General features: G+C 42.5%; 2 protein-coding genes, 1 long non-coding RNA gene and 2 other non-coding genes across 9 annotated transcripts in view; 3 read left to right on the top strand and 2 right to left on the bottom strand.

Moving 5' to 3' along the window:
- The window catches only part of LOC145505091 (uncharacterized), a 9,407-nt gene extending 6,511 nt beyond the window's left edge, over positions 1–2,896 (top strand). The window contains exon 3 of the long non-coding RNA XR_014052833.1: positions 2,800–2,896. This is a non-coding gene — a long non-coding RNA (uncharacterized LOC145505091). The remainder of the gene's footprint in view (positions 1–2,799) is intronic.
- A 62,977-nt stretch (positions 2,897–65,873) lies between these two features.
- On the top strand, positions 65,874–65,946 carry TRNAT-UGU (transfer RNA threonine (anticodon UGU)). The gene has a single exon. It is a non-coding gene; the product is annotated as a tRNA-Thr (tRNA).
- A 4,836-nt stretch (positions 65,947–70,782) lies between these two features.
- Positions 70,783–97,982, bottom strand: HHIPL2 (HHIP like 2). Its single transcript, XM_081486965.1, has 9 exons — positions 97,662–97,982; positions 92,594–93,246; positions 91,593–91,736; positions 89,314–89,645; positions 87,664–87,790; positions 82,865–83,010; positions 76,242–76,323; positions 72,370–72,452; positions 70,783–71,691 (listed from the first exon to the last, which is right to left on the bottom strand). The coding sequence occupies exons 1-9, from the start codon at positions 97,980–97,982 to the stop codon at positions 71,276–71,278; spliced, it is 2,304 nt and encodes a 767-aa protein (XP_081343091.1). The 3' UTR covers positions 70,783–71,275.
- Positions 97,983–101,287: 3,305 nt separating this feature from the next.
- Positions 101,288–101,391, top strand: LOC145508041 (U6 spliceosomal RNA). Its single transcript, XR_014055310.1, has one exon. It is a non-coding gene; the product is annotated as a U6 spliceosomal RNA (small nuclear RNA).
- A 2,374-nt stretch (positions 101,392–103,765) lies between these two features.
- TAF1A (TATA-box binding protein associated factor, RNA polymerase I subunit A) lies at positions 103,766–141,001 on the bottom strand. Of its 5 annotated transcripts, none has more exons than XM_081489895.1 (11): positions 140,865–141,001; positions 139,327–139,459; positions 135,058–135,227; positions 131,256–131,369; positions 125,593–125,791; positions 118,065–118,195; positions 116,638–116,796; positions 115,538–115,619; positions 108,768–108,891; positions 107,126–107,280; positions 103,766–104,234 (listed from the first exon to the last, which is right to left on the bottom strand). In XM_081489895.1, the coding sequence occupies exons 2-11, from the start codon at positions 139,445–139,447 to the stop codon at positions 104,122–104,124; spliced, it is 1,368 nt and encodes a 455-aa protein (XP_081346021.1). In that variant the 5' UTR covers positions 139,448–139,459; positions 140,865–141,001; the 3' UTR covers positions 103,766–104,121. The 5 variants fall into 5 exon arrangements, with proteins under 5 accessions (XP_081346021.1, XP_081346023.1, XP_081346022.1 ...); XM_081489897.1 differs by having other exon boundaries at positions 115,538–115,604; XM_081489896.1 differs by having other exon boundaries at positions 139,327–139,449.
- Positions 141,002–144,179: the final 3,178 nt, after the last annotated feature.

Raw genomic sequence — 144,179 nt, 5'->3', positions numbered from 1 at the left:
CTCCTTGCTTTCCTGAGTGCTTCCTTCCTTCTTGTGATGGTCACTTTTCAGAAATGAAAAGGCTCTTTAATGCTATCGACTCCATTCTCCTCTCTGCAGACACACAGATACACACACAGAGCATGGATTTCAGACACACATATGCACACGTGCATGCCCACATACAGAGAGCAAAAGTTTGCTGCTCTGGAAATGTTGCCTCTTTTACAAAAATTTATTCTTTGAAACACGAGCAATCTCCCTCCAGGTCTATCCCTGGAGGGGGTTAGGGAGAGGGGTAGAGAAAGGCCTGCATATTCAGGCAGCACCTCCCCACCCACCCCACCCCACCCCTGCCCATCAGGTTCCAGGCAGCTGGTGGGAGCAGGGTGGTCAGGAAAGGGGGAGGAGCAAACATAAATTGCAAAGATTGGCAGACTGGAAATGCCACTTGTCCTTCAAGAGAGCTATGGCATTAGAGCCACTGCAGAGATCTGGATGCTTCAGGGCTTTATCACAATATCTGGTTCATCTGCAGGTAGATAAACACCCAAGTAGAAAAGCTCTCATTTCTAGAAGCAGAAGCTGCAGAGCAGAGTTTCAAGGTAGAAACAACAGCTCAGTAAGTTACCTGGGGAGTTGGGTTCTCTGGTGGCTCAGATGGTAAAGAAACTGCTTGCATGGCAGGAGACCCTGGTTTGATCCCTGGGTCGGGAAGATCCCCTGGGAAAAAATGGGAACCCATGACAATATTCTTGCCTGGAAAATCCCATGGACAGAGAAGCCTGATGGGCTACAATCCATGGGGTCACAAAGAGTCACACACGACTTAGCAACTAAACAACAAGGAAAGCTCTCATTTCCAGAAGCAAAAGCTGTAGAGCAGAGAGTCTCAAGGTGGGGACTCAGTAAGTTACCTGGGGAGTTAATACAAGTCACACATGCCTGCCTCTGAGATTCTGAGAGGCAAGTCATATCTCCAAGTTCAATTTGCCTAATTTTAAAATCTCCCAGGGATCCCATTAAGTCATCAATGTAAAGCCTTCCTGATTCTGATTTTAACTTCCCAATCTGGGCTGCAACACACATATACAGGAAGGATGGGAGCTGGCTCTGAAATGTGCTATACAAGGTTGACTAGAAGCCCAGAGGCCTGGCTGAGGAATCTAGATGGAGGAGAAGCCTGAAGACCTCCAAAGACATCTGGGAAGGAGTCAGAAAAATATTTTAGCATGTCCTAAGAGCTAAAAATCTACTCATAATGGCAGCCTCTAAAGTTTTCAAAAGCAAATGCAACTTTGGATAGCATCTCTAAGAGTTATGATCAAGAAGGCAGTGCAGCTCTGCTGCCCTCCACCTGTCAGGCCAGTGGAAGGAGATTGAATTTAGTTCTGAGTACCACTCTGTAAGAGGGAAGGTGATAAACCAGAATTCATCCAGAAGACAGCTGTGAGCACACTGCAGGGACCAGAGGGTCGTCACATGAGCAAGAAGAAAGGGCTTCATCAATAAGGGAAACAGAAGGCTAAGGAGAGCAGCACAACAGCTTGCAGGGCTCTGAAGGTCTGTGCTGGGAGGGAAAGAGGCTGCTCTGTGTAGTGACAAGGGGGATATGTAAGAGGAAAGAAACGGAGGCACTGCAAGAAGCATTTCACAAATATCACCATTCTGTCCTTACCACAACTCTATGAGGGAAGCATTTTCATACCCATTTTCCAGTCAGGCAAACTGAGGCTAAAAATAATTTATCCAAGATGGCCAATTCCCAATGGATGAGAATTAGATCCCAGTCTACATCTATGTGATTCCCAGCCCTGTCCTTTCCATTATTCCAAGAGAGAAAATTTGCCCTAGGAACAAAAATCAGAGGAAAGAAGACAGTGATTCAATATAAGAAAGAATTGTCCTGGGTGCTATCAATACCTCACCCCAGTCCATACCCCAGGGTCTTTACTGGTTGCAGATCCATCTCCCCAGGAGCTGAAGAGTGTCAACTAGTAAACACTATCTACTCCCTTCTCAGAATTGTCCTCAAGCAAACAAAAGGCTGGGCTTCCCAGGTGGCTCAGTGGTAAAGAATCCATCTGCCAATGTAAGAGATGCAGGAGATGCGAGTTTGATCCCTGAGTGGGGAAGATTCTCTGGAGAAGGAAAATGGAAACCCACTCTAGTATTCTTACCAGGAAAGTCCCGTGGACAGAGGAGACTGATGGGCTACAATCCATGGGGTCACAAAGAGTCGGACATGACCGAGCAACTGAGCACATACACACACAAATAATAGACTAGCCCCTTGTCCCACCCCAAACTCCCCCATTCTGCCCACCTCAGCAGATAACTGACTGGCTAACACAGAGGTACAAAAGGCTGGACCCCTGGGATCCCAGCAGGATCAACTCTGTGGTGTACTCATGCTCCAGAGAACCCTGTGAGACCAGATTGCAGCTGATCCAACAGAGATCTCATCATTACCTGCGTTACCCACTGCTCAACCCACTCTCCTGAGCATACTCCCCCCTTGCAGAAGAAGCCCCATTTCTGGCTGTGCTTCTAGAGAAACACCAAGGTGCCTAACACCCCTGGCTTCTTAGAGTCCACAATTCAAGTTGTCCAAGAGGTGTAATTTTGCAAAGAAGATTGGAAAGAAGGGATGGGAAATAGACCATATAGAGAGAAGGATGCGAAAGGAAAACTCAAGGTCCAGCGCTGTTCTTGCCTTGCTAAGATACAACCTCAAACACTCGCTGGAGAGAGGTGTGGGTGCAGGAGCCCCAGTCCAAGGCTTCACACTCATGCCTTTTTTTATATTTCTTGTTACAGCACAACTTTATTCCCTGGTAGAGTTTCTGCTTAACATTCAAAAAAGTTCCAACCCAGGGGTCAAAAAGAAGAAAATAAAGAGGAGGAATACAATTAAGCAAAATCATTCCTTGTAAATACAGATACTTAAAAGAAATACTTCCTCTTCCCCAGTCTTCCTCCCACTCATGGATCAAAAGAATCTGCTATGAAGCCAAACCCCATGCATGTGGTTGTCTGCAGTCTGAATGTGGAATGGAGTGGTGGTGAATTTGAAAGTGTGCCTCTTCCATCCCCTTTCAGTGAAGGATTTCCTAACCCAGTTCCTGGAAGTGCCTTCAGCAGACAGCCTTCAATGTCAGCCTCCAGGGACTGCCTTTACTGCAGTGAGCCACCACCATGCCCAGGGTCATACTCTTGTCCACATGGTCCACATCCAGTGACTGATCTATGCAGGAATACAAAAGCCTGGCCATTTCAGTCAACTTACAACAGCTCCTGTGGTCCCACCCCACCTGTTCATGCCCAGGTAGAATTCCCTTTCCCTGAATAATTTGCTTCTAACAAATAAAATATGGCAAAGTGATGGAATGTTACTTCTGTGACCAACTTACAAAGACCATGACTGCCATATTGCTAGCTCTCTCTCTCTCTGTCTCTTGCTGGAACCCTCTGTTTCCCTTTAGCATGCTCACTCTGTTGTGAGATGCTCTGTGGAGAGGCCCATTTAGCAAAGAACAGGGCAGAACTTTTACCAATAGCTTGTCATGAACAAATAACCCAGGAGAAACTGAACCCAGCCAGCAACTAAAGGAGTGGGTTTGGAAGCAAATCCTCCCCAGCCAAGCCTTCAGATGAGACCACAGTCCAAGCTGACACCTTAAGTGTAGCCTTGTGAGAGTTCCTGAAGCAGAGAAGCCAGCTAGTCATGCCCAGATTCCTGATCCATAGGTGTTATGAGATAAGTTTGGAGGTTAATGTTACTGAACAATAAATAGCTAGAACAACCCTGCGGAGATATTCTAGCTCCAAAGTTCCCCACAGGGTCAGCTGAGGCTACTTTTGGACCCTCATTAGAGTAAAAAATCTCCCTCTGACTCTCTAAAATTCTCCCTTTCCCCTCCCTCCCTTCCATCAATATCAGTGCCAAGAGCATTCTTTAATAAGGGTTTTCCTGGTGGCTCAGACAGTGAAGAATCTCCCTGCAATGCAGGAAACCTGGGTTCAGTCCCTGGGTTGAGAAGATCCCCTGGAGAAAGGAATGTCTATCCACTCCAGTATTGTTGCCTGGAGAATTCCATGGACAGAGAAGACTTGTGGGCTACAGTTCATGGGGTCGCAAAGAGTCAGACACAACTGAGCGATTAACACACACACACACACACACACACACGCACGCACGCACGCACATTCCTTAACAGACAGCCTGAAGCTAAACGCCATCTCTAACTCTGCTTCCTGGGGTCCCCAACCTGTGACAGGACTCATCAAATAAACATCTTATGGAATAACTGCAGTCTCCAAATGCAATTCTGATTTAGTAATATCCATAAAGAACAAACAATCCACTCAACTGAATACACAATTATCAAGTACAAAAGTGAACAAAGTTGACAGATGAGGTCATTGGCCTCAGGAGCTAATCACCTACTAGAGAAGAGTAGCATTAAACAAGTAATCAATGAACAATGAATATAACCCCTCAGATTCCTGAAGAAAGATCAAGAATTAGCATTTCCTCTTTCCTAATCCATTTTCTTTCTCCTCCTCCCACAAGAGAGCTGGAAAGGGCACCAATCTGTCTACTTCAACCCAGATGCTCTTCTTACTTTGTGCAAAAATGTGAAGCTCACATTCTCCCCAAGGTCCTGCTCCCAGGACAAGACTGGGACTTCTTCCCCTGATCCAGAGTGAGCTGATGAGACTTTTGACATGCTGCAGATTTAGGGGAACCCCTCAAAATATTAAAGAATAACTAGGGGTGAGGAGTCTCCAGATCAATCTGTACCCAATGGACCTTCTGGGCCCTGAGGGGTCAGCCAAAGCTCATCAGTGTGTCCTTCCCCAAAAGAGACATAAGAAAGAGAAGAATATAGGAGAATATCCCAACCACATCACCAGAACATGATTCCCCTACTGTGATCCTAATCAAAATCATTGCCACTTGAGTAACTGCATTTTATTTGTCATATTCTTCATAGCATTTAGCATTATATGAATTATAGTACCCATCTGTTTATTGTGTGTGTGTGTGTATTCACTTGGAATGTAAATTTCTAGAGGGCAAGGACTTAGATTGTCCATTGCGATGTTTCTAGTGGCTAGAACAATCCTAGCCCATAGTAGGAATTTGATCAGTATTGGTTGAATGAAGGAGTAAGCAAGTGAATGAATGAATGAGTGAATAGCTTAGTGCCAACCTTCAGATCCTCAGATCTTGCTTTATTTTAACAGTTATAGAAGCTCTAGAGGGATAGAGAGAGGGAGTATTCACATGTAGCAAGTGCTCTGGCTGGAGGAAAGCAGGAGATATTTTAAAACTAGCCATTTTTGGCTAGTTTATTCCTCACAACAAACTTATGAGGTAGTACTGAATCACTTTGCTGTATACCTGAAACCAACACAATATTGCAAATCAACTATACTTCAATTAAAAATTGAAAAAAAAAATACAGGCTTCACATGTCCCCAGTGAAAGCTTCCACAAGCCTTTGTGAGCCCAAGCATAGCCACAGGTCAGGAGCAGGACCATGTGTCTGTCTTGTTCCATCTGTTCCTTGATCCTCTGCTGAGACTTTCCCACCCCAGGGGCTGACTACCTGGACCATATGCTTTCTTGACTCCATCAACAGCCTCACAAACAGACGCCATGTCTGCTCAGAGCCACTGTATTTATGAAGACAATGAATTACTGATGTTCTGCTGGGACCAGGCAAGGGGGGTCTCAACCCCAAGGAACAGAAGTAATCCCTCCAGTAGTTCCCTAAGGAAAGGACACACCCTCAGTTCATGTCGGGATTTAGATTGATACTAAATTGATTATTGAGGCTTGGAGAGACCTCTCAAGAAGGCATTCTTCTGTTGATTTGCCACAGAAGCCAGGATGCAGTTGTGAACTTCCTTGCATATCTCCAAGGTTTAGGTCTGGAGGGAAGCCCTTCAAGAAAATGGGCTTTGAGAGGTTGTCTACCCTGTCCTCCTGCCCTCCAGTGGGATGACTCCTAAATAATTCTAGAGTGGTGCCAAACTGCTAACATTTGTAAACACTTCCAGAAGAGGAGAGGGAAGAAGAACACACTAGTTGGATCTGAGTCACACAATCCACACCTCAATCAGAAGCCACAGCAGTCCAGAAGGGTAACATGGTCATCCATGAATTACCTATAGGAAAACAGCGGCCACCAGAGGGCAGCCAGGTGACCTAGCCCATGACCTAGGAGAAGAGGGAGATCATGAGGATTTTTTGTGCTTTTTCAGGTGGGGAGGTGGGAATTACCTCCTACACTCTGTGAAGTTCAGCTTAAACAGAAGGCTGTTCACTCAGGCTCCCATTCCTCTATGAAATAACTTTAACTAGCTCTGACTGCAGAAGAGCAAAGGGACATTTTTGTATTAAAGCTAATGCCTCCAAAGAGCCAGCCAGGAGCCAGCCCTGCATACAGAGCACAGTGCAGTGTGCTCAGCATATGATATCGTAGCCCTGGCGGTCCACCCAGTGCACTAAGGTAACATCTGTGCTATTCACAGTGTCTTTCCTTCCATGATCTCCAAAATCAAGTCTGATCTAAACATGAGACATTGCAAGGAGAGTGATCTTTAATGAGCATGTAGATTGCATAGCAAAGCACAGTCTCTTTTTTAGTTGCATTAAATTGAAGTACGTAATTAGAGCAACGCATAATTGATGGTTCATTTTCAGGAGAGGAGATATTCCTCCATGTGGTATGTCAGTTTTGGAGTCTATATGACAGTGAAGATTTGATGAGAAAGGGGCCTCTACTTAGCAAACTTCTTTCAAAAAACCAGACTGATCAAAAGAACCCAGACCATTTCCTCTTCCAAAGCATGGCGTACGGATTGCTCCATCACAGGCCCAGTGTGGGATAGCTGGCCCTTCGTGTCTGTCCAGCAAAAGGAGAATCGTCTTCCTCATCTTTTTCTCAAGGAGCCTAGCTAGCTTTCACACAGGTTCAGCGTATTTCCCAAGGTGACTCAGCCAATACTCAAGCCTTCTGTCTCCCAACCCAGTTCTTTGTTCAAAGCTCCACATGGTCACTCAGAAAAAGAGGGTGTCATCTTTATGAGTCTCTCCCCACCTCGTAGAGAATGCATCCACCCTGACAGTGGTTACTATGGTTACCATGGTGTGGTGCCTCTTGCACACACCCCTTCTTCTCTACAGTACATGCACTGTGGGTACAGAACTTTGGTTTCATCACACACATGCGTGCACATACACACACATACACAAATTATAATGAGACATGGAGACAGGAAGATAGTTCATGGGAGACTCTTAGTTCTGGCCAACACATTATCCTAAGGTTTTCTAATCTCTTTCCTTAAAAATCAATACTTTGGCCACCTGATGCAAAGAATGGACTCATTGGAAAAGACCCTGATGCTGGGAAAGACTGAGGGCAGGAGAAGAAAGGGGCAACACAGGATGAGATGATTGGATGGCATCATTGACTCAATGGACATAAGTTTGAGCAAACTTCAGGAGAGAGTGAAGGACAGGGAAGCCTGGCGTGCTGCAGTCCATGGGGTTGCCAAGAGTCTGACACAACTGAGCGATTGAACAACAGATGGAACTCCAGTTACACATACAGCCAACACCTACCCCTTCCCCAGGTTCTAAGTCACTAGTCTGTCTTCCAGATCCCTCACCATGGTCAGAACGGGCTTTCTCAATGGCCCAGCTCAACCAGGCTCCACACATAGGTCACAAATGGATTAAGAGATAGGAAGTAAGTGCCACCCCCTTTCACCTCATCAGCCATTTAGAACCAGCCCTTCATGGGGAAGGAACAGCTCTGGGCCATAGTGATTCAGAACAGAATTGAGGCCACATGGAGTTGGATTTACATCTCCCTTCTCCTACTCTCACGCTATGGCACTACTCCAGGGAGCACCATCATATTGTCGCCTCCAGAGGGCGCCATTCACAAACTGCATTGTGAATGATGCTCCCAGAAGTGGGGGCAGGCCACAGTCCTACCACTAACTAGCAGTGAACTAGCAGTGCTACTTGCTGCTGCTGCTGCTGCTAAGTCGCGTCAGTCGTGTCCGACTCTATGCGACCCCATAGACGGCAGCCCACCAGGCTCCCCCATCCCTGGGATTCTCCAGGCAAGAACACTGGAGTGGGTTGCCATTTCCTTCTCCAATGCATGAAAGTGAAAAATGAAAGTGAAGTCGCTCAGTCGTGTCCGACTCTTAGCAACCCCATGGACTGAAGCCTGCCAGGCTCCTCCGTCCATGGGATTTTCCAGGCAAAAGAGTACTGGAGTGGGGTGCCATTGCCTTCTCCAGTGCTACTCGAGCCAGCACTTAACAATCCCGATCCTCAGTTTCCTTTTATTTATAAAGTAACTAGTGTCTACATCTCTGACTTACTTTTTTCATTAATATTTAAATTCTTTATATTGGAGTATAGCTGATTAACAAGTTGTGATAGTTTCAGGAGGACAGCAAAAGGACTCAGCCATACATATATGTGTATCCATTCTCCCCCAAACTCTACTCCCATTCCGTCTGTTACATGACGTTGAGCAGAGTTCCCTGTGCTATACACTAGGTCCTCGTTAGTTATCCATTCCAAATATAGCCGTGTGTACATGTTGATCCCAAACTCCCAAATGGTCCCATCCCCCTACCCTTTCCCCAGGTAACCAGAATCCAACTTATTATTTTTAAGATCATCTAATTTAGGATCATGCCCACACAAGGACTGTCAGAGGGCCTTGCTTTAAGGGCTTTGTAAAAGGAAGTGTACAAGCCAAAGGTTTCCCATCCCTACCTGTGAGTCTTACTTAATTTGCCAGCCAAGCTCAAATCCAGATAGCTTTTTACTGCCTAAGTTCTTCATGGAAAGGAGTGAAGTTGAGGAGAACAAAGCCACTACAGGACAGCTGAAGTTTTGATTAGAATGATAAGGAGCCAAGAGCTAATATCTTCACACCTTCCACCCTTAACCTGCCCCAATGGGACCAAAGTCATGCCACCTCAGCCTCAGAATAGAGGAACCATGAGATTCTTACCCCACTCTTCTCTTAAATACAGAATTAACAAAAATAAGAGTTGGATACAAAGAAAATAATCTCTTACATTTTTATCATATTGTACATGTCTTATATTTTGTGGCCCTTCCCACCTAAGGTTTTGGGAGAGAGCTAACCTCTAAGGCTAAAGCGCAGATGCGATCATACACACAAACATACACCTCACATGTAATGAGTTGACTTCTTTCCTACTCATGATACTATGCATGTATCATGATTAACAGAATTAAGAAAATCATCACTCAAGTCGTCTTCAGTGTTCCTTAGTTACGTTGAGGAACCCAGAAGATAAATAAGGAAGACACAATTATTTCCAGTTGATGAGAAAACTGAGTTTAGGAAGGCGAATCACCCATGGTGACTAGACGAATAAGTGATAGAGGTAGAACTTGGTCTCCAAACTCTAAACCAAATGTTCCCAAAGGCACTCACAGAGGTGCCTAAGATGTATCTTAACTCAGCAACTCTAATCCTCAATCAAGAGAGCAAGAGTTCAGAGACTTTCAAGGAAAAGGGAACTTAAAGTTCATCTGCTGCAATTCTTTCATTTCACTGATGAGAAAACATTTTAACAGGTATCATTGTAATGTCCACTTCTTTCTAATGAGGTTGCTTCCACATCTCAGTTAATAGTTCATATTAATACAGCTTTGCTAATGTGGGCACAGTGGAGGCTGCTAAATTAAAAAAAAAAAGATGCAATGGTATCTATTCTTTTTCATTAACTGAATCACTCTGCTGTACACTTGAAACTAACACAACACTGTTAATCAACTATGCTCCAATATAAAACAAAAATTTTAAATAATAATAATGATAACAGTAAAAATAAAGAGATGCAATGGTAATAAATGGGTTCACAAGTTCTGTCTTTTTAGTGACATATTTACGTCCAGTGCCTCGGCTGGCCACAAACTGGCAGGATGACCTGAGGAAAGTCACTTCAACCTTTCTGGCTGAGGTTCCCTCATTTGAATAATAATGAGGAGCTTGGATTGGCAAATTTATTTTCCATTAAGGTCCCTTCCAACTCTAAAATCCCTTATCTGTGAAAGTGCATTAAGAGGTCATCTCCTGCAGCCTCCCTCACCCCTTAGAAGTAGCACCTCTTCAAACCATTACTGGTAAGAGCAGTATTAGTCCCATTTCATCCTTCTGTGTGTCTCTCATTCTGCAGATGGCTTTGGTGAAGGCACTTAGTTAAAATCTATAAGGTCCAAGCAACATTAACTCCAAACAGCCAGATCAGCCTTTCAGACATTAGATGACAAGAGTGTCCCATTCCCCAGATGCAGCCCTAAAGCACCCAGCTCTGTACCAGAGGGAGTGATGTCTGCACTCACATTGGCAGAGTCTTCTTTTTCAGGCACCCTAAATTTACTGCTCTAACCTCAGGCAGGCACCTGCTTCGAGCCCCTCCATCTCCTGAAGAGGAAGCTGGATACAAGGTATTCCCAGCAGCCCAGTCTTAGGGTCAAAGTCTGATGGTTGCAATTCTTCTACAAGAGAAAGACTACCAGTTGTCCAAAGGAAGTATTGAAAACAAGAATAGGAAGTCAGGGTAGAGAGTCCAATAGATACTATGAAGATGACAGCAGCAGGTAACAGGTTGGACAACACATGATGGTTTTAGAAACAAAGAGCTTCACTTCAAAATTGAGGGGTTGGTTTAAAAAAAATTGTATTTTTAAAAATATAAAAACAGAAAGTAAAAAAACTAAACTACTAAAGACCATAGTTTCCCCATTCAATTAAAAATTAGCCCTGTTACATGTGACTATCTAAATGATAAAAAGAAATAAAACCAAATAAAAGATACAACATCCTTTATAGACTGCTCTCTGGCCTTCCCCTTTTCCCAAGTCCCCAAGACCCCCCATACAATCAGACACATACTACACACACATACACACACACACACATACTTAAAAAACCATTCTTATGAATTTAGGGTCTAATCTTTCAAACCATTTTACAACTTAGTTTTTGTACCTATGTCTACATATTTAGATCCACATGTAGATTCATTTTATAACTGATCACAATCTCTGAATTTTTCATTGCTGGCAATGCTTTGGGAGATTTTTGCACTTAAGATGGCTTTTGCTTATTCTAAAATATATTGGTTTCCATTGTGCAAATGTATATGCCTGCGTGCTAAGTTACTTCAGTTGTGTTCAACTCTTCGCAAACTTATGGACTATAGCCTGCCAGGCTCCTCTGTCCATGGGATTCTCTAGGCAAGAATGCTCAAGTAGGTTGCTCTGCCCCCCTCCAGGGGACCTTTCCGACTCAGGGATCAAACCCACATCCCTTACACCTCCTGCATTGGCAGGTGGGTTCTTTACCACTAGCGCCATCTGGGAGGCCCATACAAATGTATTTATATTCGCAAATGTATATATATATGCACACAAGTGACATAATATGCCTATTTATTCCACTAATGATAAGGCACATCTAATCAGAGGTTCACTCAAAAATACCACACAACTTCTCCTAGCAATTCTTTGGATTCCTATGTCTGCCGGCAGGTCCAAATAGGCGGGGCTCCAGAGTGCCCACCTGGTGTTCTTGTCTAGCAGAAAAAAAGTTACAGTAACAGAGGTTCACAGGGCATCTGATTTTAACCAGAGAACTAATGTATATAATTTTTTAGTGTATATAATTTTGTGTGTCTTTTGACATTTCCTTAGAGTAAGAAAAGTAATCCATTTTATTTTGGGACCATTGAAATAATGTCATTATTGTCATAAATGGATTATTATCCATTTAAGGATAAGGATTAAGGATCAGAGAAGCATCAGCTCCAAAACTTGCCATCTTTCCTGACCTTAATCACTAGCCAGCCTCCCTTCAAAGGCAAACAATCACACAGGCAGTGAAACACTGTCCCCTGAAGGCTCTACTTCCCCCAAGACCTACTTCCAGATCTCCAAGAACTACTTCAACCTCTGGTTTTTGCAGTTGAGCCACAGAGGATGAGGGAAGTGTCCAGTGCTGGGAAGGGGGATGGAGGCTCAAGTTCCAGATTGGGGTATTGGACTTACCAAGTCATGTGACTCCTTTTCCCAGAAAGCTGGGTGTGAGCAGCAGGTTCTAGCCATAAGTCTTAGAGGTGGGACTTTGATTTTCAAATAATCCTTCATGAAGCAAAGGAGATTTATCCAACTGTTTCATCAACAACTTATGGGGAAAGGGTTCTCCAAAAACCCAACTCACACTTCAATCAGAGCAATTCCAGCCTTATTCAAGCTTCAAGAGAACCTTTAAATTAAGGCTTGCACCAATTCAACCCAGTGGTAGTAACTATGTCAAGTACTGTGTTGAAATATTGATACCCCTTTCAGACTCTGCAGCAAAGAATTCTGTGATCAGTTAGCAGTGTCTGTCATTGGCACTAAGGGAAAATAGCATGACGCTACTTGTGTGCAAATTTTATATTGAAAGAACTATCAAAATATTAATATTCCTATTGGATGCTAAGTGGTTTCTTTACAAACATTCCTCTTCAAACTTTCTTTTGCATGCTCCCTAAAAATTTTCTGAAAATCTGTGTATTCTTTCATCATTCTTTAGTCGACATCTAAAATTTTTCATCATAAGTTTAGAATCACAAAGGGTGATTTATTGGATATTATAAATATTAATATATTAAAATAAATGCTCATATTAGTCATGTAAGTTTTTGTGAGATGGAATTTAAGTAACATAATTTACTTTCCACCACTATCCATTTCTTTAAATACATGAGCAATTCTTTATGTCAGGATATTTACAACACTCCTTTTCCTCCTTGATTTCAGTTTCTTTCTACTTCTCTGCAAGATCTTATTCTAATCAACATTTTACTTGCTTAAAAATGCTTTATCTTAATTCACTACAATAAAATATGTACATTATGTTTTAAGTATTTGATAACTATAAGGCTTTATGAGTTTAAAAATTTTTTTTCCTGGATTTTAGTTGTTGTTATAATTATTAATATAAAACTGATCAAAGTAACACGAATATTTTAAAATTTTCACTAATTATTAAATGCAGCTTTTAAAATTTCATCTTTTAATGAGATTGATGAGGCTGGTTTTCTTTTTCAATTAGAGCTTCTATATGTGAATAAAAATTACTTATAGCTAAACTGAGATAGTTTAGAATCCATTTAGGAAAACTGTGAAAGACTTTGACACAGGCAACAAACATTATTGAGTCTTCTTTCAACAAAAAGCTGTGTGTTGTCTAGGAAGATAACCCTGCCCCCACAGAAGTTATCTGGTTCTATATGTGACCTTGGTTGTCTTTGACTGTTTATTTTACTACTCTGCAAACTGTTAACACATTGACTATAATAAAAATTATTCTTGTCTGTAGAAAATGTAAACTAATTCCATCCAGTAGAGATGCAATTGATTTCTGCCTTTTAGAAAACATGTCTCCAAACATTAGATCCCATTGTTCTAGAAGATAATAACAAGTTTTGCATCTATCATCACATTCATTGTAGCATTTATGATTGCCTGTATATATGTATGATTCAGGATTTTTCATTTTTGAAAATTATCTTGTAAAAATCAATTATATTTATACTTTGTATTTTTGGAGACAATAGCACTAAGAAACTTTGTTCTTATATATATGTGATTCATATATATATAATAAAAACTTTGTTTATATATATTTATATATATATATATATATATATATATATATATATATATATATATATATAGTGATAGGAATGAAAGTTTAGTTACAGCAGTTTCACTCTATCTGAAGTTCTGAGTTATAGGTCAAAAATCATATAATAATCTAAAATAAAAATTTATTTTCATGGTCTTAGAGCTGAAAACTCAATTTAGTCCTCCTTCAGTTTTGAGCCCCATGGTAAGACTCAGAATGGGAGAAACCTATTCATTTATTTTGTAAAGTGGAAGAAGGGTAATTATAAATAAGAAGGTAGGAGAGAAGCACTTGAGGCCTGTTTAAGAGAGAAATTTTAGGAGAGAAAATGTTTATGAATTAAGGATATGGATACTGCTTCCCTTAAAAGTTCTCTGGAAAGTCTTTGTGAACCTCCATGAACATATGTGTCCAACATGAAGGGCACTCCTTTAAGTCACTTGGGGAGAAAAGCCATCCCAGGCCGAGCAGCTGGATTCAATAGACTAAGCTGACAGTCCTCCAGACTTTGACTTTGCTTTCCAACCTGCAATTTTTTATTCCTTCCTGCTTTACTTCTAGCATCCACCTTGCTGGACTCCAGGTTTCCTCCAGCAATTTCTGTACAAGCTTTGTTTGCTTTGCCTCAGGATAAAGACTGACTCAGTCTTTGATTCACTAATTCCCTGAACTCACCTGACCCTTTGGGTTTGCTTTTCTCCACAACCTTGCACTTATGCAGGGGAGTATTTACAAAACGCATTTTAGGCTTCCACCTCCAAAGCTTTCAGGCATTAAAACCTGCGAGAGTAGAAGTCATAGCCCAGAACACCTCACAAGAGCACAAATGTATTGTCTTGTGCTTTAATTTAAACTTTCTTTTGAACTTTGCCTTCTATTTCACAGTTTATCAACATTCATCTTAGTTTTCTAAGATATTTAAAATCACCTGTCACTGAATAAAATTGATGCTAAAAAAGGACATGTCAGGAGTATCTTGTCACTCAGTCACTTCTTTGCATTTCACTAGGAAGTTCTACTTAAAAAGTATATCATGAAGCCATTAAAAACCATGACGTGACATGTAATCAGGTCAGACTTGGCAGAGAGCTGAGAGAATGAAGCACAAGTTAGATAAATTTTAAATTTAGGAAGAAGGTGGATAAGAAGGATGGAAACATACAATCCTTCCATTCCAAAAGAATGTTGTAGTGGAGTCCAAGACAGTAGGTGGCGGGAAGTATACTGGAGCAATGGGTCCCCAGGGAAAAGAAGGCATGGAGAGAAGAGAAAGAAGGCACAATAGAAATATACTAAGAATAAAGTTAGAGTGTGCATGATTTTGGCCTGTCATATTCCAGGTCAACAAAACCACTGGTGGTAGTCAATAGCACATAATATAGGGAGGAAGTCTTCCCTGATAGCTCAGTTTGTAAAGAATCCACTTGCAATGCAGGAGACCCCGGTTCGATTCCTGGGTCAGGAAGATGCTGGAGAAAGGATAGGCTACCCACTCCAGTATTCTTGGGTTTCCCTTGTGGCTCAGCTGGTAAAGAATCCTCCTGCAGTGTGGGAGACCTGGGTTTGATCCCTGGGTTGGGAAGAGCCCCTGAAGAAGGGAAAGGCTTACCTACTTCAGTATTCTGGCCTGGAAAATTCCATGGACTGTATAGTCTGTGGGGTTGCAAAGAGTCAGATACGACTCAGCAACTTTCACTTTCATAGGGAGGAAGCAGAGCTAATGATTTTATTCAGACTTCTAAGAAGCATAACCCCAAAGCTTCAAAACTAGCCTCTGAGTCAGCAGCACTCTAAGGAAGGAGATAATTTTATTTTAAATTTTTTTTTTGTTTCTTTTTGCCGTTTTTAAGGGTTTTTTGTTTTTTTAATATTTATTTAATTTGGCTGCCCTGGGTCTTAGTTGGGGCATGTGGAATCTTTAGTTTCAGCATATAGGATCTAGTTCCCTGACCAGGGATCAAACTTGGGCCCCTTGCATTGGGAGCACTAAGTCTTAGCCATTGGACCACCAGGGAAGTCCCGAGGATATCACTTTAAGAGGTGGCAAGAGAAACACTGACTCTTCCTCACCAAAAAAAAAGGCAGTATCAGCCTTGCCTTTGATTCCAGGCAGAGTTAGAACCATATGTTCACTATTTGCATGGTTTCAGAGGGAGAAATAAAAAACAGCTTATTATTTTCATACCTCATTTGCATAATGGACAAAAAAGAACACACAGCCCACAGGACAATGGCAGCCTCTTCAGGCCCTTGGGACAACCGGAATCAGCTACACCCTTGAAGCCCAGCAGAGGGCAGACACACACCCCCACAGGTTCACATACAGCAGACATCAAGACCTTAGCTTGCTTTATTGATAATAACTGTATAGGCCCCCACCAGCCTCTAAATCAGGGAGCATCTGACGATAATGCACAGGCTCTTTGCTGCTGCCCTCGGGCTCTCTCTGGTTATGATGAGCAGGCGCTATTCTCCTTTGCAGTGCATGGGATTCTCATTGCAGTGGCTTCTCTTCTTACCAAGTATAGTTTCTAGGCACACAGGCTCAGCAGTTCTGGCAAGTGGGCTTAAGTTGCCCCTTGGCATGTGGGATCTTGGTTCCCAGAACAGAGATCAACTGCAATGTCCCCTGAGTTGGCAGGCAGATTCTTTACCATAGGACCACCAGGGAAGTCCCCAAAATTCAATAATTGTTGATCCAAGGGCTAGGGCAGGGCAACTGGGTGGAAGCCACATAGACACAGAAGGCTTTATTACTGCCCTCAAGTAGTCTACCTTCTTATGCAAAGAGGGTCAACAGCCAAGCTCATTAAATATGTATATACTGTATATAGGATCCATCCATCAATATTTGTTACTCATCTACTTGGTATCAAGAACCACACTAGATGCTATCAGAGACTCAAAGAAGCAAAATGTTTGGGGCCAGACTTGGAAACGTTCACAAGCTGTTTGGGCAAATGGGATGCACCCACAGGTGACATTTATTGAGCAATGAAGAGTTAAAATGTTCCACAGGCTGGAAAGGGTGTTCAAAAAAAGAAGGGCTCTATGAGGCCTGGAATAGTCCCAGAAGCTATGGAAAAAGAGACATTTAACCAAGCCAGAAGAGCTATTAGTAACTGGACTGACCTGAGCTAGAAGACACCCTTAGGAAGACAGTAGTCGGAGTGGAGGTACTGAAACAATAGACATGACAGGAATCAGGGTGGGATGGGAGGCCCAGCAATAGACCATGATAGTGTGGACAGTTTGGGTCAGGAGTGGTGGGAAATAGTTGAATGAAGGAAGATCAGACAGAGAAGGTAGGCTTGAAAAGGTCATCAAAAAGAGGTTACAATTAGTTCTTGAGTAAGGAAGGGACATGGGGCTTCCCAGGTGGCTCAGTGATAAAGAATCTCTGTCTGTCAATGCAGGAGATGCAGGTTTGAACCCTGGGTCAGGAAGATCCCCTAGGGAAGGAAATGACAACCCACTCTGGTATTCTTGCCTGGGAGATCCCATGGGCAGAGGAGCCTGGCAGTCTACAGTCCACGGGGTCACAAAAATGTCGGACAGGACTTAGCAACTAACCAACAGCAACAAAGGAAGGGACATAGAAGAGCAAAGTTTGAAAAAGAGCACATGGAAATAAGTGTGTTAATCTAATTGGATATGTTTATCTTATAGCTTAATCTGGAGAAAATACTGGAGGAGGTAAGCTTCAAATTCAATTTGCAGTGTTCACAGTGCTGAGTGCATGGCAGCTGACCTTCATTCAGTTATGCATTCAGCAAACATGGAGTACCTACTGTGTTCCAGGCATTTTATTTGGCACTAGAAATGCAAACATAATGACTAAAATACCATTCTTTTCCTTGAGTCCATAAATTCACTTTGGCATTGTTAGGTTGACTTGGTCCTAATTCTTTATGCAGGCACATCCTTATCCTGGTCTCATAGCAACTGGGAATATTTCCTGGCTCCACACACTTTGGCCTTGGCCAGGTGACTTCCTAGGTCAATGGTGTGTAAGTGACATGACACAAACAATAGTTTGAAGTATGCTTGTGTGGCTAGACAAGCTCTCTTGAACTTCTGCTGTCTCCATGAGAAGATCTTCCCCCATAGACCTTCTGCCCCTTCAACCTGGACCCAGAATGAACAAATACAGAGCAGAGCTACCCAGCCAATCCACAGATTTGGAGCCCAGAGGAATATCAGCTGATCAGCAGATAGGCAAGAAACAAATGCCTACTGTTACATGCCACTGAATGCTTGTGTTTGTTATACAGCAATAGCTGACTGATACACTTGCTCTCAAAGTGAAATTGTTAGTTTCTCAGTCATGTTCGACTCTTGGTGACCCCATGGACTGTAGCCCGCCAGGCTCCTCTGCCCATGGGATTTTCCAGGCAAGAATACCGGAGTGGGTTGCCATTTTTTTCTCGAGGGTATCTTCCCAACCCAGGGATCAAACCCAGGTCTCCTGCATTGCAGGCAGATTCTTTACCATCTGAGCCACCAGGGAAGCCCCACTTACTCTCAAGGCTCTCCCTAACCAAGCCACAGTCTACATTTAAACATTATCTCCTACTTCTCCTCTACACATATCTTGTAGTCCAAGTAAAGTGGACTACTCACTGGGCCCTCAGCCAATCCTGTTTTCCCATATTCATGTTTTTATTTGATTCAAATCTTACTACCAACATCAATCTATCTCTACCTGTCAAAATCCTACTCATCCTTTTAAGTGTCATCTTACATGCTGTCTTCCTTGAGAGCTTTTTCCTAATACTAACTTCATGGACGTTAACCACCCTAGATTTACTCAAGCCTGACTATCTCCTCACCCCCAGTCTTACTCACCTGTCTTACATCCCAGCCAGACTGATCTTAGTAACACCTCATCTTGTTTCTATGGTCACAAAGCCCAAACCATCACTGCTGCCACCACAGACCAAGAGACATTTACAGGTAACAACTATGTCTGTGCATTGGACAGACTGGACCTTCTGAGGCTCTGGCCCCCCCAACAATCCCTGAGGGCTGGATAACACAACCCAAAACTGGAAGGTTGTTGGGGTCCACGGAGTGGACTTTGACTAAAGACAAAGAGAAGAGAAGCAAGAGCTCCCTCTTCTTTCTCTGTGATGAACAGATAACAGTCCAGGGCAATCTCTCTGAAAATGGCCCATGTGATGGAGCAGCCATCTGGTTTTCTGCAAAGCTCCAACCAGCTTGGTAATGCAACATCTTGCATTTGCTCCTCCTTTTTGCCTCACTGCTGCTTCCCTGGGATTGCACCAACAATAGAGTATTACCATATGAGATTTTGCTTCAAGTTCTTTTTTCCTAGAACATCAACCAACACACTAAATAAATACAATCTGTTCTTCCTTTGACCCCCCAAATGGCACTTTTAACATCCCATTGATGACATCCATTTCATTTTGCTTTGTAATAAAGCTATTTCTGATGGATCCACCCACACCTTTATCTGTAGTGGGCACTCAGTAGTGCTTTGGTGCTCAGTCGTGTCTGACTCTTTGAGACCTCATGGACTGTAGCCTGTCAGGCTCCTCTGTCCATGGAATTTTCCAGGCAAGAGTACTGGAGTGGGTTGCCATTCCTTCTCCAGGGGATCTTCCCAACCCAGGGATCAAACCTATGTCTCTTGCATCTCCTGCATTGGCAGGTAGATTCTTTAACCACTGGCACCACCTGGGAAGCCAGTAGTGCTTTAGTTAAATGGAATTAAATTGGTACAATTAGATTCCAGTCAACAAGTAAAAACTATCAGAACGATCAAAATATTTTGCCCCATTGGCCCCATGAACTATATTACTTTCAAAACTCTACTCCAGCTTATGCTTTTCCCAAAAACATCAACACGAAGTACCTTTTTGTTCCATTGGACCTCACTACAGATACCAATATGAATGCTTGCAACAACTTCACTAGGATGAGAAAAGGCAGATAAAACAGGTAACTAATTAATGAGGGACAGTTAATATTTCCAAATCCTCAATAGAATAGCAGAGTTATCACCCCCTTGTCACCACCATGACAACCTCCTCCTTCCACCTCTGTGTAAAGGTCTAATTCTAGACCTTTCCAAACACATCATGTTCTCATAAATCACAGTGGCATTAACCGAATCGCCTTAGACTCACAATCTATCACTACAATGATAACAACAGGAAAAATATTACAAAATTCAATGCATTATTGATGCATTCTGTAACGAATGCCTATGCAGTAATTACACTCTCTCCTATTAAAAATGCAGGATAGTGTATGTGGCAAGAATTTAAACATTTCTTGAAAGCTATAAAAATAAATTTGAGGATTTTCTGATTCATATGCATGGTGGTTGTAATGTAGGCATATTTATGCCAGGATACATACAAAGCACCATTACCTTAGCTTAAGTAGTGATTCACTGGTTGCTTTTACCCACTCTCCATAATCCCCTTCCCAGGCCTCCACCACCAAATCCTCATTTGTGGCTTAGGACATGACCAAGTGAGTAATGACAAGGTCAGGTCCCTAAATGAGACAAGAACAGGGAAGGTTTCCAAATGCTGCACATGGCTCTGCAGAAAGGAATGTGGACAGAGCCATGGCAATAGGACAGCTAATGGACAACTGCATAACTACTCCCTTGCACTCCTGCTTTGAGGCCCCACAACCCCCTGGGGTTGGGAGGAGAGGGGTGATCTCTATGTAGAAAGGACTCAACACTCACTGTGGCCACAAACGGATCTTAGACAGTCGACTCCACCAACATAAGTGCGCTGGAGGTTCACGTCCCACCATTCAGACTTCACTCCACAGGTCGCCCTCTCGTTGTTTCCTTTGCTCTCTTTGGTTAACTTTCATGCATTTTCCAGAACAATCATTTTGTAGACAGAAGAGCAGCCGATACAATGCTCTGGGATCCTGAGAAAGCCAGGCGTGGAGGCAGGAGAGGAGAAGCCTTTGAGAAAAGGAGGTTTCAGTTCTGTGAGACTGCAAGGCAATTTCATATTAACAGATAAACAGGACTTTTAAAAGTTTCATTTGCCTGAAAACATTATTTTGAAACTGACCCTTTCTAACACTTACAACTAGTAATGTTTTATTCCTAGACTCAGAGAGTAAAAGATAGTTCCCTGAGGGTCATTTACAACCTGGATCCTGTGAATGGAAATGAACTGGGTGAGGAGGAGACAGGAAGCTTTGTTCCTTCAAGAACAGTTAAGGGGACTCAAGTGCTGTTCTAGGTTGAGTTGTCTCTCCCAGCAAAGAGACTTAGAGCCTCACCTCCAGAACCACAGAATGGGACCTTATTTGGAAATAAGGCTGTTATAGATATAATTACCGAAGTTAAGATGGTGTCTTCAGAGTCCCTTGGACTGCAAGGAGATCAAATCAGTCAATTCTAAAGGAAATCAATCCTGAATATTCATTGGAAAGACTGATGCTGAAGCTGAAGCTCCAATACTTTGGCCACCCAATGCGAAGAGCCAACTCACTGGAAAAGACTCTGATGCTGGGAAAGATTGAAGGCAAAAGGAGAAGCGGGTGGCAGAGGATGAGATGGTTAGATAACATCACCAACTCAATGGACATGAATTTGAGCGAGATCCAAGAGATAGTGAAGGACAGAGGAGCCTGGAGGGCTGTAGTCCATGGGGTTGCAAAGAGTCGGACACAACTTAGTGACTGAACAACAATAGAGATGATGTCATGCTGGAGTAGGCTAGACCCTTAATCCAATATGACTGGTGACCTGATAAGAAAAGGACAGAGACATAGAGGGAGAATGACCATGTGGAGACACAGGGAGAATGACCATGTGGAGACACAGAGATACAGGGAGAATGACCATGTGGAGACACAGAGACACAGGGAGAATGCCATGTGAAGAAGCAAGCAAAGATTGGAGTGATACAAGCAAAGACTGGAGTGATGCACTTACAAGCCAAGGACCTCCGAGGATGTCTGCCATCTCCAGAAGCTAGAAGCATGAACCAGCTTCTCCCTCTAGAGGCTCCAACACTGCTGACACCTTGATTTCACACTTCTAGGTCCTAGAACTACGTAACAATAAATTTCTGTTGTTTTAAGCCACACAGTTCATGATGCTTTATCACAGCAACCTTAGGAAACCAGTATTGGTGTTTACCAAGGAAATGCTGTCTCCCCACATGAGATGACCTCTACATCAAGCAGGGTGTACACTCTCTCTGTGTGGGACCAGCAAGAAGAAACACTGGCTGCAAGAACCACTGGCTACAAGACACAGCTCAACATAAAAAGAACCATGTAATAATTAGAGTCGCTCATTTCACTGAGGCTGGACCACCCACAAGTCCATGAGACCCTTCACTGTATTTTTAACTGTTCCTATAGAATCTAGATGACTTTTTATAAGTAGGAATGGTACAGGTTGTTCTTAGGTAAGATCTTTTCACCTCTAAGATGTTTTAATTCTACGTGGTTCTCACTAATATGGTTTGCCACATTCCCATCCTGATTCCCTCAAAGAGAGTCATATGAGCTAATGAATATCTGAACACCTGGACCTATTTGGCCCTGAGGTGCTTGTGTGTTATATATATTTGCTAACATACTCACACTTATTTTGTTTCATGATACTCATAATATAATGGGTATGCGTTTCCTAAATACACACCAGTTTCATTTTGTTTTTCATAGGAGGAAGTGCTATAATATGCTGATGGTGGTGGGAAATGGTGGTTAGTTTGCAGATGGATGATCAAGCTTAAAAACAGGAAAAATAAAAACAACCTTTGGCATCAGGACACAGGATGCTGTTTAGTCCATGGTGAGAGGGTTTGTATGTCTTGCTCCAACAATTACCTAAAACCAGTCAAGACAATTTTGGCACTTTGTGGGTTGCTTTTCCCAGCTTTGCAATAAAATGCTATTTGCACTACCTTAAAATGTAAGCATTGAGGATCAGTACCATGTCTTATAATTAATGAGTTACATTTAAGCCTGAGCAGCCACTCTGTGTGAGCTCCAAGTCTAACAGATCGGGGCAGTCTTGTAAATGAAATTGCTATTCAGCAAACATATGTCCTTGGCAGTCCCTATTTGAGGATAGCCAGTGGGAAAATATAAACAAGAAAAACGGATTACTGCAATTTGTACACCAAGGACTGCATTTGATCAATGTGTAGAAAAATTCCTGGGTACAAGTGGAAAGATGGCGCTTCAGTGGTTTCACCATCTTCTTTACTGATGACTTTTCACAAGCATCAAAGGACAGAGAGTGAGAAAAAGTAAGGGAAAGGGGCTCACGGTAACATCCAGTTACTTCCAGCCTCGGGTCTGGGTTACAGTGCTCCATAATAACGACTGTGAGATGGGCTTTCTAGTTGACAGGAAAGAGAATGAGAGAACTTGCTAGTGACTAGTTCAACCAAATGACTTGGACTCCACTTCCACCCCACCTGGATATACTACAACTCAATTCTGACACTAACCATCCAGGATTACTACCAGACTCCACGGGTTTAGGGATTCAGTCTTCCACAAGACCGACGTACTCCAGCTTCCAGCCACAAGTTACAGGGGTCCCAGGCCATCCACATGTCTGACAAACTTGTTACAAATTTGGAGGTTCTTAGGACCCTCTCCAGTTCAATAATTCCCTAGAACAGCTCACAGACTCAGGAAAGTGCTAACTTACAATTGCAGGGTATTAGAGAGGATCTACGTAGGGCTGGGCCTGGGAGGGAGTCACAGCCTCTGGCCCTTGCCCTGTAAAATCAGGCACTTCTTCCTCCTAGCACAACAATTTGTTCATCAACCAGGAAGCTCTATTGAGCTCCATGGACAGAGCCTTTATCAGCATTTCCTTACACAGGCATGATTGATTCAATCATTGACCACAAGATTGAATTCAATCTCCAGCCCCTTCTCTTCCTCAGAAGGGAGTTGGTCCAAGGTTCCAACCTCCTAATCACATATCTAGTCTCTCTATTGACCAGCCTCCATCTTAAAGCCATGGAGGAGTCCTCCACAATTAAGCTCATTAACATAACAAAGACACTCAGGAAATTCCAAGGGTTTTTGAAATTTTGTGCCAAGAACCAGTGACAAATACTAAATATATTCTTTATAATACCACATTCAGTTATTCCTCTACACCATACAAACTTTTTGAAAATATCATCCACTTGACTGGTGATTGCAGTCATGAAATTAAAAGACACTTACTCCTTGGAAGGAAAGTTATGACCAACCTAGATAGCATATTAAAAAGCAGAGACAACAAAGGTCCGTCCAGTCGAGGCTATGGTTTCTCCAATAGTCATGTATGGATGTGAGAGTTGGACTATAAAGAAAGCTGAGCGCTTTCTTTATGTGAGTGATGCTTTTGAACTGTGGTGTTGGAGAAGACTCTTGGGAGTCCCTTGGACTGCAAGGAGATCCAACCAGTCCATCCTAAAGGAAATCAGTCCTGGATGTTCATTGGAAGGACTGATGTTGAAGCTGAAATTCCAATACTGTGGCCACCTCATGCGAAGAGATGATTCATTTGAAAAGACCCTGATGTTGGGAAAGATTGGAGGCAGGAGGAGAAGGGGACGACAGAGGATGAGATGGTTGGATGGCATCAGTGACTCAATGGACATGAGTTTGGGTGGACTCCGGGAGTTGGTGATGGACAGGGAGGCCTGGTGTGTTGCGGTTCATAGGGTCGCAAAGAGTCGGACATGACTGAGCAACTGAACTGAACTGAACTGACATTCACAGTATCTTCTACATCACTAAATACAAAGCAGTTGCCATCTGCCATAGTAAGAGGAAAGTGGCAGACAGAACTGTTGAAGCCGGGTGTGTCATCATCTCTCACTGGGCTCAAGTGAGGAAAGACCTAGGAATGAATGCTTGTTCTGCTTATAGACATATTGTTCCGGCAGAATTGAAATGTAAGCGGTTATTCCTCTTCACTAAAAACTCCAGAAGTAATCATCACTATCTTTTATTGAGCACTTACTATGTGCTAGGCATCCTAGCATTTTATGTGTATTGAATTATTCAAGCCCCTCAAAAATCTTATGCGGTATTAACCAATCCCCTCTTGATGGACATTTAGATTGTTTCTGATGCTTTTCTTAACAAAAACCAGTATTACAATGAAAGACAAGGGTAAACCCCAAGATCTGACTGTCATGAACCAAAATTTCACCCACTTATTATTATCCCCATTTTGTAAATGAGGAAACCAAGGCACACAGAAAGTACGATTATGGTTAAACTTTCAAAAAATATGGAAATAAGTTAAAATTCCACTCCCCCTTCAACTCTCGGGCTATTCACTAGAATTAACAATCACTAACATTTTCTTAAGAATTCTCCCTTGTATTAAGAATATCATTCCAGAATATTTTATCTATCAGAATATTAAAATAGATGATAGAGAGTGATGGATTATAGATAGATAGCTCTTTATAAAAACAGAATCATAGTAAAATCTATATCCCTTTTTACTTAATGCTGTTAATTGGATATTTCTCTATATTAGCATATAGAAATTTACTTCATTCTGTTTAATGATGATGTATCATAATTTAACCCATCCTCTCTTGATGGACATTTAGATTGCTTCCAGTTTTTTTCTTAGTAAAGCAATATTGCTGTGAAAGATGACAGTAAACCGCAAGGTTTGAGTATCACAAAGCAGCACCCCATTTATTCCTCACCTCTCACCCAAGAATGCAGTAGAATTACAGCTACGCTAACAATATTGGCCCTGAGAGAGCACCAGAGTCTGCACCCCAGTGGTCTTCATGAAGCCATGCAAAAAGCCTCTTGGGTCTGTGTTTCTGCTCAGTGCCAGGATGCAGACTCCAATTGGAGAGCTGTCCTTCCCACTAAAACAAAGTAGAAGATAAACCTTTCTAATATTTCAAAACAGCAGAGAACACAGAAATAAAACACTCAAGCAGTTGGCCAAAATGCAGAATACTTACATCAGAGTCAAGCCCAAAGCCTAACCTGGACCTTCCACAGGGGGAAGAACATCCTAAGAGGAAGGGCAGGTATTTCAGAGTCAGGAGCCACCGTGACCTTGACTTTTACCACTATTCTGACCTGGGCATTAGCCCCATTTCCTGATGTCTAAAAGGCAAAAAGGAGTAATAATTTGGGGCATCCAAAGGAAAAATGTACGCAAAAATGTTACATAAAATACTTACTGTGAAATACCAGCTAATGACACCTTCTAAATATTCGCTCACATAATGCCTAGGGAGCCAGAGATGTTTGTTATCATCTTGTCTATGCAACACTTCATTCAGGCACTTGAAATCTGCAATCCACTTCATCCTATAAAAAAGGATGATATTAGGAAAAATCTTCCTCATTTTACATACGTAAAAAGCATGGCAAAATAGAGAAGTATGTAAGGGACAGGTGGATGTAGTTATAGCTGTAGACACTTGACAAGGAGAACCAGAATCAGAATGCTGCTGGCTGCCAGCTCAGGGCTCTTTCTACATCCTTGTTTTCTGCTGTGGGCATCAGCACACAATATAATGCCATGTTCTATCATCTCTGGTCTGGAGTAAAAAATGTAGCAAAGTGTATCATTATCATTATCATGTGCTCATTTTTGTGAATCTATTTTCCTCTTTTTCCTATGGTAGCTTAATTCCCCTGGATGCAATCACCAGCTGCAGACAGGTGTTCCAAGAATCATAGAGCCACAGTTAAGCTGAATGATTGATGGTGGTCCTGAGTTTCTGCCTCTTCTGGCCAGGGCAGCTCATGACTTGCCAGAGCCAGACCCCAGAGTTGTAGGCTCCGTCCACATAAGAACAGATGAACCCCATCAGCATAATGCAGGGCATGACCAAGGAATGCTTAGTGTTAATAAGCTGGATCTCCTCTCTGGAGAGTCTAAAGACAGGGATCAGAAGTGAAAGGATTAATAATGCTGGATAGTCCCTAGGCACTTAGCATGATGATTCATCAACCTTATAAAGCACTTAACAGGACCCTTGCAGTGTAACTATATTTACTTTCAATGCACAATGGCACAAAACAAAAGCAAAGACTCAGACTTCAGAGAGCTGGTTTCTAGTCCAAGTCCTGCCACTTTCCAGCTGTGAGACCTCAGGCAAGTGTCTTACCTCCCTGAGCCACAGTTTTCTTATCTGCAAAATGGTGATAAATGATACCGGACTTGTCTACCTCTGAGATTGTTGGGAGAATCAAGTCAGATCACTCACATGACACTGTTTTATGAACTCGGAGATAGGACATAAAAGTGGTTTCGAAGACACTGTGATAGTGATGATCAATGGATCGATCGATTGATGGTATCCTTCCTTCCCAGAACTAGCACACCCCTCATTATCACATTCATCTTCAGTGAACAGGAGAATCATGATTAGACTTTTGTGAAAGGAATTTACTCCTCACAGGATGCTCTTTCTAGAAATGAGTTTGCAATAATAATCCTACTGTGAACCTTCCTGGTGGGAAGAGACTAGATTCCAGAATTTTCCACTTTTTCAAAGCCCATTCAAGAGGCAATGGGAAGTCTGCCACCATGTCCTCTGAACTAAAGGTCAATGTCTATGAGCAACTAGTAAGTCTGAGCACATGTGTACCTCTCTTTCCATGCTAAATTTTCAGCTTAAAAGATCTGTCATTATAACCATTAGCTTTGAAAGTAGATTTGCTGAGCTTGACTTTCTGGCTTGATAGGCAATATTTTGCAAACGTAAATGTCATCTGCAGAACTGCAAGTATACTTTTATTTCCTAAAGCCATAGTAAAGAAGATGAATGTCCTTGTTTTAGGAAAGAGTCACAGACACTATGAAGTTTCTTTTTTTTTCTTTCCTGTTTTCACCACAAAAAAGAAATGACAGTTATGTGTCATGACCAAGGTATTAGCTAACACTACAGTGAAAATCATACTGCAATATATAAATTGATCAGATCAACATGTCGTACACCCCAAACTTACACAATGTTGTATGTTAATTATATCTCAGAAAAATAGATAAAAATAGAGAGATGATAGATAGTAAAGTATGATAAATAGATATGTTGATAGGTAGATGTGTGCATGCTCAGTCACTCTGTTATGTCCAACTCTGCAACCCCATGGACTGTAGCCCACCAAGCTCCTTCTGTCCATGGGATTTCCCAGGAAAGAATACTGGCTGCTGCTGCTGCTAAGTCGCTTCAGGCATGTCCGACTCTATGCGACCCCATAGGCAGCAGCCCATCAGGCTCCTCTGTCCACAGGATCCTCTAGGCAAGAATACTGGAGTGGGTTGCCATTTCCTTCTCCAAGGGATCTTCCTGACCCAGGAATCGAACCTGAGTCTCTTGCATCTCCTTCACTGGCAGGCAGATTCTTTACCACTGAGCCACCTGGGAAGCTCTTGACGCTTGAACAATGTAGGGGTTAATGATGCTGACCCTCCATCCAGTTGAAAATCTGGGTATAACTGTGCAGTTGTCCTCGGCCTCCATATCTATGTTTCCACATCCTCAAGTTCAACCAGCCACAGACTGTCTAGTACCACAGCACGTATTTAGTGGAAAAAAATTCATGTGTAAGTGAACTCTTGCAGTTCAAATCCCTGGCGTTCAAGAGTCAACTGCAGTTACAATTTTTTTTTCTTGTGGCAAGAACTTTTACCCTCTTAACCACTTTCAAATCTGAAATATAGTATTAACTATAGTCACCATGCCATACATTACATTTTACATCTTCTTTACTTGTTTATTTCATATGAAGTAACCTGAATATTCTTTCCGTAACAGATATATTAACCCAAAAGCCTCATGCAACTCTTTCACGCTTCTCTGCCAGATCAGAGCTTTAGGGGACAAGACACTGACTGGTTCTGCTTGTTTGGTCCCTTGGGGCCCAGGGTGGAGCCATGGAGGGTGAAAGGGGGTCACAGAGAGATCAGTGAGGAGATTTGTGTGCTGTGTCCTGCAGCAGAGCTGGAGCTAAATTGGAAATGGATGTCAAACCAAGTTGTAGACCCTGAGGCTTTAGCCAGCAATGGCATAAAGGCAATGGGCCAAAAAGGGACATCAAAAATGAGGACACACCCCAGTGTCACCACCTGTGGGAGCATCTCGTCAATTGCCAGCATCCACTCACCAATGTGTGCCAGATTCGCCTACATGAATTAAGACAATATAACCCAGGTGGCACAGTGATAAAGAATCCACTTGCCAATGCAGGAGATGCAGAAGAAGAAGGTTCGATCCCTGGTCAGGAAGATCCCCTGGAGAAAGAAATAGCAACCCACTCCAGTATTCTTGCCTGAGAAATCCCATGGACAGAGGAGCCTGGTGGGCTACAAACCATGGGGTTGCAAAGAGTCAGGCACAAATGAGCATGCACATGCGTGCTCTCTAATACTTTGTGAGTTGCATGACTCCAAAAATCTGCTTGTCTAAATATTTTTAAATGCCTTGTTTAAAATGTATATCTCTGCTTTAATATGGAATCAGAAAGGTACAGTGTGGGACCAGCAATTATCTAATCAGTCTCCCTGCCTATAGGCAGGCTTCCTTCATGTATTCCCAGCAGACAAAGGTCTGTCCTTAAAGAGTCCAAAGAAGACAAGTTCATCGCTTTCGCAGGTAATTTCCCTATAAATTTAATCACGTTTACCAAAAAGAAGCTTCTCTTCCTGGCATTGTGCTTCCCATTTCTGCAATCACCAAGCCCATATTTGCTCTCCCCTCTTTCATTTTTTCTTGACTCCTGCTCTATTTCCCTAATGACCCTTTCTCACCTAGCTTTTCTAATGCACCAAATTTGCTTTTCTTATTTCCAAGGGCATCAAAATAGATAGTATACACTTAAAATTGTATTTGCCAGAAGCTATGTAAAAAACCAAATCTAAACTTGACTTAATTTATCAGGCAGGAAGGTGGAAGCTCCCTGGCACCTAAGGACAGGTGCACAGTTAGAACCAAAAGATGCATCGTACTCAGTCCAGCTGGACACATGCCATGGCTGAAGCCAGGAAAGAGATCAACAGAGCCCCCATCCAGATCCGTAACACGTGGGCTCTCACTAAAAGGCTCGGTATTTACCTCTCCTTCCACCAGGTCACTGTCCTTACACCAATCATCCCAATGACACTCCTTCTCTGAGCCTTTCCTTGAAGAAGGAGCTGGGGATGCTGCCAAGAGTCACATCTTCCAACTGAAAAATGGATCCCAGGGGCCTTTGTGCATTGCTGCCAGGGTTGGCTTATGCCTCTAAGTCAACTTAAGAGAAGTCCCATGGTGCTAGACTTCTAGATTATGTATTTAGGGAAAGGAAGATGCTTCCAGCTTCCCTATCACCTTGTCTTCCCAACACCCTTTCCCCACAAACACACACACATAAGGTCACTGACAAATATCTATTGGCCTCCTGGAGGAAGTATGACCCTGTCTGTAGGACTGCAGAGATTCCATTTGCATTTAGAATTATTCTATTAGGTCAAGAACTTATTAACAGTGTAGTATACACATATCAAATAACATATCAAATATCCCTGGCAGGCAGCCCCTCTATTGTACAGATTCATTTGTTAAACAGAATGCTGGGAGCCTTAGTCGTAGAAGTTGTGGCAACAGTAGTAATAGCTTAGAGCTACCATTTATTGGCTGCCTCCTATGTATTAGATATTGTTCTGAGTGTTTCACATCCATAATTTCCAGTCATCATGTTCACCCTTCCACTTAAGTGTTTTTTTCTTCTACTGATGCTGAAATGGAGGCTCAGAGAAGCTTAGACACATGCTCAGGGTCACAGTGCTCATCAGCAGGGAGACAGAGCCAAGATGCACGTCCCACTACATTCTGATCCAAACCTGGGCTCTTCACACTGCACCACATCCAAGCTCTCTTCACAGTGAGAACGAGGTGGAAAAAGGAATGTGTGGCTTCCACGTCCAACGTGTCCGTCAGCTAAATCTCCTTGGATGTAATTTATGACCCCAGTACTTGGTTGAAATAGAGTTGGCTTCTTTTGTGACTTTTTTTCCTTGCAGACATTTTGGCTCTCTCCTCTGAGTGCTTTTCTCTCTTCTTAATCTACTTTTAGCCTGTGAATATTGGCAGATATAAATCATGCCCCTTCATTTGCATCTTACCTAGGCACACATCATAATGCTCTTGGCTATACTGTTCATCTTTCACTGTATGTTCTCCTCTGCTTTGCCAGTCCCATGCCTTTCTCTTCCCTTTTTCCAATTCAGTCATGTAGGATAAATAATGCCCTTGCTCTGTAATTGAAAATTAATCTGGAAACATAGGGTTAAGTCATACAGTATGTGAGGAGGATAGGTTCTGGGGAATAGTTCATCTCCTTCCTTATACTAAATGGTTTCACCAGATGTTATGAATGTAAGGATATAAATCGTAGCCCCCAGAAGTCTGAGTTCATAAAAAAAAATTTAATTAAAAATAACAGAAAAAGGGCTACTGTAAGTGGAAAAGATTGCCAAGCTACAGACTATGTTATTTAATAATAGGCTCTGCATCTCCAGATTATCATCAATTTTATGAACCTAGGCACTTTATAAAATACTGCTCTGTTTAACATTCTTCCTCCCTTTACCTGAAACAATCCTACTCTCTTCCCTGCCCTACTTTTTCCTGCCCTGGCTGATTTAACTTATCCTTTGGGATTCATGTTAGCTACCACTTTTCCCCAGAAGTCTGTAGACTCCCCAGATCTGAGTTAGATGACCCGCCTCTGGAGCCCCAAAGTACTGTATGCTCCCCGCCTTATAGCTCTTTAAGTCCTCACTCCCAGCCCTTCTTTCCACTCTTACTCCTAACCAAATCCTAGGAGACACACATGTCCATGAAGATTAACCACCCTTGTGACAATCCATCCAACAAAGTGATCTTGAAGTTCATGGATCTCCCTAATTCTGCTTATTTACTCCACTGCATTTTGACCACCCATCCTCATGGCCACATTCTGGGTTTTGTCATCATCCCCAAATCTCAAACTTCAATATTCTGCTCTCTGGTCATTCTTCTATCCTCTAAGTTTTCACAGTTTCTTATCCCTACGCTTGCTCCCTGGCCTCACAGGTATTCCAATATCTTGACTTCTCAAATTTTTTTTTGCAATCAGCAATACTTTTCCTTCCCATTCAAGCCTACATACCTGGATAGGTTACCCAAACTCTCCTGTCTGCTAACCTCGATTTCCTTGCATTGCTATCTGTCTACCACATTTCTTAGGAATATTCCAATGCCGAGTCAACCCTTCAATCCTCTTTCTCCATGCCTGTACCCAGCAGCTGCACCTGATAACAAAAACCAGGCAGCTGTCAGAGTTGGGCCACTATATATTCATGGCTTCAAAATTCATCTGAGCTCTAGCACCACCCAACAAAGCTTTCACTTGTCCTTGGTCAGCACCCTCTTCCATTCTCTGCAATAATTACTGCCAATGTTGACCATTCTATTTCTATATTTATCCCTTAAATTTCCTTCTGTCAGTAGATAATCTTACCTATTCTCCATCAGTGAAGCTGAGGTTATGAAGTGTGATCTCCCTCATCTTTTCTCACAATTATCTGTTAATTTATTTACATCCACATCACTTTTGATTCCTTCTCACCAGTCTCAGAAAGTGTGGTTTCCTTTCACCTAGAACCTGGCTCCTCTCTCCCTGGACACCACTTCCTTCAGAAACCTTCTCCACAACTTACCCCCACCCTCTCTCTTCCAGAAGGAACACGAAAGAAACACAACACAGAAACCTAGCCCTCAAATAATTTAAAATCTGCTTAGAAACACAAGGTGAAGAGCATTGGGCCAAACAATAAAGCAGATGAGTAAAATCCTCAGCCTAGTATAGTCTCATGAATCTACTACCCAATCATAAAAGTCAGTACTGAAAAGGACTACAAGGTTATCTGATACCCCCCCACCCTCTGATACTACAAGGATATCTGTTCCAGACAGGCATTCAAGTAAATGGACCAAAGAAGATATTTGTCTCATCTCATTAAAATCCTCCAGAGATGGAAATTCCAACAAGTTTCCATCCCAAATTGGCTGTTGTACTTCCCTTGGGAGCATTCAGAGGCATATATTTTGAACTTGAGCCAAACCTTTCAATTTTCTCCTATTTTTTAAAATGCCTCATTCAAAGGACCACAAGGCAATCAACCAAAATTACTTTCTGGAAATGAATAATGTGAACCTCTGGGAAAGTATAGTCAGCCTTGGGACTCTCAGAATTACAATAGATCAATCTCTTCTTGGAGAACTTGAAGATAACCTAAAAGATTAGAGTGATCTTTGCCTGGTAACCAAGAGCAACCATATCTGGAGAGTGAGACACACACACACACACACACACACACACACACACACACAAGCCTATTGCCCCAACCAGAATCTTATCCCTCTCTCCCTTTCTCTGCGGTTTCATTTCTCCCTGGAAGGCTTAGTCTAAAGCCCTGAAATTTGCCCAGCCTGTCTGATGGAAGCTATCCAACCCTATGCAGTGACTGATAGAGTTTCTGCAACAAGGTCATTAACCCTGGACCATCAGCCAAACCCAATGAAGGAATCACAAGACTGATGTTCTCTATTAGCCATGGAGCAAATCCACTTTTCCTCTAGCCTACAGTGTCATAGATGCGAGACACAGCCAGACTCTTGAGTCCGACAGCAAGGACCACTGCACGGTGGCAGCTAGAGAACTCCAAAGAAGATCCCTGCCAATGAATCTGAGATCATCTGTAATAGTCATTAGTAAAGCCATGTTTTAAATTTCCTGCTTAAATTATATAGCTAAACTTTACGTCCAAGATATATAGCCCCCAAATTTTCCACTCCTAAAATAGTTTTCTTTTTTGGAAGGATGTAGTTACTGAAATCCATGAAGAAGGCTTGAGATGACTGGGAAACAGTGTAGTGGTATGTATTAAAGGGCAGGGAATCAATTTAAGGACAGAACTGAGAAACTGGACCTGTCTCTACCACTAATGTATGGACATCAGTGACCAAGCTGCAGTTCTCTGTATCCATGACCACAAAATAGAGAAAAATTAGAGAACTAGGAATACAATGCAAGTAACTAGAAGTAAATTATATAGGTTAATACATATGAGTATAAATATATACATACATACATAACATTACTGCTGCATATTTATAAAATGGACTCGGCTTTTAATCAAAGAAATTAAATAATTTCATGATTTCATTTATTCATTTCAAATCATAACCTCCTCCCATCAACTCTGAGAAGCATTATAACATGGAAGAAAAGAATGCTACATGGGGTGTCATTTAAACTCATTTCCCCATGAGATATCCAAGGCCCAGAGAAGTTAGGTGACTTATCTGAGATCTCACAGCTTTTAAATAGCTGAGATATTGTAAAGTAATTAGCCCCCAACTAAAATAAATAAATTTATAAAAATAAATAAATAAATAAAGACACCATAGGCCTCACATTAAAAAAAAAAAAAAAAATAGCTGAGTCCAAATTCCAACCCAGGTCTTCTGATTTCAAAATGTGGTAAAAATGCTGAAGGTTCTCACAACTTGTCACTGAGACTCACTAGTTACTGCCCCTCCTAGAATATTCTTCCAAATTACAGTACCACATGCTTCTTGTCGAGCAAGCTCTATAACAAGTTTAAAGCTTCCTGGAAGCCTTCCAAGCTCTGCCTGTTCTTGCGGATCCAGTGCCTCCAGCTTCAGTACTGAAAGTATGGAATTCTGTAAAATTATTTGCATATATGACAACTATTCAAAAAGAATGGGACTCGGGGAAATTGCCAGTACAACAAGAGCAATTGGGATTCTGCTGGGAGCTCAGTACCCTATTAGAAATGTGTGTCTGGTATTACCTATGACTGTTTTGTTGTATTCTTCAAGAAAAAGGGCCATTTTTCCAGGCTATAATAGTTGAAGTGTTCTAATGGAAAAAGTTTTAAAACAAATATTTTTATATTCTTATCACCAACTTACAAAGTAAGTTCTTTGGAATACAATTAACTATTTAAAAGGATAGGTTAAAGCAGTGTTGTTGGATACAAATATAATGCAAGTAATTTTAAATCTCATGATAGCCACAATTTTAAAAAGTAAAAGGGAATGGGTGAAATTAATTTTAATAATACATGCTATTTAACTCAATATATATTGAAAATATTATCATTTCAACATGCAATCAACAAAAATTATTAAGACAGTTTACATTCTTTTATTTTAATTCTAAGCCCTGGAAATCTGGACTAGTCACATGTCACGTGCTCAATACCCACACGTGGCTAGTAGCTACTGTACTGCACAGAACAATGTTAGGGAAACCTGGTCCTTTGGTTTCCCTAGGGAAACCATTCCCTGGTCATTTCACCCAAGGGAAATGCAAAGTAGAGGATATTAGATAATAAGAGTTCAAGTTTAAAGGGAAAAAGGAATCTACAAGTATCAGGTATGCTTATGTAGGCTTGCATGAGTATGAAGAAAGATGTTGAAGACTATATTTATCAGGCTTTTAACACTGTTTATTTCAACAGAACACAATGTGAAGAGGCTGGGTGATGGAATATTACTAGCTATTTTATATACTTTTCAGGTGGCATTAGCAGTAAAGAACCTGCCTGCCAATTCCGGAGATGCAGGAGACTCAGGTTCAGTCCCTGGGTCAGGAAGATTCCCTGGAGGAAGGCATGGCAGCTCACTCCAGTATTCTTGCCTGGAGAGTCCTATGGACAGAGGAATCTTGCAGACTACAGTCCATAGGGTGGCAAAGAGTCACACATGACTGAAGCAACTTAACATGCACGCATACATACATCTTTGTATTGTTTCACACATTGTACAATAAGCCTGTATTAATTTTACACTTTGTCTTCAATCTACTAAATAAACTGGCAAAGGCTGAGGGTAGGATGGGCTTTAGAAGAGGAGAATTTTAGTTGATAAAGCTATCAGAGCGCAAGTTTTCAGAAAGAAAGGAAATTAAAGAATTATTTTTATTTTACTCAGCACATTTAATGACAAAAACAAATATGCTTGAAGATGAAGCAGGAAAACAATAAGTTGTCACTGAAATCTCAGAATCAAATATGAGGGAATAAGAAGTCAACACCTCCTCCCGCCCCATCAAAGAAATTCTTCCACCTCAGCTTGAAAGGAAAACATTTGTTTTACCAGATGTAGCCAGGGCCAACATGTTACTCCTTTGCCAAGAATCCCATCCAGCTTAGCTGCCTTCCTCACCCTAGTTTCTCTTCACATATCAAATGAAAACACCAGAATTTAAAGTCAGTTAATAGTAAAGTGTTGGTTGCTCAGTCTTATCTGACTCTTTGTGACCCCACAGACTGTAGCCCACCAGGCTCCTCTGTCCATGAAATTCTCCAGGCAAGAATATTGGAGTGGGTGTCCATTCCCTTCACGAGGGCATTTTCCCCACCCAGGGGTCATCAGCTTTGCAGGCAGATTCTTTACCATCTGAGGCACCAGGGAAGCCCATAGTAGGGCGAAAGTATTCTGAGAAATGGATAGCAGACAGCAGGGTATTGACATAATTCTGAAGGTGGATGAGGATCACCAAGCCCAAACCCATCCCAGCAGAGAGGGGCCAGAAAAAGGCTAGAGAAAGGAGTTCCAGGAGGACTCAGAATAGATCCTCAAGATCACCCTCCCCACTTGCTCTTGACAACTCCTCTTCCTATTCCTGTAATTCACCAGATTACAGCTTAATCTTTGCAAAGTGCAGACTGAAATGGAAAACTGTGTCAACGGTGCTGGGAATGCTGACAAAAATACAGCCTAAGACACACAGTCATCTGGATGATGGGAAAGCTTCCCCTCTGGTGTGCCCCACTCTGGGGCATTCATTGCCTGGTTTCCTGGCCTGTCTCCCCCACTAGCCATATGTTCCATTTCAGCACTAGCTATGTCTCACTCAGCTTTCCATCACTGAGGCCTATCATGGTACCTAAGACTGATGCTCAGGTAATACTTTTTCTGATAATACCAAAATCTAAATTTTATTAGCTGTTTACCTTGTGCCAGGCACTGTGTAAAAAAAGAATGAAAGAGTGAATTGTTAATGAGGAATGAATGAATACTGAATGGGAAACCTAAAATAGGCTACATGTCATCCATCATGGTCATTATTGTACTAATTATCTCACTACTGAGCGTATTCCTAAATACGCAATGCAAAGACTAACAATTTGTAAAGAATGTGTACCCTATTGTGATATTGTGATTATAATAGATATGTATTCGGGTCATTGTGCATGGTTCTTGGCTCACCTCCCAAAACCTTTGGAATGTCCTGAGCAAAAAGAGCAACGGGATCACCTTTTTCTATTCTATTTGGTCCTTTCTCCTCAGTTCCTGAAATCTCTTCAGAGCCATCAAGGTGAAATGGGTATCACGTTATTCATAACAAAACTCTTTCCACCACAGCTGAGTTTAGGTTAATGAGGGGACTTTTGGAATCACTTAAGGATAGGGGCTGGTTGCCAAAGGGAATCAACCCAAAGAGAAGGTTGGGATTTTCATCCCCACTCCCTGATTTCTGGGGAGAAGAGAGGGACTGGAAGTTAAATCGGTCACCAATGGCCAGCGATTTAATCCATTATGCAAAGTTAACGAGGACTCCATAAAAATCCACCAAAAGAACAAGTTTCAAAGAGCTTCCAAATTGGTGAACCAGAATGCTTCTGCATGCCATTGTGTCAGGACCCAAATTCCAGTAGGACAGAAACTCCTTTGCTCAGGAACTCATGCTATGGCTTGCTTTACCTGGTTGTTGACTCCTATCTTTTACTATCCTTTGTAATAAACCAGAAATCAAGTGAGTTAACTGGTTTCCTGAGTTCTGTGAGCAAATTAACTGAACCCAGTGAAGGGGTTGTGGGCGCCTGTGATCCATAGTCAGTGAGTCAGAAGCACAAATGACAACCCAAACTTACAACTGGCATCTGAAGTAGCGGGCAGTCTTGTGGGACTGAGCCCTGAAGCTAAGGGATCTGACACTCTCTCCAGGTAGGTAGACAGTGTCAGAAGGGAGTTAAATTGTAGGTCACCCAGCTGGTAGTGTCTGAGAATTGCTTGGTGGTGGGTGAAAAAAGCCCACACATTGTAACTGGTCCCAAAATTGAACCTATGCACTACATCTTACATTGAAACTTCAGTGAACATAATTTGTCCATCCATAATCATTATGGCTTCTCAGAGCTAATGGTAAAGAACCCACCTGCCGATGCAGGAGACATAAGAGTCTAGGTTTCAGTCCCTGGGTAGGAAAGATCCCCCGGAGGAGGGAATGGCAATTCACTCCAGTATTCTTGCCTGGAGAATCCCATGGACAGAGGAACCTGGCAGGCCACAGTCCATGGGGTCGCAAAGAATGGGACACAATGAAGCGACTTAACAATACACAATAATACAGAGGGGCTATTTAAGGTATTTCCATCTTTCAGGGTCACTATTAGGACTATCAGTTATCACATTTCATGGATGAGGGAAGAGTTGCTTGATATTCGGTTCTTATTGATAAAACACTGGAAAAACATCCTTTTCTGAGGCAAAGACATAGTTGCTACACAAACTTAGTCACTTCTGAACCCCTGAACCAGAGGAAGAGGATCACCAATTTCCCCCTCCCCCAAGAGGCAATTACAATAGGCCCAAAGAGACATTTCTGTTTGGTACTTAGCCTAGATTTTACGCAAGGGACTAAAATGTTATACTATTTCAGTCCAATCCATCAAAACTAATGAGCCCTCTGCACTTTATGGCTCTTCCTCTCCATCATAGACTATTATCAGCGACCTATGAGTTCTCCCCTTCTAAGAGCTGCCTGGGGGTTCATCCACATAATTCGGGCATAACTGCTTCGCAGTCGTGCAAGCAGCCTTGCATTTTTGTGCAGATGGCCGTGCTGAGAATCAATTCATCAGACAACTCCAAAGAGCTCTGTGCAATTAAGGATATGCAATCTGGAAGAGCCCCAAGCCCAGAGAGGGTACCCAGTGCTCTCTATTCAGTCTTCCAGTGATCCCTGGCTCAGCCCTGCTCCTCCAGTGGTGAGAGGTGTGACCTAGAAGGAAAGGGACAGGCATGCTCCTGGACAGTGCGTGGTGGCCATTCTGAAATTACAGAAGGAGAACAGATGGAGAAGTAACCTCAAATAAATATTCATAAGAAGAAAATCAATTATCCACCTTATGTGCCACCTGCCCTACCAACCCAACTTAGCACACAGCTGCGGGAGGCAGAGGAGGACACATGCGAAAATTACAGGCTTCCCCTTGAAGGTATTCACACAGTCCAAGGGGCCAGGGCCAAACCAGGGATTTTGGCCCACCTGATCTGAAAAGATGAAATATTTTGTGTGTATGACCTTTAAAACAGGAACCAAAGCCATAGAAAGATGACATGGGATAATGGAAAGAGCAAAGCTTTCCAAGTCAGACTGGCCTGGGTTCCAGTTCCAGAACTGACTTTTCTTACCTCCTGCCACTTAGTTCTGATTAAACTGGATAGGGTACCAGACTCTGAACCTCACCATCCTCACCTGCACAATAGGGAGAGACACCTACCTGTGCTGATGAGGGTCGAGGAGCAGGGCACAAGGACTGAGATAACAGAGATGAAGCGTCTAGGCACAGCCAAAATGAACAAGGATTAGTTCCTCCTGCCCCCAAGGATACCATGCCATAGGTGAGAGACTGGATTTGCCCGTGTCAAAACCATTAAAATTGATTGACTTCCCCTGGGAACTCAGAGGTAAATGATCTGCCTGCAATGCAGGCGACACAGGAGACGTGGGTTCAATCCCTGGGTCGGAAAAATCCCCTGGAGAAGGAAATGGCAACCCACTCCAGGATTCTTGTCTGGAAAATCCCATGGGCAGAGGAACCTGGCAAGCTACAGTCCATGGGGTAGTAAAAGAGTCAGACATACAAGGTGACTAACAACAAAAGAGTGATGGACGATGGTATGTAATTCCTGGAAGTTTATGACCCCAAAATCTTTAGGGACTCAAGATATAGCTAAATGATTTGGTATTAATATAAAATGTTTCTTGACTATTTTTCAGTTGTTATTTTTAATAATGTAGCTCCAGACTTCCCTGGTGGCACAGAGGATAAGAATCGACCTGCCAATGCAAGGGACACGGGTTCTATCCCTGATCTGAGAAGATTCCACATTCGACATACTGAAGAGCAACTAAGAGCAACTAAGCTTGTGCACAGCTACTGAGCCTGTGCTCTGGAGCCTGTGAGCAGCAACTACCGAGCCTGACCCCATGAACTGCAACTACTGAAGCCCACACATCCTAGAGCCTGTGCTCCGCAACAATAGAAGCCACCGCAGAGAAAAGTTCATGCACCGCAAGTACAGAGTAGACCCTGTTCATGGCAACTAGAGAAAACCCATGTAAAGCAACAAAGAGCCAGCACAGCCAAAAATAGATAAATAAATAATGTTGCTCCCTAGCATAAATCCTTTATTCCTGCATCCAGAGCTATGACAAGGACAAAGCCACTGTTACCAAGTCCAAGCTCGCTCTGCTCTCTGCACAATATAGGCCAATGAATCCAAGAGACAAGGTGTTGAGGCAAGGAAGAGGCTTTAATCATGGAGCCAGCAGACCAAGAAGATGGCAGGCTAGCACCTCAAAATAACCATCTTTTGGGGGCCTGGATGCCAGGTTCTTTTATCAGTTCAGTTCAGTCACTCAGTCGTGTCCGACTCTTTGTGACCCCAAGGACTGCAGCACGCCAGGCTTCCCTGTCCATCACCAACTCCGGTAGCTTACTCAAACTCATGTCCATAGAGTCGGTGATGCCATCCAACCATCTCATCCTCTGTCATCCCCTTCTCCTTCTGTCTTCAATCTTTCCCAGCATCAGGGGCTTTTACAATGAATCAGTTCTTTGCATTAGGTGGCCAAAGTATTGGAGTTTCAGCTCCAGCATCTGTCCTTCCAATGACTATTCAGGACTGATTTCCTTTAGGATGGACTGGTTGGATTTCCTTGCAGTCCAAGGGACTCTCAAGAGTCTTCTCCAACACCACAGTTCAAAAGCATCAATTCTTTGGTGCTCAGCTTTCTTCATAGTCCAACTCTCACATCCATACATGACTACTGGAAAAACCATAGCTTTGACTAGACGGACCTTTGTTGGCAAAGTAATGTCTCTGCTTTTTAATATGCTGTCTAGGTTGGTCATAGCTTTTCTTCCAAGGAGCAAGAAGTGTCTTTTAATTTCATGGCTGCAGTCACCATCTGCAGTGATTTTGGAGCTCAAATAAATGAAGTCTCTCACTGTTTCCATTATTTCTTTTATAGATTAAAGAGAAAGAAGCAATGAGGAACTAAAGTCAAAAGGCAGAATAGAGAAGGAGATTCAGTGGGGAAGTTAAGTGAAAGGGTCTTCAGTCTTGCAAAATATCTCCAGGGAATGGGCAGCCTTCAGAAGGGGTGTGCTAATCTCTTCTATTCACAGGAGGGCAGGAGCAAACTGTGTCTCCATGAGCTGAACAAAGGCACTTTAGTTTACAGTCAAGCAGAGGGGCAGGGTCCTCCAGGCAAGCCATTAAGTATGATTATAATAATAAAAGCAAGTCAAAGAAACAGTTTCCGACAGGGAGTCAGAATTAGCTTCTTCCCTGCAACACCACCAAATTTACCCAGCATTAAAAAGTTTGGAGCACCTCAAAATTACAAATTATACTTTCAAAAGTGTTTTACAAAATGGCAGAAATGAATGGCACCAGAAAGCCAAAGTCAAGGGCAAAGATGCCCCCATTTGCCCAGGAGCCCATTTCTGAGCTCAGGGACTGTAGCCTCATATTCACACCCCACCCTCTTCCCTGCCATGCCCTGTGGGAGGCAAAGGATGTTCTCCATCATCCCTAAGCTGATATTCCATGGTGTTATCCTATCCCCACCCTCATGAAGCCATCCCAAAGCAGATTCTGCCTTCCCACAATGAAAATCTCACCTCTTGAGACTTCCCTGGTGGTCCAGTGGTCAAGAATCCACCTTCCAATGCAGGGAACTTGGGTTTGATCCCTGGTCAGGAAGCTAATATCCCTCTTGCCAAGTGGCAACTAAACCCACCTGCCACAACTGAGCCTGCGCACTCTGGAGCCCTCAAGCTCCATAAGTAGAGAAGCCTGCAAGCCGCAAAGACCTCATAGCCAAAAAAAAAAACAAAACCCATATTACTCAAAAAAAGAGAGAGAGAAAGACAAAAATCCAGCTTTTAGCATCATTCCCTTCATCCCTTGGGGGGTTGGGTGGCAGCTAAAAGGGGGACCCTATGAAAAAGACAATTTCTATTCCAAGTGCTTATGATTTACCTCCAGACTGTATTCTTTTTTGCTTTGTCTTTCACTTTCTCAATTTGTTTGCTGAGTGTGCATTTGAAAAGGCAGGCAGTACAAAGAGGAAGAGAAAGGATTTGTGTGATTGTTGACTCCACCTGATAAACACCCTGGCCTCATGATTCAGTCGTGCCAAGAGAGAACTGAATTATTCTTTTTTTTTTTTTCTTTTTGCTCAGGTTTCTTTTTTTTTTTTTTTTAATAAATTTATTTATTTTAGTTGGGGGCTAATTACTTTACAATATTGTAGTAGTTTTTGCCATACATTGACATTCCAAGGTGTGGAACCACTTTCCTTTGCCAAAGCATAATAGGGAGCAAGTCGCTGGAGGCACCTGGGCCCCTTCCTGCCTTTCAGACAGCTAGGTGGCCATCACCACTACCATTCTGCCGCGCGGAGAGAGATCGTCAACCACACAGAGCCTTGGTAACCTGGAATTCTGCTTTTATATAGGAATTTCTCACCCTCCTTACAGGGATGGGGACCAGAGTTTAACTCAGTGTTGCTAGCCGGCTTCACCCACATGACGCATCTGCCTTCTGACCACAGTATCCACACTCCCCACTGATAGCCGTGGTCACCCCTCAGTTCCCCTACCACCCAATTCCCCCAAGTAGAGAGAGATAACTTGTAAGAGAAAAGGCAGCAAACAAGAGATGTCTTCTGTGGTCTCACCATCTCTCCTACCCTGAGAGGAGAAGCACACATCCACCAGCCCATCATCAAAAGCCAGAAGCATCTCCATTGTTACCACAACCTCTGAAATCTTGAAACCTCAGGCTTGAGGGTAGGAAAAAAATGCAAGTTTTCTCCTCAAACCTGCAGTTGTGCAGGAGGACCTGAAAGGGTAGGGCAGCCCGGAAAACGAGAGGGAGGGAAGGACGAGAAAAAGAAAAAGGTTGGCTCATAAGACCCTGCAGTTTGGGGTCAAGACCCCAGCAAGTCTTCTTCCTACAAGTTCATGAGCACTATCCTCCATCATAGCCTTTCTAAGGGTTTGAGAAAGAGCCTTAGAAGGGAAACTGTAGCTCCGTCCCTGCACTGGGCTCTCTGGAAGCCCTCTCCTTCTCACCCCCTGGGCCACACAGCCTGGCCTCAGTCTCACCTGTGACATATGCGTCCCCTCCTCCATGCCCCTCTCCTCTCTCCAAGGCCCCTTGGTACCCACCCAGCCTTCCCCCACCCACCTTTTGCTTATAGGCCCATATGCTCTTTGCTTCTGTTCACCCAGCTGTATCCCAGGCCCATCTATCAGAAACAAGTCCTGACCCAGCTGGTCCTGCAGAGACTTTGATGAACAACCTCAAAGCAGAGCACAAGAAGGAACCCATGAGGCCACGGAGCTGGTGTTTATCATCATTGTCCCTGGGTTCTCTTCTATAATGTTTTCCTACTGTTATCATTCCATAAAAATCCTGATGAAGGCCATTGAGGATGATGAAGAGAAACAGAAAAAAGCAGAGAAAGCCCTCATGTGTCCTGCTCCAGGATGCACAGGCCTCAGCAGAGCCATTGGAGCAACACATGGGCTCAGGCCAGTGTTTATCAGCAGAGCCCGGCTGGGCTACAGCGCTGATGGGAGATTAAAGGATTATAGAAGGCAAGACAGATGTGGTTATGTGAGTAGTTTGGAGGACAACAAGTCACTCTGTCCAGCTATGAATCCACGTGGTGTGACAGCTTGGCAGACATGGAGAGCTCACTAATTTTCTTTTTTATGGCAATCCTGGATGTATTGCAACCCTGTTGCTGTATGTATACATATATATATATATATATATATATATATATATATATATATATATATTCAGGTCCTGACAGCTTCACAGAATGCCTTTCTCCACACAACAGGGGCATTCTCTGTAGCAACCTGCAACCAAAGCTGGGACAGAGCTGGCATTCAGCAGGGAGGAGGTTCAACCACAGCTAGGAAAAGGGCTCACTCGTCTGCCCCAAAGATTCAGGAAGAAGTAAGGATCTTGCCATCACCTCTAACTGCCTGGTCCAGATGTTACCAAGTCCAACATCACTCTGCTTGCTGTACAACAAGCCAATGAATCCAAGAAACCAGGTGTTGAGGAAAGGAACATGGCTAACGGAGAAGATGGCAGACTAATGTCTCAAAATAACCATCTTATCGGGGTCTGGACACCAGGTTCTTTTATAAAACAGAGATTGGGGGGAGGTGAGGAAACAAAGTAAAAAGACCATCAATTTTGTAAATATCTCCTAGAATGGCAAGCCTCAGGCAGGGGGTGTGTTAATTTCTTCCTTCCTGCCACCCACAAGCAGACAAGGTCCTGAACAAAGACAGTTTAACAGTCAGGCAGAGGGGCCCACAATCTCTGAGATAGGCCATTATGTATGATTATAATAACAAAAGCAACAAAAAGCAAATCAAAGGAACAGTTCCAACATGGAGTCAGAATTGGCTTGTCCCTGCAGCACAGCTGATGATCATATTAAGGTTCAGCTTTAGGTGTAGCACCTGACTTTGCAAAAGGCTGGACAGAGGCCTCGTCAAAACCCCCCCCCCAGTGTTATTCTGGGAAAAGAGATGAATGATGAGATATTAAGTCCCATGCCCCCTCTCCCACAAAACCAAGCTCATGATTTTCTCCAAAAGACAATTTGGTTCTCCATAACAGTGCTTTGGCATAACATCTGCTATATTAAAGGTATTTGAACACCCTCTTCCCTACTCTACATCCTTGAACTGTGGTCTTCTTTTCTGCTTTTCCACTCCCTGACCTAAGCCTGCATCCAGGAGCTTATGTTTTCCATACTCGCTGGCTTCGGAAACCTAATCCGGGCAACCCTCACTGGCTTCAGAAACCTCCTTGTTGTCTTTCACACTTTGTTACCTCTGCCTGGAATGTCCTTCTCTCCCTCCTTACCCTTTGGTCCAAAGGAAATTCCCACTTCTGATCTTAGCTGGGAGGCCCCACACTGCCAGGCTCTGCTGACTCCTCCCTGCCTCTCCACTTCGTAAACCCCTCTCTTAGAGCCTTGACTACACTATTTTGCAATTACATGTTTACCTGTGTCCTCCCAGGAGTACCTTATTTTTTTAATCTTTATTTTCTTCATTGCTATGCCCCCCAGCGAGCACAACACACATTTTAGATGAATACTGACTAGACCTTGGCATCTCTGTCTAATTCTCCAAATCTCTCCAGAGACCAGCACTATTCAGCCGGAGCTGCACTCCTACCCTGATTTTCAGAGCAAGAAGTGAAGGTGTGAAGGATGCTCGCCATCCCTGTTGCTTTTCCATCACATGTCTCACTGTAGAAAACCGTCGAGGATAGGCCACCTAAGGGAAACCTTTTTAAACTGTGCTTTGAAGCCAGGTATGGTGGAAAAATCCCTTTGTCACACCAGGAGGGTCAACAATACACTAGGAGAGAGTCAGAAGAGGGAAAACCTCCCTGTGAAATGGAGCAGGACCACGTGGTCCTTGCCACCCCTCCCCGCCATGTCCTCAGCCTGCCTTTTGTCTACAGAAAAACTTTAGCCAAAGCAGAAGTTTAATCAGAGAAGTGAGAAAATGCAGGAGCAGGGCTTCCCTGGTGGCTCAGTGGGTGGGAGTCCACATGCCAAAGCGGGGAACACAGGTTCCATCCCTGGTCCGGGAAGATTTCACCTGCTTCAGAGCAACTAGACCCATGCCCTACAATTCTGTGCCCGCACTCTTGAGCCCACGACCTGCAACTACTAAAGCTCGCGTGCCTGGAGTCTGTGCTCCGCAACAAGAGGAGCCCCTGCTCGCTGAAACTAGGGAAAATCTGTGCACAGCAACAAAGATCCAGCCAGCCAAAAATAAATACAATTTTTTTAAAAATAGAAAATGCAGAAACAAAGGAAACCAAATAATATAGTTACTAAGCATAATCAAGGACTTTTAGTTCCTCCTCAAGGGCAATAGATAGTATTCTGAGCTATATCCTATGAACCTTCTTATAGACACTGAACCCCTATCAGATGAAATTAACCACATGATGACCAAACTGTGGCCGTGACATAAGCGGCCTCAATTCTGAGAACTGGCCTCAGAGAAATAGGAACAAACTGGCCCTGGAAGTGGAGATTAGCTGTACCTAAAACAACCAAGATGACGCTAGTCAGACCACCAGTGACCAATTTCAAGATGACTGTCAGAGCTGACTGTGCTCTTTCTGCATGTAGCCTCCTCTCTCAGCCTATAAAAGCTCTTGCCCCCTGATATGGGAGAAATTGGCCTTTGGACAGATGTCTGCCCTACCCCACCCCCAGTTACCAGCATCCAGAATAAAGACAAACTTTCCTTTCCACCAACCTGGCCTCTTTACTGGCTTTTGAGCCGTGAGCAGCCAGACCCTGCTTGTGGTAACACCCACACAGCAGAAGGGCCTCAGATCCTGACATAGCAGCAGCAATGTGCTGAGGACGCCAGCCTTGTGCCAGCTGCCTGAGCCCTAGAGAAGCCTGTTCCCCTTGAGGGCCCTTAGGCAGAATACCTCCCACTGAGGGCATCTGAGGGTCAGGGGAGCAAGATGCATCATCAGAAACATGTTTACCCAGCTGGCCACTGGTGGCCAACTATTCTTTACCAGAACTTTATGATACATTCCATAACCCACCAGAACTTCAGCAGATGGAAAACTTGATGAAAGAGTCACTTAAAATGGGAGGATTCTAATACAGGCTATGGGCCTCTGTTAACCCATCCAAACATCACTCTACTCCAAGCTCAAGGGTAGCCGCATCTTCATCACAATAATTCCTAAATGTATGAGACCTGTCCACCTCTCAAACATTTCTCTTAATAGATAGAGGTTCCTACAAGGTGGAAGGCCTTGACTGCCTCCATGAGGAAGAAAAAATATCAAACCTGATTGACCTTCAAACTAAGTCCATTAGTGTTTCCTATCTACCCCTTTTTTGCTCCCTTGGTTAAAAACAGGAAAGGCATTATGAATTGGTGAAATATCAATAAAAAAAAGAATGTGATTTGGAGTAACACAGACCTAGGTCCTAATCTCAGCTCTTCTGTTACCTGGAGCAAGCTCCTTGATCTTGCCAAACCTCAGTTTCTTTGTCTGTAAAATGAGGTTGAAAATAAACACTTCAGAAGGCTAAAGTAAGAAATAAACAAGCTGCTGCTGCTGCTGCTAAGTCACTTCAGTCGTGTCCGACTCTGTGCGACCCCATGGACAGCAGCCTACTAGGCTCCTCTGTCCACAGGATTCTCCAGGCAAGAATACTGGAGTGAACTGCCATTACAAGATAATGTTCAAAATCATCTGGCAGGTTTCCTGCAATGGAAGAAACTCAATAAATGCTACTCCCTTCACTTGAACACAGGTTCCCAAAAGGAGGGTGTTAAACATGCAAAAGGGCTTCCCAGGGGGCACTAGTGGTAAAGAACCTGCCTGCCAATGCAGGAGACTTAAGAAATGTGGGTTCAATCCCTGGGTTGGGAAGATCCCCTGAAGGAGGGTATTCTTGCCTGGAGAATCCCATGGACAGAGGAGCCTGGTGGCCTATAGTCCATAGGGTTGCAAAGAGTCAGACACGACTGAAGCAAATTAGTACGCATATGTGCAAAACGGGCTTAATAGTCAAATAAATTTGGAACATGCTTGCTTAGACAACTTGAAACCAATTTTTTTTCTCTGCAGGACTTTTCAGAACCTTTAACCTACCAATGTGAGCTCCAGGAGGTGTTACAGTCTTCAGGCTTCCCAGGCTACTATGACCATAAACCCTCTTCATGGACACCACTCAGGGGCAGTGCTCTGTGGCTTATCGTTTACCAAATGATGCTTTAAATTAAAGAGAGTATATCAACCTAATGCCACATTGTTTGAATGACCTCTTCTGGATTGTGTAAATATCATTGTTTCCCTTTAGGGAAAACATCGTCAAAGTAGAGAAGCCAAACTCAGTTTTCTTCCCCAAAACTCCTGCATCAAACGAGTGCTTAACCCAGCCCTAACTTTTTCTAGACATGGACCAGCAGCACCCACTGCCTCAGCTTCACTGTTAATTATCTCTGCTAACGCTCCCTAGCATGCGCTTCTCTGGAAGAATCAGGGGCCAAAAATAAAAGTAGAGGGGTGAGTGCTTAAGCATTTTTAGGTTTTCATCTGATTGGATGTCTCATATATGCATGTACTCTAAATAGGGATTTCTGGGCCAAACTGTAGCAGCAGAGAAATTTTCAACCATTTTATTAAGTTTTCACACCCTTGTAAAGGAAGCAGGCTCAAGACTCACACCCTCAGCTGGCAGAGTTAGAAACAGACAGCCAGAGAGTTCAGCCCGAGGGCAAACTGCCGTGGGAGGAGGGCACGGCCTCCCTGAGGCTCAGGTTTAGACTTAAAAGCATCTTGTATTATCATTGTCACTTCTACTCATCAGTTATGAATCCTGGCATGTTGTGAAACACACCAATTCTGCTGGTAAGTAAATTTTATCCTGCAGAGGAAGGGAATTAACAAGCAAGCTCCATCTTTCCAAAACTATTTGTCAGGCTTAAAGAGCTCCTCCAAATGCTCTGGTCCAATCGAGCTCTGCCTAGTGACCTGTCTACAAGCTTCACAGCTGAGGTTGTGGATTAGATACAAGGACAGTTTATCCCTCCATGCAGATGAGAATGTCAGACGGCTCACCTTCACCACCGTCCCCTGAATCACAGGGCACACTTAATCCTGCCGCTAAATGAAACGCTGAGCACAATGATATGGGACTGGAGGCGAGAGCTTCGAAAACAAGTGTTACTGTTACGAAGTTGCAATCTCAACATCCGGCTCACCACCCACTCCCAGCTCCCTCCAGCTGTGTTCCTCTCAGTAACATCCCAATGCCTAGAGCAGCGCCTGCTCCAGTGAAGCACACACTGTCATTTCTGCAGAATTAAGAACCACCTGTTGAGCCCTTATGCTAGGAAGCCCTGGGTGGGGCTCTTATCCACACACCAGCTCTGCTAAATAGACAGTCATCCCATTTAACAGATGATAAAATCAAGGCTCAGGCACGTCCAGAAACATGCCCAAGGATGCTCTCACAGTATCCATATCCCAGGCAAGGCCAGAGAGGCCCAAGGAGATGGACAGTCAACCTTGCCATGTCTGAAGTGGAGGGCACCTGCCTCGGTCACTGCTGGGTTGCCCTTCCAGAATCTTCCAGTATCGTTGAAAATGGGAAACAGTAGTGCTCCGGTTGCAATCTTGCAACAATAATTTCCCTCATTCATCAAGTGTTTCCTATTCACTAGGCATTATTCTGCATAATTTATGTATGCTACATATTTAATCCTCACAACAACCCAGTTGACTAGGTACAATTCTTGTCGCTCATTTTACAGAGGAGAGAATTGAGGTCTGTAAAGGTCAAATGCCTTTTCGAAAGTTCAAGAGCCAGAATTCAACTCCAGACAAGGCAGCCTGGTTCCAGAGCCCACGCACGCTCTAAGCCCTCAGCCTTCCCACTCTCCTGCTGTGCTCTCATGGCTGGGAGGACTTCCTCCCTCGTTAGTTTAAGTGTATATCTGAAAGTAACACAACACTGTAAACCACCTATACGTCAATTTAAAAATAAATAAAATGAAAAAAAATGCAGAACTCGCATAATGAGCAGAACTTGAGTAAAGAGCAGAACAGTGGTAACCCTAAAATGGGCAAGTTTGAACCAAGACAGCCTCCTGCAGTTATTTGCAGTTACCACTTACTGCCTGAGTCTGCTTCCCACGTGGTGCAATGCTAAAGAACCAGACTGCCAATACAGCAGACACAGGAGACCGAGGTCGATCCCTGGGTGGAGAAGATTCCTGGAGAAGGAAATGGCAACCCAGTCCAATATTCTTGCCTGGGAAATCCCATGGACAGAGGAGCCAGATGGATTACAGCTGTGGGATCGTGAAGAGACAGACACAACTAAGCTACTAAGCGCATCCAGCCTTCAGGGGGCTTCTGGGGAGGCCTAAGCCTCAGTGGGTCCAGTCTGTCCAATGCACAGACATAGGTGTTACCTGTAAGAGCCTCCTGGTCTGTGGTGGCAGCAGTGATGGTTTGGGCTTTGTGACCATAGAGACAAGATGAGCTGTCACTAAGGTCAGTCTGACCGAGAGGGAAGACAGGTGAGTAAGACTGGGGGTGAGGAGATAGTCAGGCTTGAGTGAATCTAGGGTGGTTGACGTCTATACAGCTAGGTTTAGGAAAAGCTCTCAAGGAAGATAGCATTAAGATGACACTTAAGAATGATGTTGGTAGTAAGATTCGAATCAAATAAATACACGAATGTGAGTTATAGTCCATGGGGTCACAAATACCGAGCAGACACGCACACCTGAGTCTGCGGTGAGCCGCCCAGAAACAGCTGGTGTTCCCCGGGGGTCTACATGCCACCTGAGGAGGTCCCTGTGCCACCAGCAGCCTCTCGATGCCTTCTCCTTCCCCAGTAAGGTAGAGTGTGGCATAGATGTGGGAGGTGTGAGAGAGGGAGAAGGTGAATAGAATAATGAGATAAAAACGGAGGTGAGGCCTTGTGTGAGCTGGCTGATGACATCGGATAGAAGTAAAAGAAGTATCCTGACTTCTTTGCCTGTAAAATTTTCCGAGCACCTCAATTCCAATGAGCACTGGAATGCAACAACGCCAAGCAGTTCTCAGATGCCAGCTGGTGTCCTACAATCTAACTCAGTTTTGACACCATTTACCCGGTGACAGCATCAGATCCCACAGATCAAGGGTTAAGTGGCACCAGACTGACCCCACTCCACCCCACCCCACCCTGGTCGCTACCTGGTGCTTCTGACCCACCAGCTACAGATGGGAGGCTCCTACATCCTCTCCTTGGACTTCAGATGCCAGTCACAGTCAAAGTGGTTCTTGTCCTTCTGATTGACTGGCCATGAATCAGAGGTTCCCATAAGCCCTCCTCAAGTTTGAGTAATTTGCTAGAGCAGCTCACAGAACTCAGAGAAATAGTCTACTTACTAGCTTATTTTAAAAACAGCTTCCCAGATGGCGCTAGTGTTTAAGAACTCATCTGCTAAAGCAGTAGATGTAAGAGATGCGAGTTTGATCCCTGGGTTGGAAAGATCCCCTGGAGAAGGAAGTGGCAACCTACTCCAGTATTCTTGCCTGGAGAATCCCATGGACAGATGGACAGAGGAGACTGGTGGGCTACAGCCCATAGGGTCACAAAGAGATGGACACGACTGAGCACACACCCAGGAATAGCCAGATGAAAGAGAGGCATATGGCAAAGCATGAAGAACAGAGCCCCCGTGCCCTCTCCATGCATGCATGCTAAGTCTCTTCTGTCCGACTTTTTGTGACCCTACGGACTGTAGCCTGCCAGGCTCCTCTATCCAAAGGATTCGCCAGCCAAGAATACTGGAGTGGATTGCCATTTCCCTCTGCAGGGGCTCTTCCTGACCCAGGGATCGAACCCCAGTCTCTTTATGTCTTCTGCATTGGCAGCTGGGTTCTTTACCACTAGTGCCTCTCCAGCCTCTCTCCGAATCTCCATGTCTTCATCAGATGGAAAGCTCTCCTAACTCTCTTTTTCAGTTTATTATGAAAGCTTCATTACAAAGGAATGATTGATTAGATCTTTGGCCAGCTTTGATTGATTCACCCACTAGACCCTCTCCTCTCCCTGGAGGTCTGGGGTGGGACTGAAAATTCCAACCCTCTAATCACATGTTGACTCCAAAGGCAACCAAACCAGCCCCCAACCTTAAGTGAGAACCATAAGTCATCTCATTAACCTAAAGGACATCTTTCTCATTCTTATCTCTTAGGAAATTTCAAGGATTTTTGGAACTCTGAGCCAGAATCGAGACAAAGACTCTTCAGCCCTAACCCATCCCTGTTCCCGAAGTTCCGGCCGAAGGTGTCTGACCCTTCCCTCCTAAAGGGCTCACTCAGGCTTTGGCTCCCACCTCCCCTTCATGAGGATGTACGCCCCCAACCCAGACCTCTCTGGGCTCCGGGCTGGAATTTCCAGCAGTGCCCTGGACACCTTCTCCTGGGCATCCTGCCAGCTGCACGGATCTCAGCCTGGATTCCTCCTCACCTTCCCAAAGCACATTTCCGGTCAGAGGTGCAAGGTCTCTGTCCATCCACTTGTTCCCCAAGCAGAGGGCAGGTCCTGCCACAGCCAGCAAAACCAGCAAAATCAATCACTTATCCCTCCCTTAGGGATAAGGGAAGTCAGACAGTAATCCAAGAAATAGATCTAACCTATGACCCAGGTGGTGATGAAGGCAAATGCAGCAGGCTTCAGAGATAGCTGCAGAGAAAGGCTCTATTTTATGTACATTTTTAACGCTCCAGGTCAAGATGTGTGTGTTAGTTGTTCAGTTGCGTCCGACTCTTTGCGACCCCATGGACTGTAGCCCGCTGGTTCCTCTGTCCTTGAAATTCTCCAGGTAAGAATACTGGAGTGGTTAGCCATTCCCTTCTCCAGGGGGTCTTCCCAACCCAGGGATCGAACCCTGGTCTCCTGCATTGCAGGCAGATTCTTTATGGTCTGAGCCACTAGGGAAGCCGTGGTCAAGTTGCACTCCTTCAATAAACAAGCCTGGAGAGAGAAACGAAGATCTGACCACAGGACATGTTGATGTTTAGGGAAGAGGAGGATGAAGGGCAGCCTGGGAGATGGAGAAGGTGCTGCTAGGGAAGAAAGAGGACGCGCAGGAGTGAGGGTCCAGAGGCAAAGCCAGGAAAAGGTTTCTGGAAGGTCAACCAAGGCCAGGGCCCCAGTGGGGTGAAGACTGAGAAGAGACCATTGGTTCTGACAACACAGAGGTCACAGAGACAAGACAGGGTAGATTCGATGGCGTGTGGAGAAGAAGACGGGTGAGAGAATTGACAGGTCAAACGAACTAGAAGCAAGTCTTCCACGGAGCTTTGATATTCAATGGAGCAGAGAAATGGAGCAACAAATGAAGGAAAACAAAATCTAGGGTGGGGCTTGTTCTGTTGGGAGATTACTGCCTACTTGTATGCTGGTGTGATCCAGTGGAGAAGAAGAGCTTGTGGAGAAGAGGTCACCACAGAAGCAGAGCGGTTGTTGGGAAAGAGGGCTGAGGACACAGAGCGCCTGTGGACAGTTTGCTCCCAACACAGCAGGGAAGGTCTGGTTGATGCCTCCCTAAACCTCTGGTTGCATCTCTAATCAACACTCCTGATTCTTCAGTCTTGAATCAATCACCAAATGTTGTTGTTTATTCACCCTGTACTATCAATCACTTTCACCGCGTGACTTTTATTCTCACGCCGTCGTTCACAACTCAATTATTACAAGCCTTCTTTTCTAGAAAATACATTTGCTTGTGTTCAAAGCAGAATCACACAGAGCCCTTACCCAGCCCAGAGCAGGACAAGCAGGTTTTCCCTATCAATGGATGAGGTCTGTGAAGAAGGGGAGCTCCTTGCTGCCTGGTCCCACAGTCACTGAACTCCAGATGCTGGTCTTCACTGTCTCCTGCCCTTCTGCTGTCCTAAGGCAGAGGCCCAGGGTCCCTGCTGGAGCCCAGAGAATGAAGGCAGAGCAAAGAGAAGCCCCCCTACCCCAGTAGCCACAGGTGCTGTGACCAGTGCTCTCCACACTCACCCACAGATCCCAAGGCCACCAGACATGCTCATTCAGCAGAAACAGCCTGGACAAAGGGCAATGGCTCTTAGCAAATGATTTCTTTCCAGCCAAAAATTCCTCAGGGAGAAAGCATGGCTCTACCGATGGCTAAAATCGGTCCTGGCTTCTCCCCGGCTTTGCATGGAGGTGTGCACCTGGCAGGCCTGAGCCAACCCCTGCTGAAACTTCTCCCCAACTGCTGCAACTGGGGTCACCCTGTAAGGCCAAGGTTAGCTCATCCCCAGCACTGAAGGTACCCCAGGCCTTCACAGAATCAAAGTCCGGGTCCGAGAAAGGAGGAAAGTGCTCCTTCTCCTAGCCCGTGGAGGGCCTCACTCTTGCCCAGGATGATTGACAGTTGAAACATCAATTTCTTGAACAGTAAAATCCCACCCCTGGGCTTCCCAGGGGGCTCAGTGGTGAAGAACCCACCTGCAGTGCAAGAGATGTGGGTTCAATCCCTGGGTCAGGAAGATCCCCTGGAGGAGGAAATGGCAACCCACTCCAGTATTCTTGCCTGGAAAATTCCATGGTCAGAAGAACCTGGTGGGCTACAGTCCATGGAGTTGCAAAGAGGCAAACATGACTTCGTGACTGAGCATGCATGCACAACCCCTTGGTAATTCACTAAAATGACTCACAGAATTTAGAAAATTGCTGTATTTGCAATTACAGTTTTGTTATAAAGGATTCAAATAAAGATCAGCCAAATGAAGAGACACATAAGACAAGGTCTCAAACATGGAGCTTCCTTGTCTTCTCCCCAGGGAAGTGGAATGTGTCACTTTCCTGGCATGTAAGTGTGCTCACCAACAGGAAGCTCACCCATCCAGTGAGTCTTAGCATCCAGAGTTTCCAGGAGGGTTTCATTACACAGGCAAGATTGAGTGAATCGTTGGTCATGTGATTGAACTCCCTCTCCAGCCTTCCCCCAGCCCCCACCCCATCTCTTCCACAGAAGTCAGGAGTTCAGATTGATATCATGTGACTCAAAGCTTTAATTCTCGGATCTCATGGTTGGTCTTTCCCATAGTCAACCACCAACGTGAAACTATCTGGGTGCCCATCATGTGTGACATCATTAGCACAAGCCCAGTTGAGGTCCCAGGGCCCACCATGAATCACAAAGACAAAAACTCCCTCCAAGGAACCTGGGACAAAGACCAGACATTCTTTATTATACAACAGTCAGGTGAGTCATCAACGTCCATCTGGCCAAAAAGGGAAGGGAGAGAGTAGACAATTTCCCAAGAAGTGTGCATGAGCCGGGCCTGGAAGTGATATACATGGTCACACCTAATTGTGAGAGGATCTGGAATTTTTGGTCTAGCTGTATTCCTAGGAAGAAGAGAAAATAGATTTGTTAAACAGTAAGGGGGCTCAAACTGTAAAGAACGCCTGGAATACGGGAGACCCAGTTTCAGTCCCTGGGTGGGGAAGATCGCCTGGAGATAGGAATGGCCACCCACTTCCAGTATTCTTGCCTGGAGAATTCCAGGGAAAGAAGACCTGGCGGGCTACAGTCCATGGGGTTGCAAAGAGTTGGACATGACTGAGCAACTAATGCTTAACAATACCACACAGATACCTTATCAGCCTGGGGTAATAATATTTGTCTTAGAGGAACAGGAGAAGAGAGGAGGAGGAGGAAGGGACGACAGAGGATGAGATGGTTGGATGGCATCACCAACTCAATGGACTTGAGTTTGAGCAGGCTCCAGGAGTTGGTGATGGACAGGGAAGCCTAGCGTGCTGCAGTCCATAGTGTCGCAAAGAGTCGGACACGACTGAGTTGGACACAACTGAGCAACTGAACTGAACTGAACTGAGTAAATTGTAACCATTTATTAAGCATGAATAGAGATCCAGTCTGATCAGATACAAGCAAAAAATGAAAAGGGATTGAATTGGGGCGGGGGCCATGGCATCGGCCTCTCTGCATCTGAGGCCCCTCAGCGGGGTTGAAGGTCTTCTCTGACATCACGTGGGGCTGTCTGGTCACCTGATTTGCAGACCTTCTCAGGTTCCAATTGATGTGCCTTCCTTTGGAGAAGTTCTGGCCCTCTTGCAACCACCCTGCCCTGTCTGTCTATATTTTACAGATGAGAGCAGAACACCAAGGCTTCAGTGACATGACATTTCCAAAGTCAAAGAGCTAGTTGGTGGCAGAGCTGGAATGCAGAACTATTGGGTCTGAAGCCACTCTCTCAGCCCTGTACCTCTCCCCCTTTCTAAAGCCCTGACCCACCTGGGACTTTGCGGTAGTGGCTACAGGGTTGGGAGACAACTGGCAAAAGGACAGTGAACTTGCATGGGAGCCCATGAGTCCAAGGCCATTTACAGTTGGGATGCAGAGTCCCCATGGTGACTGACGGGCAGAGGGGCCAGTGGGCAGTCTGGGCCTATCACCATGACAACAGGCAAACAGCACTTCCTCCTTTCCAATTCTGACTGTCCACCTGTGATCTTCACTCTGCTTACTTTCAAACACGGACAAGAAAAGTGATCCCTGTTCTAACTGGTAGAAAATCTGAGCTCAAGAAAGTGGCATCACTGCCTGAGCGCAGGGCCAAGCCCCTCATAGTTCAGGGAGAGCCCACCTGACAATTAGAAGGCACATTTATGCCACAGTCATGACAGAGGAACATTCGTGCCAGATCAGATCCCAGGCCTGTGTCTGAGCCCAGCTGCTTCTCATTCTCTTCTGAGGCCAAGCTTGCTGCGAAGTTTCATTTAATTGGGTATTTTTATCATTTGATATCTGTAGCCAGATGCCTGTAGGCAATAAATGCCCTTTTCCATCAGTTCAAGCAAGAAAATGTACCTGCCACGGTACCATTTGCTTCACTGGGCTGCTGACTTATTTTAAGAACTGAATCTTTGCTGCTACTCTATTTTTCACACTGGGATGTCTGTACTCCAAGACTGACATTAATAACTTACATACACGGAGGGCAGTTTCCTTTCGAGTGAGAACGTAGCGCCACCTAGTGTCCACTCGCTCAACTGCAGCCGAAATAAATAGCGGTAACCTTGACAAATGAGAAAGTTTTGCGCTCTCAACCAGAATTTCTACACACATTCTTCTCTTCTCACATAACAGAGCTTTCCTGGCAGGATTATATTTGTCTTATTTTTAAGATAAATAAGTTAAAACACAAGGCTCCAGCAAGAAAGCTGAGTAAGTTTTCCACGTGCCAACTCAGGGTCATACTTTCCAACTTGGGTGGCTGTCATTTATAAACGATGAGCTCATGAGAGAAGAGAGCTAACGCAATCCCCAGGTGCCCAAAGCACGACCGTGGAGAATGGCAGCCCTCCCGCGGGACCTGATGCAATCGTCTTGACTTTATTTAGCCTTTCATACTAGCGTCTCTAAGCTCTGGGTGCAGAATTATCCTCACAGCACCCCCTAAGGAGTATAAATCTCAGTTATTACCTGCAGGTTACCGCAGGAACTCATATGTAAGGAGGTGTTAAATCCTTCCTCTGTGGTGGCTACCCAGAGATGGGGCTGTTCACAGGCCCCCTAAACTCACCCCCCCTCTACTTTCTTGCCAGTGCAAGAGCTGAAATCTGTCATCCTATTTTCACTCTGGCCTTCAAGCTCCCAATTTTTTCCAATATCTACACAGGATTTCTTGACCTTGGCACCATTAGGTTGGATAACTCTTTGTTGGGGATGGGGGACAGTGGTCTGTCCTGTGCACTGTGGATGTTTAGCCACATCGCTGGTTTCTACCCACTAGATGCCAGTAGCATCCCTCTCCCCATTTATGACAGTCAAAATATCTCTAGACATTGCCATACGTTCCGTGGGGGTGCAAAATTACCTCTAGTTGAAAACCACTCTTCTAGAAGGCAAGTACACAGAAACATAAATACAATAGTACTAACAACAGTTGCTCGTGCTGCTCCCGTTCGAAAGGCGCAAATTGCATGCGAAGAGCTTGATGATACTATCTTATTTAATATTTGCAACCAAGAAACCAGTCTATGTTGACTCTTTAAGGAAATACTTATATTACATATAAAGAGACTAGAGCTCAGAGATGTTAGGTAACATGGCCAAGGTCACACAGCCAGCAGTGGCCGAGTTACCATTTAAAATCAGGCTTTTGTGACTCCAAACCCTGAGTTCATCACCAACTCCAGATTCTGGGATCACAGATCACAAATGTTTCTGAATAGCCTTGATTGTCCACAGTCCTAGAGTATGCTTAGCACTATTAAAATAATATATCCAGATCTAACTTTAAAGACATAAAGACTGTAGCTCTTTTCTGTAAGGTCAATCCAAAGTGTTACAGCCAAGGAGATCTTGCTCCAAGGGAGAGCCCTGGGCCTGAGAGCAGACACGTGGCCAATAATTCACTGTATGACCTTTATTTGGGGTCAGTTATTTAAGCTCTCAAAGTCTCTATTTAGTCACCTACAGGATAAAAGTGATGAGTTAGAGATTTTCAACCCTGGCTGCACACTAAAATCATATGGGGAGCGTGATTAGGAGCAAAAAATCTTACGGGGAGCCTAGGAGTCACCTCAAAATAATTAAACCAGAATTGCTGGCACCTGGACCATAACATTTCTGAGCTCCCAGGGAACTCAGTGTGCAGTCAGAACTGAGACTAATAGGACTGAGGCCCTCAGGTTCTGTGTTTCTACCTTAGGACCCAACTCCCCTTAGACAGGAGGTCCTCTTTTCCCCCTTCCACGATACACAAAGCTGGCTTAGGAGTGCCTGGTTTCTCTGTCTCCGGAGACTGTCCCAAAAGCCTCGAACAATTTCCTGGGACCCCCTCAGTGTCTCAACTGCCCTCCAGTCCCTGAACGAATCATTCCAGCCTCCCACTGTGCCAACCAAAAGTCTGGAAACCCCACCCCACTGTCTATGGCAGTTGGGGGGTGGCAACTCCTTCCGCAAAAGGCTGCAAAAGCAGGGAACATGACAGAAGACAGCTGCGTCCACTGAAAGACTATCCCCTTCCTGGCCTCATTGAGTGCTTGCCCTGTCTGACTTTAATAAGGTTAATTCTAATCTGTGGTCTTTCAAGAAGTGAGAGAAGCTCCCCTTTCTGAACATGACTCACTGCCTCCCATTTCAGCCCAAAGGAGAGTGATAACATCTCACTCAGCAGGTGCCCAAGAGGAGTTCTGGCTAAAGAGAAGGGGCTTCATCCTTTCCACTGCCTCCCACCACCTCCGTTTCTGTGAGCAAGCAACCCCACTACATTGGGAGGGCTTCACGCAATACTTTTAGGTACAAACAATAATAAAAGTAATCTACATCAATGAAGCATTTCTGAGACACCAGGCTCTGGGTAAAGTATTTACATGCACTATTTCATTTCTTCTTCACAAGCACCCTCCTAAGAAGGTACTGTTGTTATTAATGTCCTTATCATCATTATCCCCATTTTACAAATGTCTGCATTCACTGTTCTTGTTCCTCGGCCTTGGTCCCCATGATGCCACCAACCATCTGAATGATGGCAGTTTCCCACTGGCCCATGCAAGCACAGGGACCATGTCTGGTTTGGTTCACCACTGGTTCCCAAACTGGCAGAAAAAGAGCCAGAATTCAAACTCAGGCAGGCTGGCCCCTATGTGCCTGTAAAGTCCATAAAGAAGGCTGAGAGGGACTTACCTGGTGGTCTAGTGGCTAAGATTCTGCACTTCCAATGCAGGGGGCCCAGGTTCAATCCCTGGTTGGGGGACTAGATCCCACATGCTGCAACTAAGAGTTCATATTGCCACAACAAAAGACCCCACATGGTGCAACTGAAAAAAACAAAAGAGGCTGAGCAGGCTCTCGGGATGTGAACCATGAAGGACACAGAAGAGCATATCAAAAAAGATATGGTCGGTGTGGTCAAGTGCTACCGAGACACTAAGGTTTTATCCATGAAGAGGCCAGGGAGGGTCGTTTGATGGGAGTTGTGGGATGGAAGGGAGTTGATGAGCTGAATGAATGGGAAATGAAGAACAGAGAGAACTGATATGAGCCCAAGCTCATTCTGCTCGCTGCACAACAGACCAATAAATGGAGAGACAAGCTGCTGGGCAAGGAATAGAGACTGTATTCAGAAAGCCAGCAGCCCAGGAAGACAGTGGACTAGTGTCCCAAAGAACCATCATTTTTCCCCAGATAGAGTTCAGATTTCTTTTATCCTAAAAGAGGAGAAGGGAAAGTCCTAATTCTGGCCAGACTCCAAAGGAAATGTGTTCATTTCTTCCTCCCTGCAGCCATTCACATGTGGGCCTGGTCAGGAGGTTTTCTGTGAGTTAAACATATTTAAGCTTAATGCTCATGACCTGGGAGGCACGGTGTCCAGAGACGGGCCATTATAATGTAAGCTCTAGGCAACACTCCCCTTAGCGATTAACTTGTACAAAGGTTCTTCTCTATTGATTCTCTATTACAGGTTCTATTAAAGGTTCTCTATTACAGAACGAGTGAAGACAACTCCCTGAAGTGGAGGGAGACTTGTGTTTTGATTTGTTTTGCTTTGTTTTATCATGCTTTCCATGAGAGACGCTCAAGCATCTTAAAAGCTGATGGGAGGTGTCCAGCAGAGACTGAGAGGCTGAAATGTTTGAGGGATAGAGGGCAGAGTGGTACTGCAGGTTCCCAGCTGTCTCTGCCACAGTCAGAGGGAAGGCCAGAAAGCCAATCAGACCTTGCAGGTCCAGGTGGGTGGTACCTGAAGGGGACTGAGGCTGGCATCTTTACACCAAAATTACATTCTGTCCTCATGACCATCCTGGGAAGTATGGATGCTCAGTCCCTCTGCACAAGTGAAAAAACAGATCCTCAAAAATTAGATAACTTCAGGAACTTCCCTGGTAAGTCTAGTAGTTAAGACTCTGCGCTTCCAACATAGGGGGAGTGGGTTCACTCCCTGGTCAAGGCACCAGAATCCCACATGCTGCACAGTGTGGCCAAAAAATATTAATAAAATAAATTTTTTAAAGTTTGGTTGAAACAAAGAAAAGAAAGGTTTGGCTTAAGAAGAAAATTTAGGTGACTTTGATGCAGCCACCAAAGGGCAGAGCTTGGCTGGGCACCAGATCCCTCTGACACTGAAGCCTGAGCTGGTCTGTGGTTGCAGCCTGACACCCTCAGCAAAAGGTGACCAGGGCCAAGAGCCACCAGATTCGAGCCAAGTCAATCAGATCCCCAAGTCCCTGGTCTTCCCACTGCCCCGCCCTCTCCCTGCCTTTTGATCTGCAAGTGGTCAGCCCTCACCTCTCCAGTGTGAGTGAGTCTTTGTTGGCTCAGCAGCTCAGGAACAGACACCAGGGTCAGGGGAGCCCACCAAGTGAGACCTTGTCTGAGTTAGGAAACTAGCGCAGCAAGGTAATTCATCACCATGGTGAGACTGCATGTGTGCATGCTAAGCCGCTTCAGTCATGTCCAACTTTGCAACCCTATGGACCACAGCCGGCCAGGCTCCTCTGTCCGTGGGATTCTCCTGGCAAGAATACTGGAATGTGTTGCCATCCCCTTCTCCAGGGGATCTTCCTCGCCCAGGGATGGGACCTGTGTCTCTTACATCTCCTGCATTGGCAGCCGAGTTCTTTACCACCAGTGCCACCTGGGGGCTAGAGGAGCATTTTCCCCATTCTCCTTGGTCTTTGCCCTTCCAGGCTCCTCCCCCCCAGAACAACTTAATACCAGCAGCTAACTGATGTTTAGGCTAACTGGCTGTGCACCCTGACCCGCTGACACCCCTGCACTGCTGGTTCACGCTTATCTCCAGAGTCAGAACTGGAGCCGAATCAGAGCCCACCCATCAATTGCATCCAAAAGTCCAGCAAGCCAATTAAAATCCTATCTGAGAGAGGTCTGTTTGGTGTGAGATGGGACCAAAATCCAGAGGTGAATTTGCTACAATGATTTTAATAAGCGGGGGCATTCCATTAGACCCTCACAGAACAGGGAGGCATTCAGGCTTGAGATGCCCCCAGAAGGTCAAACTCTGCCCACCCACGAGTGGGACACATCTGGCCTGTTAAAATCAAACACAAACAGAGACCAAACTCAAAAATCCCCTGAGCAGACAAGTTCAGTTTAGTTATTCAAGCAAAGCTTAATTTACCTTCTTTTGCAAGACAAGCAAGGTTAACTTGACCTGGATCGCTTCTTCCTTCTGCTGCTGAAAATCATATGCAAAACTTCAATTGTTTCCCCAAACTGATACGAGGTAACCAAGAAACTGATTCCTTTTCATTTCAGAAAATTCTAATATTGTAAATAATTCTGAATCAGTAACCAAGAAGAATGTGAAGAATCAACAGAAGCACCACCACACCGTATAAGCCGCTTCATAACGGTATTCCTCGGAGCCTCACTCCTTGTTTCACTTTGAGTCCTCCCCATTTACAAACTGTCCTTTTTGGTGCATGCACAATATTTTTCTATTTACCGCTTCAGTGGTTCATTGGTTCTGTTGTTATGTAGTCGCCAAGTCATGTCAGACTCATTTGCGACCCCATGGACTGTAGTCTGCCAGGCTCCTCTGTCCACAGAATTTCCCAGGCAGGAATACTGGAGTGGCTTGCCATTTCCTTCTCCAAGAGATCTTCCTAACCCAAGGATCGAACCCTCAGCTCCTGTATTGGCAGTTGGGTTCTTTACCATGGAGCCACCAGGAAAGCTCTTGTTGGTGTTACTCCTAGTTCTTTTCTGAACTCTTTCTGAACTCTGGACAGCTGTAAGGGGTGTGGGCCCAGGATGGTGAGAAGGACTGTGTGCGCTGGGTCATTGTGGAGGATGTTACTGATCCTCCCAGCAAGGATCTGGGCAAATAGAGGACAGGTCAGCCAAGACTCAGGGCCCCTGACCCCAGCTCTCAGGTTCTGAGCCCCTGAGCCCCTCCTGTGTCCTGAGTTTCTACCAACTTGGGGAGGGGGGTAGGCCAGAATTCAGCACCTGAGCCAGGCAGCCAGCTTCACTGGACCCCAAGAACGTGGCAATGCGCTCAGGTATCTATCCCTCCTTTCTAGCACTACATGGAAACCTGGAGGGCAGGGATTTCCTATCCTCTTCATTTCGAATCTCCTGCAACTAGACAGCTGTATGCTCCGTGCTTCCTGGGACACGAAGCCACAGTGCATAAGTGTTGTCACTTCCACTTGTGAATCTCTATTGGGTTTATAAAGCAACAGGGTCCCCGGCTTCCCACCCCTCCCCTTCTTTAGCATTGCTCCTCTCTCCCTCCATGCTGAGACTCTGGGGTGCTCCCAGCTAAGGGGTCCTATTCCCACCTCTCACCCCCAACTCAGTTGTGGATGGGTGTCATGAGGGGCTAGATCCCAGGGAAGACCCTCCAACTTTCTCCCTCCCCCCTCGACCCTGATCCTAGGGTCCCCACTCAAGAGCCTACCTTTCATTTGGACCTGCTGTTGCCAGTCCCTGAAGCTTCCTCGTCTTCAAAATGAAGTGCAGGCTAAATGAACTTGAAAGTCCACCCTGACCCTTGAACTGCACATGCTCTGACCTGAGTCTGACTTTGGATGCGCTGGAATAAGGCCTGCTCCAAGGACAGTGGGTGCAAGACAATGATGCTGAGGACAGTGCAGAAGAGTCGATGGATGCCCGGGCAGGTGGTGAGCCACCAGTCCTGTTCCCCGCCCCCCACCACGATGCAAGGGACTCAGCCCCGCGCAGCTGGAGAGAAAGGAGAGCTTGCGGATGGGCAAGCAAGGCAAGCTGCCTGCCGTGCAGTGCTGCCTTACAGCAGAAAGAACACAGAGCACAGCCAAGGGATTTCCGTTTCCATCTCCTCTCCCTCCACTCAAACTGGGCCTGGGATGCCTTCCCCCACTTCCCAGTGCCTCATGCTGGAATCTCTCCCTGAGATGTTCTACTCTGGGTGAACCATAGACTGGGAGGGAATGTTCAGCGCATGAAGCACAACATCTATCATGTTTGTAGCTGGCACGTCACAATCTCTGCCCAGGGTCAAGTTCACAATTGTGTTGAATTCCCCAGAGTGCTCCAGGACAGAGCCAAAATGATCAACTCCATTTTACAGGTGGTGAAAGGGCTTGATAAAGAGGGTCAGGAGAAGGAGGAAGGGACAAAAAATTAAATATAAGACCTATGTACATTTATTTCTCTAACGCCAGACTAAAAGTGAAAGTCGCTCAATTGTCCAACTCTTTGTGACCCCATGGACTGGAGCCTGCCAGTTTCCTCTGTCCTTGGAATTCTCCAGGCCAGAATACTGCAGTGGGTAGCTATTCCCTTCTCCAGGGGATCTTCCCAACCCAGGAATTGAACCCAGGTCTCCCACATTGCAGGTGGATTCTTTATCAACTGAGCCACCAGGGGCTTGATAAAGGGGGTCAGGAGAAGGAGGAAGTGACGTAAAATTAAATATAAAACCTCCTTACACTTGTTTCTCTAACACCAGACTACTCAGGAGCAAATTAAACTCATTACAGGATGCCCACCCTCCTGATCCTTCTTTTCATCTCATCCTTCATCTTTATATCCTTTATCCTACAGCTCAGAAGTTAGAGTTGAGAGGAGAGGGGCCTTTTTTCTATCACATCCCACTGCGACTGCCGGCACGTCCTGTTCACCAGGGCTGTGAGGAGGGTTGGTGCAGGTGAAAATCGCTGGTGAAGCTCCACTTGCCAGAGACAGCACAGGATCAAGGGAATGGAGGTGGAACAGGAAGGAAGGAGGCAGGGCACAACCTTGAAAAGAATGATACAGCCACAGGACACAACAAAAACTGGTTAGAACCAACCAGGTGTAAGATTGCGGAAACTTCCAGTGGACCTTGAGCCTCATTATACACGCACTAGTGCCATGACCGTTCTGAGGCCAACCAAAAAACATCAAGAGATGGGAATATCAGACCACCTTACCTATCACATGAGAAATCTATATGCAGGTCAAGAAGCAACAGTTAGAACCAGACACGGAACAAGGGACTGGTTCAAAATTGGGAAAGGAGTATGTCAAGGCTGTATATTGATACCCTGCTTATTTAATTTATATACAGAGTTCATCATGTGAAATGCTGGGCTGGATGAATCACAGGAAAATAAAGGATGTTACAAAATTCCAACTTGGATGGAGAGGCCTTGGAAGTAAGGGAGGATAATGAGAAGATGTCTCTCAAAGCGGCTTCCTGATTTCTGCTGGCTCACAGAATGAACATCATCGTAGATGTCATTCACTCAGCATTTATTGAGCACCTACTGTGTGCTAGACACTATTCTGGGTGCTAGGAATACAGCAGGGAGTAAAACAAAAATCCTTGGCCTCAAAGAACCAACATCCTAACCTGGAGAAATAATAGACATAATAGTAAGCACATTATCTAGTAGGAAAGGTTAGGTAAGTAGCATGGGGCAAAAGGGCAGGATAAGGAGGATGGTGCAGCTTTAAGTAAGGGGTGGGAGGGTCTTGTAGCGAAAGGTAACGCGAGCAGACGCCTGAAGGAGGTATAAGGGAGAGAAGCCCAAAGACCACTGGGAGAGCATGATCGTCATCCTCTCCTTCGCGCGGTGCTAGCTCCTGCTGCAGGCATAATTTCATTCCTTCAGTAAATAGTTAATTAAGCAAAAGGAAATAAGACATCGTTTCATGATCCAAATCATTTTAAAAAAGAGCAGGGGCAAGCTTTACTTATTCACTCTAATGTCTAATAGTATGTGAGTACATAATAAATGTGTTGAATCAATTAATTCATCTATAATCAATAACTTACTTAATTAATAAGAACCCTACAACTTCCCTGTAAGTATGAAACATGATACAGATTGTCATATAAACCACAGATTGGAGACTTTTTTAAGATGTAAACGAAAAAAAAAAAAAGATGTAAACGTACCACTAATAATATCAGAACACTATTATATTTTTGCTTTTTCCCTTCCAGCACTTATCTGTATCTATAACTTATCATAGGTATGATTTAGTGATTCGTAATCATAAACATACGATTTTGAAAACGGGTTTTTTCTACTTATAATGTTGTTTTCGTAATTGCCATTGATAGAGGATGCACAGGCTAAACCATTTTCCGACTGCTAGAAAGCAGTATTGTTTCCAATGTCCCTGAATTAGAGCGCGCCAAGTAACAAGGGGGCTCCATAGCTCAGTGGTTAGAGCACTGGTCTTGTAAACCAGGGGTCGCGAGTTCGATCCTCGCTGGGGCCTCTTACTCTCTCCCTTCTTTTAAATCGCCCCGTTGTAAATATGCCCCAAAATACAAAATGATTTCTGAAAACGTCACTTCTTGCAGGATTAAAAGTAACTGCTCTTGACATGCTTTACTGTGCTTTAGAAGTGACCCGGAAGAGAAAATACCGGAATGCAACAAAGAGCAGGAAAAAGAAAAGCAGTCCTTGGCGACGCGGCGCTACCAGGACCTGGGGCCCAAGCTCCCGAAAAGAAGGCGCGAGGCTCCAGGGGTTCGTTCTCACGCCCTTCAAAATCAGACCCGGCACTGAGCCACTAAAGGGCAGAGTGGGCGGCAGGCGCCCGGCACTCCGCCGCGGGCGGGGCGCGCGCGGAGGCGGTGTTGCGCCTGCAGTTGCGCCTCGCAGCCGGCGGGAGGCGCTGTGGCTAAGCTACCACTCGCCTGTTCCCGGCCGGCTAGCACGTTCTGATCCTATTGCCGGGACTCAGAGTGTGGCCAGCGTGGCCTGGACCGAGGCCCGCGCTGTGATGACACGTGGCAGCCAGGGCTTCGGAGCCCAGCCTGGCTCCAAAGCCCTACCCCTTGGAAAGGAAGGGGGAGCGACTCCCAAAAATAAACAGTCCTGGGCTGCTTGGAAAGCCAAGTTTTGCAGCCGGTCTTATGTCTCCGTTTTTTTTTCCCCCTGATTTGCAGAATGCCGCGTGACTTTTAGAATCGCGAGAGCCTTTTCTGAATATATGAATTCTCTCCACCCAGCATTTCTTGATAAAGGATTGTTTGTAAGGAAGCCACTAGCCACCTGTGGCCCTTGACTGAGTGCCTGACATGTGGATATTCCGGACTGAGATGTGCTGAAAGAATAAATTACACATTGGATTTAGAAAATTTAGTACAGAAGAAGAGAACTATCCCGTTAGTAATTTTTCATTGATTACGTATTGGTACAAAGCTGTCATATATTGTTGTTCAGTCGCTCAGTTGTGTCTGACTCTTTGCGACTCCACCGACTGCAGCAGGCGCAGGGCGAGGCTTCCCTGTCCTTCACCATCCCCAGGAGCTTGATCAAACTCATGTCGATGTAATATATTGGGTTAACTAAAATATATAGTTGCATTACTTTTACCTATTTTTAATGAAAAATTCGAAAAAAATTAGAAACAGAAAAATTTTAGTTACATGTGTGGCTTCCGTTTGTAGCTCTCATCTCTGTTGGATGGTGCAGAATCCTGTGACCTTGAGTTCAAGTTAATTCTTAACCTGTGCTCATGCCAGGTAAACCTTTCATCTATGGGTCTCCCAGAGCCAGTACTGTGCCTGACAAGCAGTAACCATGGCATTGGTTGAGCTGAAATTATATACCTCCCTAACATAATCTTAAACTCCACAAAAAACAAGAGAATATATTTCTTAAACTGGGTTCATTTTGAGAATGACGTAACTGTAAGAATTTCTATCTTGGTTCCCAAGATGTTAGCTCTGGGAAAACACACTCATCTTTTATTGGTTATTTAGACTTCCCTGGTGACTTAGATGGTAAAGAGACTGCCTGCAATGCAGAAGACCGAGATTCAATACCTGGGTCCGCAAGATCCCCTGGAGACAAGAATGGCAACCCACTCCACTGTTCTTGCCTGGGAAATCCCATGGACAGAGGAGTCTGATGGGCTACAGTCCAGGGGGTCGAAAAGAGTCGGACACAGCTGAGTGACTGACACTTACTGTCTTACCCCTTTGTGGAAGTTCACGGGCATTGCCAGTCATCTTCCAGAAAACAAAGCCACTTGGCCAGAGAGGAATATCCTACTTCTCCCCCCAGTTCCCAGTATTTCAGGGTATCTATTCAGCTCCCGTCTCTAGACCCCTATCCTCTTGTTGAAAAGTTGTGTTCAGAAGGCCTTGAATTTGATGGATGTGGTCCTGTACTTAGACACATGAATTCTAAACACCTTTCCCTCAGGACTCAAAACACTTTCAGACCACAACTTTTTTTTAAGTATAGTTGATTTAAAATATTGCTTTATTTTCAGGTGCACAGAAACACGATTCAGTTATATATATATTTTTGTTTTATGTAGTTTGTATCTGGAGAAGGCAATGGCACCCTACTCCAGTACTCTTGCCTGGAAAATTCCATGGACAGAGGAGCCTGGTAGGCTGCAGTCCATGGGGTCGCTAAGAGTCGGACACGACTGAGCGACTTCACTTTCACTCTTCACTTTCATGCATTGGAGAAGGAAATGGCAACCCACTCCAGTATTCTTGCCTGGAGAATCCCAGGGACGGGGGAGCCTGGTGGGCTGACGTCTACGGGGTCGCACAGAGTCGGACATGACTGAAGCGACTTAGCAGCAGCAGTTTGTATCTGTTAATCTCATACTCCTAATTTATTCCTCCCCCTTTAATTCCTTAGTTCTAATGATTTTTGTGTGGAGTCTAGGGTTCTGTGTATAGAAGATCATGTCATCTGCAAATAATGACAATTTTATCTCATCCCTTCCAATGTGGATACCTTTCATTTCTTTTTCTAGCCTGATTGCTGTGGCTAGAACTTCCGATACAGTCTTGAATAGAAGTGATTAGAGTGGGTATCCTTGTCTTTTTCCTGAATTTAGCAGGAAGGCTTTCAGGTTTTTACATTATTATGTTGGTTTTGGGTTTGTCATAAATGGCTTTTGTTGAGATGTGTTCTCTCTATAACCACTTTAGTGAGAGATTTTTATCATGAATGGATGTTGAATTTCATCAAATGCTTTTTCTGCACCTATTGAGATAATCAGGACTTCCCAGGTTGCTCAGTGGTCAAGAATCTGCCTGCCAATACAGGGGACAGAGGTTCAATTCCTGGGTCAGGAAGATCCCCTGGAGTAGGAAATGCAGCCCACTCCAGCATTCTTGCCTGGGAAATCCCATGGACAGAGGAGCCTGGGGGGTTACAGTCTATGGGGTCACAAGAGTCAGACTCAACTGAGTGACTGAGCATGCATTGAGATAATCATACGGTTTTTGTCTTTTCTTTTATTATGTGGTGTATCACACTGATTGGTCTGCATATATTAAGCCATCCTTACAACTCGGGAGTGAATCCAGCTTGATCCTATTGTATGATCTTTCTTATGTATTGTTGGATTCAGTTTGCTAAAATTCTGTTGAGCATTTTTGCATTCATATTCATTAAATAAGGCCAGACCCACACGTCTTTGAAGAAAGATTGTACCGGGAAAAAAGTGAGGCAGAGTGAACGCATATATTTGTTCCAAAGGTTAGATCTAGTCTCCCTGAACTGAAGCAAGATTTTCAGCCATCTTTTAACAAATGATGCAGAGTGTAAGCCCTCCCATCATTTCGTTGGTGTTTTCATCTGAGAAGCTAAAAGTGTAAAGTGTCAGGGTTGGTCAGACCCTGAAATTCATTTTTATCCTAGAGAGCGTGTACAAATATCCTAGAGAGTGTATACAAAGAACGTCACCTGCCATTTCAGTAAACAAGTGATGCTGTGGCCATCCAGCCATCAGCCACTGCAGCCACCCATGATGGTGCACCTTCAGGGGAATTCAGGATGGAGAAAAACAAGATACTGGCTCTAGATAGTTAAGATGCATATCTCAGGAGTAATCTCAATAAACCCAGACTCTTTTGCATCTTCCCATACACAGAAAAGCATTGAGATCTTTAACATGAGATGTCCATTTTTTTCTGTGATTAGCATTAATCTTTTGATGTTCAACCACATGTTGCTTGTCTGTTTTCAGCAAAAACTCCTATAAACCCTGGCCTATCCCTTACCTCTTGGGAACAGTCACTCGGAACTATCTGAGAGACTGCTATCCTGAGCTATAATCCTCAGTAAGCCTGCCAAATAAAATATAACTATCAATAAAATGTAACTTTCATCCATGCAATTTTTTTCAGTCAGCAAGAGTGTTCATAAGAGCTACAAAGGTAAGTGGAAATAAAGCAAAGCAAACCCATGAGATGGGGTAAAGGAAGGTAGATACGTGCGTGCGTGCATGCTCAGTCACTCAGTTGTGTCCAACTCTTTTTGACCCCTTGGCCAGTAGCCTGCCAGACTCCTCCATCCAAGGGATTTCCCAAGCAAGAATACTGGAGTGAATTGCCATTTCCTCCTTCAGGGGATCTTCCCGGCCCAGGAATCGAACTCAAGTCTCCTGCGTCTCCTGCATTGGCGGGTGGACTCTTTACCACTGAGTCAACTGGAAAGCCGAGATAGCTAAGAGACGATCTAAAAATGGTCTTCAGAAAATGATGACCAGTGTTTTGCATCTTTAATAAAGAAGAAAAAAGAGAAAGAGACTCAAAGAGAGGTTTGGTATATTTAGATTAGGTTAGGTTATCCTACGAATGGAGATTGCTAAAGAAAAAAAATGGAATCTATTTCTTTGGAAGTCTAAAATAATCTGTCCAGGGTATGTTCAACCTCATCTAAAGCAGGAATCACATAACCTCTAAAAGTTCTTAACAACCCTGGCATTTTTAGTTTTGTTCTGTTTAAGTCAAATTGCCTATACTGTTCTGGATGCTTTGCAGAACTTGGAGAACTTCTTGAAGACAGGGATCATTTCCTCTCTTAGCGCTTTCATTCCTCAAATACCTGGTTAAAAGCCACCTATCCTCATTGGAGGCCCTAGAGGGAGGCAAGTTCACAGGAGGCAGACCGGGGCATTGGTTCAAGTCCAGCTGAACAGTTGACTGTCCCCTCACTGCTATGGTCTAGAGCACACCACTTAATGCACCAAGCCTCACTTTCCTCATCTTCAACATAAGTTATATGGCCACACACATGATGCAAAGTTTTGAGGTTTCAGGAAATGTATATAAACTTAGCACACAATAGGTAGGCACAATGGAATCACCTTTATTATGCTATTTGCCAGAGCAAAACAGTAGTCGCTGGAGGTACAGAATAGGACCTGCCCTTATTCAGACCCTGAGCTTCAATGAGGGCAAAGGAGATGACCACTTTAGAAGGGGTTCTGCTTGGAAACCTGCCACTACAGGCCTCCTCTTAGAGCTGGGAGGAAGCATGGGAGAGACATGCTTCTTAAGGCAAACTGGTGAGGCATGTCAGATTTCTTAACGCCAGACAAACATCAAGGAGCTCAAAGGATATATGTCCATTTGAGCCACTGTTGATGTATCACTGTTGCCCACAGGCACTTACAAAGCAAAATGGAAACACACAGTGGGATTTGAAGCAGGCTTACAGACTAGTGCACATGATTATCAAGGTGTCCCAGCCAGGTGGGGCTTGGTCTCCCCGCAGAAGCGGATAAGGAGCATCCGTTCAGCTGGCAAGACTCGGGGAGAGGACAACCCAGCCACCCTAACTCAGGCTCTCTCTGCCGGCTCCCACCTCCACCCCCGGCTTCCCGCACGTCTAAGGTCACGTTCAGCAGCAGCAGCTTCCACGTGGTGAGGTGGTTCTGGTCTCCTGAGCAGCCACCTCGACCCAAGAGGTGGAGGGAGACTTCTGCCAGCTCGTCTCTGCTGTGTGGCCTGCCTGGCTATGCCACCGGGGCGTTTGGGGATCCCTTTCCTCTTCCCCTGGGGGCCTGGGGACCACACCCTGGCTCTCTTCTTTGCACCAGGCCTTGGAGATGTCTTCCGGCTTCTTGTGGGAGAAGCTGGCTTCTTGAAGGAGTCTTTCTGAGATGAGGCCCGGTTTGGACTGGAAGCTAAAGTTGCATTGGACAGTTTTCTAGCAGCTTTCTCAGACTGCTCCTTTAGCAAGTCCAAGACCATCTCTGGAAATGAGCATTTATTTAAGAGAAATGTTAGTCCTGGAAAGTAGCTGTAAGGCAAGTGCCACCCAGGAATCCTATGCCCACTTGAGAGTTCTTGAATATAAATTCTTTTGAAATTAATATGTATAATTCCCTGGCCTTGATCTAAATAGGCGACTTTTGTAATGGGGTCGCTCCAGTAATGCATACCTGTAGAATAGTGCCTTTAAGACAGCACCTCTCTTCCAAAAGTCTTTCCTGACTCCCTACCCTACCCCAAGGAAGAGGTCCTCACTCTCGGGGCCCTCTCAGACCCCTAGACATCCTTCTAGCCAGAATCTCAGTGCTGTTTATTTCTTCACTTGCCTGCAGTACCTGCCTTCTCTCCTTTGGTTCTAAACTCCTACAGGTCAAGTTACTGGTGTATCTATCCCCAGGGATTAGCATAAGGACTGCTGCAAAGTACTAAATGAAAGAATGAATACATGAATGATTGAATGAATGAAGGGCAGCACGTGCTGCCCCCTGGTGCACAACCAAGACATACAGACTGAGCCACAGGTTATAGTCCTCACCCAGGAGATAAGCCTTATTTGAGAAAATAGGACCTGCCACCCCAGGATTGCAGCTGTTTGCACCAAGCACTGTAGCCAGTGCCTTGATGCCAAGGCCTGAGCCTAAAGACAAACATGGACTCACTGGCAAGCGGCCTGAACTGGACCCGCCTACTCTTGGTTTTCACCGGTACTGGTTTGTACTTGCATTTGCCTGGAGGTGCTCTCCTGAAAACAGATGGAAAAAGTGAGGACACAAGACTCTGAAGATTTAACCAGGAATTCAGGGTCACCCATAGGTATAGAGGTGTAAGAACTGAGGTCAGCCTTCCCCTCCCCACAGGGATGGGACAGATGAAGCAGGGAATCTTCAATGAGCTCAGGTGGAGAGGAGGAAGGACACGGACATCACAGGGACACCGAAGGCCCTTGGGGGGCAGTGTAGGGAGGGGGTTGGGGCATGGGTGTGGCAACAGAGAACAGGGTTCAAGTCCTAGGGACCACAGGCAAGTAAGCCTTGCTGAGTTTCAATTTTCGCAACTATAACGTGGAAAAAATAATAGCACCATCCTCACAGGGAGATGGGGAGGATTAAATAAAAACTGTGTACTTGGCACACCGTAAGTTATGAACAGATAACTTATTTTTTGTTTTTGTTGTTATTGTTATGGGGGGGGGTTGGTTGGTTTTTTTCACCACAGTGCGTGGCATGTGGAACTTCCCTGACCCGGGGTCCAGGGGACCAGGAATCGAACTCATGCCCCTTGCCGTAGAAACACAGAGTCTTAACCACTGGACTACCAGCGAAGTCCTAAATTGTTTTTTAAATGAGATTTTGAAAAACACCTGGAGCAGTGGTCAGCACACACAAACGATCTGTGGGTAATGATGGTAGTGATGGTGAGGAGGAGAATGACGCTCTGCCTCTGCTCTGATGGTAGTGGCGATTCCCTTTAAGGAAAATCTCTTCAGATACTCATGGCGCAGCCCCTTAAGTAATGCCAGCCCCTCTGCCTCCTAGTATTTTGATTCTTAAACTGCTGTTTTGCTTAAACTGCTGTTCCCCGAGTGCATCTTCTGAAATAAGAGGGGCTTTTGCAGACTAGAAGCATTTCCAGCTAGTTGGTGGCAAAGCCAAAATTTATACCCAGCTCTCAGCATTCATACCCAGCTGGGATGGGTGCATTTAGTGCAAAGATGGGCTGAAGAATTAAACAGAGCAGAATCGGGATCCATTGCTACAGAAGTTTGTTGTGTTTTTTTTTTTAAGTCTCTACAATTCAAGTCATCATTATAACTGAACTGAATGCGCAGTGCTGAAAAGACTTTGATCCAGAAAGAAGGATGAGATCTCATCCTCTGGTCCCTCTAACTAGCTCTACCTCAGGCAAGCAATTGAAGGTAGTAAGGCTCAGTTACCCTAATCTGCAGACTGAGGGTGTTACCCTGCCTCGCTAGGATTCTGTCAGCATTGAATATCAGCCTGCATGCACATCACCCAGCATGGTGCCTGGGACACAGAAATGCCTGGATAAATGTCAGTGTCTTCTAGGTGGAACAGCCTTTACAGTTGCCTTATGACTGACCTCCCATGCTTCCAGAGGTGAGCTAAATTATCCCCTAACCTAATCAGGAAACTTTCAGAGGAAAGAAGAAGGGATTCACACACCTGTTGTGTGAAAGAGGTTGATAGAAAGAGCGGGAAACTCCCCACACAGTCTCTGTCAGTCACTGGAAGCACTTTAAAGATCCCGGGTTTGCTGCATACCCAGATCACAGGAGATCTGCATGGAGGAGACCCAGCAATGGAGACCGCTCAGTCCCTAATTCACCCTGGTAACCCTTCTCCCCATCAGGAGAGCCCCCAGGCACAATCTTGAGGACAAAGCCCCTTCCAGGAACTTCTGAGAACACCTAAAGGGAGCCCTATTGCCAAGAGGAACTGAGCTAGGCTGGGCTTCTGAGGCCTCACCAGTAGCTGGACTGAGCTGCCAAATGTCCTCTGAATAACTACCCCAGATATGGTAATGTAAGCCTCAAGGGAAGTCCTCCTTGGTAGGTCTACCTTCAGGCTGATTTGTGGGGAGACTTTCTTGCTTTGAGTAAGAATCCTGAGATATCAGCCATTAAAAAAAATACATTTGAATCGGTTCTACTGAGATGGATGAAACTGGAGCCCATTATACAGAGTGAAGTAAGCCAGAAAGAAAAACAACAATACAGTATACTAATGCATATATATGGAATTTGAAAGATGGTAACGATAACCCTATATGCGAGACAGAATAAGAGACACAGATGCATAGAACAATTTTATGGACTCTGAGGGAGAAGGTGAGGGTGGGACGTGTATATTATCATATGTGAAACAGAACACCATTCCATGTTCGATGCATGAGACAAGGGCTCAGGGCCGGGGCAATGGGATGACCCAGAGGGATGGGATGGGGAGGGAGGTGGGTGGGGGGGTCCAGGAAGGGGAACACATGTAAACCCATGGCTGAGTCATGTCAATGTATGGCAAAAACTATTACAATATTGTAAAGTAATTAGCCCCCAACTAAAATAAATAAATTTATAAAAAAAAAAAAAAAGAATCCTGAGATATTAATAAATCCAGTGTACTGCCCAGAGCTCTCAGGATGGATACCCCGCATCACTCTCCCAGGGACAGGTGTGTACACACACTCAAAAACCTCACAAATGGGAAGCTGTAGTTTGGCTTTTGCCAGATGAGTTGAAGATTGGTTAGTCCCTGAGAGAGGTGGACAGAGAAGCAGAGTTACACATCATAGAGTTCACCAAGTGAATAAATGCTGTCCCTGAATTCTAGAAACAATCAGGTGGAGACACAGAGAAACCTGACAGTTGAAGATGCAGCTGTTTCTGGGACTCTCCTGAGACTGGTCTAAGACACTGCAGATACCAAAACCCACTGATGCTCGAGTCCTTTATATAAAATGATGGAGTACTTGCATATAACCTACACATCCTCCTGTATACTTTAAATCATCTCTAGATTACTCATGATACCTAAGAATGCAAATGCTGTGCTGCTGCTGCTGCTAAGTCGCTTCAGTCGTGTCCAACTCTGTGCGACCCCATAGACGGCAGCTCACCAGGCTCTGCCGTCCCTGGGATTCTCCAGGCAAGAATACTGGAGTGGGTTGCCATTTCCTTCTCCAGTGCATGAAAGGGAAAAGTGAAAGTGAAGTCGCTCAGTCGTGTCTGACTCTTAGAGACCCCATGGACTGTAGCCTACCAGGCTCCTCCATCCATGGGATTTTCCAGGCAAGAGTACTGGAGTGGGGTGCCATTGCCTTCTCCGAAATGCTATGCAAATAGTTGTAAATATAATTGCAAATATTACAGAAATTGTTGCCAAGGCATGGCAAATTCAACTTTTGCTTTTTGTAACTTTCCAGAAGTTTTCAAAATATTTTTGGCCCGCAGTTGGTTGAATCCACAGACATGGGACCCACGGATATGGAGGGCCAACAGTATTTGCCAAAGACGAAGCCACGGAAGGGCAGCAATATTTACTCAGGTGGTCAGAGTTGTATACCACTGTCGGATGATCCCAGACAGAAGTTTCCAGAAGCATATTTTTAAAAAAACAAACAAACAAGGGACTTCCTTGGCAGTCCAGTGGTTAAGATTCCACGCTTCCACTGTGCAAGTTTAATCCCTGGTCAGGAAACTAAGATCCATTATGCAGCACAGTGTGGCTAAAAAAACAAACAAACAAACAAGACAGGAGCCACAGGTCTACAACCAGTCATCCTATAAAGGCTCAAGATCTTCATTTTCAACCACAAAGAGATCATTTCCCAAATATTCCATAACTGTCTTACACTTTCATCAGTCCAATCTGCTTTGAATATAAAGCAAAGATTTTGCTTCGTTGATCATTTCTATTGATATTAATTCTTGGGGAGTGAGGACTGTCTTTCTGATCTGCCATGGAGATAAGGACTAATTCAAATCACCTGAGAAGAAAAGGAACCCAAATCTCACCTTGATGGGTCAACAAATTTGTAAATGGATCCGTGCGGTGCATAGGCACTGGGGTAAGAGGTGGCCAAGAAGTAGAGCTCCCCTGAAAAAACAGGAATAGACCATCAGGACAGGACACAAGGCCGGGCCCAGACAGCTAGATGCACAGGAAATCATCACCATGTATTTTGTGGCCCTGAAATACATGAGCCCCAGGAAGGGGTCCGCAGAATCCCACCTGACAGCGAGGCCTCGAGGGCTGTGAGCTCCCCAAGGAGAAAGTCCATCTCAGCCCCCAGACACCTCAGAGTGTCACCCAGCAGAGGCATGTTTCTGCTGTGCACGCTAAGTCACTTCAGTCATGTCCGACTCTTTGTGACCCTATGGACTGTAGCCCACCAGGCTCTTCTATCCATGGGATTCTCCAGGCAAGAATACTGGAGTGGGTTACCATTTCCTCCTCCAGGGGATCTTCCCGACCCAGGGATCAAACGTGCATCTCTTATATCTCCTGCATTAGCAAGCAAGTTCTTTACTACTAGCGCCACCTGGGAAGCCCATAACGTTCCATAAACCAAAGGCTTCTCATCTCATTTATCACCACTTTGCTTTCAGAAACTTCACCTCAGTGAGTCTCCATCTCCCTCCTCAGCTCTTCAGTACTGATAAAGATTCTCTGTGAAACCCAGAGACAGGCGAGCTACAGGCTGAAGACCACTTATTATTGAGTTGGTCAAAGTTCATTCAGGCTTTCCATAACATCTTGCAGAAAAATCCAATCGATCATTTTGGCCAGTGTTGTTCAATCACTAAGTTGTGTCAGACTTGGCAACTCCGCAGACTGCAGCACGGCAGGCTTCCCTGTCCTTCATCATCTCCCACAGTTTGCTCAAACTTGTGTCCATTGAGTCATTGATGCTATTTAACCATCTCATCCTCTGCTGCCCCTGTCTTCTTTTGCCTTCAATCTTTCCCAGCATCAGGGTCTTTTCCAATGAGTCAGCTCTTTGCATCAGGTGGCCAAAGTATTAGAGCTTCAGCATCAGTCCTTTCAGAAATATTCAGGGTTGATTTCCTTTAGGATTGATTGGTTTGATCTCCTTGCAGTCCAATGGACTGCTGCTGCTGCTGCTGCTGCTGCTGCTAAGTCGCTCAGTCGTGTCCGACTCTGTGTGACCCCATAGACGGCAGCCCACCAGACTCCCCCGTCCCCGGGATTCTCCAGGCAAGAATACTGGAATGAGTTGCCATTATCTTCTCCAATAGTCCAACGGACTAGATACTCTATATTAAGTTACCCCTTCTTTAGGGCTTCCCTGATAGCTCAGTTGGTAAAGAATCTGCCTGCAATGCAGGAGACCCCGGTTTGATTCCTGGGTTGGGAAGATCCACTGGAGAAGGGATAGGCTACCCACTCCAGTATTCTTGGACTTCCCTTGTGGCTCATCTGGTAAAGAATCCGCCCGCAATGTGGGGGGGCTGGGTTCGATCCCTGTGTTGTGAAGATCCCTTGGAAAAGGGAAAGGCTACCCACTCCAGTATTCTGGCCTGCAGAATTCCATGGACCGTACAGTCCATGGGGTTGCAAAGAGTTGGACACGACTGAGGGACTTTCACTCACCTCTTCTTTAGTGCATTAGTCCCCGCTCCCTGCCCCCACTTCACTCTGTCCTCCAACTCCACCTTCTTTAGCCCTGGCTTCCTTATTTCCCATGATCTTCCCCTCACTCCTCAGCCCCCCAACCTGGTCTTCTCCACACCCCACAGAAATCACCTCCACCCACTGTTCCCTTCATCTCTTTCACAAGGGTCCCTGTTTCCTCCCATATTCTCCTGTTTGAACTCCAAAAAACACCATTCCCTTCTCATAGTAGGTAACTTATTCCACCTCGTTCCACAGTTCCCTAAGAGAAGCAGTGACGGAGAAGGCAATGGCACCCCACTCCAGTACTCTTGCCTGGAAAATCCCATGGACGGAGGAGCCTGATAGGCTACAGTCCATGGGGTCGCTAAGAGTCGGATACGACTGAGCGACTTCACTTTCATCTTTCCCTTTCATGCACTGGAAAAGGAAATGGCAACCCACTCCAATATTCTTGCCTGGAGAATCCTAGGGACGGCTGAGCCTGATAAGCTGCCGTCTATGGGGTCGCACAGAGTCGGACACGACTGAAGCAATTTAGCAGCAGTAGCAGCAGCAGCAAGAGAAGCAGTGAAGGGTTTATGAGCCCAACTTCAGCTAGATAAATCTGAGTCTGAATTCTGATAACACTCGTTACCATCTGTATTGTCCTGGGCAACTTCTCCACCTGGGTAACCCTCATGTTATTTATTCATTTGTAAAAGGGAGATAAGAATATCTCCCCTGATTATTAGGTATTAAGTGAGAAAGTGTTCAATCATTGGCAGCTCCTCTTACTTCCTTATGTCTCTGTTCCCTGTGATAGTTTTTTGAGCCTGGCACAATGTTTGTCCTACCACCCTGGATTTAACACTCTTGCTATTGTGTGCTTCATGCAAGCCCTCTCAATTTATGGAAGGAAACATCTTACCAAGGTATAAATTGGAAAAGCGTAGAGCTTTAGACAGCTCTGGGCTATTTAAACAATCTTCTTCCTTGAATTTGTGGTGAACAGTGACTAATATTTGTTTCAGGCCAAGTGTGAGGCTAATGTTCTTTGCAGAGCCCTGTGCACAATGTAACAGCTGCCTCATAGACTGGTTTTGTGGACTGACACTATAATCTTCCCCTTGTAAGGGGTGGTGGGGGTGGGGGTCTGAGGAGTTAGGACAAACCTTTCCCCAGAGCCAGTTGGCCCCTCTGATTACAAACCAGGTACCGAGTTGGCCCCTAGAAACCAGTTGGTTTCCCTAGAAACCAGATGGCCCCTCTGATTAGAAACCATCACCTCATCCGAGGTGATGCTGACATGAGATAAATGAGTTGTCTACCAACATGTACACAGGTCAGCCGTGGGCACAGGTCCCTCCAAACCATGCAATTTCTGGTCTAAAAGAATTGGAAACCCTGTGTTGCTGCATATTACCTACACATGACTATAGTTTTTGTAAATTATATATCCTAAACATGCCATAGACTTCCCACCGTATTTTTAGAAGACAATGCTAGAAGTGAATTTCATCTGTAGGGTCTAACTGACATTTTTAAAGTATTGTTGATATTTAGTCGTTAAGTCTTGTCTGACTCTTTTGCGACCCCATGAACTGTAGTCTTCCAGGCTCCTCCATCCATGGGATCTTCCAGGCAAGAATAGTGGAGGTTAAAGTGAAAGTTGCTCAGTGTCTGACACTTATGTAAGAGTCAGTGTCTGATTCTTAGAAACTCCACGGACTATACAGTCCACAGAATTCTCTAGGCCAGAATACTGAAGTGGCTAGCCTTTCCCTTCTCCAGGGGTTCTTCCCAGTCCAGGGATTGAACCCAGGTCTCCTGCATTGTAGGCTGATTCTTTACCAGCTGAGCCACAAGGCAAGCCCAAGAAGAGTGGAATGAGTTGAAATTTCCTCCTCCAAGGGGGATCTTTCCCACTCAGGGATTGAACCCATGTCTTCTGCATTGGCAGGCAGATTCTTTACACTGAGCCACCTGGGAAGCCACTTTAGAACTGTATTTTAGGGCAAGAACAACACACCAAAAAACTAACAGGCTATATAAACCAAAACATATGCAATATGAATTTACTGCAAGCATTATGACCTCAGCCAGCCCTCTTGGGAATGTGCTTCAGTGACTGACATTCAGAAACCTAACCCATCAGAACTCAGCCATGGACAGCCCCACGCCCACTATTCACTCCATCTACTTGCTCGTTTATTTGTGCCAGCTGTTGGCTGGAAGAGTCAGGAAATAACTGTAGCAACAGTGAAAGCAGAGCTCTGGTGCAACTAAAATGGGGCTTATCACGCTCGGTTCTAAATATGTCAATAATGGGAAAGACTATGACACACACAGAAAATCTGAGTCACTCTGTGCAAAAACATAAAAGCATGCAACTCTGAAGGAAATAATTTGCCTTGGGAACAGCCACCCTGGTTTTACGGCTGCCCTTGGGCAAAGTCTGGCTTGGGAACACCTTGGCAAGTCCACTCCATCAAATTCAGCCAAGGACATTTTTGTTTGCCAGATATACTGAGTGGTGTTCAAAAACTGCCTTGTTTTCTCCTGCAAGAAGTCTACTGGTTCAACAAACTAAACTACTAAAACCTGGCTTTTCTGTGGCCTCCTGAAAAGGAACAAGCCACAGAATGTGGCATCCCAGGGACCCCGGGCAGGCTCCCTCCAGGGGTCTCCAGTCTCTGGGGGCTCCAGCCTCCTTGGGGCACCAGCAGGGGAGAGGCCCCACCATGGCCTGTGACTGACATTCATTTACATCATCCACTTTCCACTGAACGTGCCAGCCTGTGGTTTCTCCCCTTTTTCGTATGTTTGGACTTCCAATTTGGAACTCACAAAGACTTTCCTCTATTAAGAATGCTTAAATTTTCCAAAATATCATCTGCTTCTAAAAAATATTCACCTCAAACTATCTATTCACAAGCTATTTGAGGACTTCCCTGAAGATCCAGTGGTTAAGACTCCTCACTTCCAATTCAGGGGGTGCAGGTTTGATCCCTGGCCAGAAAACTAAAATCCCATATGCCATATGGCATGGACAAAAATAAATTTTTTAATTAATAATAATAAAAAACACATAAGCTAGCTGAGAGGAAGGGTGCAGCTGCTGACTGGCTTTCTTTATGTCCCACTCAAGTGAAGCTTTTGTACAGCCACCCTTGGGTCAGAGTGGAAAGAAACCAGACATTGAAGAAACCACCAAGGCTCTGGTTAATACTTGTAGAGAGTCCTGTGTCTGGAAGGGACCCCTAAGAGATCATTTTGTTCTCTTCCGTGCCTCAGAGCATGGCTAGATGCAATGCCAAATACCGGAAGGATCACAGGCCTTATCACCACTTATGTAAACAAAATAAACCTTTAACTTTCAAAATGACACATAACTTACATAAAGCTCAAATTAAAATTTCATTTTCTGAGTTCAAAATTTGAGGATATTTATTTTTTTCGTTGTTTGTTTTATATGGGGAATTTTTGTTTCCTTTTGTTTTGTTTTTAACTTTTTATTTTATATTGGTGTTGAGTCAATTAATAATATTAATAGTTTCAAGCAAACAGCAAGGGACTCAGCCATGCATATACATGCGTGTAGTCTCCCCTAAGCTCCCTCCCATCCAGGCTGCCACACTGAGCAGGGTTCCCTGTGCTAAACACTAGGTCCTTGTTGGTTATCCATTTTATTTTATACTTTTAAAAATTGGAATATAATTGCTTTACAACATTGTGTTAGTTTCTGCTGTACAGCAGTGTGAATCAGCTATGAAAGTGAAAGTGTTGGTCGCCCAGTCCTGTTCGACTGTTTGCAACCCCATGGACTGTAGCCCACCAGGCTCCTCTGTCCATGGAATTCTCCAGGCAAGAGTATGTTGCTATTTCTTTCTCCAGGAGATCTTCTCGACCCGGGAATCAAACTCAGATCTCCCACATTGCAGGTAGATTCTTTAATATCTGAGCCCCCAGAGAAGCTGTGAATCAGCTATAAGTATATATATCCCTGCCCTCTTGAATCTTCCTCCCACCCCGACCATCCTACCTATATAGGTCAACACAGAGTGAATATTTATTAAAGCTAAATCCCTGTCTCTTTCCCTTCACCTCTCTCTCATATGTGCACAAATGCCTTGCTCTGCTGATGCCCTTAACATACCCCTAATGGCTCTAGTGTGTAGCCTCCTACCTAGCTGTCTACCCTTTTCCCAGATCTCTCAAGAAAGAAGTTCTCCCTTGTTCATTCACAGAAGTTGCCTAACAAACTCTGGGCAGGATCAGGAAGAGCCCAGCCCACCGAGTGGCTGATCATCAGAGGTACTTTCTCCCAGGCAACACCAGCAGGATAAATACCCACTGTTGGCTCTGTCTACGTTTGTATAATCACAGATTAGAACAGAATTAGGGAGGAAGAGCACATGCACCTCCTTCATAGTCAAAGAACTGAACAGACTACAGCGTAGACCTTGGTCTACGTGCACAGTGAGCTGCACAGCCAACCAAGAAGGGATAAGTTGGCATAGTCAGTCTGTTTCCTCATTGGTGAAATAAGCAAAACAATTACATTATGGGGGTGTTGTGATTACTAAATAAGATTTTAAAATGTCAAGTGCCTAGAACAGTATCCAGTTCATTATAAAAGGTGGCCGATAGTTAAAATAGGAAAAGTGGTAGTTTCTATTTAAATAATATGAGTAATAATAACAACAGCAATAATAATTATTATATAAATGTTTGGGGCTTCCCAGGTGGCTCAGTGGTAAAGTATCCACCTGCCAAGCAGGAGACGCAAGTTTGATCTCTGGGTCAGGAAGATCCCCTAGAGAAGGAAATGGAGACCCACTCCAGTCTTCTTGCCTGGGAAATCTCATGGACAGAGGAGCCTGGTGAGCTACAGTCCATGGGGTTGCAAAACAGTCGAACATGACTTAGCAACTAAGCAACATACATGTTCAGTTCACAGTACTTGTGATTATCTAAGATCCAGTAACCAGAAATACAATAACCTGTTAGTATTTTTTACCTGCTTCATCTTCAGCAAAGGAGATGATAAACTTGCTGTGTGTGCTGATCAGCCCTGGGAAGGCACAGGACTCAGTGCTGCCCAGGCAAATGTCCTGTTTCTTCCATTTCTTGGTTTTTCTATCTTCCTGCAAAGCCATAAGTCGACTAGATGAAAAGCAAAACCTTATATTTTAGGAATCTGTATTTCTACCCGGCAGGATATTTTTTTCCTCCTAGAATCTGGAAATCCTGGAATACTAGGACTGAGTCTCCCATAGGAGATCAACAACTAACCTCCCTTAGGAATCAAAAAAGCTGCTTCAGAAATATTTCTGACACCCTCTTGCCTTAGATGGGGAAGTTCATTTGCTATTATAAGAGGAGTTTGGTGTCCTGTGAAGGTTGCACCACCACAAAAGACTAATTTTTATTAGTTGGCTAGTTGCTCATCATCTCTAAGCCTCAGTTTTCTCATGTATAAAATAGTGGCTAGTAAGAGAATTTACCATAGGCAAGAATTGTTAAGGTTAAATAAGATAATATATGTAAATATTCATATATTATCAATGTGCTTAGCACACAGTAAGGACTCAAAACCAGTAGCTATTATTATTATTATGTCTGTAGAGTAGCAGATGTTACTTCATATGCCACTGTCATCTATCTGAACTAAAAGAAGATTTTTAGAAGAAAAGGGAAAGAAAATTGAGTAACCAGGGGTATCAGCTGAAAAGTTTTATAGAAACAGAGATGCTCAACCCCCAGTAATTCTAGTGCATATGATTCAATTAAAAATCACTGCATATCTGTTACGTGTGGGGGCGAAATGGTGGGTAGAGGTTATGGGAAAAACAAAAAGAACAATTAAATCCCAAAGACCTGACAAATTCCTTGACAGGGAGACTACAAAGACTCACTCAGAAAGAAATAAGCTGAGTAGCCTGTGTCTGGAGGAGAAAATGGCAACCCACTGCAATATCCTTGCTTGGGAAATCCCTTGGACAGTGGAGCCTGGCAGGCTACAGTTCACTGGTCAAAAAGAGTCAGACACGACTTAGCATCTAAACAACAACAAGCCTATATCTATTAAAGAAACTGAATTTGTATTTAAAAGTCTCCACAAGGAACACTTGAGAGGACTTCTGGTTTCCGGTCCAGCATGTAAGAAGCGTGGAAGTCGGCACACCACCCTAAAATAAGCAAAAGACTGAGAAAATGAAAAATCAACAACTATTCTTAGATTTGTAAGAGAAGCGAGGTCACAGGGAAAACCACTGCTCCCAACATTGGAGAGACAAGCAGGCAGATACAGAGAATCACAACTTACAGAAACCCACAAGCACAAACCTTCACAGGTATGAGTTCTGGGGTTGGAAAACCTAACCTATAATTGACAAATTGCTAGAAGTTCCATATGGGCAAAGCGTGAGTTAGACAGGGATGCCCAGTCATCCAGGGTCCCCACACTTGTGTGAGTTTTACCTCCAGGAGCTTGACCAGTTTCCCAAAATAAATATCAGGAAAAATCTGCTTGTGCTTCCAGCAGCAGGAGGGGGAAAGGAATCATTTTGAAATACACCAGTGCTTTCTGTTTTTCTTAACAAATGTCTGTCCTCAGGAGAAACTAATCAGAGACTAACTTGCCAGGATTTTATCAGAACCTCACAGATCCGGGGAAAGGAAGTACCTAACTCTAGCCAACTCTAGCCACCCTGTCCCACCTAAATGTATATGGAGGCAGAAGGGCTTCTGAGAAACACTGATGAAGTTCACAGTCCAGAGGCACAGGCTCACTGAAACCTCTGACCTAATCATAAGACTAGAACACTTCCTCGCCCCCACACATCACCACCACTTTGCTAAAGACCAATTTATGGCAGTTTCTTTTACCCAGTGCATCATATCTGGCAATCAGGAAAAAAATCACAAGGCAAAAAAACATAGTTTGAAGAGACAGAACAAGCATCACAACTAGATTTGGATGTGGCATGGGATGTTGGAATTATTAGATTCAGAATTTAAAACAACTATGATTCATATGCCAAGGGCTCTAAGGATAAAGCAGACAGCATGCAAGAACAATGTAAGCAGAGATAAGGAAACTCTAAGGAAGAGTCAAAAAGAAATGCTAGAGATCAAAAACACCTTAATTTAGATAAAAAATGCTTTGACAGGCTTATTAGTAGACTGGACATGGCTGAAGAAAGAATCTGAGTTTGAGAATATCTCAATAGAAACCTCCAAACCGGAAAGCAGAGAGAAAAAAAACTAACCCCAAAAAAGAACAAAATATCCAGGAAAAGTGAAACAACTACTAAAGTTGTAACATAAGCATAACAGGAATATCAAATGGAAAAGAAAGAGAGAGAAGAGCAGAAGAAATATTGGAAATAATAATTATTCAGAATTTCTCAGAATTACTGCTAGATATCACACCACAAATCTGGGAAGCTCAGAGAATACAAAGCAGGATAAATTCTTTAAAAATTACTTATAGGCATATCTTATTCAAACTATGGAAAATCAGGCATAAAGAAAAAGAAAATCTGAAAAGAAGCTGGGGACGGAGGGGCGGCACTTTCAGTATAGAGGAACAAAGATAAAAGTTACATCAAACTTTTCTTCAGAAACCATGCAAGCAAGAAGAATGCAGAGTGAAATATTTAAAGTGTTTAGAGAAAAAAGTCACCAACCTGTACCTGGTAAAATTATATTTCAAAAACGAAGGACAAATAAAGACTTTCTCAGACAAACAAAAATTGAGGGAATTTGTTGCCAGTGCATCTACCTTGCAAGAAATGTTAAACAAAGTTATTTTGAGAGAAGAAAAATAATATTGGTCAGAAACTCAAATCTATATAAAGGAAGAGTATCAAAGAAGGAATAGGTGAAGGTAAAAATCAAAACTTTTTTTATTCTTCACTGGTCTAACAGATAGAAGTTAGTTCAATATACTAATAGCAACAATGTATTTAATTATGTATGCTTATGTATACAGTAAAATAATAGTATTATTAAATTATAAAATGTTATGTTAATAATTATTATATATCACTGTTATAATTATTATATATGCTTATATATAAGTGAAATGAATGATAACAATTAGGGACAAAAGGGAGGAAGTAGGATTATTTTATTATTATAAAACACAGACTACCCATGAAGTTTTGTAATGTTGTTTGAAAGTGAACTTAGCTTAGTTGTAAATGTATATGGCAAACTCTAAGCAACTCCTTAAAAACAATTTCAAAAAATAGTATGATCAATATGCTGATAAAGGAGAGAAAATGGAATCAAATAAAATGTTCAATTAAATCTGCAAAACGCAGAAAAAGAGTAGAAAAAAAACAGGAACAAAGAACAATATCAAAAAATAGAAAAGAGTAGTGAGTATGGTAGATATCATCTCAACCATAGCAATAATATCTTTGACTGTCAATGGTCTCAATGTACCAATTAAAAGACAGAGATTGTCAGAATGGATCAAAAAACAGGGCCCAACCACCATTAACATGGTCATCTACCGTTAAACATCAGATCTAGATGGCTTCACTTGGAAGGAAGAAACACGTTTTACACAAATTAGTCCAGATAATTAAAGAAAAGGAAATACTCTTTAACTCATTTTATAAAGCTCACGTTAACCTGATGCCAAAATCTGACAAAAGTATTATCAGAAAGGAAAACTACAGCTCATCTGTTTCTTCATGAACACAGATGCAAACATTCCAAACACATTAGCAAGCTGAACTCAACAATATACTAAAACAAAAACAATATATTAATAAAATACAACATGACCAAGTGATATTTTTATCCCAGGAATGCAAGATTGCTTCAGTGATAAAAAAAAAAAAAAATCCATGGGTGCAATTCACCATACTAACAAACTAAAAAGGAAAAAGCCTCATGATTCTCTCACTAGACGCAAAGATGCATATGACAAAATGCAACTTGTATCTAATGCAAACTCTCAGCAGACTAGGAATTGAAGGAAATGTCCTCAATCTGATCAAGGGCATACACAAAACACAGCTGACAGCATCAATCTTATTGGTAAAAAATCAAATGCTTTCCCCCACTTCTATCCAACACTGTACTAAAGGTTAAAATGAAGCAACAGATCAATAAAAGAATAATAAAAGGCTTCCAATTCAGGAAAAAAATAAAGGTATCCATATTCATAGCGAAATGATCTTCTACATAGAAAATCCAATAGAATAAACAAAAAAGTCACTAGAACTAATAAGAAATTAGTTATATGTTATGAATTAATATATGTGTTATATATATGCTGAATATATATTATACTTGTTTTATATATATATAGCAACATTCAACATAGCATCAAACACTATGAAATACTTAGATGTCCAAGACCTTTTACACTGAAAACTACAAAGCTTTGCAGGAGTTTTATTCACAATCCCTCCAAACTGGGGACAGCCAAAACATCCATCAACAGGAAAATAAATGAATAAACTCTGGCATATTCATGCAATTGAATGTTACAAAGCAATAAAAGAGACAAACTTCTGATACATGCAAAAGCATTGACAGATTTCACAGACATTGCTCAATGAAAAAAGCATCTGTGATGAGAGTGGGGGTGGTGGAGAGAAAAGGGTGGTGTACTGACAGGCAATAGGCAAGAAAGAACCTTCTACAGTGATGGAAATGTTCTTCATCTTGATATAATTGGTCTTAATACAAGTGTATACAGCCACACTGTTAAGACATTGAATGTTGTGATAGGCAATTTATACTCCAATTAAAATGTTGAAAAAGAGAGAGGGGACATCAATCCTTCCTTACCCGCTCATGAAGTCCCCAAAGATGTAGAGACCATTGAGATTTGGGGATTCACATCCACGGTAGACGTAGCCTCCAGTGACTGACTTGCCCACTGCATGGCCGTAAGCATAGATTGGCAGAATATCGTCTGTCCAGGAACAAGGAAAAAGAGTGTCATAGCTAAACCTGGGAACTTCAAGGAGGAAGAAGGCAGTTTTTAAAACCAATTGCCTTACTGAGTGGAGAATGTTTCATCTCTTGGTCTTTAGGAGGACAGAGAGCCAAGTAAATCATGTTTATCTTCTCAACAGACCAGCCATGATATCCATGAGCTTCCCATTTGACTGGCCTCAGAAAGCAGAGAGGAAGCCTAAAGTTCCCCCCATCTGTGGGGCAGTGACCTGGAAATCCACACCCTTAAATTTTTCCCCCAGGTCCATATAGCAGATACTCAGGTTTAGGATTTGGAATATTGTGAGGACCTGGATGACCGCTTTGAAGCTTAGTGTAACGGAGCAGGACCCTATGAGACCTTCTCAGGACAGACCATCCCCTGTCCTCCGCCTGCCTTTTATCTATAGAAAAACTTTAGCCAAAGGATAAATTTAATCAGAGGAATGAAAAAATACAGAAGCAAGGAAAATAGTCAAACAGAAGAAAACAATAATAATTTAGTCATTAAACTAAATCAAGGACCTTCCGTTCCTCCTCAAAGTCTATAGATATATACTGAGCCATATCCTTTGAGCAGTATTATAATGAAACTCTCACTGGCTGGAAGAAGTTAACTACATGATGGCCAGACTGTAGCCATAACATAAACGGCTCCATCTTCACACTTCCAACAACTGGCCTCCAGGAAATGGAAACAAACCAATCCTGGAACTAAAGATTAAGTATACTTAAAATAATCAAGGTAACTCTGATCAGACCACCCTGCATGACCAATTCCAAGAAAAGTGTCAGAGATGGCTGTCCTGTCCTACATAGCTTTCTCCCTCCACCTATATGCCCTTGAAACTCCCATTTAAAATTCTTCCCCTGATTAGCAAGGGAAAATTGGTTCTTTGGGACACAAGTCCACCTTCTCCTCAGGATTGCCATCTTCCTCAGTAAAGCTATCTTTCCTTGCACTCAACACTTGTCTCTCAGTATTGGATTCCTAAGTAACAAGCAACCGAACCTGAGTTCAGCAACAGAAGGACAAAAAGACCAAGCAACGGTGATAAAGTCAGAAAATTAGAATTTTAAGCCAGATGGAGTTTCTAAAGCACATCTTGATTACTGATATTTAGGGACTATATATGGGATATCATTTCAGTGGCAGTTCCAAATAAATAAAAACAGACAGCCACTTATTTTCCTTTGAGGATGTGTCAAAATTGTATGCCTGAAAATCATGTGAGTAACTTATTTGGAATATAATATAGATTCTTAGGTCAATCCCACCACGCCCCCTGATCCACCCAGGATTCAATTCGTTAGTTAGCGAGAAATGCCCAGAGTTCAGGTGCCAGTGGCTAGAGGACCACTCTGAGAAGCACGATTCCACAGGACACAAATAAAGGCACTTTTAGGACCTGCAGCGCAAGACACTTCCGGGTTTTATTCTCCCACCTCCACCTGCAACTCATTCAATTCACTCAAGAAAGAAGAGGGCTTCTCACTTACCCAAAGAGGCGTTTTGACAGAGCTTTTTGTCGTAACATTCAAACCCCTCCTTTGCCCTCCAGCCATAGTTTCCACCTTTAACAATGATGTCAACTTCTTCAAACCGGTTCTGTCCCACGTCCCCACAGAACATCCGGCCTCGGCCCTGGCGCGTGACGGGGTCCCCTCGGTCCACGGCACAGCGCCACATGTTTCTGACCCCGTAGGCGTAGATGGCAGGATGGGCCCCTGGCTCAGAAACAAACGGATTGTCCACGGGCACTCGGTACCGCTTGCCACCTGAGCCGGCCCCATTCACATCGATCCTTAACACTTTCCCCAGCAGGGAACTTCTGAAAGGAAGAAGGCCAAAAGCAGGAACAGGAGAAATAAGATGTGAAATTGCTGGGTCATATGCTAGTTCTATTTAAAATTCTTTGAAAAGTCTCCATAATATGTTTTCCATATAGTCTCCAGCTATGTTTTCCATAGCTGCTGCACTGTATATTTTGCATTTCCACCAACAGTATACAGAGGTTCAAATTTCTCCACATCCTGCCAACATTTGTCCTTTGTTTTTTAATAACAGTCATTCTAACAGGTGTGAGGTGATATCTCACTGTGGTTTTGACTTGCATTTTCCTTATAATTAATGACATTGAGCACCTTTTCGTGTACTTGTTGGCCATTTGTATGCAAGAGCAGTAAGTACTAGAGACCCACTGTATATTTTCCCCACAATTAACAATACTGTACTGCACACTTAAATTTTTTAAGAGAGTGGATCTCAGGTTACGTATTCTAAATAAAATAAAACATCTCAGAACTAGATAATATACACACACATACACATCATATACATATTTGTGTATATATATATAGTTAAGACTTTCCAATTTTTGACTCAAAGAGAACTACTAGGCAAAAGTTTGATGTAGTCCTGGTCCATGTGACACTGAGCAAGATGCAGCTTCAATTTTTCTATTTTTATAATGGGGTGGTTTCAGGTTTGGTCTAATACTAGGAATTTTTTAAAGGAGCTGGTTCTATTCTTCCTCATGTAACAACGTGGTCAGTAGAAAGAACAGAGGCTTTTGAGCAGCTCTGCTGATGACTGTGGTCTCTGAGCCTCTCTTTCCTCCTTTGTAAAGCAGGGGAGAGTAACACTACCTCGCAATGTGGTTGTAATGTAAGGGTTAAATGAGTTAGTGTGCATATATCACGCCATGCAGTTTCTGACATACAGTCAGCACTCAACAAATGCAAGGTCTTTATTATTATCAACCCTAATATTTTTATTACTAGGGATAATGAGAGCCACGTGCTTGCTGGGTACAAAGGGCAGAAGGATCACGTGACTTCCCTCTAGATGGCATAGCCTCGTTGGATTGTCTAGTTTGAATTCTGGTTCTGCCACTTACTCTCTGTTTGACCTTGGATAGACTACTTCACTCCTCTCTCCCTCTATTATCTTGTCTGTAAAATGGCTATCATAATACCCATACTTCATAGAATTCATTCGTTCCAAATGTATTTATGGCATGACACCACTGCCAGGCACTATTCTAGGGTCTGGGAATACATCAACCAAGAAAAGAGCTTAAAATTTTTGCCCTTGTGGCTGTTAGAATTATGTGCTCAAATAAACATAAGGTATTTAGAATAGCATTGAACACACAGTAAGCAACAAATATACATTGTTGTTGCTTCTGTTAGCCTCATTAACTAACTACTCATGTATCTCCACATGAGACACAGTGCCTGGAACACAGTAATCAATAATATTGTTGAGCTGAATTGAACTAGATGGTCAGATTATGGCATAGTAAATAACGTCCTGCTCATATATATTAAAAATCCTGAATTCACCTTTATATGGCCCTCTGAGAGTCATGTTGAACACCCATAATATTAATTATAAAAATACATTATGCCTGAAAAGTATAGGACAGAATATCTCTGGTGGTCCCATGGTTAAGAATCCACCTTCCAATGCAGAGGGTATAGGTTCGATCCCTGGTCAGGGAACTAAGATCCCACATTTCACGGGGTAACTAAGCCCACATGCCACAACCAGAGAGACTGAGAGTTGCAGTGAACAATCTCGCATAAGACCCAAGGTTGCCAAATAAATAAATATTCCAAGTAAATATTAAGAAAAAAAAACAAGAAAACCAAATATTCTTCCTATTGTGTCAACAGATGAGACTACATCTTGCAGTAAATGAGTTGGGTTTGACCCTCTGCAGATTCTATCCCAGCAAAAACATTATACCAGGGAAAGCCTGCATCCAGCTTACTTGTTCTGGGCATTTCCAAATTTGCCGAAGGGATCCCCAGCCTGTCCTCCATCCCCAGTGAATATGTACATATAGCCATCTAGGCCAAAAAGAAGTTGTCCACCATTATGATTTGAGGCTGGTTCTTCTATCTCCAGAATGACCCTGAAAGGAAAAAGAAACCACGCTTTGATGAAAGCTGATACAGCATCCTCTTGAGACATCTAGAAATGACTGATCCAAGGCAGCCAAGGACCACAAAACAGGTAGCTTGGTGGCTCTGGGACACCCTTCACTTCCTAGTATGACTTTGTCATGGACCATTTTTTTTTTTTCACATCCTGACTTCACGAGCTGTAGACACAGCAGGGTAACCATCACCATTTTCTGGTGCTCAGCCTTACTTTCTTCTCTACAAGAACCCCCAGTCCTATCCTTTGGACAATCTAGCAGGGGTTAGTCTATCACTTCTTCATGCTCTTTTCAATCTCTAAACCTGTCTGTATGGGAAAAGCAAGATAAGACAGAATGGAGTAGGAAAAAAAGGTGGAATGGTGGCGCAAAAGAGCATGAGCTTGGGGTTAGTTAGTGCTGGGTACTTCATCTTATCAGGCTTAACTTCCTTGTGTCAAGCTTTCCGGAGAGGATGGGAATTCCCATGTTCAAGATAAAAAGCCTGAGATCTAATGGTCACACAATAATCAGAGGCTACTGTTATATTTAATGTGGATATTATCTAAAATCATTTCTCAAACACTTATGGCCTCTGGCCTTTGCTTACCCTCTATAAAATCAAGCAAGCATGGTTCTAGGTAACTGTGAAGATGGGTGGTTACAGCCATGAAGACCATCTACTGAAGATTCTAACTTGGGTTAACCCATTAATCAGCAATGACTTTTGTGGTCTTTATAAAGCTAGTAGATCTAAACCCAGGAAAGTTCCTCTATCTCATCTCATAGGACCGACTGGCAATATTTTGGAACTCAGCACACAGTTGCAGATTCTCATGTGTATGCCTCACCTCTCTGATTTGGGATCGGCTTTGTTGGGATCAGCCCGAGAAACCTTCATCTCACTAATCCGGATCTTTTCTACCCTCTTCTTGCCCAGGCATGAATAATAAATGTAGAACTTGCGGTTGCGGCGGAATTGGGGATGAAAAGCCAACCCCAAAAAGCCTCTCTCGTCCCCAATCCAGGGAGTGGTCAGCACGAGGCTCTTGAGGTTCAAAAAGGGTTGTTCCAGGCGACTCCCATCAGGCAGGTAGACCCACACCACCCCCACCTGCTCGGCCACGAAGAAGCGGTGGGTGCCGTCCCCAGCGTGGACCATGGAGACCGGGTTCCTCAGCCCGTTGGCCACCTCGGCCAAGCAGAGCTGCAGGCAGCCTCGAGGGTCCTCGGCCACCGCCCCCAGGTTGCGGTTGAGATGGCCACTCCTCAGGATATTGGGGAAGCAGTAGTCCTTGTCGGGAAGGTTGAGGAGGTGGCAGAACCGCGTGCCATCCTTTCCAGGGGATTCCTGGAGGCGGCGGTCATTGGTCAGCAGGGCGATGGCGGAGTGGCAGTTCGAGTGGAATGCAGAACAGTAGTCAGAGCAGAGGCCAGGAAGGTTCCGGAGGGGCGTGCGTGGGTTCTCAGCACCGTAGAGGTGGGCTGCGTAGGGCGAGCACTCCTGGAAAAGAAGAGCGACCTCAGCCCCGAGGCAGACTGGCCACGGTAGGGCTGGAACCAATTTTTCTCTTGTCAAGAATTTGACTTTTTTTTTTTTAAGAGTTTTTAAATCTTGACTTTATTTTGGTTTTATTACAAAAATATTTCTCTCTTGATGCAATATAGCTATTTTAATTTTTTAAAGTCATACCTGTGTGGATGTTCTAATCAACTTTATGTTTTGAGCAAAAAGAGGGAAAACAGGTCTGGGGAAGAACCAGGATTCTGGAGCTCCTGTTACCAACTACTGAAAAAGAAAGCTCTTCTTTAGGACCCACATTTTCTACCCAGTTAATGCTCCTGGAAAGCAGAAAGGGAGAAAAAATTCTCTTGGATTTACTATAACTTTGTTCTTGACATATAGAGTTTTGCTAAATGATCAATTTTTTTATTAAAAAGAGGTAGTACCAAATGTCTCCATCTTTCCCTTTTTTATATATATTATAAGTGCTGTATCTGTAAGATTTAGTTTCTTTATGCACATCTGAAGCAATGTGGCAGAAGTTTTACATTTGCTGAATCTCAGTATTGGATCTATGTGAGTCACTCAGTTGTGTCCGACTCTGTGACCGCATAAACTGTAGCCTGCTAGGCTTCTCTGTCCATGGAATTCTCCAGGCAAGAATACTGGAGTGGGTTGCCATTCCCTTCTCCAGGGGATCTTCCTGATGCTGGGATTGAACCTGGGTCTCTCGCATTTCACACACTGCAGGCAGATTCTTTACATCTGAACCACCAGAATCTGTCATGTTAATTATTTAATTTTACTGTGCTTTTCCATATGTTAAAAAATTTTTTTTGCCACATTATGCAGATGTGCAGTGTGTGGGATCCTAGTTCCTCAACCAGGAATGGAACCTGTACCTCCTGCAGTGGAAAAACAAAGTCCAAACCACTACCAGGGAAGTTCCATTCAAAATATTTTATAATTTAAAAATAAAATTATCAAAATGAACATGCAATGTATCATTCCCAGAGATTAGGCATGTAGTGATTTCTTCCCTTATTTATTAAAAATATCAAAGTGTTTAATATATACAAAGCGCCATGCTGGGAGCTACACAAATTTAAATTGTGGGTCTGGGGCCATACAACTGTTCTTTACAAATATACAAGGACTGTGAACAAAGGAGTACACATTAGTCAGACCTCCCTAAGTCATAGCGTTTTCTAGCAGGAAAATAGAATATTGTAGGCAGACAGTCAACTTTCAATAGCGATGAAAGGCAGAGGCAACTGTGATCAGGGAAGTAAGAAAGGCCTGTTTTTGTTGTTTTGTTTTGAATTTTTGGCTGCTCTGGGTCTTCATTGCTGCGTGGGCTTTTCTCTAGTTGCGGTGAGTAGGGGCTACTCTCTAGTTGTGGTGCGTGGACTTCTCACTGCGATGGTTTCTCTCTCTCACCACGGGCTCTAAGGTGCGTGGGCTCAGTAGCTCTGGCACATGAGCATGAGCTTAGTTGCTCTGCTGCACGTGGAATTTTCCTGGACCAGGGATTGAACTCATGTCCCCTGCATTGGCAGGCAGATTCTTAACCACTGGACCACCAGGGAAGCCCAGAAAGGTCAGTTTAAAGGGGGTGGTTGGGGCCATGGAGTAGGGCAGGATCCACTCCGGAAGCTGCTTCTGATCACGGACACCTCCCCTGGCACCTGCCAGCCCAGGGTTGTCTCGTTCACGTCTGTTCTCTCACCACCTACGAGAGGGATCAGCAGCATTTCTCAGATGTGTTGAGTTCCCTGTTTTTTCTTATTTCAACCCTGATTGCAGATTGCAGAGCAGCAGACTCTTATTGGGAAGAGCAGAAGAAAGGACCCAGGGATTCACAGCATCTCTCCCAGGGCTGTTTCCATTTAGGATACTTGTCAGAGCTGCTGACAAGAATCCAGATAAGCTGACTGACCCACCTGACTGATCTATCCACTCCTGGGGAATGGAAAGAAGAAGAGAGATGGAAGATAAAAATAAGGATGAAATACCCGGGAACAGAGGAGGCTGTGAACAAGTAACCACCTGCATGGCACACTCTTAGGCATCATTTAGAATCTGCACAGTTGCCTCTACTCAATCAGTTCAGGAACTATCATTTCTTTCTTAGAAAACAAAGGCCCAGGAACAAACTCTCCTAGGTGCCAGGCACTGTCCTCTGCACTGGGGCTGCTGACAGTGAGTGAGATGCCCAAAGGTGCTCTCCTGCTGGAACTTATGCTTTCCCCAGGTCTGGGAACCAGTAAGCGGATCAACCAGGGCTGTTGTGACTCGACTTTGGCATGGTGTAATCAAAATGGCACGAGACTTGGAGCCTGAACATCTGGATTTGTGCCATGGCATTCTTTGACCTTGGATAGTGAAAGTGAAAGTCACTCGGTCATGTCCAACTCTGCGAGCCCACAGGCAGTAGTGCATGGAGTATCTCCAGGCTAGAATACTGGAATGGGTAGCCGTTCCCTTCTCCAGGGGATCTTCAAAACCCAGGGATCAAACTGGGGTCTCCTGCATTGCAGGCGGATTCTTTACCAGCTGAGCTACCAAAACTCCTAATTCTGGGACTTACTTCCCTGGTGGTCCAGTGGCTGAGACTCCTCGCTCCCAGTGTAGGGGGCCTGGGTTCGATCCCTGGTCATGGAACTAGATCCCACATGCCACAACTAAATACATAAATGTTATTAAAAAAAAACCTCATGAGTAAGATGGGGGTCTTAGTAGCTGCCTGCAGAATCATTGCTGGGAACATACTACATATTTGGGGAAGAAAGAGGGAGAAGAAATTTAAGTTGTGAATTTTAATAAATATTAATAGACACGTGTAGGTCATTGTTTTTGTTTTGTTTTTAATTTTTTTAATTATTTATTTTTCACTGTGCTGAGTCTTCCTTGCTGCACGGGCTTTTCTCTAGTTGCGGAGAGCGAGAGCCACTCTCTAGTTGTGGTGTGCAGGCTTCTCATTGCTGTGGCTTCTCTTGTTGCAGAGCACAGGCTCTCGGGTGCGTGGGCTCAGTAGTTTCCACTCCCCAGCTCTAGAGCACAGGCTCAATAGTTGTGGTGCAGGGACTGCTCTGCGGCATGTGGGATCTTCCCAGATCAGGGACTGAACCGGTGTTTTCTGCATTGGCAGGTGGATCCTTTACCACTGAGACACCAAGGTATTTATCCCCTGTTTTTAATTTTGTTGAAGCATAGTTGATTTACAATGTTGTGTTAATTTCTGCAAAGTGATTCAGTTATGCATACGTATATTCTTTTTCATATTCTTTTCCTTTATGGACATGCATAGGTTATTCTTATTCCTCAAATCCCTGAAACAGGAGAGCTGCTGAATTTGGCTTTCTGAAACCTCATGCAATAGGGAAGGGGGAGGAAGGAGAGAGGGAGGGAGGAGACATTTTTATCTGGGGACTTCATCCAGAAATGAAGCCTCGGTGTTGCTCATAAGAGCCGGGCTGCCGCCCAGATGGTTATCCCAGAGTTAATTCTACAGGAAACAGCTGAAGGGTGGAGCCCGAGGTGAGAGAGGACAGCCCAGGGCGATGGCTCCCAGGTGGCTGGTTTCTGGGCAGGGCTCTGTTCCCTTCACTTCACGGGGAGGTGGGGTGGCCAGCTGGCTCTGGGATCACAGTGGGAGAGCCAAGTAATTGCACTGACATGCCGGGGAGGGTCTCCAATCTGCCTGGATTTACTCTCTCACCCCCAACCCATCACTAGAGTGCTCCTCCTCATGGCAGCCTCTTTCATCTGCCCTCCAACTAGACTCTCCCTGGCACCCCTGAACCCCTCTTCCCACAAAGTCAGTGTGCGCAGCCAGCATCCGACATGGGTTCAGGCTGAGCCCTACAGAGGTGATGTCTGCCAGGGATGTGGGTTTTGGCCACTAGAGAGCCGGGGGAAGCAGAACCTCTGAGTAATTGCCACTGAGCAGCTTGAAGCTCTCCCAGGACAAGTTTGGAAAGCTGGGGAGAGCCCCCCTCATCACAGCAGAGAGCCCCTGGCATAAATGACCCACCCGAGGACTGCATCCCAACGGATGCCACCACTCTGTCCACACATTCCGTGAGCACCCATGCGAGCTCGCAGCTCTCAGTGCCCTGCAGAGAGGTCCCAGACCACAGCTGTCCCCAGAGCTCTGTGAATAATACACCAGGGCCCGCAGAACCCCGGAGGGAAAGCTTTGAGAAACCAAACACCACCTCAGTGTGCCGGTCCAGAGCCCAAAGCCCCAGGTGAAGGCAGTCACAGGTGAGCCTCTCTCAAGGGCTGGGCACCCAAAGAGCCCTCCCCCCAAGACCCTCACCAGCCATCCCAACATCCTATCTGCTGGGGCTGGAAGGCAGCCTCCAAAGCTGGCTCCCTCACCTTCCCTCAGGGCTCCTGCTCAGGCCTACCTGGCAAAGGATGTCTTTAACGTAACCGCCGCACAGCTCGTGGCCCTTTAGGTCAAAGTATTCCATGATGTCCCAGTACCGGGCAGCGATGCGGTGGTCCTTACGCTGGTCACAGCAGCCGAAAGACTCATAGTCAGAGCAGAACTCGAGATGCTGGAGGGGCTGGAAGGGAGGCCGGTAATCCAGGCACTGGGGGTGTCCCTGCAGCAGTCCCACCTGACCCAACAAGACTATGAGGCAGAGACAGAAAATTCGAGGAGAGGTAAGGAGCCAGGGGATCCACCGACTCCAACCACCACTGGCAATGGAACTTCTGAGCATGTTGCCCTAGGGACACTCTGGCTACTTTGTGCTCAGGCTGGCTTCCTGCTCCGGACTGGTTCCCTCACTCCCACCCCCACGGTGTTTTTCTTCCTTCCTTCTCTTCTCTCCTCTGAAGGTTCACTGAGGTGGTTTCTGAGCCCTGTCCCTTCTGGGAGCTGGACCGCTGTCTCCTGTGACAGTAGCGAGCGGCGCCCAGTCCCTTCCAGCCCCCTAAACAGGAAATTGGTACAGCCTGCTGGGAGTGTGGTTATCGGAGTGCCGGCAGAAAGGTGCAGTGATGTCCACGGCAGATGAACTGGGTTTATTAAAACTGCAAAGAATTCCTATGGGAAATTCCCACTTTGTTTACAGCCCATTTCCCAAGCTGAGCAGTCAGGATCTCCAAGAACAGCACACAGTATGCAGTCCTGGACAGCACATTGGAAGGTGAGGTTCCAGTGTGACTTTCATGCCAACAGCAACACGGGAACTCGGCTGTGGATCTGGGAAGACGGAGGTAAGGTGGGGCAGGCAGTGGGGCCCTGCAGTTCCTGAGACCCAGAAAGGTGTGTATTCTGAGGGGTAGGAAGACAGGACATTTCATGAATCAAGAGGAGATGGTGAGTCATAACTATCATGGTGATCATTTTGGAATGTATGGAAATATTGAATAACTACTTTATGTAAAAGGAACTAACATAGTATTGTATGTAGACCAATATACTTCAAAAACAAACTCACAGAAAAAGAGATCAGATTTATGGTTATGGGGGGATGAGGAACTGGATAAAGACAGTCAAAAGTACAAATTTCCTCCTTATAAGACAAATACTAGGGATGTAATGTACAATATGATATATATCATTAACACCTGTATGTTTTATATGAAAGTTGTTCAAAGAGTCAATCCTAGAGTTCTCATCAAAAGAAAAAAATTTTTTTCTATTTCTTTAACTTTGTATCTATATGAGATGATGGATCATCACTGAATTTATTGTGGGCATCATTTCCTGATGTATCGAAGTCCAACTATTATGCTGCACACCTTAAACATATAGTTCTATAGTTCAATAACATTGAAAAAAAAGAGGAGATGGTGAAGGAAAAGGAGAGGTTCATACCTAGTGTAAACAAGGCATCAGCAAGGACTATTTGGGACGGTTTCATCAGGAAGCACAGAAAGTATGGGTTATTTTTGCCAAATCTGTATTTTTTAGGGGGCAGACCTCCTCACTTAGCATGTGTTTCAACATTAGGACTGATGAATACTAATACACATTTTGCTTTATCAGAGTAGGAAATGGCAATCCAGCCCAGCGTTGTTGTCTGGAGATTTCCATGGATGGAGGAGTCTGGCGAGCTACAGTCCACGGGGTCAGAAAGAGCCAGATGCAACCGAGCATGTTTTGCTTTATACATGTCCCTTGCACATAATGGTCCTTTGATAAATATTTCTTGAATGTGTGATGAAGTACACAGAATCCCAAACTCAAACCCAAGTGGAGGCATGAACAGGAGGAGTTCAGGCTCACAGGAGACATTTGGTACCTGAGCTCACTTTCCTTTGGGTTTTTTCCACAAGTTCACTCCACCCTGAAATGTCCTTACTGGCAAACACTGCCCTCTGAAATGCAAATGAAGTCAGAGATTCTTCTGGATGGAGGAGGGCTCCCCACCTGGCACCCCCTTCACCACCCAGAGCCTTTGCCAGAGCATCACCAAGAAAGGACACTGAGCCTCAGTCTAGCCTAGTCTGTGCTCACGATGCTTTGGATTATGAAAGCCCAGAGTAGCTTTTAAACTATGTTTTTATAACTATGAGAAAAGTCAAGAAGAGGGACTCATTAGAATGATTCCCCAGCACAGCCCTGCTCTCCCATGGGTACGGTTCAATATCATACCTTGTTGAATGTCACTTTTTAAAACATACATAACACAGCATCTGTAATTCATTGCAACTGTGCTGATTCCACAGGGTTGTTTGCTCAAAGGTCAGATAATGTCATCGCTTGGGAAGCCTTGGGTGGGAGGAACTGCTCTTGGACCAACCTCAGCCAGTGAATTCACAGCCCTGAGACCTTCTCAAAAATGGGAGGTGACCAGCTGCCCTGTAATGTATGAGAATGAATGCATTCTCTCGTTCCAAGTAGGACCTAAGAGTACTTTTTGATTCTTTACTGACATTTATGTCAGTTTTCCTTTTGCCAGGAAAGAAAATTGAGTCCAAAGGAATGCCTCCTTTTTGGAAAATAATTTTAAAGATTCTATTTACAGAATTATGGCTAAGCATTAAAAAACATATACATAATTAAACACAAATCTATGTAAGTTCAAGTTGGATCTTACTGCTTGGGGCAGTGATTATAAAATTAGCAGGAAGAGATTGGTTTGCAGGTCTCATCAGAAGTAATAACAGCGTGAATTTCTGATTATTAAAATATGCAATGTTTCAGATGGGACTGCATAATATTTTAGATATAATTACATGTTTGGTTATGTAATAATGATTCAGTAATTAATTTTATAACAGATGTCTCAGTGTCAATTTGGTAGGTTTTTTATGATTTCTGTCATTGTGTTCAGATGACTTTCTTTCTCTGTGCATGTCTGTGTCCATATTTCCCTTTTTCATAAAGACATCGGTCAGATTAGAGCTCACTTTAATGATCCTATTTTTAACTTGATGACCTCCATAAAGACCCGATCTCCAAATAGTCACATTCTGAAGTACTGAGGATTAGGATTTCAATATATCATTTTATATATATAAAATATATATATGCACCCACACACTGGCACGCACACGATGTTTCATAAGACAGGTACCTTTTAAAAATGATGTTAAGAATCTGGTGTTTATCTTAGAATCAGGTCATGGAATAGAATAGAAACAACATAAAAAGCAATGTTCCAGCTCAGTAACCTCTCATACAATGTTTACTGCCTTCTCTGGCATCTGTCTTCTCTAACAATCTGAAAATGAGCAGGTGTGTTCGAGCTTAGGGAAAGTATTAATAAATCTTATTAGTATTATGTGTTATAGTGTATGAAGCATTTTCTCACTTCATCTCAGGTGATCTTCACAGTAACTCTATTAAACAGTGCAGATATTCCATTACCAGTGTACAGACAAGTGACTTCAGTCTCAGATTCCATGAAACACTTAGGGTCATGCTTTAGGTGAAGGAAAAAGATGGCAAGAAAATTTAGGTGTTCCAAGTTATACCCAAGATATTGTTCACTCCATCATGATGTATAAAAGTTTTTTTTTTTAATATAGCAATCATTTTACTTGTCTCTATTCTATAGGTAAAGAAACTATGGTGCTCGCTTCGGCAGCACATATACTAAAATTGGAACGATACAAAGATTAGCATGGCCCCTGCGCAAGGATGACACGCAAATTCCTGAAGCGTTCCGTATTTTTGTAAACCCATGGCTGATTCATGTCAATGTATGGCAAAAACCACTACAATATTGTAAAGTAATTAGCCCTAAACTAAAATAAATAAACTTATTTTTAAAAAAAGTGAAAAAAAAAAAAGAAACTATGAAAGCTTGTGATAAACCTAGGATTCAAACCTAACAAGTCTCCTGAGGTCTGCACGTGGCAGAAATTCACCAAAATATTACTGCCTATGGGACAGGCACAATCAGTCAATAACTCACAAGTTTTCATTCAGTTCTATCCAATATTTAATAAGCCAGAAATTGTTAGGTGTTGGTGACATGGAGATTATTAGTGTTAATCGCTCAGTCATGTCTGACCCTTTGCAACCCCTGGACTGTAGTCTGCCAGGCTTCTCTGTCCATGGGATTTCCCAGGCAAGAATACTGGAGTGAAAAAAAAAAGAATACTGGAGTGAGTTACCATTCCCTCCTCCAGGGGAATCTTCTGGACCCAAGGATCAAACACAGGTCTCCTGCATTGCAGGTAGATTCTTTACTGTCTGAACCACCAGGGAAGCCCAGATAATATACTACTGAAAAAGACAGATGTACAAAGATCATTAAACAATGCGGTGACTTGACAAGAGGCTGCAGGGGAGGGATTGGTGAGGACAGAGAGAGGGAACCTTCCATGCCCAGGAGAGGGGAAAGGCAATGGTTCCCCTGTATTCTTTCCCCTGATCCCTAGCTCAGGGCTTTGCAGGTTACAAACACTGACTAACCTGGGAGGCTGTACACATAACCTGGGAGGCTGTACACATACCACAGATAGTCTGTGATCTTTGGAACTACACTGATTGAGTTAAGAGTCCTGATGCCAGCACCTACCGGCTGTGACCTTGGATGAGTTACTTAATCTGAGTACCCCACTTTCCTTCTTGGTAAGATATGGGATAGTTCATATGATTGCAATGATGAGATGACAAAATGTGAAGCCCAAAGTGCTTGATAAACTTTAGCCATTATTATTCATGAAACTGGCTTTTAGTGGGCTTAAAAAATTTTCAGTTGATTCACACTGCTCTCATTGCATAATGAGATACAAACATTTGATAACCACATGTACTCATTTCTCTTTCATTCTCACCTCCATCCTGCTAGAGATCAGAATTCATAAATCCTATTTTAGAGCTTTTGACTAAAGGTATCAAGGAGTAGATGGGATGTGGAGATCCCTCTAGGGTTAATCTTATATGGAACTCCTGTACCACCCAAGCATGGACTCCCAGTGGAAAAGCCAATCCTGGTCACTGGTAGCTTTCACTTGCTTTACTTTGGTTCTGTTGGGCACCTGCTTGTCTCACATATATAGTATAAGGTTGGGTAGTTATTTGTTGATGGTCATTTATTTATGAAGTATAAAATATCAAGTTAAATTACTGACAAATCGTAACTTGTCTCCTAATTTTCTCACAGATGGTTTGAAATTAGTAGGAATATAAGCCAATAGTGGGCTTCCATGGTGGCTTAGATGGTAAACAATCTGTCTGCAATGCAGGAGAGCCAGGGTTCAATCCCTGGGTCAGTAAGATCCCCTGGAAAAAGAAATGGCAACCCACTCCAGTATTCTTGCCTGGGAAATCCCATGGACAAAAGAATCTAGTGGGCTACAGTCTATAGGGTCACAAAGGGTTAGACACAATTGAGAGACTAATACTTTCCCTTTCAAGCTTAGTGAGGAAATAGCAGCAGAAAACAGGACTTTGAGTATATGATCACACACATGAGCCAATGGGGGAAATGTGTAGTTTGCCATCTGAATATTGGACTGCTCTGAAGTTACAGCGCCTTCGAGGAACTCAAATACTAGTTATCTGAACAGTAAATGTACATGAGCCAAGACAGTTTTGAAGAAGCACTTACTCCAACGGTTACTACAACGTGTTATAAAACTCACTCATATTCCGGGAAAGTTGTTTTTGGCATCTGAGTGAAGCTTCCCCATTGGGCTTCCTATATAATGCTCAGACACTATTTCTCCACTGTCCACTGCTGCAGCCTTGTCTCTAAGAGAAAGGAGAGGGACACAGGAGTTCTAGAGCATGTCTTTGACTGCCATGCCAGGCAAACAAGTGGACCAACAGAGCTGGAGTTCTTTAAAGTCAGGCCAGCGCCAGCTGAAAGCAAGCAGGCCTTCTACCCTCTCTGACCCAAATGAGTCCTCTAGAGTCAAAGGTCCCTCTCTACCAGAGGTCACTTAACCCCACACTGCCATGTCTCATTACCGAAAGAGAGAGGGGAGGAGTCCTTTTCTAAATTCTTCTGTTTCCTCAACAGAACTGATCACCAATGTATTCTTCATGGTGTTAAACCTAACGTGGATCATTTAACATACAGAAGAACACAAGTCATTTAATGGTCCCACAAGTTATATTTTATTACACAACTGTCAGAGGCAGATTAGCTGCAAACTGCAATAACTGCTGTAGAGCTATCTTCTCAGATTAAACAAATATATTTTTATTTGAAGATTATTCCTTAATGTTACATTTAACAGTACAAAAGGGAAAAATGTATTTACAAAGAACAAATGAGACTCTTCCTCTAGCTATAAATGATAGTAAAAAAATATATTAAAAAAATACAAATAAAGTTTTTGTAGTCAAATAAACTACTTCCTTAAAATACCTAATAAATAAATTTACTTACAACCATCAACTGAATTACTACTCTGTAGCTACTAATCTGAAATAACTAAAATTCAGTATCAGAGTCCTGAATTTACAATGCTGTATTTTTTCACTGATTTCTTCATCTGCTTCAATTTCTTCTTTAAGACTTGATGATCTTGCTTTGAAATATACCGAAAATATTTACAACCTAAAAAAAAAATGCAAAATGAAAAGTTTTAATACTTATCAAATTGTTCAAGTGCTTTTCTACCTTGTAAAAATTCTGCTTCAACTTTGGCACGCTGATGATTATATAAACAGATGGATTTGTATTATCTATGCAGATATGTCTAAGCTCATTCTCAGCACTGTCAGCAGTGAAATGGACAGCTTCCTACCTACAAAAATATTTCTGATCCATCATGATTAAAGCATATACTTGAGCTTGTTTTCTACCTTCCCTCCCAAACCTTAGTTAAGGTGATACGCATATTATGCTGTGCTCTGCTTAGCTGTTCAGTCATGTCCGACTATTTGCAAACCCACGGACTGCAGCCCACCAGGCTCCTCTGTCCATGAGGATTCTCCAGGCAAGAATACCGGAGTGGGTAGCCTATCCTTTCTCCAGGGGAACTTCCCAAACCAGGAACAGAACCGGGGTCTCCTGCATTGCAGGAGCTACCAGGGAAGCCCATGCATATCATATTCATATATTAAATAAGCCTTCTCCAGAAGCAAACAATAGCTTCCTTCTCAATGACAACTTGGTGAAACAGTCACAGAGGCATCTGTAACAATCAGAAAGTCCTCTGTAGAAAACCTTGATGTGAAGAATTAGGACAGACAAATTCTAGGTTAGAAGAGATCAAAAATTATCTCTCATTCCCACCATCTAGCAGGCAGCCAGAGGTGATCAAGGAGCTCTGCCAAAGGTGCTCATCAGACCTTCTACCTGCTTTTCATACTCTTACAATGCTAAGAGGATCACTAGTTAAGTATCTGAGAGACATGAGTCAAATTCCTGTAAGAAAAATGTAAGCTGGATATTATAAGGGATTTTCTATTTAATAAATGAGACCATAAATCTCATATAAAATATTAACATTATTACAGTCTCAGCTTGCATCTATTCATCTTTCCTGGAAATTGCTAGGATATATATTGTACCTGGAGTAATGAGTTTGCTGCTGCTGCTAAGTCGCTTCAGTCGTGTCCGACTCTGTGCGACCCCATAGACGGCAGCCCACCAGGCTCCTTAGTCCCTGGGATTCTCCAGGCAAGAATATTGGAGTGGGTTGCCATTTCCTTCTCCAGTGCGTGAAAGTGAAGTCGTTCAGTCGTGTCTGACTCTTCACGACCCCATGGGCTGCAGCCTACCAGGCTCCTCCGTCCATGGGGTTTCCCAGGCAAGAGTACTGGAGTGGGGTGCCACTGCCTTCTCCAGAGTAATGAGTTTATTATCCCTGAAAATAATATGTGAGACTTGCTAATATTTTGTTAGCTGGGAAGCAGTGGTGTGTGCAGTGTTAATAATTTGTGCTTCTAAACGTATCGGCCACTTTAGCAAAAACAAAATACAGATGTCTGCTTCTGTCTAGAATACAGAAAGCTGGAAAGAACTTTGCTCCCATTGTAACACAGAGAAAAAGCCAGATAAACTACAATCTCCTAACTTCAAGCCCACCTGAGCTGAAGTCACATGACAGCCGAGCAGCCTGGACAGCCAGGAGGGAAAGGCCCCTCCAAGGAGAAGTGGGCCTGGTCGCCTTGAGTGGAGCATGGGAGGAAGGGCAGCCCCTACACCCTGCTCTGAGCACAGAGCAAAGGCAGATGACAGTGAGAATTCAAATCCAGGGTGTAATGAGGGTAACCAGACCAAGATTAAAACCCAGCTCAGCTCCTCACAGACTGATTTAACCCCCACACTAACTCCTGAAAGAAGAAGCAGTGAGCCCACTCTCAGGCATTTTATGCATGATATGCCTGATATTCACAGGATACTTAAGAACTTATGCAGCACTTGAACGTGAGCTTTGTGTGATGCTCACAACAATCCTGTAAGCAAATCAGGCAGCTGTTACACTGCCCATCTCACACAGAAGGCTCCCAAAGGCTACCTGCTTGGCCTAAATGAAGCGGCAAGTAAGGTTCAGAATTGGAAAGTTAACCCAGGTCTTCAGACCCCGCCCAAGCACAGATACATTTTGATATCTGTACTAGAAACCTTTATACTCATTATTAAGTTGGAAATCACGGTACAAATCACATTTTTGTGTCTTGTTGTCAGTATAGCAGGGAGAAATTTTTAAAACTACTCTCATGTTTATTAACCCCTTTCCTCCCCCAAAATCAGCATCTGGTTAATCTTAGTAACCATCTGAAACATTAACTGAGAATATTAATGCTAATTCCAAATTAGCACAAACTACATCTAAACCGACCTGAAGAATCTCTTTAGAGCACTTTAAATTCCCTGGCCACACAATGCTTACTTGTGGCCACCGTGAGGTTCCTTTCTTCATCTCTGGACAAGATGGACAAGTTGCATTTCAGTACTGGCTACCTTTCCATATTTCAGTGGTAGAAAGCAGGTAAGAGTTTTAACAGCCAAGATACTCCCCAAAGAAAAGATCAATTTCTCTTTAAGAAAATTTTTAGGTACGTTAATAGGAGGTATGTTTTTCTTTTCATAAGGGAAGAAATGACTCATTGTTACAGGAACAGGGAAGTTAATAGAACATAAAACTGTCATTTAAAAATGAAATCAATAAAGAATATTTTTCTATTTCTTGTAGACAATCTCAGTCAACTTTCTCTATAGCATAGCCAAATGGCTATTTGTTGTGAAAACAGTCTCCACCCTTTATCTTAATGGCCCTTAAAAGATACTCAAATCAAGAGCATAAAACCCAACGACAATCAAAAGTATGAAATCACTGTTTCTAATCCATGGAAATTCCCTACCAGCAGATCACTGGCCCCCCAAACTCAAGATTCATTTTTCTATTCATCAGTTATTTCTCCAGCATGAATGCCAACATTGTAATTTCAAAATCGCCTAAAAGGTATGGCTAGATAAAAAGAAAACAAAACGTGTACCTTTTCCTAACAATAACCCAGCTACCAAAGCTTTCTCACAAGCCAAAGTTTTATCATCCTTCCAATTGCTTTTTGCCCAAAAGTAGCTGAAGTGAAAGCTTGGCCACCAGCTTTTCCTCAAGTTCCACTCTTCTTGAACCCAGGCAAGATGACTCCTGGAAAAGAAAAATGTCAAAAGGGAAGGTCTGTGATGGAAACAGACCTATATGGTCACAATGTGAACTTCATTTGGGTCCATGGAAAGATGACAAAGCAGATGTTCTGAAACTAGCTTCTGGGTACAGCCTGGCACAGAACATACATGAAAAGCAATCCTTTTTAGACTTCTTTGATCTCCATGTCCCATTTTCCATCTAATGAAATAGCCAGTTCAGCACAGCACAGTGGTTATCAGCATAGACTCTGAGGTCAAAGTCTCAGATTCAAATCCTGCATCTTTCATTTGTTATCTATGTGATCCTGTGTAAGCTGCTTAATCTCTCTGAGCATCAGGTTCCTTGGGTACATTAATGGCACCCATCTCACAGCCTTGTTATTAGGATTAAACTGGTCCATAGTGTGGCAGTGTCATAGAAAACTCTTTGCCTGCTGTCCAGTACAAAGTAAAATTTCAATAAATGTTACCTATTATTATTCATTACTTTAAAAGTTCCTTTAAAACCTTAATTTAAATTTTACAGGCTACAAAGAATTACTATTAAAATTGAGATGCCATTATTATATTTACATGAACACATGGGTTTGACAGCTAAACCCAGACAATGTTGTGTTCATCAATAATTTAATTGAGCAAAGACATATTTAGCACCTATTTGCCCTTGTGGCAAAACTTCTCTGCCTTCAAGAATCTTATGGTTAGTAGGGCTTTAGATTGAGATTTGGAAAGTGGCTTACAGTGAGCACACCAACATATCGTACCAAAAACACTTCATGATTAGGACTATTCTATCTCTAAGGTCAAGTCAGGTCTGAAGCCTGAAGCAAGTTCCCACTGATAATTAATTTCCTAATAAATTAAAATGGATATAATGACTCAATGAAACTTTCATTTCATGATATCCTTTATTTTCATGCACAAGGTAAAAATGACAAGGGCCACTTCTTTTTTTATATTCGAAATGTGGCATTGATGATTACTATGATCAGAGGTCTAGTTTCAGATACCCAGCTCACAAGGGACTTCATAAATATTTGTTGAATGAATAACCAAGATGGTTTTAAAAGGCCCTAAAAAAAAAACCACTGAAAATAGCTGGGAGAAAAGCTGCTTTCTATGTGATCTTACAAGGAGATGACACAAATTACAAAAAGCTTTACAAAGAATCGCGTCAAGAGTGGAAGAGACCCATTTTAATCTTTATTTTCGATAAGAAAGTCCACAGTTATCCCTTAGCAGAGTAGTGGTAACTGACAGTATTTATTTTAATAGCACAAAAAATCTTGATAGAATTTTTTTATGTTTTACTTGTGACTACCTACTTTTTGTCTTCTGATGTACTCAGAAGAAAACAGCTAAAAACACAGTTCAAGAAATCCAAAAACATAAACAAAGAACTTTAAAAATTGACAGATATTAGCTAAAATTTCATAAAGTGTTATTTATGCTGATCTAGTAATAAACACTGTGTGTTTCTTAACTTACCCCATTAGAGTCTGTTTGAGATATTTTGCCAGGTATTTCCAAGCAGTTATATTTTTAGTGCATCCAGCAAAATCTAAAATTCCAAATAATACCGCCAATCCCAGTTTATGGTGTTCTTCCTTGTCTGTGATGGTCAAAACAATTAAGAGTTTACAGAAAGCACTGAAGAGCACAAAGCTAAAAGATTACATTCCACTGACAAAACATCACTGAAGCATAAGCCTTAAAGTTTAACAGTTTAAAACAATTCACATGATCACATTATCATCAACATACACTCCTGTGATGAATCTGAAAAATTCAATAACTTAGTCCATGCTAATGAAAGCAGGGTGGTGAGTCTGACCTCTATATGGGTTTATACTACTCAGAATATTATTTAAAGTACCTGCCCTATTGAGGCATTTCATACATATTCTTTTCTGAGGGACAGAGGCAGTCCCAGTACCTATTGGATTTAAGCAGATTACCTCTTATGAAGAAATGTTCTTTCCTATACTGAGCTGAATAACAGTAAAGAATAAAATGAGCTGAATTATACAAATAGAAGCCGTTTTTCTTTTGCAACCATTGCCTAATACTCTACAGCACGGTTCAGCAAACTTTTTCTGTAAAGAGGCAGACATTAAACATTTAAGTTTTGCAAGCCTTACAGGTTGTCATAACTATGCAACTCTGTTGCAGGGCAAAAGCAGCCACAGGTGATATGTAAATAAATGGGCATGGCTGTGCTCCAACAGAACCTGATTTATAAAAACAGAGAAGAAGAAAATCTCAACAGACCCATCACAAGCACGGAAATTGAAACTGTAATGAGAAATCTTCCAGCAAACAAAAGCTCAGGACCAGATGGCTTCACAGCTGAAATCTACCAAAAATTTAGAGAAGAGCTAACACCTATCCTACTCAAACTCTTCCAGAAAATTGCAGAGGAAGGTAAACTTCCAAACTCATTCTATGAGGCAACCATCACCCTAATACCAAAACCTGACAAAGATGCCACAAAAAAAAGAAAACTACAGGCCAATAGCACCGATGAACATAGATGCAAAAATCCTTAACAAAGTCCTAGCAAACAGAATCCAACAACATATTAAAAATATCATACATCATGACCAAGTGGGCTTTATCCCAGGGATGCAAGGATTCTTCAATATCCACAAATCAATCAATGTAATACACCACATAAACAAATTGAAAAAGAAAAACCATATGATTATTTCAATAGATGCAGAGAAAGCCTTTGACAAAATTCAACATCCATTTATGATAAAAACCCTCCAAAAAGCAGGAATAGAAGGAACATACCTCAACATAATAAAAGCTATATATGACAAACCCATAGCAAACATTATCCTAAATGGGGAAAAACTGAAAGCATTTCCCCTAAAGTCAGGAACAAGACAAGGGTGCCCACTCTCACCACTACTATTCAACATAGTTTGGAAAGTTTTGGCCACAGCAATCAGAGCAGAAAAAGAAATAAAAGGAATCCAGATTGGAAAAGAAGAAGTAAAACTCTCACTGTTTGCAGATGACATGATCCTCTACATAGAAAACCCTGAAGACTCCACCAGAAAATTACTAGAGCTAATCAATGAATATAGTAAAGTTGCAGGATATAAAATTAACACACAGAAATCCCTTGCATTCCTATACACTAACAATGAGAAAACAGAAAGAGAAATTAAGGAAACAATTTCATTCACCATCGCAACAAAAAGAATAAAATACTTAGGAATATATCTACCTAAAGAAACAAAAGACCTATATATAGAAAACTATAAAACACTGGTGAAAGAAATCAGAGGACACAAATAGATGGAGAAACATACCATGTTCATGGATCAGACGAATCAATATAGTGAAAATGAGTATACTACCCAAAGCGATCTATAGATTCAATGCAATCCCTATCAAGCTACCAACGGTATTCTTCACAGAACTAGAACAAATAATTTCACAATTTGTATGGAAATACAAAAAGCCTCGAATAGCCAAAGCAATCTTGAGAAAGAAGAATGGAACTGGAGGAATCAACCTGCCTGACTTCAGGCTCTACTACAAAGCCACAGTCATCAAGACAGTATGGTACGGGCACAAGGACAGAAATATAGATCAGTAGAACAAAATAGAAAGCCCAGAGATAAATCCACGCACCTATGGACACCTTATCTTTGACAAAGGAGGCAAGAATGGAGAAAAGACAATCTTTTTAACAAGTGGTGCTGGGAAAACTGGTCAACCACTTGTGAAAGAATGAAACTAGAACACTTTCTAACACCATACACAAAAATAAACTCAAAATGGATTAAAGATCTAAACATAAGACCAGAAACTATAAAACTCCTAGAAGAAAACATAGGCAAAACACTCTGTGACATAAACCACAGCAGGATCCTCTATGACTCACCTCCCAGAATATTGGAAATAAAAGCAAAAATAAACAAACGGGACCTAATTAAAATTAAAAGATTTGCACAACAAAGGAAACTATAAACAAGGTGAAAAGACAGCCTTCGGAATGGGAGAAAATAATAGCAAACAAACCAAGGGACAAACAATTAATCTCAAAAATATACAAGCAACTCCTACAGCTCAATTCCAGAAAAATAAACGACCCAATCAAAAAGTGGGCCAAAGAACAAAACAGACACTTCTCAAAAGAAGACATACAGATGGCTAACAAACACATGAAAAGACGCTCAACATCACTCATTTTCAGAGAAATGCAAATCAAAACCACAATGAGGTACCATTTCACGCCCATCAGAATGGCTGCTATCCAAAAGACTACAAGCAATAAATGCTGGAGAGGGTGTGGAGAAAAGGGAACCCTCTTACACTGTTGGTGGGAATGCAAACTAATACAGCCACTATGGAGAAGAGTGTGGAGATTTCTCAAAAAACTGGAAATAGAACTTCCATATGACCCAGCAATCCCACTGCTGAGCATACACACTGAGGAAACCAGAACTGAAAGAGACACGTGTACCCCAGTGTTCATCGCAGCACTGCTTATAATAGGCAGGACATGGAAGCAGCCTAGATGCCCATCAGCAGACGAATGGATAAGTAAGCTGTGGTACATATACACAATGGAATATTCAGTTCAGTTCAGTCGCTCAGTCGTGTCCGACTCTTTGAGACCCCATGAATTGCAGCACGCCAGGCCTCTCTGTCCATCACCAACTCCTGGAGTCTACCCAAACCCATGTCCATTGAGTTGGTGATGCCATCAAACCATCTCATCCTCTGCCGTCCCCTTCTCCTCCCGCCCCTAATCCTAACCAGCATTAGGGTCTTTTCCAATGAGTCAACCCTTCGCATGAGGTGGCCAAAGTATTGGAGTTTCAGCTTCAACATCAGACCTTCCAATGAACACCCAGGATTGATCTCCTTTAGAATGGACTGGTCGGATCTCCTTGCAGTCCAAGGGACTCTCAGGAGTCTTCTCCAACACCACAGTTCAAAAGCATCAATTCTTCACGGCTCAGCTTTCTTCACCGTCCAACTCTCACATCCATACATGACCACTGGAAAAACCATAGCCTTGACTAGATGGACTTTTGTTGGCAAAGTAATGTCTCTGCTTTTAAACATGCTATCTAGGTTGGTCATAACCTTCTTTCCATGGAGTAAGCGTCTTTTAATTTCATGGCTGCAGTCAACATCAGCAGTGATTCTGGAGCCCAAAAAAATAAAGTCTGACACTGTTTCCACTGTTTCCCCATCTATTTGCCATGGAGTGATGGGACCAGATGCCATGATCTTAGTTTTCTGAATGTTGAGCTTTAAGCCAACTTTTTCACTCTCCTCTTTCACCTTCATCAAGAGGCTCTTTAGTTCTTCTTCACTTTCTGCCATAAGGGTGGTGTCATCCGCATATCTGAGGTTATTGATATTTCTCCCGGCAATCTTGATTCCAGTTTGTGTTTCTTCCAGTCCAGCGTTTCTCATGATGTACTCTGCATAGAAGTTAAATAAGCAGGGTGACAATATACAGCCTTGATGTACTCCTTTTCCTATTTGGAACCAGTCTGTTGTTACATGTCCAGTTCTAACTGTTGCTTCCTGACCTACATACAGGTTTCTCAAGAGACAGGTCAGATGGTCTGGTATGCCCATCTCTTTCAGAATTTCCCACAGTTTATTGTGATCCACACAGTCAAAGGCTTTGGCATAGTCAATAAAGCAGAAATAGATGTTTTTCTGGAACTCTCTTGCTTTTTCGATGATCCAGCAGATATTGGCAATTTGATCTCTGGTTCCTCTGCCTTTTCTAAAACCAGCTTGAACATCTGGAAGTTCACGGTTCACGTATTGCTGAAGCCTGGCTTGGAGAATTTTGAGCATTACTTTACTAGCATGTGAGATGAGTGCAATTGTGCGGTAGTTGGAGCATTCTTTGGCATTGCCTTTCTTTGGGATTGGAATGAAAACTGACCTTTTCCAGTCCTGTGGCCACTGCTGAGTTTTCCAAATTTGCTGGCATATCGAGTGCAGCACTTTCACAGCATCACCTTTGAGGATTTGAAATAGCTCAACTGGAATTCCATCACCTCCACTAGCTTTGTTCGTAGTGATGCTTTCTAAGGCCCACTTGACTTCACATTCCAGGATGTCTGGCTCTAGGTGAGTGATCACACCATCATGATTATTTGGGTCGTGAAGATCTTTTTTGTACAGTTCTTCTGTATATTCTTGCCACCTCTTCTTAATATCTTCTGCTTCTGTTAGGTCCATATCATTTCGGTCCTTTATCGAGCCTATCTTTGCATGAAATGTTCCTTTGTTATCTCTAATTTTCTTGAAGAGATCTCTAGTCTTTCCCAATCTGTTGTTTTCCTCTATTTCTTTGCACTGATCGCTGAGGAAGGCTTTCTTATCTCTCCTTGCTGTTCTTTGGAACTCTGCATTCAGACGGGAATATCTTTCCTTTTCTCCTTTGCCTTTCCCTTCTCTTCTTTTCACAGCTATTTGTAAGGCCTCCTCAGACAGCCATTTTGCTTTTTTGCATTTCTTTTCCATGGGGATTTTCTTGATCCCTGTCTCCTGTACAATGTCACGAACCTCTGTCCATAGTTCATCAGGCACTCTGTCTATCAGGTCTAGTCCCTTAAATCTATTTGTCACTTCCACTGTATACTCATAAGGGATTTGATCTAGGTCATACCTGAATGGACTAGTGGTTTTCCCTACTTTCTTCAATTTAAGTCTGAATTTGGCAATAAGCAGTTCATGATCTGAGCCACAGTCTGCTCCTGGTCTTGTTTTTGCTGACTGTCTAGAGCTTCTCCATCTTTGGCTGCAAAGAATATAATCAATCTGATTTCGGTGTTGACCATCTGGTGATGTCCACGTGTAGAGTCTTCTCTTGTGTTGTTGGAATAGGGTGTTTGCTATTACCAGTGTGTTCTCATGGCAAAACTCTATTAGCCTTTGCCCTGCTTCATTCTGTACTCGAAGGCCAAACTTGCCTGTTACGCCAGGTGTTTCTTGACTTCCTACTTTTGCATTCCAGTCTCCTATAATGAAAAGGACATCTTTTTTGGGTGTTAGTTCTAGAAGGTCTTGTAGGTCTTCATAGAACCGTTCAACTTCAGCTTCTTCGGCGTTACTGGTTGGAGCATAGACTTGGATTATCGTGATATTGAATGGTTTGCCTTGGAAACGAACAGAGATCATTCTGTCGTTTTTGAGACTGCATCCAAGTACTGCATTTTGGACTCTTTTGTTGACCATGATGGCTACTCCATTTCTTCTAAGGGATTCTTGCCACAGTAGTAGATATAATGGTCATCTGAGTTAAATTCACCCATTCCAGTCCATCTTAGTTCGCTGATTCCTAGAATGTCGACGTTCACTCTTGCCATCTCCTGTTTGATCACTTCCAATTTACCTTGATTCATGGACCTAAGATTCCAGGTTCCTATGCAACATTGCTCTTTACAGCATCGGACTTTGCATCTATCACCAGTCACATCCACAGTTGGGTATCGTTTTTGCTTTGGCTCCATCCCATCATTCTTTCTGGAGTTATTTCTCCACTGATCTCCATTAGCATATTGGGCACCTACTGACCTGGGGAGTTCATCTTTCAGTGTCCTATCTTTTTGCCTTTTCATACTGTTCATGGGGTTCTCAAGGCAAGAATACTGAAGTGGTTTGCCATGCCCTTCTCCAGTAATATTACTCAGCCATTAAAAAGAATACATTCAAATCAGTTCTAATGAGGTGGATGAAACTGGAGCCTATTATACAGAGCAAAGTAAGCCAGAAAGAAAAACACCAATACAGTATACTAACACATATATATGGTATTTAGTTAATTGGTAAAGATAACCCTGTATGTGAGACATCAAAAGACACACAAATAAATAGAACAGTATTATGGACTCTATGGGAGAGGGCGAGGGTGGGATGCTATGGGAGAATGGCATTGAAGCATGTAAATTATCATATGTGAAACGAATCGCCAGTCCAGGTTCAATGCATGATAAAGGGCTGGCGCACTGGGATGACCCGGAGGGATGGGATGGGGAGGGAGGTGGGAGGGGGTTCTGGAAGGGGAAAACATGTGCACCCATGGTGGATTCATGTCAATGTATGGCAAAACAAATACAATATTGTAAAGTTAAAAAATAGATAATTAAACTAATTGAAAAAAAAAAAAACAGACAAGAGTTGGATCGGGCCCCAGCCACAGCTGGCTGAGCCCTAGTCTACAGTTTGTCTGCACGAAGAGATAGAAAACAAGAACTACTTACCTGATTTTCGCAGTAACCTATGGAATTCTAACATCAGTTTATGAGATGGTACAATCTGATACAAAATCTGGAAGAAAGAATACTACTGTAATTGTTACCCATTCTAAAGGCATTATTATACTTTCAGATAAAATTCTTACTATCTAATATGCTCTCAGAAAATGAATCAAGGATTTAAAAGATACTTTGCTTTTATCCAGTTTTAATTTTGGTATAAAAATGTATTCTATGCAAAGATATTTAAAACAAAAAAATCCCTGCTAAAAACAAGATTGCTGGTTGGGTGGGTGGGTAGTGTGGATAAACAAAGACTTTTTCTTTTCTCCATATTTATACTGTTGACCACATTTGAAAAGTTTACTTTCTTTTCAGCACCCAGGACTGAGGAGAAAATAAAGAAAAAGAGTATCACATAGACAATATATTTAGTATTTACTGATCACAAAAGGTCACAAAATATATAAAATAAAAAAGCAAAGCTAGTTATTTTAGAAGATTGTGTTCAGGAACACACTCTATAAAGAGTATTGAAAAGTCAAGGAACTTCCCTGGTGGTCCAGTGGTTAAGAAATCTGCCAATGTAGGGGACACAGGTTCGATCCCTGGTCTGGGAAGACTCCACATGCTGTGGAGCAACTAAGCCCATGCACCGTAACTACTGAGCCTGCACTCAAGAGTCCCGGAGCCAACACGACTGAAGCCAATGTCCCTAGAGTCCACACTCCACAACAAGAGAGTAGCCCTTACTCGCTGCAGCTAGATAAAGCCCACACACAGCAACAAAGACCCAGCACAGCCAAAAAATAAATAATTAAAAAAAAATAGCAATGCAGAACTTTCCAACCAGGGTGACAAAGGGTTTTTGTAATACTGATCCTCTCCCCTCAGTCTCACTTGGGCAAAGGATGGGGGAATAGTGGTTGATGAGAGGAGGATATGCCTGAAGCCCACAGCCTCCTGTCTTTATCTCAGTGTATCATCCATACCCTGTCATTTTCTCTGGGTGCTAGAACATGAAAGTTGGAAAGTAGTGACCTAAGAATGTCTTAAAAGTATTTGATTCCCAACCCTGTTCAAACACTGACGTAAGAATTCCCTACCTTAAGCACACTTATCAGTTTCTCTCTTGGTGCCTTCTGTCTCTTTAGAAAGTTGTATAAGTAGACATGAGCGTTTGGATTTGAAGGGAACTTTTCATCATAGGCATAATTGTTAAGCACCTCTCGGGCGCCATCTTGATCCCCGTAGAATTCCAGCATCTGTATAAAATAAGTGACGATATCTTAGCTAAATTCTGTAAGATAACTATATGAAACATCATGTATAACTTCACTGATGAGCACAAAAACTCATACAACTGAAAAATAGCATTTATTGTATAGGGAACAACAGTGATGCTAGTTTTCGCTTCCACCAGTGTATGTTACAACCTCCATGGAACACAGAAGATCACATCAAAGGCCTACACAGTTTCCCAATTTTTCTTTGTCATATTTTGTTACTGAAAAATGTAGCAACTTCAACATAAGAACTGTTCCTGTGAGAAATAAAGGCTTCAAAGTAGGGCAAACTAAGGACCAAAAAAAGACCATATGATGCCACTAACCTCAGTGCCCTACATACTCTAGACACAAAAGGAGAGCATAGGAATTATAATTCCTTTCCTTTCATTCTTTCCCATCCTGACAGAGGAGTTTCCAGATTCATTGGCATACAGTTTCAGAGATTATCTTCTGACAACATAATTCTCACTTTAGCATTAATGAAACTTTCAAAAAGCAAAGTATTTTGATGATGTATCCCTAGTCCTCTGTCCTTTCTCAATAACTCTGAGATAACAGGATGTCCTGAAGAACTTCTAAAAGCCATTCTTCTTCATTTCACATATTGTGACCTAGTTTAAGATTTTCGTCCCCTTTTCCTTCTAGATCCCACCATATCATAAAAGATCTTTCTGCTTTTAAGCTCAATGAGAACAATATAGAATTGACATTTACAACTATTGTGCTATTTATTTATAAATATAGTCCATCACCCCTGCACCATCCACGAGCCCTACATCCTTAGGTTTTGCATCTTAGGGTTCAACCATCCACAGATTGAAAATATTTGGAAAAAGAACATTTCCAGAAAGTTCCAGAATGCAAAACTTGAATGTGCTGCACAGAGGCAACTACTTACATAGCATTCACATTGTGTTAAGTATTAAGAGCAATATAGAGATGATTTAAAGTATACAAGAGGATATGTATAGGTTACATGCAAATACTACACCATTTTATATAAGGGACTTCAGTGACCATGGATACTCAGGGTTGCCTGCATTTGGCCAGGACAGGTTATCCAGAGGTGAAAATAAACACAGTAACAGTTACTGTATAGTAGGAAAATAAGCAAAAATTATTCAGACAAAAAAAGGTATCCTATTGTTTAAAAAATATTTTTTTCCATTATTTGCTTTCTGACTGATAAAGATTAAGCTTAAAACAAAATGAAACTAATAAAAACTTATGAAAAGTCTACTTACCTCTACATAACTCTTCACAAAAGGGTCCCAAACTCCAGGAATTTGAATCAATGAGCTAAGGTTTATAGACGTCTTCCAGCTGTGGTTAAGCATATTCTGGGATGCTGTGTTGTAAGCATAATCGTCTTTATCTGCCCAAAGACAAAAGATTTTTTAAAGTAGTCAGTACTTTAAAATGCAGAATCAGTAACTGATAAACTACACATAAGAAAAGCTCAGACTGTAATGGCTTCGCTGGTGAATTCTAACAAAGAAGAGTACAAATTCTTTACAAACTATCCCCCCAGAAAGGACAGAAAGAACACTTCCCAACTTACCTATGAGATCAGTATTACCCGAATACCAAAATCACACAATGACAACACAAGAAAATTATAGACGAACATCTCTTATACAGATGCACAAATTCTTAACAAAATACTAGCAAACTGAACCTAGCACCATATAAAGTGGGATTTATTCCAGGAATGCAAGGTTGTTTAGCATCTGAAATCAATTAATACAATATTCCAAATCAACAGAATAATGACAAAAACCTCACAATCATCCCAACTGTTGTGGAAAAAGCATTTGATAAAATTCAATAACTTTTCATGATAAAAACACTCAATATCTAGGAATAGAAGGAATTTCTTCAATCTGATAAAGAGCATCTTGTGAAAAACTCACAACTAGTATCAGAATTGATGGTGAAAGACTGCATGCAAGGGAGAATTCCTCTCCTGCCACTTCTGTTCAACACTCTCATGGAGGTTCTGGCCAGGCAATTCAGCAATAAAATGATATAAACAATGTTCAGATTAGAAAGGAAGAATTAAAACTATCTCTACTTGAAGATGACATGATCTTCTACATAGAAAATCCTAAGAATCCACTAAAAATGTATTAGAATTAATGAGTTCATAGTTGTATAATATAAAATCAACATACAATAATCAACAAACCATCCAAAAATGATATCAGTTAAATAATGCCATTTACAATAGCACAATAGCACCAAAAACAAGAAACAACCTAGCTATAAGTTTTACAAAAGAGATACAAAATCGTATCTGAAAAGTAGTATTGTTCAAGGAAATTAAAAACAACTTAAGTAAATGGAAACACATCCTATGTGCAAAGGTTAGAAGACTTATTAATTAACTTATAGTTTTAATGCAACTTCTATCAAAATCCCAGCTGGCTTTTTGCTTAAATTGGCAAGCTATTCCTATAATCCATATGGAAATGCAAAAGACCAAGAAGAGCCAAAATAATATTTTAAAAAAATTTTTGGAGGATTCACAGTGTGACCTCAGAAGTCACTACAAAACTCCAGTAACTGAGACTATGTGATATAGGTATATGTATATACATATATGAACTTCCAGCATGGCTCAGCAGTAAAGAATCCATCTGCCAATGCAAGAGACATGGATTTAATTTTCTTGGGAAGATTGCCCTAGAGAAGGAAATAGGAACCCATTCCAGTATTCTTGCCTGGGAAATCCTATGAACAGAGGATCCTGGTGGGCTATATAGTCCATGGGGTCACAAAGGGTTGGATATGACTTAGCAACTAAACAACAACAATGGACGTATGCAGATCAATGGAAGAGAATTTACAGTCATAAATAAAACTTCATATATGAGTAAGTGATTTTTGATAAGAATACCAAGACAATTCAGTGGGAAAATAATAGTCTTTTCAATAAATGTGCTGAAACAACTGAATATCCACACGTAAAATGACAAAGTTGAACCTCTACCTACCTCACATGATATACAAAAATTAACTCAAAATGAATCAAAAAACCAAAATGTAGGAGTAAAAGTACACACCTCTTAGAAGAAAACATTAGTCTAAATCTTTGTGACCCTGGAATAGGCAATGGTTTCTTGGATGTGACACCAAAAGCATAAGCAACACAAGAAAAAACAGATAAACTAAACTTCATCAAAATTAAAACATTCTGTGACTCAAAAACACCATTAAGAAAGTGAAAAAGGTAACCCACAGAATAAAAGAAAACATTTCCAAATCATGCATGTACCTGATAAAGGACTTGGACCTAGAATATATAAAGATTTATAACTCAATAATAAAAAAAAACAAGTACTTCAACTAAAAATCTCCTAGGAGAAAAGAATCTGAATGCAAATTTCTCCAAAGAAGACATATGAATGGCCCATAAGCACATGAAAAGATGCTCAACATTATTAGCCTCTATGGAAACGCAAATCAAAACCACAATACACTACCTCACACCCACTGGGATAGTCCTATCAAAGATAGATAATGGCAAGTGTTGGGAAGGACATGAAGAAATCAGTATCCTTCACATACACTGCTGGTGGGGATGGAAAAGGGCACAGCTACTTTGGAAAACAGTATGGAGGTCCCTCAAAAGTTCACAGCAACATTATTCAGGTGGATTCATGTCAATGTATGGCAAAACAAATACAATATTGTAAAATTAAAAAATAGAAAATAAACAAACAAAAATTGCCAACAAGTGGAAACAACCCAAATGTCCACCAACTGATAATGGATACTTAAGTGTGGTATATCCATACAATGAAATATAAATAAATAGAAAGGAATAAAGTGCCATTACATGCTAAAACGTGGGTGAACCTTTAAAAACATTAGGCTAAGTGAAAGGAGTCAGTAACAAAAGACCACATATTTCAGGACTACATTTGTATGAACTGTCCAGAATAGATCTCCAGAGACAGAAAGTAGATTACTGGTTGCCTAGCAATGCAGGAACTGGGGAAGAGTCAAGAGGGACTGCTAATGGGTACAGGCTTTCTTTCTGGGGTAACAAAACTGTTCTAAAATTGATGATGGTAATGGATGAACTATGAATATATTACAAAACACTGAATTTATTATACTCTAAGTGAGATCAAGTAGAAAAAGCAAAGGAATTCCAAAAAACATCTACTTCTGCTTCATTGACTACGCTAAAGCCTTTGACTGTGTGGATTACAACAAACTGTGGAATATTCCTAATGAGATGGGAATACCAGACTACCTGACCTGCCCCCTGAGAAATCTGTATGCAGGACAAGAAGCAACAGTTAGAAATGGACATGGAACAATGGACTGGTTCAAAACTGGGAAAGGAGTGTATCAAGGGTGTATATTGTCACCCTGTTTATTTAACTTATAAGCAGAGCACATCATGTGAAATGCCGGGTTAAATTAATCACAAGCTGGAATCAAGATTGTCAGGAGAAATATCAACAACCTCAGATATGCAGATGATACCACTTTAATGGCAGAAAGTGAAGGAACTAAAGAGCCTCTCGATGAAGGTGAAAGAGGAGAGTGAAAAAGCTGGCTTAAAATTCAACATTTAAAAAACAAAGATCATGGCATCCAGCCCTATCACTTCATGGGGCAAACAGATGGGGAAATTGTAGAAAGTGTCAAATTTCATTTTCTTGGGCTCCAAAATCAATGTGGATGGTCACTGACTGCATGCCACGAAACTAAAAGACACTTGCTCCTTGGAAGAATAGCTATGACAAACCTCAACAGTGTATTAAAAAGCAGAGACATCACCTTGCCAACAAAGGCCCATATGGTCAAGGTCAAAGCCATGATTTTTCCAGAAGTCATGCATGGATGTGAGAGTTCCATCATAAAGAACGGTGAGTGCCGAAGAACTGATGCTTTCGAACCGTGGTGCTGGAGAAGACTCTTGAGAGTCCCTTGGACACCAAGGAGATTAAACCAAGTTGATTAAAGGAAATCAACCTTGAATGTTCATTGGAAGGACTGGTGCTGAAGCTGAAGCTCCAATCCTTTCGCCACCTGATGTAAAGAGCTGACTCACTGGAAAAGACCCTGATGCTGGAAAAAACCGAGGGTAAGAGGAGAAGGGGATGACAGAGGATGAGATGATTGTATGGCATCACTGACTCAATGGACGTGAGTCTGAGCAAACTCACGGAGATAGTGAAGGACAGGGAAGCCTGGTTTTCTGCAGTCCATGGGGTTGCAAAGAGACGGACAGGACTTAGTGACTGAACAACAATGACAAGTGGGTGAACCATATCAAGAATCATATCTCAATTCTCAATAAAGCTGTTATTTAAAAAAAAGAGAGATTACCATACTACACAATAAACTGGGTGACATGAAAACTCCTGACAATAATAAACGATGAGGAGAAGACAGACAAAAGAAAACTCAAAACAGACTACTAATGGGATATAAATTAGTAACCACTTTGGAAAGAGTTTAGCCTATTATGTAGTAAAGTTGAAAATACACATGCTTAGTGACAACAATTCTACTCCGAAAAACACATGCATATATGTACCACTATCCGTGCCCAAGAATTTCAAAGCAGCGTTAATTATAATATCCCCAAACTATTAACATCCTAAATGGCAATCAATACATAGAAGGAATAAATTGCAAGAATATCATACAATGTATTGTTTCACAACAACAAAAATGAACAAACTAGAGCTAATTCAACCATACAATCACATGTTAAATGTTGAACAAAATATGCAATGTCCCCCAAAATATGTACAGTGTGGATCCAAATATGACACTAAAATACAGGCAAAACTAAACTACATTGTTTACAGATCCGTGCACTGTGCTGTGCTCAGTTGCTTCAGTCCTGTCCGACTCTTTGTGACCCTAAGGACTGTAGCCATCTGGGAAGTCCTTACAGATGCATACTTGAGTGATAAAGGTATCTTAAAAAACAAAAGAGTTATTATCATTAAGGGGCTTCCTAGGTAGCACAGTGGTAAAGAATCCACATGCAGTGCAGGAGACGCAAGAGATGTGGGTTTGATTCCTGGGTCGGGAAGAAGGAAATGGCAACCCACTCCAGTATTCTTGCCTGGAGAATTCCATGGACAGAGAAGCCTGGTGGGCTGCAGTCCATGGGGTCATAAAGAGTTGGACAGGACTGAGCTCTGAACACTAATTATCATTACAGTCAGGACAGTGGTTTCCTTGAGACAGAATGGGAAATGTGATCAGGAAAGAACACAAGGAGAACTTTCAGTGGGGACAGCAATGTTGAGCTCCTTCATCTGGGTGTTTACATGGATGTTTGTTTTATAATCTTCATTCTATCATACATTTGTTTGACACACTTCTTCAGGCTATATTTCACAATCTTAAAGGTTTAAAAAGAAAATCTGTCCTTCGAAACAAACAGAAGCACAAAACACTTTTGGGTTCCAATGCCTCTTTTTGGCCAAAAAAGTAGCCTCCTTTCACCCAATATACAGATTAGTATACTCTTCCCAGTGGATCTATTGCATAAATATCAATATGAACTTGGAAATGAAATGGTAACTAGAAAGCAGGTGTAAAAGAATATCAGAAAAAAAAAATGCAAGAAAGACAGGCAGATCCCTGAGTAAATATAAGCTGGGTGTGAATTTACCGTGGAAGGGGGTTCCCAGCTACCAAGTGCATCAAAGCCAACCAGCATAGGCCACAGAAGAAAGGAAAAATCCCAAGGCAACTTTGCGCACACGTTCATGTGTTACATTCCATAAGTCTGGTTATACAAAACTAGTCCCAGTTTTTCTCCCATTAAATAGCCGTGTGAGGTTAAAGACCATCTAAAGAGCTCCACATTTTATCCCATCTTTATCTCTTGTTGCTCCAGAAGAGTGTCAGCTGCAGAAGGTACTGAATTATCTAACCATGAAAGTGATGGTATAAATCCATGTTCCAACTGCTTTAATCATCATGTATTTGCTTGAGTTCTACCTAAGTGTGTGAGAAGAAAAGGAAATAATGATTTTAAAACTTACCGAAATCAGTATCAGTGAGCCTTCTTAAGAAGAACATTACAGTGGGCATTTCAGCAAGGTTTGTTGTTGTGTTGTGTTACTCGCTTAGTCATGTCCAACTCTTGGCAACCCCATCGACTGTAGCCCGCCAGGCTTCTCTGTCCATGGGATTCTCCAGGCAAGAATACTGGAGAGGGTTGCCATTTCCTTCTCCAGGAGATCTTACCAACCCAGGGATTGAATCCGGGTCTCCCGCATTGCAGGCAGACTCTTTACTGTCTGAGCCACCAGGGAAGTCCTTCAGCAAGGTTAACGAAAGAAATACAGATATGTGACCTCAAAAGATTGATGAGGCTAGACAAGGAGACACAACACAAAACACACATGAAAAAAACTTAGAATGATTAAAAAAGCAAAAGGTGAAGAGTCAAATGATGTAGGTTGAACATGCAGCTGGTATGTTGGGTTTAAAGTAAAAGGAGGAGAGGTCTAATGAGTCCTGAAGACAGATGGCATATTGGAGCAGAAGGATGCACAAGAGGCCTCACAAGATTATCACAATGAAGACAGTATTTCAGAAGTGTCTTGGGGGTGGTTAAAGACAGGAAACAGGAAAGGAATTTGCTATTGGTGAACCCACCCGCCCAGAGACCAAGGAAATACTACTATCAATTAAGGATAATGAGGAAACACAGCTTAACATAAATGAAGTGATAAATGTCAGAACTGGGATTTGGATGAAGGAGGTGAAAACAGAAAAAGGTTAATCCTAGAGAAGTTATGAAGAAAAACTATATGAGGGTAAAAAAGTGCAGAGAATCATACAGCTTCAAAGAACATAAATTTAGGGACAGGAGAGTACAATATCACCACTGCAAGTAAGAGAAAGAGAAGGCAGTTGGAGAAGAACACATAGTCAGTTTTGAGGGTGATCAGTGAGTCAAGAAAATTGTCTGTTACGATCTTTGTACAGAAATGAAACAACTTTATCTTGCCCTATTCTTTAAACATATTTTCCTAAGAAACAATATTACAAAACAAACTAAACTCCACTGTAAACACACAGGAAGAAATGCTTCTTCTATGTGATAATGCCCATGGATGAAAATTTGTAACCTTTCTTGGAAATCATGTGTTTCCAAGAAATCAATGAATCTAGGACTATTCCTGGTGGCACAGTGGATAAGAATTCACCTTCCAATGAAGGGGACACAGGTTCTCGGTCCCCTGGTCCTCTCAGACCCTGGTCCAAGAAGATTCCACATGCTTTAGAGCTTAGCCCATGTGCCACAACTACTGAGCCTGTGCTCTAGAGTCCATGAGCCACAACTACCAAGCCAGAGCACCACAGGTACTGAAGCCCATGCACCTTAGATCCTGGGCTCCGAAACGAGAAGCCACTGCAATGAGAAGCCCATGCACTGCAATGAAGAGTAGCCTCTGCTTGCTGCAACTAGAGAAAGTCTGCTCACAGCAATGAAGACCCAGTGCAACCAAAAATAAAAATAAATTTTAAAAAAAGCAACAAATCTAAAATGGTCATGAACTTAACCTATGAATTACCTAATTTATGTCTGAAAAGTCTTTTGTTTAAATATCAGAAATTTTATAAAGGATGAAGCAGAATTTTACAAGCATAGCAATCTCTGTTCTCTGTACTCTCTGAATAAAGCCAGCCTTGGAAGAAGGGGAATTAGATTACTCCTCAAGATTCCTTCTGTCCCTCTGACAGTCTTACCACTCATCCCTCATATTTACTCACCGAGTTGAGACAATTCCATCTTCTTTTTAGACCAAGAATAATACTGCAAAAGCCCTTTATAGGCCTGAATAAGGTTGACTAACACTTCCTGAGAAGAAGACTTTTCACCATATCGCCATGTCTCTGCCTGGCTGAGAATTCTGTTCGCATCTTCAAGCAATCCATGATGCAGAAGGTACAATGCATGTTGTAAGGAAATCTGCAACATTAAGAAAAGCCCACTGTCATGGAGGTCATTAGATAACCATTAGTTTAAAAACTCAGTAAATATATGATACATGCTGGCCTAAGACCTTGGGAGAACACAAACAATGGAACATTGTCCCCATGATCAAAAATTTCAATCTAGCAGAAAGATGTATGAAAAAATTGTTGTTTAGTCCCTAAGTCCTGTCCAACTCTTTGCGACCCCATGGACTGTGGCCTGCCAGGCTTCTCTGCCCATGGGATTCTCCTTCTCCAGGGGATCTTCCCAAACCAGGGATCAAACCTGCATCTCCTGCTTGGCAAGATTCTTTACCACTGAGCCACCAGAGAAGCCCATACATCAACTATATGTCAATTTTTCAATTAAAAATAAAAAAAAGAATAATTACATTAAGAAAGACCAATACAAATAGGGAGAGCATTGAGGAGGAGAATAATGGGAAGTACAGTTAATTATATGAACAGAGTCAGAGTTCAAACCTTCCTCTTCAACTATTTTAGTAATTTCTCAACTCGTGTCTCCTGTCTTGTCCTCCTACAATCCATCTTCCATGTGACCACCAAAGAAATCTCATTGGTGTAAAATTCTTCAACAGTTCCCACTGCCTACAGAATAAAAATCTCAGCTCTACAGAGATGGCATAGAGCTCAGCTTACTTCCCCTGGTTTTACCTATGTGATTTTTAGAATAACTAAAGACACATTAGACACAGAGGTATCAGACTCTTTATTACCGCCTACCATGCTAGACTACAATTTCTTCCAGTACACACAGTGAATACCCACTAGCTTCTTCTGACTCATCTCCAGCATCACATCCCTTCTTTGCCCAACTCTCCTAACTCATTCAATCCTAGCCCTTTCCAATTTCAGAGAGCCAACCATTTTCTACTTTGTCTTCTCACTGTAATTGCATTTCTACCATGGCAACCATAATCGTTTATTTCATTTACAGACCTGTCTCCCTTTACTGCAAGAACCATGTCCAGCAGATTGTCTGGGAAACAGCAGCAGGTGTTTTTAAAAGTGTTACTAAAAAATGTCTTCTGTCTATCCTAATTACCACCCTCAGACTCTGAAGTATGAAATAAAGTTCCTCTCAGATTTCTTTACTTCATTTGAGTAGATTCTATGAGCTTAAAAGGATCTAGCCAATAATTTAGTTAAAACTCTACCTTCCCTCCCTAAATGGCTATCCAGTTTCTCCCTGAAAGAAGAGAAGGACACAACACCAGGGCAGGCTCTCCCCTTTTCCCAACTGTTCACTGAGAAAGTTCTTCCTTAAGTGGAACCATATGCTGCCTCCATTTAGTTTCTACCTATAATGGACATGGTCTACCAGAAAATAAGATCCTAAGCGAGAACCTGGCACATAAGAGAAACAAAAATTTTTTCCTAAATTAATAAAACCTGTAAAGAACCCTAAACTAGGGAAAATCTTTTTTCAAAATTAGAAAGCAGTGGGAATATAAAATGCTACAGTCACTATGGAAAACAGTTTAGTGATTCCTAAAAAAGTTAAACAGAATTATATGTCTATACATACGTGTTTTTATAATACACATATATAAGCACCAACTCATTGGAAAAGACCCTGATGCTGGGAAAGATGGGAGGCAAAAGGAGAAGGGGACAACAGAGGATGAGATGGTTAGATAGCATCACTGATTCAATAATGGACGTGAATTTGAGCAAATTTCGGGAGATAGTGCAGGACAGAGGAGCCTGGTGTGCTACAATCTATGGGGTCACAAAGAGTTGGACAGAACTTAGTGCCTGAACAACAACAACAAATATGTGTATATGTATGTACATGACATAAAACATGACCTAGCAATTCTACTCAAAGGTATACATCCAAAGAAATTGAAAGCAGAAACTCAAACAGATACCTGTATGACAGCATTCACTGAAGTGTTATTCACAATAGCCAAAAGATGGAAACAACCAAACAAGAGATGAAAGGATAAGAAAACGTGATAGATACATACAACAGAATATTGTAGTATACTGAGCCATAACAAGGGATGAGGTCTGATACACGCCACAACACAGATAAATCTTGAAAACATGATGCTAGGTGAAATAACCAAAACATAAAAGGACAAATTTATATGCTTCCACTTATAAGAAATACCTAGAATAGCCAAATTTATAGAGACAGAAAGTAGATTAGAGGTTACGAGGGGATGGGAGAAGGAGGGAATGAGGAGTTACTGCTTAATGGGTACCAAGTTTCTGTTTGGGGTGATAGAAATTTTGGCAATACTGGTGATGGCTGCACAACAATGGAAATATAATTAATACCTCTGAATTATACACTTAAAGATGGTTAGAATATCGCAATTTACATTACATACATTTTGTAACAATTTAAAAATATCTGAAAACTAGAGAAAGGAAAAACAAAACAAGAATAGGAGGGTAAATATTTTAGGCTTCACAGGCCTTTTGGTCTCAGTCACAACTGGTCGACTCTGCCATTGTCTGGCTAAAAGTAGTTACTGGCAATATGGAAATGAATGGGTGTGGCAATGTTCCAACAAAACTTTATTTAGAGGCACTGGAAAAAATTAAAAAGCAAACCATGTAAAAACTTGATTGAGAAAGTGCTTTTAGTCAAATATATACCACAGAGACGGAGATTATCATATAACATTTTGGAGGATGTCAATTCTTTTGGATAAAACTTTTATTAAAGGACACTTTAATTTGGATAAAGCTCCACCTAAACATGAGAAACAATGAAACATTTTCACACATGGATCAGAAGAGTTAATGCTGTGAAAATGTCTGTACTACTGTGAAAATGTCCATACTACTCGTACTACCCAAAGCCATCTATAGATTCAATGCAATACCTATCAAAATACCAGTGGTATTTTTCACATAAATAGAAAACACAATCTTCAAATTTGGATGCAAAAATTTTATTATCCACAAAAAAACCATGAATAGCCAAAACAATCTTGAGAAAGAACAATACTGCAGGTATCACACTTTCTTATTTCAATCTATATTACCAAACTATAGCATTCAAAACAGAAACATCAGACAAGTGGAACAGAATTGGGAGTCCAGAAATAAGCCCACCCATACGTTGTCAACTAATATTTGACAAAGGAGCCAAGAATACCCTAAGGGCAAAGGTTAGTCTCTTCAATGAATGGTGTTGGGGAAACTATAGACATTTATATGCAGAAGAATGAAACTGGACCCTTAATTTATACCACTCACAAAAATTAACTCAAAATGGATTAAGGACTTAAAGGTAAGATCCGAAACTAAAGCTCTCAGAAGAAAACAGAGGAAAAAAAACTCCTTGATATTGGTCTTGGCAATGAATTCTTGGGGTATGACACCAAACACACAAGCAATAAAAGTGAAAATAAACAAGTGGGCCTGCATCAAACTAAAAAGCTTCTGCACAACAAAGGAAACCATAAACAAAATGAAAAGGCAGTCTACTGAATGGGAGAAAATATTTTCATGTATCTGATAAAAAAATACCTAAAATATATAAAGAACTCATGCAGCTCAATAGCAAGAACAACAAAAAACATATTACAATTAAAAATGGGCAGAAGAAGGACTTTTCTGGTGGTCCAGTGGCTAAGACTCCGTGCTCCCAATGCAGAGGGCTGGGGTTCGATCCCTGGTCAGGAAACGAGATCTCACATGCTGCAACTAAGACCTGGTGCAGCCAAATAAATAAATATTAAAAAAAAAAAAAAAAAGGCGGGGGGAGGGAGGTTCAAGAAAGAGGGGACATATGTATACCTACGGCTGATTCATGTTGATGTATGGCAGAAACCAACACGATATTATAAAGCAATTATCCTCCAATTAAAAATAAATAAACTTAAATTTGGGCCACAGTAGTGCAAGTTCTGCATCCTAACCACTGGATAGCCAATGAATTCCCCCACTTCACACTTGCTAGAATGGCTAGCACCAAAAAGACAAGAGAGGACTTTCCTAGTGGTACAGTAGATGGGAATCCGCCTACCAATGCAGGGCACACAGGTTTGATTCCTGATCCGGAAAGATTCCACATGCCACAGAGCAACTAAAGACTGGGTGCTGCAACTACTGAAGCCTGTGCACCTAGAGCCTGTGCTCTGCAACAAGAGAAGCCACTGCAATGAGAAGCCCATTCACTGCAAGGAGGAATAGCTGCCGTTCACCGCGACAAGAAAGGGCCCGCACAGCAACAAAGACCCAGCACAACCAAAAGGAAAACAAAACAAAACAAAAGACAAGACATAACAAGTGCTAGTGAGGATGTGGAGAAGATGGAATCGTTGTATACTGCTGGTGTACGTTCCCTTTGGAATGTAAAGTGGTCTAGCCACTATGGAGAATGGTGGTATGGTGGTTCCTCTAATAAATTAAACACAGGTCTAATATATGATCTGGCAATTCCACATTGGCATATATATCCAAAGTTGAAATCACTATCTAGACGAGATATCTGCACTTCCATGTTCACTGAAACACTATTCACAAGACATGGAAGCAATCTAAGTGAGCAATGATGGATGAATGGATAAGGAAAATATTGTATACACACATATATACAATGGAGTATTATTCAATCATGCAAAAGAATGAAATCTTGCATGTGTGGCAACATGGATGAGCTTTGAGGACATTATGCTTAGGGAAATAAGTCATACAAAAAGAGTAATATTGTCTCATCTCACTTTCAGGTGGAATCTAAAAACATCCAACCCATATGAACAAAGTAAAACGCTGGTTGCCACAGGTTGAGGGCTGGAGTAGTCAAAGGACACAAAGTTTCAATTATAAGATGAGTAAGTTTGAGGATCTAATGTACAGCATGGTGACTATGGCACTGTTAACTTGAAAGCTGCCACAAGGGTAGAACTTCAACATTCTCAACACAGCAACAACAAAATGATATTATGTGAGGGGATGGAGATGTTAACTAACCTCATTGTGGTAAACATTCGGCAATATATATATGCATGCTATCAAATTATCACATTGTATACCTTAAACGAAATTAAATCATATGTCAATTATATCTCAACAAAGCTGGAAAACTTTTCTCAAGTATTCAAATTCCCAATTTGTTTAGCTCTTTCCCTTTTCCAAAAGCACAAATTCTTAGAGAGCTCAACTGACTTAAGCAAACATCAGAATTTGGCCCATCATCATAGTGAAGTACACTTGTCGTTTCTGAAGGACTGGTTCTGGCAGCCAGAGATACACAAAGAAAAGATATTTTCACTCATACAATGTGGCAGGCAACAGGCAATGGAGAAGTAAAAGGCTCTCATAATACAATTTTTCTTTCAGCTTCTCTTATTGACCCAGGTGTGTTACCCCCTTTCTCATCTTTTTTACATTCTTACCTACCTTATCACTGAGACAAGCAATTTTAAAAAATGAACGCTGCAGATGTAAATTCACAAAGCCTACATTCTCACCTTCAAGTAATTCGTGATGCCAATATTTTTCATCCGGTCGGCAAAGGTATTGAAACTCTCCACATTGCTTTTGGGATGATAATAAAGAATTTCACTTCCAAGCCTCCAAATAATCTGTCAAAACAGAAGTTACTAACAAAACTGTAAAACCCCTGCCTTAACCAATGTCTCAGAAAGCTATTTTCTTTTGATTACAACATTAAAAAAACAACCTATAATTCCTTTTTCTAGATACCACTACTGTCAACATTTTACTTCATTCACCCAATGAAAGTATTATTACATTTTATGTGATTAAAAGCTTTTCCTGTTGATTAAAATACCAGGTGTCATTAACAGTGTCATTCTGAGCCAGAAGTCTAAAGAAGGTGAGCAGTTGAGATACATATCAAAGATAACATTTTTAATTAGTATAGGAGAAAAACATTAAAGTTAGAAAACTCACGTTCCATTAATATTGGCTTCTTCACTGCTCTCAGCCTCATCTTTATTACCTACCAAGTGAGAGCTATGGACTCAATGTTTCCTCACATTTCATCAGGTTTTACAACTATTGACTATGGTTAGTCTATCTTTAGAGTTTCACTTAAGAATCTGCATCAGCTTTATTTATTATAAATTTTAATAAAAATATTTTCTCCGCAGAGCACCAAAACTTTGATGATAGTACTTGGAGCTCTTCTTTTGCATGAGGGCAAATCTCTATTTCTCTTATTCCATTTAAAGTACTTCAATGATACTGATCTTCAAAGTAAACTGGTTGTTTGGTATAATATTGGTTTAGTATAATCATAATACTCAGAAAGAGATAGAGTTCATTTATTGATAATCAAATTGCAGTATTTTGAAGCTTAAAGAAAATGCAGAGATTATCCTACCACAGTTGTTCTTAAATCCACATATATGTAAGAATTACCTGGGACATCAGTTAAAAATCAACATTCCAGGGATTCAGACTTGGACTCAGAAAAACTGGGGTGGAGGGCAGGAATCTATACTTTCAACAAAGGCTCTATGTGACTCAAACAGAGCCCCAACAAGCATCTGGTAACCACTGATTTAATTCTTTCAATTTATAAAACAAACTCTGGACAAAAAGGGACTGTAATTTGTCCAATGTTTTATAGATCTAGATTAACTTTAGTCCATAAACTAAACTTTCAATCAATGGTTAAATTTTTTTTTCATATTTTTTGGTTCTATTAGACTTCTAACTGATGCAACGGTTCCTCCAATAGAAAAAGCTACTTGAGATATCCACGTGAAGTTATCTGTGGATATACTGTCTTTTACAAAACAAACAATACATGCCAAGCACTGTTCTAGATCCCTGCCCTGGTGGAATTTACATTCTGTTGTAGAGAGACTGACAATAACCAAGAAATACAATAATTAAACTGGCAAGTATTATGGGAAAAACAATGAAGCAGGGTCAGAAGACCAGGAGTGCCAGTTGGAAAGTGAAGGGGGTTGGTGTGCAGTTGCAACTTTAAATAGTGAAGGGAGGCCCCACTGCAAGTATGATGTGAAGGAGGGTGACCACAGTGATAGCCAAAGAAACAGCAAAGACAATCAGGAAGAAGTATGGTTGTTCAAGGGATAAGCAAGGAGGCAAGAAAAGCAAGTTAGATGGTAACAGGAGATGAGGTCAAAGAGGAAAGGGAATGAGCAAAGCACGGAGAACTTGCAGATGATCAGAAGGATGCTGGCTCTTACTCTGAGTGAAACAGGAAAGCCACTGCAGGATTTTCAGCTGAGCAGTGACATGATTTGACTCATGGTTTAAAAGGACTATGCTGTATCATTAATCATTTGAAAAATGCCCATCAAAGCTACAATGAGATACCATGTCACAATCACTAGGGTGGCTGTAATCAAGAAGACAGACAATAATACTGTCAGAGAGGATGTACAAATCTTGGAAACTTTGTATGTTGCTGGTGGGAATGTAAAACAGTGCAGTCAATGTGGAAAACAGTCTAGCAGTTCCTTAATAGGTTACATATATTTATCATACGCCCCAGCGTACTACTCCTCGGTATGTATACTCAAGAGAAATTACAACAAACACCCATATAAAAACTTGTACATGGGGGGAAAAAAAAACAACTTGTACATGAATGTTCATAGTAGCATTATTCATAGTAAAAGAAGGAAAAACTACTCAAATGTTTAAAAACTGATGTATTAGTTTTATCTCATCAAATGAGATAAAGCCTTACATTGGAATATTATTTTGCAATAAAAATCAGTGAAGAACTAATATGCCACAGTATGATATAATAAGCCTTGAACACATTATGTTCAGTAAAAGAATTCATTCATAAAAAGCCATATATTATATGATTCTACTTATATGAAATGTCCAGAATAAAAAGTAGATTGCCAAGGGCTAGGGTCTGGAGAAGAGGGACTGTAAGTGGGTACAGTGTTTCTTTTGAGGGGGTGACAAAAAATGTTCTAAATTTAGATTGTGGTGACAGTTGCACATCTCTTGTGAATATATGAAAACACACCGAATTGTTCAATTTAAATGGGTGAACTGTATGGTGTTTAATGTATCTCAATAAAGCTATTTTTTTTTTTAAAGGCTCAGTCTGGTTATTATGCTGAAAATACACTGGGAGGCAGAGGAGGGAAAGCAGTCATCTAAGTGAGGTGATAGGAGTTTGAGTGAAGGAAGCAGCAAAAAGGACATAGTGAGAAGTACTCAAGATTGCAGGGAGCAAGTTTTCAAAGGAGAGCCAACAGAATTTTCTGATGGTTTGGATATGAGGTGCAAAAGAAAAAAAACACAAAAACTCCAGATTGGGCCTCAAAATTAGATAAGGGAACCATCATCTGAGATGAGGAAAATTAGAATGGACAAGGAATACCAGAAGAACCAGTTTATATTTGCTAGTACGATACGACATCTTGTACTAGCTGATATTAGATACTAAGAGGTGAGGTTGAACAGAATGTTGGACACAGCGATCTGGGCTTGACAAATGTCAGAGCCCCAGATACACAATGGGGGATCACCAGCATACAGACTGAATGAAAGGCTATGAAACTGAATGAGATCAAGAGAGTTCAGATAACAGTAACACCTAAAGACTGGAGTTCTCAAGGACTCCCACATCAGAAGGCCGAGGAGACAAAGAGCAATCAGAAAAGGAAACCGAGGAATGGCCAGTGCGGTAGGAGAAAAATCTGAGAATGCAGAGTCCTGGAAGCCAGATGAAGAATTCTGTTTGTTTCTCCATCACACAGAAGGGAATGACCTGGTATGCTTAATATTGGTAAGGATCAAGTTAGACGAATACTGAGAATCAGCCACTGGATTCAGCAAAGTGGATATCACTGTTGACCCTGACAAGGCAATTTGGTAGAAATGATGATTTGTGGGGGAGTCTAACTGAACAGGAACAAATGCATATATAAACTCTTCCCAGGAGTTTTGCTGAAAGGCAGAGTGGAGAAATGAGCACAGCTTGTGGAAGAAGTAGAAGTCAAGAGATGATATTTAGTGGGAGAGAGAACATGTTTCCATGAAGATGGGAACCATCCTATAGAAAGGGGACCATAAGGACAAGGGGAAAGATGGAAGAATTACTTAAATGAATGAATAAATATTTGGGAATCTGAGAATTTGAAGTATTTTTCGTCTCCTTAAAATGATAATAGAAAAATGAAGTATGCAAAAAATGTCTTCATACAAACTCAATTTGAGATCTTGCAAAAGCTGTTCTGGGTGGAGTTTAAGAGGCAGAAACTCCCAGGATTCTGTGCCATCTTCCAGGGGACTCACTTTACTTACCTCAGGTGCACCCTGCCTTTTGTTGCTATCCGTATCTTCCAAAACCTGAAGGTAACTGTGCATGTATTCTGCAGCTCGCTGCCACTGGTGCTTCAGCAGAGCTTCTTGGATAAAACTTAAACAAGTGCTTGTGGTCTGAGCAAAATCCTTCTCCTGTTTTCCTCCAGAGGCTATAAAGGTTAAAGAGGAAAGTCTTGAGCCAGTGACCTCAAATCAACAATTCAAGAATCTTACTTCTGATAAGCACAGTTTTTAACAAGTAGGTATTACTTAACCCAAACCATCCCAATACCAAAGCTAGCTTCACTTGAAACCAACACTTCCACATCATTTTAACTAGTTGTGGCAAATGAAAAAACAAAAAATTTCTACTTAAGAGATGTCTAATTTGATGTTCTTGGGCTACCAAGGTCACCAGTTCCTTCAAATCAAATTCAACTACCCTTTCACACTTGCACTAAACTATGTGGGAAGATTCTATCGAAGAGGGCCCCCAGTGCAAAATACCAAATATTCAGAATGGGTAAAAACCATCAAGGTCATCCTAGGAAAGCACTCTTTTTTCCTACCTATGTTCTGAAAACACCAAGAGGTGCACTTTTATTTTTCACAGACCAAGTTCCCAGTAACTCAAAGCTAGTAAATGCATATGAGATTATAAAATTTTGACATTAGCATTTGTATCTCTAAAATACTAACAATCCTCATGTTAAGAATATAAGGGTTACAGCTTTTCTGGCAGTCCTGGTTAAGACCTCGCACTTCCAATGCAGGGGGCATAGATTCAATCCCTGACCAGGCAACTAAGATCCCATGTGCCTCAGCCAAAAAAAACTGAAAAAAAAAAGAAGATTTGGGCTTAGTTACAACCTCATCTATGACAACAGGCTGCATACTGCCACCTCTTTCTTCCTTCCCACACCACTAAAGACTCCTATGGGCCAGCAGTCTTCCAATTGGGGTGCCCCCACCCCTGGGAATGTGCTTAGTCACTCAGATGTGTCTGACTCCTGCAACCCCATGGGCTGTAGCCCGCCAGGCTCCTCTGTCCATGGGGATTCTCCAGGGAAGAATACTGGAGTGGGTTCCCATGCCCTTCTCCAGGGGATCTTCCCAATCCAGGGATCGAACCCAGGTCTCCCACACTGCAGAGGATTCTTTACTGTCTGAGCCACCAGGGAAGACCCCACCCCTGGGAAAGCACAGAGATTAATAAGTATCATGCAAAAATAGCTTTATAGCAATCAACTTGCACATCTTCAACTTTCTCACATACTCTTTCCTAAAACTGATCTTCTAGAAAGCTGTGCATATAGACAAGACTTCATCATCAAAATAATTCTGATATTACCTTAAGAAGAAAATACAAGTGTTTATTGTTGAGAAAATGAATGACTCTAACATCCATTTGCAAGTCGGGTGATTTCTAGTTCTTTGCTTGTCAAAAGTGTAGAAGAATCTAATAATTTTTTAGAACACTGTAATTTTTTCACAAGTGAGAAGGAGTCAAAGACCTGATACATTGCTAAAATTAAACGCCATCCATTGCCAGCTACTTACTAAAATAACTAAAGTTTCTCAGAATTTCCACCAATTAAAACAAAATACAGGGGCTTCCCTGGGGGCTCAGTGGTAAAGAATCTGCCTGCCAATGCAGGAGACATGGGTTTGATCCCTGTCTGGGAAGATCCCACAGTCTGCGGAGCAACTAAGCCTGTGAACCGTAACTTTTGAGCCTGTGGTCTTGAGCCTGGGAGCCACAAGAGAAGCCACCGCAACGAGAAGTCTGCTGACCCCAACAAGAGAAAAGCCTATGAAGCAATGAAAACCCAGCATTGCCAAAAAAAACCAAAGTAAAATTATTTAAAAGTATACAATAAAATTGAAGCTAAATCTATTCTCATTCTAGAAATACATAATATTCATTCATAGATATAAGAATTGGGAAAAAAGTGATATCCTTATCCATTTTATTGAGATAAATAAGCAATAAAAATTTACATTTAACATTTAAAATTTAAGAAAAAAAGTAATACATTATTTTAATCAGCTACGTAAAAAATTAATTATAATAATGTCTCGATCCAGAAGAAATTTTAATAGTTAAAAACTTTACAGGGTATTAGCAAAAATTAAATGTGGATACATACTTTATGGCAAGATTAAAGGAACAATATAAAATTTCCATCTATTAAAATTTTTTCATAAACACAAAATGGATGATAAAAGATATCACATTCCTGAACTATTAAGATTCTACCAATTATTTTTTTAATTTATGGCCGTTCTACACTGCAGGTGGGATCCTAGTTCTCCACCAGGGATTGAACCCGCATCCCTGAAGTAGAAGCATGGAGTCTTAATGACAGGACCCAGGAAGTCTCATCAAATATGTTTGTTTAAGTCATATAATAATTTCAACAGTATTGTTTGAGCACTGCCATGGTCAAGCACTAGTCTAGGTGCTCAACATAGAGCTTTATTCCAAATTGGTGCCCACCTTCAAAGTTTTTATTCTGGGGGACACACCCTTCAAAACACCCAAAGAAATTTAAGAGAATAAAAAAATAAATAATTGTTAGGCAACTAGGTTTTCCTATTGTGGTTAATTACCAATAAAACATCAATATTATCTACAGCTATATTCTCATTGCAGACAGAAAGTATTACTATTTGGGGTTTAACAGGTTATCCATAAAAGATGAAACATTTCTAAGTATGTAAATTCTGGTCTTAAACCTACTTGTTTATGGACTGACTCAAGCTCTCCATAGAACACTGTTGACAGACACATGCCCAGGTATGCGGTAACTAGCAGAAACTAGATTACTATTAATAGTTCCCTACAAGAAGCAACTGGAGAAGGCAATGGCACCCCACTCCAGTACTCTTGCCTGGAAAATCCCATAGACGGAGGAGCCTGGTAGGCTATAGTCCATGGGGTCGCTAAGAGTCGGACACGACTGAGCGACTTCACTTTCACTTTTCCCTTTCATGCACTGGAGAAGGAAATGGCAATCCACTCCAGTATTCTTGCCTGGAGAATCCCAGGGACGGCAGAGCCTGGTGGGCTGCCGTCTATGGGGTCGCACAGAGTCGGACACGACTGAAGCGATTTAGCAGCAGCAGTAGCAACAAGAAGCAACAAAACACCCTCTCTGAAGTTCCATTCACTGAAACCTGACTCAAACCATATATATTAATCCAGTAAAAATAAAATGAGGAAAGAGGCAATAAATTATTACATTTTCAACACTCACTATGCACGAGGCTCTATGCTAGGCACTCCCTTTTTTAAATATACGTATCTCAAAGCAGGTTTTGAGATCAGATAGGCCTGGGTTTGACTCTTGATACCAGCATTGAGAATTTTAACTTCTTTGAAATTAAGTTCCCTCATCTGTAAAATGCCTGGTATATATATTTACTGAGAATTAATTTACTGAGATAATTAAATGAGATAATATTCAGATTAAAAAATAAAGAAATAAGAGCTACATTCTAGGACCCAGGGACTCACAGTCAAGGGGAAAGAAAGCTAGGCTAAGAAAGATGTATTTGTGAGCAATTAAAAAAGTGCTGGTTCATGACAACACACAGACAACTGATTTTTTAAAAATACATTCTGATAAAGAATTATCCTATAGAACACCTTGTTTATTTCTACATTAGAGGAACAAAGAAGAAAATAGTCTTTTCTTAAAATCTACTAGAGATCAATTCTATTAGGGCTTATTTCAATGCAATTCAACAGAAATTTCTGGTATGTATTCCTCAATAGCAGAGATCATATCTTCTTCAACAAATCTGTCCCCAATATTAAGCCAATGCCAGGGATATAGTAAAATGCTCAGTAAGAGTTACTGGAAGGAAAAAAAAGTGTGTCTACCACAATATAGACTGTTATTAATTCAAAGAATTCTAAGAGAAAAAAAGAACCTATTTTTTCATGTTTCTTTTTTATTAACTGCCTTAAAAAAAAAAAAATCCTCATATATACTTATCTTGAAAATTGAACCAGCTGGTGAGGGAGGTGGGAGGGAGGGTCAGGATGGGGACCACATGTACAACCATGGCTGATTCATGTGAATGTATGGCAAAACCACCACAATATTGTAAAGTAATTAGCCTCCAATTAAAATAAAAAAAATTAAAAATTAAAAAAAGAAAAGAAAATTGAATCAGCTTGGTTATCCAATTTTGTATCCTTATTGAGTCTTATCATCTACTTGCATTAAAGCTGAAATGGTTATATGCTATTTTACTTACCTATGGATTCTATGTGCTTTTGGAGCCAAGGGAAGCACATTCCTGAACCAGAGTGCACACACGGTTCCCCCTGTTCATCCTCTGTCGTGGGTCTTATCAATTCTTCACTGAAATCACTCATATCTAGTCAAGACTGAAAATATCAGTTACTTTCTGTACATCTTAATCCACACGTTTCTGAGTTATACAGCAGAAAGACAGCCACTTTTATCTAATAAATATCAATGATCAACAAAATTAACTGCACCTGATAGCTCCTTTACAGAAATTAACTTAATTATGTCAGCAGCAGCCAAAATGAATGACCCATTTAAAAACTATTGACTACTTCAAATACTACTATACTTCAAGAAGATACAAGGATAGATAAGATACTAACTCTTTAATTTAAAAAAGAAAAACTAATCTAGAGGAAGAAACACATAAATGATGTATAAGGTAAAGGTGAGTGCTCAGTCGTGTCCAACTCTTTGGTATCCCAAGGAGTATAGCCCGCCAGGCTCCTCTGTCCATGGGATTTTCCAGGCAAGAGTACTAGAGTGGGTTGCCATTTCCTACTCCAGGACATCTTCTTGACTTAGGGATCAAACCTGCACCTCTTTTATCACCTGCAATGGCAAGGCAAAGTCTTGCCACCGGGGAAGCACAAATGATGTATAATAAGACAACATGAGAAATACAATAACGACAGTAGCAATTATCATTCTTACTGAGTCCTCTCTATACACCAAGCCTACGAAGTGTCTAATTTAATCCCTACAGAAATCTGGAGCCGAGTACTGTTATGTTCTTCCATTTGCATGTTGAAAAAAACTGAAGGGCTCGGTGAAACTATGTAACCTGGACCAATGTCACAAAAAACTGAGGACAATATTCTGGGAACTAGAATGTGTTCCCAAACACAACTGACACGAACAGAGTTTGGGGTGTTCGTGGAAGAGGGAGGCGGAAAGCAGATGGCGGGAAAAGAAACGACGAAAACAGCTTTGTGCCGAGCTGAGCCTGGACTCAATCCTCAAGATGCTCAGGACTCCTCTCCCTCCTTCCACACAGCCAATTTAGGTCCTGCTGGTACTACCTGCTAGTACTTCTCCCATCTTCGTCAACCTCAGCAACTCTACACCACTCCCCCATCTCGGGACTCTTTCGAACTGTGTCTGGACGACTGCATTAGCTTTCCAACTAGTAATCTTGCCTCAAATTTGGCTTCTCCACATCACCAACTGAACAAACCTTTCAAAATCAAATTCTGTGGTTAAAAGCACGTGTTTGAAATAACATGAGTTTTGAACCCGATTCAAACGTTATTTTAAAGAGTCCTTCCAGAAAAAGCTCTCCCAACCCAAATTCTAAAGCCATTTAGGCATCATGTAGTTGTCACGGTAACCAAAGCACCTCCACCCCTTCAGCCTTGCCCGCGGAATCCGAGGTTTCTGAGTAAAACAGAAAATGAAAGAACACTGGTGAAGCCTAGGGTAGGCCTTCCTCTTCCACGTGAACGCAGGCAATAAGAGATGGACGACAACTGCGGGACTTACCTGCCTGAAGCCAGAATTCTTCTGTCTGTGATACCAAACTCAGTCTCGTGACTCCGGACCAGCGGGAGGAAATACTCACACAACGCGAAACGAGCAAGTTTCGAGAAAAAGCTTGCAAAACTGGCCTCCTGCGCTCTGGAGACGCGCAGACGCAGCCCCGCCCCTAACTCTCGATTGGGCGTTGGAGGAGCCCCAACCCCGGAAATGACCCGGAAGTGGCGGTGGATTGCCGCCTTCCCATTGGATGGGTCCCGGGTTTAGAGCTTAGTTTGTCTCAGCGGGAAAAATGAGAGACTTTAATTGCCAAAGAAGATCAATGCAAGGGGAGGCCGGCTGGATAAGGGTAACAGTCAAAAAAAGCAGAACGTCACTTTATCCGAGTAGTTCCCCGTACGACGACCTTTCAGTTACTGCTTGGCTTGCGGGTGCGCGCAGCTAGCCTCGGAGGCGTGGCTCGTGGCCCTGACAAGATAAATCTGCATAGCCTTTTAATTGCGTCCTTGAAATCTTTTTTTTTTTTTTGCCTTCTTTTACTTAAGGTTTAGCTTTGAATTGAAATGACTGACTGCTTCCTCCAAATTTAGGGGAGAATATCTTTTCCTCTCAGCGAGGGTGGTTCTGCGCACCCGTCTGGAGTCACCTATCATGACTAGTGTTAACAAACTTATTAAGAAATGCGTGTTGAAAGTAAGTTTCTAATATAAAGGTTTGGTTTGGCTACATTTCTTCCCTTGCTGTGGGGTATAATTTCACCAAAACCAATCTAAAATGGGTTTTACCTGGCTGGAAATTCAAAATTGCATGATTTAGAGGACTTGACGTGGAATCTTATTTCTCTGACCAAGAGTTGAACCTGGGCCATGGCAGTAAAAACACTGAGTCCTAACTACTGGACCACCAGTGAATTCCCACTTAATTATTATGCAAATAATTTTACCTACTGCCTGTCAACCTACATTTACCTAAGTTTTAGTTGAGAAATATGTTATTTTGTTAAGAATAAAGGGGAAAAATTCCTCTACAATATTCCCGATAATTTAAATATATCCATGATTTGACTACCAATACAAAGGAAAAAAAAATTCAGTTTTAAATTCAGGATAAGATAGTACAGAAGAGGGAACAAATGTGGGAGTGTGGAAGCAGAACAATATAAAAGACCACTCTCAGAGAAGGGAAATACAAATTCAGACGTGTAAGATATCTACTAAGGTAGTATTAGCTTTAATGATATATATAGGGCTTCCCTGGTGGCTCAGTGATAAAGAACCCGCTTGCAATGCAGGAGACTTGGAAGAGACATGGGTTTGATCCCAGGGTCGGGAAGATCCCCTAGAGAAGAAAGTGGCAACACACTCCAGTATTCTTGCCTGGGAAATCCCATGGACAGAGGAGCCTGGTGGTCTGTAGCCCATGGGGTTGCAATAGAGTTGGATACAACTTTGCAACAACTTTAGTTGGATACAACTAAACAACAACATATATATATATATATATGTGTGTGTGTGTGTGTGTGTGTGTGTGTGTGTTTCTTAGATTGATATTATAATTTTTTATTTTACAGCTAAGAGAAACTACGAAATACAGAATTTTCACAACCACAGGTGCTTTATTGACTGGTCAGATTTTAGCAAAAGTTACAAGCAATGCTTCTCTACTGGGAGGTTAGTACCATTTCTACCAAGAGGAGTTTGGAAATTACTGTTTATGACCTGTAACAAGTCTGTGGTTGTATGTTTCATCAAGACCATATTTTCTCCCTCTCAGTTCTCAGTGTCTCCTTCCAGGAGGCACTTTTGACCTCACAAGCATATTTTGGAGGGAGTTATAACCCTCCATCCTATCTTTTAGTAACAAAGGAGCAGTTTCCAGGGTAGGTACTATCAAAAAGTGTCCCCCCTGTGACAGAGTCATTGATTTGCTGACACTCTTCCCTGGTGGCTCAGACTGTAAAGCGTATGCCTACAGTGTGGGAAACCCAGGTTCGATCCCTGGGTTGGGAAGATCCTCTGGAGAAGGAAATGGCAACCCACTCCAGTACTCTTGCCTGGAAAATCCCATGGACGGAGAGCATGGTAGACTACAGTCCATGGGGTCATAAAGAGTCGGACACAACTGAGTGACTTCACTTTCTTGTATCATCAACCATCCCTGTTGGCTGTAAGAGCCTGAGATTGTGCTGTTTATTTAAACAACATAAATGGACAACATTATAATATATTATCCCATTTATTCGTATAAAAACATTATGAGGTTTTACCATTAGCCACAATGTTATGGACAAGAACTCTTAAGACTCAAAAAAGTTAGCAGCTTGCTTAGGGTCATACAGTTAAACTTCTGATACCTATTTTAATGCTTTTGACTCCATTCTCGGTGTCTGCTAATTGTCCTAGTAAGGAAGTAATCCCTATCTGAAAACTGTAAACAGATAAAGCCAAACAGCCTGCACTGTGGAAATTGTGTTGTACAGGCCTCACCCTGGTATTTGTTCAAAGCACCAAATATTTGACTTCTATGAAAATAGTGCCAAAGTAAATTAGGCAGACCCGGAAACAGGAACTTCTATATAAGCCTATATTCTCCTGGTAATTTCATGTGTTTGAGTTTCTTTCTTTGTTCAGTAGAAATGGTAATAATATTTGTCAGGACTAGACAAATAGTACATGCTGATAGAAGACCTTGCCTTGTATATGACTCACTCCCAGGAGGATATACCCTTTGACAGGACTTTGACTTTTAATTGTGGCTTTTTAATTGTAGGAAAATAATTTAACTCTATTGGCCGTTCCCAATGCAAATCTTCAATTCTCTTTGGCTTTCAGACAGGATACTGCTTAAATTCCATTTCAGTTATATGATACATTTACTTAAGGTCTGATAGCTTTCCGTTTTTCACTCTAAATCTAAATTATTGTGCTTGATTAATAATCTTTAATAATCCGATTTACCCTCACCACCCAGGTTATCTCCCACTACTCTTGTTTCAAAATTTTTTATTGAAGTATAGCTGATATACAATGCTGTGTTAGTTTCAGATGTACAGCAAAATGATTCAGTAATACATATACATATATCCACTCTTTTTTAGATTCTTTTCTCACATAGACCATTACAGAGTATTGAGTGGAGTTTCCTGTGCTCTACAGTATGTCCTTATTAGTTACCTATTTTATGTATAGAGGTGTGTATATGTCAATCCCACTACTTTTTAATAGGATCATTTCAATCCAGTAAGATTAGGGCTCATCACTGTCCTCTTTTCTCCATGCTTCTTTATGCCCATCCCTACCCTCCCTGCTCTATCACCAAGCA

The sequence above is a fragment of the Giraffa tippelskirchi genome, chromosome 5 (genome assembly GCF_054371585.1).
Source record: "Giraffa tippelskirchi isolate mGirTip1 chromosome 5, T2T-mGirTip1v1.2.pri, whole genome shotgun sequence".
Taxonomy (NCBI): domain Eukaryota; kingdom Metazoa; phylum Chordata; class Mammalia; order Artiodactyla; family Giraffidae; genus Giraffa; species Giraffa tippelskirchi.
The sequence above is the reverse complement of the archived record's forward strand: the minus strand, read 5'-3'. Positions and strand labels throughout refer to the sequence as shown.

Excerpts from the sequence above, each read along its gene's own strand:
- HHIPL2 (XM_081486965.1), bottom strand. The coding sequence starts at position 97,982 with ATGCTCAGAAGTTCCATTGCCAGTGGTGGTTGGAGTCGGTGGATCCCC. Across the intron at positions 89,646-91,592 it reads TTTGGAAATGCCCAGAACAA|AAGTTCCCTGCTGGGGAAAG; the intron begins GTAAGCTGGATG and ends TCTTCCTTTCAG. Across the intron at positions 83,011-87,663 it reads TTTGGGGACTTCATGAGCGG|TCGACTTATGGCTTTGCAGG; the intron begins GTAAGGAAGGAT and ends CTTTTCATCTAG.
- TAF1A (XM_081489895.1), bottom strand. The coding sequence starts at position 139,447 with ATGAGTGATTTCAGTGAAGAATTGATAAGACCCACGACAGAGGATGAA. Across the intron at positions 135,228-139,326 it reads AAAGCACATAGAATCCATAG|CCTCTGGAGGAAAACAGGAG; the intron begins GTAAGTAAAATA and ends TAACCTTTATAG. Across the intron at positions 115,620-116,637 it reads AACTGATAAGTGTGCTTAAG|TATTCTTTCTTCCAGATTTT; the intron begins GTAGGGAATTCT and ends CAATTACAGTAG.